Source organism: Arctopsyche grandis, chromosome 2 (genome assembly GCF_051622035.1).
Source record: "Arctopsyche grandis isolate Sample6627 chromosome 2, ASM5162203v2, whole genome shotgun sequence".
In the NCBI taxonomy this organism is placed as follows: Eukaryota; Metazoa; Arthropoda; class Insecta; order Trichoptera; family Hydropsychidae; genus Arctopsyche; species Arctopsyche grandis.
In genome coordinates this window covers 3867042-4011220 of record NC_135356.1, presented here as the reverse complement: position 1 = coordinate 4011220, position 144179 = coordinate 3867042, and the positions used below count along the sequence as shown (strand labels likewise).

General features: G+C 35.8%; 6 protein-coding genes and 2 non-coding genes across 19 annotated transcripts in view; 3 read left to right on the top strand and 5 right to left on the bottom strand.

Annotated features, from left to right (window-relative positions):
- The window catches only part of LOC143922964 (uncharacterized), a 237161-nt gene extending 191627 nt beyond the window's left edge, over nucleotides 1-45534 (bottom strand). For all 8 annotated transcript variants that reach the window (XM_077446405.1, XM_077446406.1, XM_077446412.1 and 5 more), the window contains exons 1-2: nucleotides 45340-45534; nucleotides 39053-41558 (exon numbers count right to left, since the gene is read on the bottom strand). In XM_077446405.1, the coding sequence (XP_077302531.1) occupies nucleotides 39053-41237 (2185 nt within the window). In that variant the 5' untranslated portion in view covers nucleotides 41238-41558; nucleotides 45340-45534. The remainder of the gene's footprint in view (nucleotides 1-39052; nucleotides 41559-45339) is intronic.
- Nucleotides 45535-51279: 5745 nt separating this feature from the next.
- LOC143922962 (inositol monophosphatase 1) lies at nucleotides 51280-57163 on the bottom strand. Of its 2 annotated transcripts, none has more exons than XM_077446404.1 (7): nucleotides 56953-57163; nucleotides 54428-54504; nucleotides 53838-53971; nucleotides 53613-53760; nucleotides 52798-53015; nucleotides 52566-52717; nucleotides 51280-52491 (listed from the first exon to the last, which is right to left on the bottom strand). In XM_077446404.1, exons 1-7 carry the CDS (start codon nucleotides 56963-56965, stop codon nucleotides 52385-52387), a joined length of 849 nt encoding a protein of 282 aa, XP_077302530.1. In that variant the 5' UTR covers nucleotides 56966-57163; the 3' UTR covers nucleotides 51280-52384. The 2 variants fall into 2 exon arrangements, with proteins under 2 accessions (XP_077302530.1, XP_077302529.1); XM_077446403.1 differs by having other exon boundaries at nucleotides 51281-52491; nucleotides 54416-54504; nucleotides 56953-57134.
- A 5707-nt stretch (nucleotides 57164-62870) lies between these two features.
- On the top strand, nucleotides 62871-64647 carry LOC143922839 (uncharacterized). The gene is made up of 3 exons (XM_077446194.1): nucleotides 62871-63353; nucleotides 63433-63594; nucleotides 63640-64647. The coding sequence occupies exons 1-3, from the start codon at nucleotides 62871-62873 to the stop codon at nucleotides 64645-64647; spliced, it is 1653 nt and encodes a 550-aa protein (XP_077302320.1).
- Nucleotides 64648-66948: 2301 nt separating this feature from the next.
- cu (NADP/NADPH phosphatase nocturnin) lies at nucleotides 66949-106824 on the top strand. Of its 2 annotated transcripts, none has more exons than XM_077445737.1 (9): nucleotides 66949-67185; nucleotides 68627-68697; nucleotides 102373-102542; nucleotides 103474-103524; nucleotides 103654-103775; nucleotides 103841-104047; nucleotides 105756-105993; nucleotides 106057-106350; nucleotides 106654-106824. In XM_077445737.1, exons 1-8 carry the CDS (start codon nucleotides 67102-67104, stop codon nucleotides 106344-106346), a joined length of 1233 nt encoding a protein of 410 aa, XP_077301863.1. In that variant the 5' UTR covers nucleotides 66949-67101; the 3' UTR covers nucleotides 106347-106350; nucleotides 106654-106824. The 2 variants fall into 2 exon arrangements, with proteins under 2 accessions (XP_077301863.1, XP_077301861.1); XM_077445735.1 differs by having other exon boundaries at nucleotides 67015-67185; nucleotides 105741-105993.
- Nucleotides 106825-107672: 848 nt separating this feature from the next.
- Sec15 (exocyst complex component Sec15) lies at nucleotides 107673-129898 on the bottom strand. Of its 2 annotated transcripts, XM_077445829.1 has the most exons (14): nucleotides 129813-129898; nucleotides 129568-129714; nucleotides 129059-129164; nucleotides 128713-128851; nucleotides 126247-126503; nucleotides 117724-117856; nucleotides 113434-113724; nucleotides 113226-113361; nucleotides 112619-112704; nucleotides 110663-110966; nucleotides 109477-109591; nucleotides 109051-109348; nucleotides 108699-108976; nucleotides 107674-108254 (listed from the first exon to the last, which is right to left on the bottom strand). In XM_077445829.1, exons 1-13 carry the CDS (start codon nucleotides 129831-129833, stop codon nucleotides 108730-108732), a joined length of 2280 nt encoding a protein of 759 aa, XP_077301955.1. In that variant the 5' UTR covers nucleotides 129834-129898; the 3' UTR covers nucleotides 107674-108254; nucleotides 108699-108729. The 2 variants fall into 2 exon arrangements, with proteins under 2 accessions (XP_077301954.1, XP_077301955.1); XM_077445828.1 differs by having other exon boundaries at nucleotides 107673-108976.
- Nucleotides 122510-122702, bottom strand: LOC143923007 (U2 spliceosomal RNA). Its single transcript, XR_013261685.1, has one exon. It is a non-coding gene; the product is annotated as a U2 spliceosomal RNA (small nuclear RNA).
- LOC143923004 (5S ribosomal RNA) lies at nucleotides 122948-123066 on the bottom strand. Its single transcript, XR_013261682.1, has one exon. It is a non-coding gene; the product is annotated as a 5S ribosomal RNA (ribosomal RNA).
- Nucleotides 129899-131638: 1740 nt separating the features above from the next.
- Nucleotides 131639-141101, top strand: parvin (beta-parvin). Of its 2 annotated transcripts, none has more exons than XM_077445733.1 (7): nucleotides 131639-131843; nucleotides 133319-133408; nucleotides 133733-134004; nucleotides 134076-134266; nucleotides 136298-136412; nucleotides 136621-136882; nucleotides 140431-141101. In XM_077445733.1, exons 1-7 carry the CDS (start codon nucleotides 131738-131740, stop codon nucleotides 140505-140507), a joined length of 1113 nt encoding a protein of 370 aa, XP_077301859.1. In that variant the 5' UTR covers nucleotides 131639-131737; the 3' UTR covers nucleotides 140508-141101. The 2 variants fall into 2 exon arrangements, with proteins under 2 accessions (XP_077301859.1, XP_077301860.1); XM_077445734.1 differs by having other exon boundaries at nucleotides 131667-131843; nucleotides 134076-134254; nucleotides 140431-141094.
- The last annotated feature ends 3078 nt before the right edge of the window (nucleotides 141102-144179 follow it).

Here is a 144179-nt window from a genome sequence, read left to right as displayed (position 1 = left end):
CGTGCACAGTGGGTTTGCATCAATACAAAACACATTAGTCACTTTATTCACATATGTACATAGTAGTAGTATTCGACTCAATTGATCCGTAGTACAAAGTGGTGCAACGCGGGGTCGTAAGGGCGTAAACGACATCCACGATGGGGGAAGGTCATCGAGGTGAAGGACGTTTGGAATGCACCAAGTGCATCGACCCAATTTGCTTTTTCATAATGCACAATTTTACGTAAATATGTACATAATTATAGGCATTACGCCCCGATTACAGTATTAGATGTACAAAGCGTATATTTTTACGTAAAATATTTGTAAGTATGTACATTTAAGGATCCGAAATCCGAATATTCGAATACCTTTTATACGAACTTATTTCTTTATTTTCAATCTAAAGCACATTTAGTTCTATTTGATAATGATTCTCTAAAAATTTTAATAATATCTTGAACTTATTAAGACTACAAATAAATAATTTAAAGCTACTATTCGATATTCGAATATATTCGAATATTCGGGATCCGTAGTACATATGTATACATATTTCTATTGAGATTTATTATTAACATGTTTAAAATAATTTAAATAAGTATAAAAAAACCATTTTTTATATTTAATTTAAAACTTCCCAACATTTCTGCGTTAATTATTTATAACAAAAAATCGACTTAAATTTGAATCAAATAATATACATATTTACATATACGTAGAAATATATGTATGAGCAAATCAATCGATGCATATAAAGTAACGGCATTCACCGTCATAGCCCAACAGTATTAACCTTAACATTTGTACATACTATCCACAAAATAGTGGAAATAATCGGCGTTTGCAAAAATGATAATACCGTCAAAATTGATTTTTCGTAACTTCAAACGCCGATTACTCGTATTAATTTTAATATTTTGAATGGAAATTGAAAAAAATATTCAGACGATTCTCATATTGATCGTAACTAAAATACTGTGATTTTTTTCAAATTAAATATTAACTTACCAACACAACACAATAAAAATCTAAAAATGCAACGAAAACTCCCTAAATTATTATAAATGTTATATGAATTTTAAATTCCACGATCCTGTGCCGAAGAAGACGCACAAACAAGCACAAACTTATATAGTAGAATATAGAGTAGCCTAATAATTAATATACAGCGGAATCCGCGCAATTGATTCAAATAAAAAATCGGGGAAAAGAGAAACAAGGGAGTGAAGGGGGGGGGGGGGGAAGAGAAGGTGAGAAATCGGGCGATGGCGTACATGCGCGCGGACCCGCCCACCGGGAAAAACGCGTCGGAAAAGCGGCTTTCCGGAAAAGTCATCCGACAACAAAACGCCACGAACACCTATGTTCATACACTAGGATCAAACTAGATGTAAAACATATACACTTATGTACACATGTACATATGTGTGTACGTACATATATATATAAATACATATGTGTGTACATAGGTCTTCGCACCAATTGACGTATCGCATGCATACATAATAATATAAAAATTCAAAGGGGGTGTGGTGGGGTGTCGAGACCCAAGTTGTCGGGGTGCAAACGTGCCCGTTTCGATCCGACGACTGTAAGCGACTGACCTGACTGAAAATTTCCCGAAAGTATACACCCTTGCGTTTGAATACAGAGTGATTCAACAATGCCGAGAAACGTCTTTTGTGGCCGTGCCCCTGACTCTGCTTATTCAACTTTTACTAATATTCAGCACTTGATTATTTTTAATACTAAATCGGTGCGATGGTAGGTTATCGACATCCCAAATGAATGGTGAAAGATCAGCTTTCACCTTGTCAATTCTAAGAACTCTACGGGAATGCGACCGAGTGCCATTACCGCCTTTGCATTTGGGCGTAACATCTCATTGTTAGCCGAATTGCACTTAAGCCTAGAGATAATCCTCGAAACCGATTATAACGGCGGCTCCTTTTAGCATACGCTACAATATATTATACATAAAAACGGACTGTCGGTAAATATGTAAATATGTATATATATATATATATATATATATATATATATATATATATATATATATATATATATATATATATATTTATATATATATACATATATAACTTTAATCTCTGTCGATAAAATCGTAATTACGAATATTATTACTAAGAGGTTTTTTCCAGTTTTTTTTTCACAGTAAGCTTCCCGGACATGCATAAATCCTGAAAGTTCCACCGTAATCGGTTGAGTGGTTTTAGAGCCTATACGAGACAGACAGACAGACAGAGAGACAAACAGACATTCAATATTATATATATATATATATATATATATATATATATATATATATATATATATATATATATATATATATATATATATAGACGTTTCGGACGGAGGGGACATCGGATATGTTCTAGCTCGTTATCTCTTGGGTTTTGAATGCTGAAAATAAACATACTGGTGATGAAGTGCTTGAAAGACTAATTCTCATATGGCCAGGGATTCTGAATGTTGTGTTTTTGTTTTTAAAAATCAATTTTCATAGAAAAAGAAATGCAGTAATTGCTCTACTTCTTGTATAACTAAACCTAAAGGGTTTCAATGTGCATATTATGTAGATAAAATCTGTTTAGTGATGATTGCACTCAGCACTGGATGGTTGGAAGGGTGGAGTGTCCATTGGAGGAAAAAAACTATCCAATCTTCGGTATGCGGATGAGACAACGCTCATGGCTAATAATCATGAAGAAATGGCCGAACTGATCCGTCGTGTTGAGACAGAGAGTAATGTGCTTGGCCTCCAGATAAACCGCGCCAAAACAAAAATTATGATAATTGACCGTCACCAACAGCTGCAAAAAAACAACTCAGCTTTAAACGGTATAGAGGTGGTCGATAATTTTGTCTATCTGGGGTCACTCATATCTTACCTTTATCTCATATGATAATTGGAAATACGGCGCCGGATTACATTAGCAAAATCGGCATTGTCACAACTAACGAAGATTTGGAAGTATAGAGCCATTACAACTGCTGTCAAAATCCGTCTCGTGAAGAGTCTCGTTTTTTCTGTCTGCCTTTATGGTGTCGAGACGTGGACCATGAAGGCGGCGGATAGACGGAGAATCGATGCCTTCGAGATGTGGTCGTGGAGACGGCGACTGCGCCTGCCTTGGACCGACAAACGCACGAATGTTTCTACTCTTCAAGAATTAAAAATAAAGGATAGACTGTCAACAATATGCCTGAAACGTATATTGCAGTTCTTCGACCACATTGCACGAAGAGGTGAGGAGAGCCTGGAGCGGTTGGTTGTGGTTAGTAGCGTCGAAGGCAGAAGAGCCAGAGGCAAATCCCCCGCACCCCCCTGGACTGACCAAGTATCTGCGGTGATGGGCGCTTCCACGGTAGAAGTTTTCGCCTGGCTGAATTTAGAACTGAATGGAGGCAGCTGGTTGGCCGGACATCATAATCACGATCCGCATTGATGAGGGAACCGACAGCAATATATTTAATAATATTACTGTAAGTTCTATGTATATACATATATAGATTTCGCAAAGATTAAAGTAAGACAGAAGTCTCTGCTCTATTATGTGAATATTTACTATGTGCAAATACATATATAGTTGAAATTATTTCATATCATATATTAAAAATAGGTTTTTCCCAAAATTTCTAGCCACGCCACTGCGTGTACCATTCAACCGAACAGTGAAAGACGCCGGCCGGTCTCTCATTCCAGTACGAATCACTCCCTTTCTGAAGAAAATAGCAATGTGGAATAAATATAAAAATTAGAATCCGTTCACGGAATGGTTAGTTGAGCGTAGCGTGAACGTGAGCGTTGAATGCGTTTCGTGAATTTAGAGTTATAAACATTATGAACTTTCCATAAGATCATTATTACATACATATTATTATTACAAATATCACAGCCGTAAAATGGCAGATCCTGAATATGCACAAATAATTAAACAATTTAAATAAGCTAATATAAAAAAAAGAATAACGCGCAAAAGCTACAAATTATGGAAAACGCAATTTTCCGAAATTCTGAAAGGCCTTGTGTAGGTTATTGAAACTACTTTCAATAATATTTTATTGATTTATGACCTGGTATTCGTCCATTACTATATCTCAAAGCCACCGCTAAGTTTTTTTTTTTTATAGTTCAAAGAAATATACGCCTATTCCCTAAGAAAGTTTGCATCCGGTACACATTTTATTTTGATCTTTCATATAAATTTGAAATTCATAATTGTTGAAACCCTAAAAAGCCGGTTCATCGAACCAAAAAAGCCGGTTTTCGGTTTTTTGAAAGATGGTCAAAAAGCCGTTTTTCCGCTTAATTGAAGCATACTACCCCGTTCGCCCGAGCCATGAAATCACCCGTTCAGTTGCCAGCGCTCGGTCTAGTCACGGCGATGTTGTTGCTTGAGTGAGCAACGCGATCCACCAAAATGTATACCTTTGTATTGAGGGGTGAGGGTTGTAGTGAAAAAACTATGAACAAATGTGACTGTATCGTCACGTATTGAAAACTCTTAAAGGTATTGGTGAGCGAATTGGGCAAAAAAGCACCGGGGGACTTACGGGTCACTTTGTTGCTCGTGCAGATCAATGTAATCAGTTGTATGGAGCATTCCATTCCAGGCAACTCATCGGTTGCCCACGTTGTAAATTCACCCGGCCGTCGAGGTCGGGTGACATTATTTGGCGTTGTATTGGAGGATGCTACACGTGGTGATTTAGTTGCCGTAGTGTAAAGACTATGAAAAACTATTAGCACATATAGCTACATCTTCACAAATTGAGCGGATTCTTGGTCACTTCTGGTTGCCCGAGTTGGGTGACCAAGAGTGACCACGAGCAACTTATACGCTTGAGCAACAAAGTCACTCACAGAGTCGCCCGCGAGTCAACTGAACTGAGCGCTTTACAAGACAACACTGGGTATTGTATAATTGTACATTTAAGATTATATGTATGTGTACCAGTGACGTGCAGCGAAAATCTCTATGTTTTTATCGCACAGCCTTACTTATGTGTGCGCGAGCAAGATACACGGGGATTAGGTGATGACATACCGAGTCCCCTTGTATACCTAAAAAAACTCTTTTTAACGAAAAAAGACATGGATTACATCAAAACAGGTCAAAACAACTCAATTATTATATTGCAAATTTTTAATTATAGCCACTGTAACTTATCCGTAATTAAATTTTCCTCCTCCGCCACCTCTCAACCATTCATTTTATTCGACCCCTATTATTACGTCGTACTCACTAAAGGCGGATGAAATAAAAAGCACTCAAATATATATATATATATATATATATATATATATATATATATATATATATATATATATATATATATATATATATACTATATATATACTATGCAAAATTGAATACAGTAGAATGGTAATATTTTTATAATCCATTAAAACCTAATATTCTCTCAAATTCCACGTTGTGATAAGCTTCGTCGACCTACAAATGATCAAAAGCGACGAAAAACGTGTATATGAAACAGGTGATAATTAATTGAACTTTAATTTAAACCATATTCACTTTCATAAGAATTAGGTACACTTACAACTAACATATCGCACGAAAAACAAATTATTCAACTTAATTAAATGTATTCAAATATATTTATATTATATATAGCAGATGAGAAAAATTACTATCACAGGAATTTATTTAATTGCACTTTAAATTAACTGAATCTATATTTTCAACATTTATGTTAATTTTTGACTGTCAAACTGAACGCTACTTTGTTTCTTAACTTTAATTATTTTATTAGTGGACTGACAAGCGAACTTATATGTACATATATATACAGAGAGTTGTGAAGCTGAGTGCAAAGCCTTAAATTGCAAAAATGAAGTTGATTAATTCATATTGTATCAACTCAGTTTTAAACAAAATGATATTATCCTTTTTCAAAAATATGTATCTCACACATTCAATTGCCAACTGAAAACTATTCAATTAAAAGTTCAAAATCTAAGTGCATGATATTAAGCGAATCGGCATTAAAATAAAATTTCCCAGAAATTTCCTCTTGACAGATATTATAAATTTTGTCATCGACCACAAGAAATCTGTTTGTCGATATTTTCTTGTAATACTTAATTTCAATATCATTTTCGATTGGATTATTCATAAATTCAGCAAAATAATTCTTTTTGGTTGTTAATATCACAAGAACAAAATCGGCTTTGTCCAGTTTGTCCAGTTTACTGTAGGATGTTCTTCTCTGGAGTGTCCGTGAGAATCGTCGTTTTCCCCTTCTTTCTTCAACCTACTTTTTTTCGGCAGCCTTGGGATATGGACATATTGAAAGTGGTGAAATAATCTGATCTGTAGATGTTCCAGAAGATGGGTTGTGAATGTCGGGTAGAGAATTTATTTCTTATATTATATTTGGTCTATCGGTTACATATGAGGAAAGAAATTCCTCCTCTCCAAAAACGTTTTCATTAAACAGATAAATGCCCGTTACTTGAAAGCCTTTAAAAATATTAATTGGAGTAAAAGCTTGTAAGTAATCTCATAGATGCTTATTGTTCTCCCTGGTTTTGTCAACATCCACTTAGACGATGCAGCATTATAGAAGGTTTTGTATGAACCAAATACAGTTCGATCTAAAGGTTAGCTTGTGCGAAGTGTGTGGCGATAGAGTTAGCAAAACAATTCCAGACTCTTTGTATTTATCAATAGCATGTATAGAAATGTGACTCTCGTGATTGTCAACCATGAGCTTTATAATATTATACCTATTGAATTATTGAATTTATGTATTTTATTAGCTTAAAATAATTTTATAACTAATTAGCCAGTAAGCGTTGTACCTATGGACGACGTGTTGAACCTTTGGACGCGTCCAGAGGTACAACCAAATAAATGTCCAAAGGTACAACAAAACGAAATATTCAACTAATATTAAAATAAACTTCTTTGTGGGCACATTTTAACACATGTTTCGTCGTTACCAAATAGTTAAATAACCACTATACAAAACTAAATGCATATTTTGTATGAAAAATTATTTTAATAAACATGAAAAAACAAACAGTTCGTTGGTAAATACCAACTTTTGGGTCCCAAATAACGAAATTCACGAAAATACTCAAATCTTGCAGCAATTACACAATTTTCATAATTCGCTAGAACATTGTGTAGCAAAACATATTTTCCCCGTCCGAAATAAAGTCTTTGTCCACAGGTACGGTACATTCGTCCATAGGTACACCACTCTCCCCTACATATGTGTATTTCTTTGAAAATGACTTTCAATCAATTTTGTGCAGTTATACTTTCACCATCGACTATAAGCTCATCCCATTATTGTGATGAGCTTTTATATTCTATATAGTAGTTCTTTTATATTCTATATAGTAGTTCTTTTATATTCTATATAGTAGGACGCTTCATTCAATGCCCAAAATGAAAATAAGAAAATTCTACGAATTACACGTTGGAACAAATGGATTAAAACAGACTAAGTTAGTTAATTAATTTAGGTTTTGGTCGTTGTGTCGCTTTCATTAGTATGAGTGTACATAAAAAGTCAGACTTTTTTTATTATATACTCGACAAAGGCACAACACCCAGGGATTGGGCCTTTGATAATATTTCGTTTTCGTATTATGTATATATGTACATATGTATATCCAATAAAACCAGAGATTCCAAAAATACCGAAATTTGCCTCTACCGGTACTACTTATTTAAGCAATTAGTGGAATCAAATTAATTAAATAGCAATAAAATATTAATTAATTAATTGACGGGTTATCTTCATTATTTTAATTACCGCGTGAATTACCGATTAGCGAGTAAATAAATTTTAAGGTGCTTTGAGAATTTGTGTGAAAAGGATAGTTTTAGCTTTTAAATAATTTATAGCTCTTAAATATAAATACACACATATGAACACATAATTGTGAAGTGAAAAAAAAAGATTTCTCATTGTTTCTAACAGTCAGTTAGTAATCAAAGTGCACACTTTATGTTTTCGGAAATAGTTTCAGGTATACATAATTCGATATTTTCGCCATACTTTGGTTTAGATTTTCAATTAATGATACGCTTTGTATGCAGGACAACAAGGACGACTCGTTCTTCGACTATGCATTTAATCCGATACGACGTTTTCTTCTGGATTCAAAACACTTCAACTAACATATGTAATTTAAAATTTTCCCAAGTACCTACTCATCTTTTTCTGAATCAACGAAAGAACCTAAAAGTTAAAGGTTGTGGCTATTTGCAGGTACTATATCTGCGACAGGCGCAAAAAGCCTTCTGCGCATGTAGACTACAGTCCTTATGTCCTTATTGAAACACGAAAAAAATCTAAAAATTGAGGATCATTGTAATATTTATATACATATTACTAGTTTTACCCGGCTTCGCTCGGTATTTGTAATATAAACAGCTTAAACATGGCAAACCAATCCAATAGTAAACATACTAAATAATATTCAGCGATATCGATATCGCCGTCATAGAAACCTTGATTTGTTTTCGATGTTCCCAACAAACCTTACATACATAAACTTCATAAATTCAATTTTAATAAACAAAAAAAATAAATACAATCGTTTATAAGTCCGAAAATATGAGTTTTTTCGAGGTGGACACCTTTCATCGCCCGTTACTGTAGTTACATACATACAAGTCTCTTTCGAAATTATACATATATATTACATGTAGGTACATATTAACGTAACATTATGCCTACATATATACGCATATATTATATATACATATATGTATGTTACAGTCGAAGTGTATTTTCAGTTCAAAAATCAATATTTCTGTTTGACTTAATATAGAAATTGCTTTCACTTCTATTAATGAAATATATCCAAAATCTCGGAAAAGCAGAATAAACGTATGAGAGGCCACCAGTATAATATACAGTATATTTTCGATCATCCGGGTGCGGATTACACGGTTTGTGGATTATTCGTGCTTGAAAATAATAATAATTTTTTTTAAATTAATTAATTTTTTTCCCTATATGATTATGAGACGCGACGATTGATTTCGACCGTTTAATCCGTATAATCACACAGAAATGTTTTTCGTTCCCTTTTTAAATGTCTTTTACTATTGCTTTAATTCTTTTAGTCGCTTTTGATCGGCGAAGAAGTAACAAGTACGTGTATTCAGAGCAGATTTTTAATAAATTAAACATACGCATGTTTAATTATTTTCAATTGCTGATGAATTCTGCATCGAATTTAGAGAATATTTGCAAAGAAAAAATTTGCAACCCGATCAAATCTATAATGCAGATGAAACATGCCTGTACTGGAAGTGCTTACGGACAAAAACGCTGGCGTTAATGAGAGAAAAGTCCGCTCCTGGACATAAATCGTCCAAAGAAAGGATAACTGTCATGTGTTGCGGAAACTCATCAGAAACTCATGAAATAAAAGCGAAGAAACCTCAATATTTTAAGGGAGCTGAAATGAAAAATCTTCCCGTCGATTATTATAGTCAGAAAGGAGCAAAGATAGACAGGGAAATTTTTGAAGATAAGTTCAAAAATAAATGGGTTCCCGCGTGCCTATAAATTACCTTATTAAATATTTATATTATAACATATAACTTCATTTTAATTCGTGCATCAATTCCTTTCCGAAACCACCCGTTGAAATCAACGGGCAGAACACTAGTATTTAAATATTGTTAAACGCAAAACATTTTATTTAATGTAAGGCGAAATATTTCTTGAAATGAAGAAAAGTGGACTTACGCCACTATCAAATATAACGGCTCATTTAACAGTTGAATTTTGACAGCGCTGATGTTCTAACGAATGCTTTAGAATTTAACGATGCGTTAATATTTGCTAGGTATTACGAATAATTAAGTAATTCTAGGTATAACGAATAATTAAGTAATTCTAGGTATTACGAATAATAAGGTAATTCTTGGTATTACGAATAATTAAGGTAAATAACTCTAAGAACAAAAGAAAATGTAACTTTCCAACTCAATTCACTAGTCGTGTGACATTTTCACGAAAATTTAACCTCTCCATCTAACCTGGTACCAACTTATAGTAAATTTTCATTTGTAATCTATTTTAACCAGGTGGAACGTACATAATTCGCCATACGAATCTTAGCTTACGTGGGTTATTCCAACAAAATATATTACAACTGGAAGATACACTTGCAACATATACATATACATATGTATATATGTGTATATGTACGAGTATATGTACATATGAATATATATATATATATATATATATATATATATATATATATATATATATATATATATATATATATATATATATATATATATATATATATTTGTTTTAAAATAATTCACGTTGGAAAGTGCATATTTCATGATAAATTAGATTCATTTTCATTAGTGCAGTCGCCTGTCCGTTCGGTGGCTAAATCCGTATCGATCAAAAGTCAATTTCAATCAACCATTCGAATTATTTACGTTTCAACACAATGCAACTATTATAAAATATTATTATACAAATTTTAGACATTTGAAATTCTTATTTTAAAAGTCTGCATCATTACATATTCATGTTTCCTATACATATACATACAATGTATCATAGGAATGTATTACAGTAATCTTATCGGTAATTAAACATCATTTGTGGCAGTCATTGAGTTTACAAGGCAGTCGTGTATGTACGTATATACACGTATGCACATACATACGTATAAATCATATCATTTTTCTATCTTTTAACTCCAGCAATCAACTCCAGAAGACAATACGAAACTACTAAGGGCATAACGAGAAAAGATAAAAAAAATTCGGGTGTGACCAACCCATGACTTTATCTATGTATTTGAGGAATATAAGAAGGTTACAAAACAAAATTAGATATTGAACTAATAACTATCTTTATTATACACAATAAATATCAAGACGCTTAAAATAATTTAAAAGGTCAAAATAAAATAATGAAAAAATAATTAAATATTGTTTTAAAAAAAATACTACTTCCGATTTACGAATTCTGACCAAAACGTTACCAAATCTAAGTTAGTACATAAAGAATACAAATATTATTTTTCAGCTTAACCCTTTGACTGCTACAACAACGATAAATCGTTGTTTTGAAATCGGCGAAGATTGCTACGACGATCGTTGTTGTCGTCATTAATTGTCGTATTTAAATACTCTCTTTGAGCCGCCAGCGCATCAGTGGCACGAAACATTTTTTTATATACGTATTTATATTTATTTTTCAATCAAGCTTTATAAATATTTATCAATTTTTTAAATAAAAGCTCTTCAATTTCGGGTTCATCATCAAAGTAAATTTCGGGTTCGTTGTTAATGTCAAATAAGGAGTTATTACTTGGGAATTGATTATTGTCGATAAATTCATTTACAGAATCAGTAGAGCTGCTGATTTGTCGAGTTTCTCGGCGAGGAGCTATTATTTCGCTTTCATCACTTTCACTGTCCGATATCATTTTGCAGAGTTAAAATAAATGGCAAAAAATAATAGAAATCCGCTTTAAATTATATAGGTCACGAGACGTCACGAATTCGTGCAATCAATCAAATGCAACTGAAATGCATACAAAATGTTTATGATACATGTTGAAAAATTATTTGATTATTAGAAACTTCGCATCCTTGTGTGTCTCGCTCACACGAACACAATTAAAACCAAGAAATAAAGAGAGAAAGACCGCTACCTGTTTCGAATGTCTAAAAATAGATTATTGAAAAAAATAAAGCGTCGGAAAACAATCGTCAAAACTTATTTAGTGTATATATGTAGGTATCTCTTTCGCACGCACGCATGTAAAAGCAAGACAGAAAGAGAGAGAACGAGTCCACAACTGCTTCTTAAAAATGTATATAAAGTATTATAAAAATTACGAGCGTTCGGCAAAGTAAGTATGTAAAAAAATTTTTTTTTTTTTTTTTCAAAATAATTACAAATGTTAGCATTTTTCGCTTGGACATTGAAAAACCTCGTAGCAGCCAAAACACACAGACACACAAACACACAGACACATTTTTTCTAGATCATGAAAACGTGATCAGTAATCGATTCTGAGTTCGTTCAAATCAGTCAAAATCTCGAGTTCGAATTTTCGCATGATCACAAAACTTCATCTATTGTTACTATGTACATAGATAAAGTAAAAAGGAAAACGGAATACGTGAGAAGTGTATAACAAAGGTACACATACATATATTTAGTTGATATAGTGGAGAGAAGAAGAAATTGCAAAGAGTGGCTTTCATCCAGCAGTGAGTGGTGAAATAATGATGGTTCAAATCACGCTAAAACGCTTTAGGGCAACTGGATCTAACACATCAAAACCCAGATCGGGAAGGAAAAGGGCTACAACAGATCAAGAAGACCGCAATTTGGTTCTTCTATCGTTAAAAAAAACGGAAAATGACGTCGTCAGAGATGGCTGCTGAAGTTGCTGGAGTTGATACACCCAAACTTTCAGCAACGACGGTAAGAAGGAGGCTTAATGAAGGTCGATTAAAAGACTGCAAAGCTAGAAAAAAATCCTGGCAATCTGATGCCAATAAGAAGAAAATCCTGTTATGGGCCAAAAAACATTGACATTAGATCCAGTTTCCCTAAAGCGTTTTAGCGTGCTTTGAACTGCTCCACGTGAACAATTATCTGGGCAATTTTTAATTGGCTCATACCTTGAGAGTTCAATAGCACAATATTTGCTCGTTACCATTCTTCCAATTCGCGATTTTGTGACATATTAATTAAATTTGACGATAAATGAAATAATTAAAAAAAAAATTGGTGAATAAACACAAATCGTCAACCATGCACCATTTTTTTTTGATCTTTCGACTTAAGATCTTTCGATTTTCGATCTTTGCCTTCCGATATTTGCGTTTTCTGTCATTTAACATTCTGTCAAGTCACAGAGACCGGTGTTACAGATACATGATTCTGATCCAAGCGTTAATAAAATGTCCCATTTCAAAAATACCAACAAAAAAACGGGGTGCTTCAGACATTTGGCCAAGGTTGGAGTATGTAGAAACGTATTAAAAACGATAAGATGATTTATTTCTATAATTTTAGCTATCTAGCTAATTTAATGAAATTAAAGAGACGGGGGCGCGCGTGGTTAGGCAATTTAGGTAACGGGAGCGCAATGCAAATTGCATAAAACGGGCCCATGATGCATGCATTGATAATGCACCATTAGGTCGTTTTCACGCCAATCGATCGGTACGGTAGGGCACTCTCACAATTAACAAGGGTGATTTGACACTCACCCTGTCAAATCACCCTCGATTAATACCACAGGCTCGTTTGCAAAATGCAACACAAAAGCGCGCATTTACCATCAGAGAGATGTATGTATGTACCTACATTGTACATATATACATATACGAGTACATTTACCGATCGACGTTTCCCCTCCTTGTTTGATTGCATTTAAATCGATCGGCTTTGAGTCGACATTTCAAATTATGCCCGATGCATTTTGCATATTTCATACGTACAGTACATATGTACATGTTTTCTTTTATTTTTAACATATTAGCGACAGTAACAGAGAGCTCCGGCGCGTCAATGTAGCCATAATAATAACAATACAATCATAATAATAACAACCTGATATATCTTGATGGAAAAATCATTAACATTTATGTACATATATACAGTACCGTGCAGAGAAATCGCATCACCTCTAAATACTTTGAATTCTAGGAATTTCTCGGTAAAGGTCTAAAAATACTCTTTTATTTGTATGTATTTGCACTCGGGCGCCAACTACCCTTAGAGCGGCCCTGCGTACAGGCCTGTCTGGGCTTTTTTTTTCGTTTTAATATGTCGACAATTTTACTTGTCTCTATTTAGCAGCATAGTTCGGTCGTTAAGCTTCTGCTTAGGCGCCGGGTTCGATCCCATGAGCTGACCTCGATTGAAAAGAATTTTTCCGAGTATATCTGTAGCGCTGCTGCTGGTCAGACCTGGATATTTGTGACTCCAGGTCGATCGTTTCCTAACAGAGTTTGCCAATTTTCTCTGATTTCATTTTTGAAACGGTTCCCGGTAAAATTGGCTAAATATCCTTCCTACCTACTATGTCACCACTATTTGAGATTGGTTAAAGAACAATAAAATTTATGTACAATTCATAGATGTCTCGTTAATTTGCGAGTTTTTCAGTGTCTCGTAATTCAGCGACTCGTATAATAATAAAAATGCTGCAATGTTTGCAATTAATTGTCCAGGAAGGCACATTAGGGTTACCTGTAAGGCCTTCCTGGTATATATGTATGTAAAAAAATAAATAATAAATATGTATATTGTACTTAAAATGTTGACCGACATTAATAGCGATGAGGTTGTGATGAATTAATATATGAATCAAAGGCAAACGCAAAGCGAGAAAATTAATTTCGCTAATTGAACGTTTCAAATCGAGTTGTGTCTAGCTTGGTGATGGGCAACCTGTGACACGCGAGCTGCTTCACTCGAGGCAGGTACAGCGTCAATTCGAAAGTTTGGGCTGGTATGTCAAACTGAAAGTAAAATTCGTCGTGACAGGTTGAAAGTTAATGTTGGAATGTCGAGTTAGAGTTTGCGTATATCAACTTGGTACGTCAAGTCAAAAGTTTAAGTTGATGTGTCATAGAGATTGCTGCGGGAAGTTCTGTCAACTTTGAAGTATGTAGAAGATTGTAGGTCAAGTTGAAATAGCGAGCATGTATGTACATACATACATATGTATGTATGTAGCTCCACTCCACTCCACTCCAGTGGTGGAGGTGACAAGTAGACCGAACGCAGATCCCCAGTCTTAACTTGGCTGATCAAATTGATATTACATCAATGGCAATATGTACTTTACGCAACAGAAAATAAGTCAAACGACAAACGCCATTTTACAAATGAATCTTGCTACCGATCTGGGTGAAAGAGTTCAATCGAGTTAATCCGATTACAGACATAAAAACGAGAAAAGCCTCAGCAATCCAATTATCCGCAACGTTTACAATACACACATTAAGGGCTGAATGTTAAGGTTTATTTGCCATTCTCAATGTATATGTATTAAATTTCAAAACGGAAAATTAAATCTACCGTACGTACATTTTATTCGTATCTATATAACATTAATTATTTTTTTACCTAAGAAAGGATAATGTTTAAAGTTGTTGCAAATTCGGATCTGTAACTTCTCTAATATCTACATATGTATGTACATACATATATGAGCCGTCTAGTTTCAAAACCAGATGAGTCAGTTTTTAGAAATTTTTCAGGACCAAGGAAAAACTTATAACTAGCTTAATTTTTATTTTTATTTTTTTAAATATTTTACATCCTTGACTGTATTTTCACTTTTGACCAATAACTACGAGACTTATCTGATTTAGAAACAAACCTTGACTTTAGCTGAGTAATTCAATATGATGTAAATTGCTTTGAACTTTCTTACTTGGCCAACATATGGATCCGTATTTTGACCTAACAAAAATAACATTGAAAAAAATGGATCTATCTGGTTTTGAAACTAGACGGCTCATATCGTCTTAATTTCTTTATTTTTTATTAAATTATTTCTTATTTAACTATGTATATTATTACAGTATTGTTCAATGCAAGGTCTTTAAAAATATTACTGTAAGTTTTGCTGTCCATATAACATGCGTTGACAATTCACCATTAATATAAAATATATGGTTCGGTGATTATTGATCACAAAGCGCTCGCCCAAAAGCCATTAAAATCTCTATAACGGAACATCTAACAGCCGAAAAGTCCATCATTCTAACCATAAATATCATATTAACGAGAACTCTATTGCCAAATATTCCGTATCCGCGATTTTCATGGCAAAAATCGTCTTTTGGGCGATCGCAATGTGAGTAATAATCCAATTACCAAAATATAATTCAATGCAATGTCTTTAATAATATTACTGTAAGCTTTGCTGTCCATAAAATGACGTTGACGATTACTTTTACCGTCTAAAAAATATAAATTTCCATTAATATAAAATACCGTAATTCCGTAAATAAATCAATAATATCAACAACTCACTTTTTTTATATTAAAATTTTATTAATGTAAATATTTCAAAACACGAACTCAAAACTAACAAAAAATAAAAGTCAAATTCTACTGACCGCTTTATAGTACGCACGAACAATGTTTTATTACTTGACCAAAATGCAATGCGAAACTGAAACGAAATGTAATTGGTCATCGCGGATCGAGTGGGGGGTGAATGCCGTATAATGTACATTTTACGTAAGTCTCATGATAAATCGATTCGACTATAACCTATTATCTACCATTAATATTTGTCCCAAACTCATTTTAAATATTATTAACTAATCATTATTAACCAAAGGTAAATTTGGTTCAAATTTAGGCTTAAACGAGGGTCAAGTACATATGTACATAATGACAAACTGAAACGAATTGTAATTGGGCATCGCGGGTCGAGTGGGGGGTGAATGTATCGTTGAATGAACCTGTGGACAATTTTCGCTTTTTCACTCATAGCTCAGCAACTTTATTGTTTTATGCAAATTTTTTAATGCCATTAGATAGGTTGAATATTCAAGATTAAAATTAAAAAAGAAAAATTAATGATAGCATAACAGTTTTCATTTTTTGCAAAAATAATAGAGACAAAAAAATTGTCCAAAGGTTCAACACTATGTATGTTGTACCTTTGGACAGATATGATCATTTATACAAAGTAAACTATTTCATCCAATGTTGAAATTCTCAAGGTCTAAATTAAATTCCAACTGTGATTTGAGTCTCCCAGACTGGCCTACCACTCGAGGAGGAGGCAATTTCCCAGAAATTTCGTCTTGACAAATATTATAAATTTTGTCATCGACCACAAGAAATCTGTTTGTCGATATTTTCTCGTAATAATTTCAATATCATTTTCGATTGGATTATTCATAACTTCAGCAACATAATACTTGAAAGTCTTTTTGGTTGTTAATTTCACAAGAACCTCTAACCTTAACCTCTGGACGTGTCCAGAGGTACAACCAAATAAATGTACAAAGGTACAACAAAACGAAATATTCAACTAATATTAAAATACACTTCTTTGTGGGCACGTTTTAACACAGATATCGTCGTTACCAATACCGTCGTAACCACTATACAAAACTAAATGAATATCTTGTATGAATAGTTATTGTAATAAATATGGAAAAACAAACAGTTCGTTGGTAAATATTTACTTTTGGGTCCCAAATAACGAAATTCTCGAAAAAACTCGAATCTGGCAGCGCGCGGCACCAAAAGGTGGATTGAATGTTTACAATATTCAATGTTCATAATTCCCTAAAACATTGTGTAGCAAAAATATTTTCCCCGACCGAAATAAAGTCATTGTCCACAGGTACATTCTCGTCCATAGGTACACCACTCTCCCCTACATGTGTAGGTGTTTTGTGAAAGCTATGAATAAAACTAAGCGCAATTCATCATTATAACATACATACATACATATGTATGTATGTATATACATATGTACATATAATGCAATTTTCGAAAAAGAGAAAAATATTTAAAAACGATCAAATTTTTAAAACAAAAATAATTTTTTTTTATTCTTTCACAAATCGTCAAATAACACGCTACAGAAAAAATTTAAAATAATTCGCTTTTTCAACGACTTCAATATTTATTTTAAATCACACGTCAATAATATTCCAACAATAAATTAATTGGAATATATACGAGCACAATACGATTAAACCGATTGCTGGCAGAAAGATTTGTCAACCGAAAAGTCGCAGTTTCATTTTCATAGCAATCGAAATTTTTTATCTGAATGATCCAAAAATTGCATTAGCCGAACGATCGATAAATTTCTCCTTTGGGGTTCCCTCGTAGCATCGCCAGTTACGAAAATGAGCATAGCAAGCAACTAAACGCGCAACTTATCGCTGGGTGAGTAGCAGTTTTCGAGACAAATCTCTTCGTTAGTGGCCAGCTTCAGACGCATGCAATTGCCCTGAGAAATACATACATGTTGAAATAACGTGTGGATCAAAACTAGTCGTAACTAAATATGCCATGTATAATATTAATTTCGCACTATGCATATCTGGCAATTCTGAAGCGCGAAAGCTATGTACATACGTATGTATGTATGTATGTACATATGTATACGTGCATACATACGTGTATGTATGTTTTACTAATAAATTCATGGCTGTGAATTATTTCTACGGCCCTGGTGAGGATAGGGAGAAAAGCAGCGAGACCCTTGTCACATATTTATGACAAACATATCACGTAAAATGTATTACAAATTCACCGAACATTACGTGCAAAATGTGCTTCGACTTCGCACTTGGCTAATTTCATTCCATCATACATATGTACATATGTATGTACGTAGATCCAAAAACTAATAAAAATAGATCGGATTCCTGTTGTAGCAGGGTCATATCTGCAAGACCCGAACTGGCTTATTACTTTATATTTCTTACAAAATAATTACTAAACAATTCGATTCAAAGTTATTTCAAAAATATAAATAAAACACCATATGTACATATGTATATGCACTATAAATTTTCGCGAAAACGAAAAAAGTAATTCTGAGCTGGCAATACCTAGAATTGAAATAAATTAAGGCTGGGAAGGGTTAAATATTGTTTTTAAATTTTTAGTCATTTGTTGACAACTGTCACTAAAAATTACTTGACACTCTAAATTATTAGTATGTTTTAATTCTTATTGGATATAAGGTATTTATTTTTGTCCTGCGCGGCTTTGTCGTGGTGCCCGAATACATTTTTTTTATTTTATTACTATTGCTCGAAAGCTTTTATTTTGTAAACGCCTTTTTTGGCATATTTGCTATTTTATGATAAAATAGATTTGACACTTTTATTTTTGCACACATATGTATATGTTACACCGAATCCGTGAAATTGTCTATTACACGCATTCGGCAAGAGAATTGCCGAATGCGTGAAAAATGTAAGCATGTTGCCCAGTTCACAGATTTGGCAAATTTTTGGCGAATGCGTGTATTCGGCAAGAATTTGTCTGCTCAAAGCATGGAGTCGGCAAATAGACAGCAGCGCTCCGGTGTTGTTTTTTAGAACTGGACAGCGTGGACAAGTGTCAAAGTGACAGCTAAATGAGGATGTTTAATTTAGTTTAATTTACATATTATTATGTATAATATGACTACATACATTTGTTTCGATCATCTCATATGACTTATACATAAATTAATGTCATTTTTATACATTTTGATCAATATTTTAACAGTGAAACATATGTACATATGTAGTCATATTATACATAATAATATGTAAATTAAACTAAATTAAACATCCTTATTTAGCTGTCACTTTGACACTTGGTTATAATATAACACGCTGTCCAGTTCACGCATTCGGCAAAGAATTTACGGAATCCGTGAACTGGGCAACGTGCTTGCATTTTTCACTCATTCGGCAATTCTCTTGCCGAATGCGTGTAATAGACAATTTCATGGATTCGGTGTAACATATATACCAAAAAGGCCTAACAGGTAAACTCCCATCGCGATCGATATACAATTTTTAGAATAATTTTAGCAAAGCATAATAGATACATCTATGGAGGTGATAAATAATTTGATAAACTTACATTTTCGGAGAATTTTTTTTTATATAAATCGTCAAATTTCGACATGCTGAAAAACTCTTTTTATGGACAAATGACATTTATGGACAAATTTGTGTCATTTTTTATACGAATCAACGAAATTCGAGATGCTGAAAACTCAAAAATTACAAGAAATGGGTAAAGGTTGCCAATTTTTGGAACCGTTTCAATGAAAAACAGATAAATTGGCAAACTCTGATAGGAAAAGATCGAGCTGGAGTCATATACCAAGGTGTAGCCAGTGAGACTTGAACCCGTAGCCACTATGTTCGAAAGCATATACAAACATATGTATACTAACCACTAGTCTACGCTACCGGTTTATATACATACATATTTGCAATTATTTTCGCTACAATCGAAAACCTTCGACCAAAAATGTGCCTTGTATGATGATTCGTTTATTTCAAGAGCCCAATTATTTTTCCGTTTGTAAAGACAATCCATTACTGATAATATTTAAATAAGAACTACCATTTCAAATCTAAGGATTAACATTACACTTCCATCGACGACGAAATCAAATGCAAACGTAAAATTTGACTTGCCAACGACGCATGAATAATCGAACACCTACCTGGATCCGAGACCTCACCTTGAACCTTTCAGTTGAGAAGCGAACTCTGTCTAAATGTAAGACGATTGAGGCATTGCAAATTTAAAATTCGCCAACAAAGACTTCTAGTATGTGTAAAATAATAATAACCTTTCATATTCCACTGAAGCACACTTCTGGGTCCTCGTAAATCTGAAAGCCGCAAATGTCGCCTACGAGAACATATGAGAAAGGAGTCCCAAAGCGACGAAACTAGGGGGGGGTTGGGGGGTGGGTGGTGGGAAACAGAGGCTGAGCTCGTTTCAAATAAGAATGAGATCGCATCGAAAACGATTTCATTACGTTTGTGTGAATTATGGACCTATGTGAAATTGCGAAAGTTAACGATTGAGACGGCGCGCTCGGAAAATTTGCACAATTTACAATGAAACCCGGGCAATGAATAAAGTTCGTGTCGCGCGAGTGGACCTGTAAAGTCAAACATAATACATACAATGTACATATGTACTTACATTCGTATGTATATATGTACGTACGTCGAGTATTTTTTTTTCCATTTTTCATTTCAAAAAAATATATTTTACCATGGTGCGTGTCATTACAGGCAGTGGTGTGTGTTTTGCTAAATAAAAAAGAACCAGGGCGGTGTTTAACTTTTATGACCCCCCCCCCCCTCTCTCTTTTTTCATCACTTAAAAAATGTGTAACCTAATATTGGTAGTTCAAATATGTCTAAAAAAAATCAAATGCTGATAAACAAATATTCTTGTTGAAATTATGATGTTTTATATGTACATATATCCTTTAAAAACTTCATAATAATAAGTTTCAAAATAACTAAAAGAAAACAAAAATATAGAAAAGATATTGGAAAAGAAGAATTACAAAAATCTACAAGTTTAAGAAAGACTTCTAGCTTGTTTTTAAAGGCGTGATCACACAGCGAGGGAGTGGTATTCTGTACGCGGGATATTTTTTTTAGATAGTTTTAAACATACAAAAAAAAAACACGCTTATATCTTGCGGGATTGGAGCGGTCTCGTTGAAATTCTATAGAATTGTTTATACTAACTTGACGGTGATATATACCAATTCGTCGACCTTCGGACGGAGCATGACAGTTCTGCTATATTTTTTTGCAAATATGGGATACACCGTTATCGATCACTGTCATGCTCCGTCCGAGGGTCGACGAATTGGTATATATCACCGTCAAGTTAGTATAATTTCAACGAGACCGCTCCAATCCCGCAAGATACGGCGTATCATACGCGGTATAAGCGTATGATACGCCGTACAGCAAACTATCTAAAAAAATATCCCGCGTACAGCATACCGCTCCCTCGCTGTGTGATCACGCCCTAAAAATATTATGGTTTTCAGAATTTACTACATTGTTGGGAAGATTATTCCAAAGAAGAAATCTCTGATCAATTTATTCTATTTTTTTCTTTTTAGAGTGTAAACGAGTGACCTCTGAGGTGAGTGTTTTCGTTGAATGTAATACGATTGGACATATGACATTTATAATGATTATTTAGTATTTTAAAGACTTCGCCTCTTATTCTTCTCGTCTCCAGTGTAGTGAGATTCATTCTTTTCAATCTTTCGTTATAAGAAAGTGAATTAAGTTCAGAAGGAATCTTTGTAATTCTCCTTTTTACCCTTTCGATACATATAACATGTTTTTTAAAATGAGGATTCCATGTGCTAAAAGCGTAATCTAGTTTGGGTCTGATAAAAGTTTTGTATATTTTTGATAACATAGTTAAGCTCAAAATATTTAACACACGTTTTATTACATAAAAAATTGAGTAACATTTGTTCACAATATGGTTAATATGAGAGGACCATTTTAGGTCGCAAGTGGTGATGATACCTAGGTCTAATTGATGTTGGACGCAATTGATGAAATGATTGTTTATTTTGTAGGAAAGACTTGGGTTATTTTTGCCTAGGTGTAGTACAGAGCATTTCTTAACATTTAAAGTTAGAAGCCAAGTTTTTAACCACATGATTATTATTTATTATTTTAAAGACTTCGATTAAGTCACCTCTTATTCTTCTCGTCTCAAGTGTTATTAATATTAGCCAAAATATTTTTTAATTTTACTCATAAAACAATTTTCATATCAAAATGCCAGCGCGGCGACCTGCCCCGACTACAACACTGATTACAGGTGACCCCAAAGCGTCACCTATGGCTATACTTGAACATAATATAAGTATGTATAAATTAAAAATTATATTCAATAGTGGTAAGTGATAACATAAGACACAGTAGATGACAATTGGTATAAAATTAAAAAGGCCATCGATGAACCTAGTAAGGAAATATTGGTCAAAGATACCAATTTAACAAAAAAACATGAATGGATGACGAAAGAAATTCTAGACGTAATGGACCACCGAAGAACATTTAAAAATACAGACAACGCTCGATATAAAGATATCCACCGTTTGATTCGCAAAAAGATAAAAGAAGCGAAAGAGAAGGACTTGCAAGCAATACGGCTGAAAAATGGAAAGAATATATAGAAGAAAATATGGAATATGGAAGGAATATATAGAAGAAAATTTTCAAACACAACGTACTGAACCAGAAATAAGGGAAGGATTTCAAATATCAAGTCTGAGTATATTACAATCTGAGGTTAAAAATGCAATCTAAAAGGCCAAAAATAAAAAAGCTCCTGGAAAGGATTCTATTCCTGTAGAATTATTAAAATTAATACTGACGAAACTTTTCAATTAAATATTATATATGAAACTGGTAAAATCCCTCAAGAATGGTTGCAGTTAACGTTTATTCCCTTACCAAAAAAAAATAAGCCAACCGGCTGCAATGACTATAGATTGATAAGTTTAATGAGCCACACCCTTTAAATACTTCTCAAAATCATCCAAGAGAGAATAAGGCGTAAGTGCGAAAGTATGATAAGCGATTCGCAATTTGGATTCAGAGGAGGATTGGGAACAAGGGAAGCGTTGTTCTGCATGAACGTACTCCTACAAAAGTGTAGGGATTTCAAAAAAAGGATATACGTCTGATTCATAGACTTTGAAAAAGCATTTGATAGAGTGGAACATGATAAATTAATCCATGCACTAAACCAAACCGGTATAGATGCAAAGGATATCGCCCTTTTGAAGAACCTATATTGGAACCAATCTGCTGTCGTGAAGGTTGAAGACTTGGAAACCGAAAAAGTAGAAATTAGTCGAGGGGTACGGCAGGGATGTGTATTTTCGCCCATGCTCTTCAATCTGTATTCGGAAATGGTGTTCAACCAGGCAGTCGATAGTCGAATAGGAGTAAAAATAGGTGGCGAAATTATAAATAATATCCGTTTCGCTGATGATACGGCAATATTGACTGAGAGTGCCGAAGACCTACAATCGTTATTGATCGCAATTGATCATTCATTTAAAAAATGGGGTCCGTCTATTAATATCAACAAGACAAAATCAATGGTAATATGTAAAGAAAAGACGGATCCATGAAACCTGAGTGTGCGCGGACAAATGATTGAACAGGTCGAACAATACAAATACCTAGGAGCAATGATCAATACGGAAGTCAGTTCCGAAATGGAGATAAGAAGAAGGATCGAAATAGCAAGAAATGCCTTCGGCAGCATGAAAAATGTTTTATGTTGTCGAAGGTTGTCTATGAAATTGCGTTTAAGAGTCCTGCACTCCTATGTTTGGTCGGTGTTGCTGTACGGATGCGAAACGTGGACACTGTTAGTGGCATCCATGAACAGGATAGAGTCCTTTGAAATGTGGTGCTACCGGAGGATGCTAAAGATCTCGTGGAAGGAGCATGTAAGAAACGAAACAGTCCTCCAGCGTCTTCATAAAAAGAGAGAGCTTCTTGACACGGTGAAGCGCCGTAAGATGGAATACTTTGGCCACATTAAATATCGCCTTCTACAAACAATCATAGAAGGGAAAATAGAAGGCAAACGGTGGCTTGGGAGAAAGAAGCTCTCTTGGCTCCGGAACATCAGGTCATGGATGGGACTCGGTCTCGAAAAGCTATTTCGGCTTGCCCATGATAGGGAAGAATTCGCACGGGCCATAAACGATGTCTGCCCATGGTAATCGCCTACGTCTGAATACGGATTCACCAGACAAATAGGCCAGTAATAGGTGGCCAATTTGGTAATCAAATCAAAATTATCCAAATCTGCCCAGCATGAGAAGCACCACAGATATGTACATACATATGCACAAATGTATATGATCAGAGCCGAAGCTAGGGTGCGCTAAATGTGCTCGGGGCAAACATCCCCCCCCCCCCTCCTCCCTCTCCCCTCCTATTATGTTTTTTTTACAATTTTCGAATATGTACGCCCATTAAGTAAAATATCAAAATTACCGTTTTTCCATTTAACAGGCACGGGGTATGTGTACTTACTTTTTCCGAGAATATGAGGCATGCGAATATTTCAAAGAACATTTCTCCCAAAATAAAATCAAGTATATTATTTTACATAGTATGGAATATTACCAACCGCGTTTTGGCGCCCCCCTCAATCCTACGCCCGCGGTGATTTTCCCCCAGTGCCCCTCCTCCCCCTCCCCTGTATAATATACTTCTAATAATCTGTCAAGTTATACATCGTATGATTTTTTCAGACAGTCTATTCGGTGAGAGTGACGACAAGTCAAGTCAATCATTACATGGATGTTCACTAATTTTGAAATTCAATCAATCAGATAGAAACGCGTGCAGTCTACTCAAGCAGAGCTAGCCCTTGATATACTGAATGATTATAAGCAAACCAAAGTTGAAAAAACAACATAAAATCTTTCAAAATAATGAATTTGAGACATAGAAACCAGCAGAAAAGACTAGTGGTTATTATATAATGCTTTGAACAAAGTGGTCATGAGTCCACTGGTTTCCGCCGGCCAGACCTTGGATTTGTGACTCCAGGTCAACCGTTTCCTGTCAGAGTTTGCCAATTTATCTGATTTGCATTGAAACAGTTCCAACAAATTGGTAACCTTACCCATTATCTCGCAAACCTCGAGTTTTCAGCATTCTCAAATTTCGCTGAATTGTATAAAATGCTGCAAATTTACGAATTTAACCATAGATGTCTCTGTAGATGTTAATTGATATGTATTTACTTTGTATAATACTTACATATTAAATGTACGATTTTTCTAGCCAGGAAGGTATATTGGTATAAATTAAAAAAAAATATATATATATATATGTATATCAAAAAGAACCAATTAAAAAAAAAAAGATTAATAGCTTCACCACCAACGATCGCGTAATTGGCTAACCAGTTTATTTCTTGTAGTGGGTACTCCCCCACCTTCAAACATAGCTCTATTTATTCAGATTTATTCCTTGTAACTTCAGCAACTAAAACAACATAAACTTTTAAGCTAACGACTGTTAGTTCAGCCCTCAGTTGACGAAAACTATCAAGTGGAGAACGGCTGAACGGATTTGAACGCGGTCTTCACCATCATACGTATGTATTACAGAATACAAGACCGGTGTAAAGATTGACCGTTTCCCGAATGGCTTAAACAGATTAGAACTGTCAAAAAGGTTGGCGTGACGGGGGCAAGAAACGGAGGACGACGACGGTGAGGGGGTTAATGATAAGGGGGGGGGGTAGTGAGTTGACGCCGCTCGGAATAATTTCTTAATGGATGGACTTAAAATGATTAAAACGGTGTCGTTAAAGACGTTAAATTACTCCTGGCCGTGAGTCGGTGCGAAGCTTAACGGCCGAGTCTTAAATCATACTTGCGCGAGCGGTCGCCCCGGATTACTCTCTATGTAATAACGAAACGGAAACGAACCGAAATTCCCATATTGCTGTATGGAACAGTTTGAAATATGCCTAAACTGACTCTACCTGCATCTCGTACGCGCGCTTGTCTACCTTTGTCACCACACTGGCAACACTTAGGGCGAAATCACACAGCGCGGAATGTGGGACGTTTTTGTAGATAGTTTTAAACATACAGAAAACATATGGTGTACGCGGGTCACATACGCGGGATCGTGTGGTATATACATGGTACCATATTTTCATTGGAGCGGTTTCGTTGAAATTCAATAGCAATGTTTATCCTTGCTTGACAGTGATATATACCAAAACGACCCTTTCGGTTTTCGGTATATACATATACCCTTTTGGACCATTTTCGGTATATACATATAATATGTATGTATAATAAGTATGTGGTGTATATAATACCATGTATTATATATACCACACGATCCCGCGTATGTGACCCCGCGTACATCATATTTTTTCTATGTTCCCCGTGTATGTACATCGTATGTTTAAAACTATCTAAAAAAAAGTCCCACATACCGTGCTGTGTGATTTCGCCCTTGGGTTGTTTCCTAAAGGTGTGTTTCTGCGGTATGAGAACCGACCACAAAACGATAGATACATACAATGTTGACTTGAGTTGAGTTGCAAACGTAAAAAAATTCAACGCGTTTTTATGTATACAAAAATAGTTGTTTTACCCGGCTTCGCTCAGTATTTGTAATATAAACAGCTTAAACATGGCGAGTCTAATAGTAAATATTCATTTGTTTTTTATTAAATTTATTTGAATCGAAAAAGAATGTATATCGAATCGTCATAGAAGCCGATTTGTTTTCGATGTTACGAACCAAAATTATATATTTACATACTTCACTTTCGAAATTATATATTAGATTAGTGGTGATACCCGGCTTCGCTCGGTAAATGGAAATTAAATGAAAACCATGAAAAAAATCTTCATTTTTTTTTTATTAAAATCACAAACGTCTTTCACCAATCTAGCCAATCAGAAACGACTTTGACGAAAGCCAATCACAAACGAATTACATCCGCCGTTTCGGTTTTACATATACAATTAATGTTTTGAACGTTGTAACTGAGCGGATTGATTTGTAACTACATACACGTACATATACATATATGTACATATAACTCGAGTAATATAAAAAGCCAAAAAAAATAAAAAAATATATTTATTCGCATCGACAGAGGTGAGTTGTGGAACTTTTCCAAAAGTTTTCTTTTGCCAAACGTTGCATGAGACAGTTTTCACATATACATACATAGATATTCGTTTACTCCGAATATGACACGAAATGGAAAAAGGTGAAACATTCAATGAATAAAGTAAAATTTCATATTTAAAATATAAATTAAGAGCATTTTTAAAAACCACTGCCTCATTTACAATGTAGATTGGCGATATGAATGTAATAACAACATTTTCTGATGATGTTTTTCCTCATTTGTTACTCCTATTTAGAATCGATTAACGTTGCTTATTTACAATAAAAATCGACTACAGACGTGTAAAGTAAAGAGGGGGGGGGGGGGGAGGGTACAATTTTAGGAAAATTTTGGCAGCTGCTGCATCAGACAGACAGCAACGTGTGTAGGAAGATTCGTCTTGAGGTCGATTCACCTTGAGGTCGCCTCAACCTGTATGCGCTTCGACCTCAAGACGAATCTTCCTACACACGTTGCTGTCTGCGTCAACATGGGTCGCCTCAAGGGAGACGTCTCCGGAATTCCGGAGCGTCTGTAGCCCCCGTTAAGTGTTTCGTTTCACATCCGACAAAAAGTTTAAACTTCAACTAACCGCAGCTATTTTCCAAGTGGCCTAATATTGTACCTAAAAATGTTCTCTTTCTTTGTGGGTTGGTTCACGTTCAATTTATAAACCCACATCCGTACGTACCTACCTACACACCTGCAGATAGATAAATTTCCAAAGGGGATCGTCGAAATAAAAATCTCCCATCGAGGTACAAAAGTACGTGGGCGAGGGTAAATCTACTGGGATACACGGGGAGAGAGAACGGAAGGCTTTCAGGCAACCCTGTAAGGTTGGAGCACACAAGAGGTGCAAGGGTTAAGTGGGTGGAGGCAGCCTGAAACCGGAAGAGCGGAGACATCGGACCGCTAATGACGACTGTGTGTGTGTGTATGTGTATGTGTGTGTGTGTGCGGTTTCAGTATTAGTTTGCGAATTCGTCTGCGAAACAGTCAGCGAAATGCGGGACCCTTTTCACGAGGGCGTCTCGCGGGCCTCTAGAGCGTGCCAGTGGGTAGGGGAGAGGGGGAGGTGCCTCTGCCCCCCGTGGGGCACCGATGGGCGAGGAAGGGTGGGGGGGGGGAACTCCAGTGATCGATCGCGCCCCCTCCTCTGTGATGGTGGCGAGGGCGCCTGCGCCGGAGCTGTTCAGATGCTGCGATCAGCTCAGCAAACAAACGACTACTGTTTTCGCCAAGCTGAAAGATCGGATCGTTGACGTAGAATTACATACATCCGTCCGTTCGTGATGCCGTACTATATGTATGTAAATAGATCCGAGATTATCTGTCGTTAAATGCGGCAAGAATGACGCTTTGTAATTGTCGGCCTGATGACTTGCAGCCGGTGTAAACGACCGTAACAAACGAAACTATCGTTGATTTCAAGACACGATTAAATACTATGTATGTATGTACATACTACATACATATTTACAAGGGGCAAATTCACTTTTCTGTTTCTATTGAGAAACCGCGGTTCTGATTAACCATAAGGTTGCACGGTAATGCCTCTATAGCACGTGCAACATTCCCCATGACTTGTCACCGGAGCCTGAGGGGGCCGTGTATTGTTCAAAGGTTGTAAATGCATTGTTAAAGGTTTGCCGAACAATGGATAGCACTGTGACTATCCTACCTCTACCCATGACATATTAAATTTTCCTATCATACATTTTCCATACAAAAAGTCCCATCAAACTTATTCAAGAAAATTCGAATAATTATAAAACCTTATTGAGAAATACCGTACGTAAGTACGTACGTACTTACATACATACAAACATACATTCATACATACATACATACATACATACATACATACACACACACACACACACACACACACACACACACACACACACACACACACACAAAAACACACACACACCACACACACATACATACACACACACACATATATACATATATACATACATACATACATATACATACATATACATACATATACACACACACATATATACATATATATATATATATATATATATATATATATATATATATATATATATATATATATATATATATATATATATATATATATATATGTATATATATATATATATATATATATATATATATATATATATATATATATATATATATATATATATATATATCATCATCATCATCATCATCATCATTTACAGCCATTCACCATCCACTGCTGAATGAAGGCCTCTCCAACACGCTTCCACTCGTCTCTGTTTTGCGCAACACTCGTCCGTCTCACTCCGTACATTTTCCTAATTTCGTTCACCCATTTTCGTTGCGGTCTTCCTTTTACCCTTTTGCATTCTCTCGGGTACCATTCAAGCACTTCTTTTGTCCACTTTTAGTCCATCCTCCTAGCTACGTGACCCGCCCATTGCCATTTCAATCTCTTCACTCTATCCACTATGTCCACTACCCTTGTCATACTTCTCACCCACGTGTTCCGCTTTCTGTCTTTTCTCGTTATGCCAAGCATACAGCGTTCCATACTTCTTTGAGTGCATTGGATTTTATGTAGCATCTTGGCGTTAAGTGTCCAAGTTTCACATCCATACGTCATCACTGGCAAAACGCATTGATCATAGATCCTTTTCTTCAGGCAGAGTGGCATTTTTGTTTTAAAATAGCATTCATCCGTCCAAATGCACTCCATCCTAATTGCATACGTCTCATTATCTCTTCATCTTTACTACCAGACATGTCAATTATTTGACCTAAATATAAATAATTATTTACTACTTCTACTGGTTTATCATCTAATGGGATGCTATCAGGCATGCAATAACTATTGAACATTAGTTTGGTCTTATTTACGTTAATTTTTAATCCTAGTTTTCTACTTTCCCTGTCAACTGTGTTAGTCTGTTAAGTAAGTCAGCTGAATCACGAGCTAAGTAAAAAAGCGCCGCAGGCGAAAATTTTTTTCCACAAATCTTCACATGGTCAGCAAAAATCGACCATCAAACTGAGTCACCGAACAACTATCAATTAACTTAATTTCTACCGACTTTCTTTTCACTTTATTTATGTATGTATTAGGTGGGCTGAAAAGTTCGTAGGCTGACTACTAGTATTAAATCCATATGATTTTTAGTTAGCCCTAACCTTCAAAATACACGTGTATAAATTTGACAGCTGTCGTACTATTAGTTTGTGAGTTATAGCATTTTGAGTGAAGCAACTTTTATTAGTTTGAAAAAATGGATAAAAAGGAATTTCGTGTGTTAATAAAGCATCGCTTTTTGGCGAAAAAAAATACTATTGAAGCCAAGGCTTGGCTTGATAAACATTATTCGGACCTTGCACCAGGAAAATCAACCGTTGAGAAGTGGTTTGCTAAGTTTAAGCGAGGCGAAATGAGAACCGAGGACGATGCACGAAGTGGACGCCCCAAAGAGGCTGTTACCGACGAAAACATCAAAAAATTCCACAAAATAATTTTGGATAACCGTAAAGTGAAGTTGGTTGAGATAGCTGAGACCCTAAAGATATCAAAGGAACGTGCTGGACATATCGTGAATGAATATTTGGGTATGCGAAAGCTCTGTTCAAAGTGGGTGCCGCGCGAGTTCACAATCGACCAAAAACAACAACGAATTGATGATTTTGAGCTGTTCAATTGTAATAAACCCGAATTTTTGCGTCGATATGTGACAATTGATGAAACATGGCTCCATCATTTCACACCGGAGTCCAATCGACAGTCAGCCGAGTGGACTGCACGTGATGAAGTGACTCCAAAGCGTGGAAAGACGCAAAAGTCGGCTGGCAAGGTTATGGCATCAGTATTTTTGGATGCGCATACTATAATATTCATAGACTATCTTAAAAAGGGAAAAACCATAAACAGCGACTATTACGTAGCGTTATTGGAGCGTTTGAAGGACGAAATCGCGGAAAAACGGCCCCATTTGAAGAAGAAGAAAGTGCTGTTTCATCAAGACAATGCACCGTGTCACAAATCAATGAAAACGATGGCAAAATTGCATGAATTGGGCTTCGAATTGCTTCTGCATCCACCGTATTCTCCAGATCTGGCCCCCAGCGACTTTTTCCTGTTCTCAGAGGATGCTCGCTGGACAGAAACTTTGCGCCGATGAAGAGGTAATCGCCGAAACTGAAGCCTATTTTGAGGCTAAAGACAAATCGTACTATAAAAATGGTATCGAAAAATTGTATGACCGCTATAATCGTTGTATCGCCCTCGAAGGCAACTATATTGAATAATAAAATCAAATTCTAACAAAAAAAAATTCTATGCTAGCCTACGAACTTTTCAGCCCAACTGTTACATATGTACGTAATAACAATACATAAAGTTTTGTGATCATGCAAAAATTCGAACTCAGAATCGATCACTGATCACATTTACATAATATAGAAAAATGTGTGTGGCTCTGTGTGTCTGAGTGTCTTTTTATTATTTTATATATGTATTATATATGTATATATAAAATTATTTTTATCTCAACCGGAAGTAGTACTTTTACCCTATAAGATCGAGGTATTTTTATTTTTTTCTCGGAAACTTTTCGACGTATTGAACTGACATTTCATATCTATAATTATAAACCTAATGCCAAGTTAGATATAAAATTTCATGAACACCCGTTAACCGAAAGTGACAGTTTACGGATTTTTCTTCCACTATTTTAATCGACCCTTTCAATACATATGTCTGCTCTTCACGATTTTATGTATAATTCCTTGTATCAATGTGATGAAAATATAATAAAAAAAATCATTAAATTTAATTAACCAGAAGTGGGATTTTTTCCTCTCAAAAAAGGAAAAAAAAATTTTACCACACCCCTGAACGTATCAAGCTGAAAATTTATATTTGTATTCTTTATGTACTTAATTTAATAAGGTTTTGTTCAGAAGGCAATTTTATTAAATAACTAAAACTTTTTTTGGACCAAATTTGTTACACATGAAGTTTAAATCCATCTCATTCGTTGTTTGGTGAGAGAATGGACGTCTGCAAATAAAATAAAAATACGAGAAATAAAACCATTTGTGATTGAACCGATTCAGTAAAATATTAATTTAAAACCTTTCTTGAAAACAAAAAATATACGAACTTTCGGAAAAATAAATCGTTACACTATGAGTCTATGAATCGAAAAAAAATCGGATCATTTGTTCGATGACGTCATCGATCTACGGACGACGAACCAAAGAACGAACCAAGGATACATACAAAGTCTCTTTCCAAATTATATATTAGAGAAGATACATATGTAGTTATTGAGAAATATACTTGTTCATACAGTTGAACTGGTTCATGAACAATAACCAAGAATTGTTAATACGTTTTTGAGCTCTTTTTCCTATAATGCTGAACATTAACATTGGAATAATATAATACTATGATTACTAACAAAATTAAATTAAAATTTGTGAAATAGAAAATGGTCAGTAGGGCAGTAGCTATTAAAATAGTTATAAGATGTATTGTGAACATAATTTAGTAATAATAAAAAGCATTTAAAAAAAAAATCAAAATCAAATGAACAATAACCATATAATCTCCTAAAAAGCAGTATTCGTTACAAACGAACTCTTTACCATAATAATTGATCCATTCCGAGATTCTAAATGAAAACGGGATAATTGTCGTCTAAGATAATCATAGATGAACGAACCAATCCAGTTCCAGATAGTACATACGTAGAGGCAAGTCCGGTTTCTATTTTAGCACAATTCGTCCGCAAAAAGATTGGGCAATTTCATTGTTTTATTGAAACTATTGCCAAGCCTTTCAATTTTTCTCGACTCACGATCGTAGATATGTAGTTCTTAATAAATTGTTTCTCTCTCCCTTGACAACTTGAGTCAATATTATTCTTAATGCGATTAATAAATTTGAAAATAATTATTCGAGATTAGAGTTTTTCAATTCCGTTTTAATTGCCTCCGAATCTACATATGTACATATGTATTTTTTACTTACGTAAAATGTACATACATTCACCCCCCACTCAACTCGCGATGGTTAATTACATTTCGTTTCACTTTCGCATTGCATTTTGGTCAAAAAATACAACATTGTTCGTGCGTATAATTTGACTTTTATTTTTTGTTAGTTTTAAGTTCGTGTTTCGTGTTTTGAAATATTTACTTAAATAAAATTTTAATATAAAACACGTACATATGTAATATTATTAATTTATTTATGGAATACGTATATATTTTATACTAGCTGTATTACCCGGCTTCGCTCAGTATTTATAAAATAAACCGCTTAAACATGACTAAGCTAATAGTTAACATTTAATTAAAAAAAATAAATAAATAAGAAAATCAAAAAAAATAAAAAAAAAATAATAAAAAAAATCAAAAAAAAAAATCTTTTTTTTTTGCCTTCTAGGGCTTCGCCCTCGGCGCCCCCCTCAGCATTTGCCTATTAGGGCTTCGCCCCTCCACGCCCCCATGAGCTATTGCCGTTTAGGGCTTCGCCCCCCTTAGCTGATGCCTTTTAGGGCTTCGCCCCTCCACGCCCTCATGATTAAATGCCATCTAGGGCTTCGCCCCCATGATCAGTTGCCTTTTAGGGCTTCGCCCCTCCGCGGCCCCATGATCAAATGCCGTCTAGGGCTTCGCCCCCCTTAATTAATGCCTTTTAGGGCTTCGCCCCTCCGCGCCCCGATGATTAAATGCCGTCTAGGGCTTCGCCCCCATGATCAGTTGCCTTTTAGGGCTTCGCCCCTCCGCGTCCCCATGATTAATTGCCGTCTAGGGCTACGCCCCCCTTAGTTAATGCCTTTTAGGGCTTCGCCCCTCCGCGCTCCCATGATAAATTGCCGTCTAGGGCTTCGCCCCCCTAAGTTAATGCCTTTTAGGGCTTCGCCCCTCCGCGCCCCCATGATTAAATGCCGTCTAGGGCTTCGCCCCCATGATCAGTTGCCGTGTAGGGCTTCGCCCCATAAGGCTGCGCCCCCTTGCGCCCCCTTCGGGGCCCCATGGGGCTGCGCCCCATGAGGCTGCGCCCCATAAGACTGCGCCCGATAAGGCTGCGCCCCATAAAGCCGCGCCCCATAAAGCTGCGCCCCCCTTTGCCCCCTTGGGGGCCCATGCGGCTGAGCTCCATAAGGCGGCTCCCCATAAGGCTGCGCCCCATAAGGCAGCGCCCCATAAGGCAGCGCCCCATAAGGCTGCGCCCCATAAGGCTGCGCCCCATAAAGCTGCGCCCCCCTGCGCCCCATGAGGTTGCGCCCCCTTGCGCCCCCTTCGGGGCCCCGTAAGACTGCGCCCGATAAGGCTGCGCCCCCCTGCGCCCCCTGCGGGGCCCCATGCGGCTGAGCTCCATCAGGCGGCGCCCCATAAGGCGGCGCGCCATAAGGCTGCGCCCCATAAGGCAGCGCCCCATAAGGCTGCGCCCCATAAGACTGCGCCCCATAAGGCTGCGCCCCATGAGGCTGCGCCCCCTTGCGCCCCCTTCGGGGCCCCATGCGGCTGAGCTCCATAAGGCGGCGCCCCATAAGGCGGCTTCCCATAAGGCTGCGCCCCATAAGGCAGCGCCCCATAAGGCTGCACCCCATAAGGCTGCGCCCCATAAGGCTGCGCCCGATAAGGCTGCGCCCCATAAATCTGCGCCCCATGAGGCTGCACCCCCCTGCGTCCCCTTCGGGGCCCCATAAGGCTGCGGCCCTTGTGGCGCCCCTAGCGGGGCCCCATGAAACTACTCGCCTTGCGACCCCGCGGGGGGAATCCATTGAATCGAAAAAAACAAATCGGCGCCTATGGATCGAAAAAAAAAAAATCGAATCACGTGTTCGATAACGTCACCGATCTACGGACGACGACGGATACATATTTACATACATACATACATACATACAAAGTCTCTTTCCAAATTATATATTAGATTAATGGAAATTTATATGTTTTAGACGATAAAAGTAATTGTCAACGTCATGTTATGGACAGCAAAACTTAAGGTCTGACCGCACTATACGGCCGTCGACTGCTGCAGCACGACACAACACGGCAAAGTTGATACAAAAGGCAACTCTGTCGCGTGACGCGTAGTGCATTATCTAATCTATAATTTGGAAAGAGACTTTGTATGTATGTAAATATCCTTGGTCTTCGTCGTTTTCGTCGTTTTCGTCGTTTTCGTCGTTTTCGTCGTCGTCGTCGTCGTCGTCCGTAGATCGGTGACGTCATCGAACACGTGATTCGATTTTTTTTTTTTCGATCCATGGGCGCCGATTTGTTTTTTTCGTTTCAATGGATTCACCCCCGCGGGGGCGCAAAGCGAGTAGTTTCATGGGGCCCCGCCAGGGGCGCCACAAGGGGCGCAGCCCCGTGGGGCTCAAAAGGGGGCGCCACAAGGGGCGCAGCCCCGTGGGGCCCCGAAGGGGGCCCGGGGGGCCCAGCCTCATGGGGCGCAGCCCCATGGGGCTCAAAAGGGGGTGCCACAAGGGGCGCAGCCCCGTGAAGCCCCGAAGGGGGCGCGGGGGGCCCAGCCTCATGGGGCGCAGCCCCATGGGGCTCAAAAGGGGGCGCCACAAGGGGCGCAGCCCCGTGGGGCCCCGAAGGGGGCCCGGGGGGCCCAGCCTCATGGGGCGCAGCCCCATGGGGCTCAAAAGGGGGCGCCACAAGGGGCGCAGCCCCGTGGGGCCCCGAAGGGGGCCCGGGGGGCCCAGCCTCATGGGGCGCAAGCCCTAATAGGCATTAACTAAGGGGGGCGAAGCCCTAGACGGCAATTAATCATGGGGGCGCGGAGGGGCGAAGCCCTAAAAGGCAACTGATCATGGGGGCGAAGCCTTAGACGGCATTTAATCATGGGGGCGCGGAGGGGCGAAGCCCTAAAAGGCATTAACTAAGGGGGGCGAAGCCCTAAACGGCAATTAATCTTGGGGGCGCGGGGGGCGAAGCCCTAAAAGGCAACTGATCATGGGGGCGAAGCCTTAGACGGCATTTAATCATGGGGGCGCGGAGGGGCGAAGCCCTAAAAGGCATTAACTAAGGGGGGCGAAGCCCTAAACGGCAATTAATCTTGGGGGCGCGGGGGGCGAAGCCCTAAAAGGCAACTGATCATGGGGGCGAAGCCTTAGACGGCATTTAATCATGGGGGCGCGGAGGGGCGAAGCCCTAAAAGGCATTAACTAAGGGGGGCGAAGCCCTAAACGGCAATTAATCTTGGGGGCGTGGGGGGCGAAGCCCTAAAAGGCAACTGATCATGGGAGCGAAGCCTTAGACGGCATTTAATCATGGGGGCGCGGAGGGGCGAAGCCCTAAAAGGCATTAACTAAGGGGGGCGAAGCCCTAAACGGCAATTAATCTTGGGGGCGCGGGGGGCGAAGCCCTAAAAGGCATTAACTAAGGGGGGCGAAGCCCTAGACGGCATTTAATCATGGGGGTGCGGAGGGGCGAAGCCCTAAAAGGCATTAACTAAGGGGGGCGAAGCCCTAAACGGCAATTGCTCATGGGGCGTGGAGGGGCGAAGCCCTAGAAGGCAAAGGCTCAGGGGGGCGCCGAGGGCGAAGCCCTAGAAGGCAAAAAAAAATTTTGATTTTTTTTTTTTTGATTTTTTAAAAATTTTTTTTTTAATTTTTTTTTTATTTTTTTTTTATTTTTTTTTTAATTTTTTTTTTTTTATTTTTTTTTTATTTTTTTTTTTAATTTTTAAATTTTTTTTTAATTTTTTTTTTTTTTTAATTAAATTAGCTTAGTCATGTTTAAGCGGTTTATATTATAAACACTGAGCGAAGCCGGGTAATACAGCTAGTATATCATACAATTTCATACAAACAATATTTGGGCGCACGCTACCGTTCGTGTCGCAGACGCAAAGTGCGGTCAGACCTTTACAGTAATTATTAAATTGAAATATATTGTAATAATATTATATACATAGTTATTTTCTATCTATTTCCAGCTATTACATTACAAAAATCTGAATGGTTATAAACCAGTTCTAAGCGGCGAGGGAGACTAGAGCCACCCCTCTCGCACCCCTCCAATCAAGTAAAAAAATGCGGGCTGAGACTACAAACGAAAAATAAGAAATAACTTCCCACTTCTGAAGATAATTGATCACACATATGTATGTATGTATGTGCATACATATATTACATGTGCATTAGCAGATAAGCAATTGAATATGTTAAAAAGGCAATCGTTTAATATGTACATTGTCTCTCATCTCCTTAGGAATTTACATAATAGATTCAAAATGGAATTTATTCAGTCGAAACTTCTATAAACTAATGCAATTCATCGAGGTTGGTCTATTTTCGCATAGAGGTCGACTATGTCAATTCGCGTTCAAAACGAATAGATATTACAAAGTAGTATAATACTATATGTACATGTCTATCTACCCATACTTACGATAAGATAATATTAAAGTGATCTATGAACATACATACCTACATATGTATGCATGTACATGCATACATATGTACATACATACATCATATGAAATTCTCAAGATTACAGTAATAAATCAGAAAATCAGAATAAAAATAATGTATTGTGCATATTTGAAATTGCAAAATGAAAATAAAGAGAACGCATTCCTGACGATGGATAACCTGGTGAGCTGGTGGCCGAAGTCTACAAATTATGTACATGTAATCGAAAATATTTCGATTTCCATCTTAAGATGTCTTGTTTTGATTTCCGTAATTTTTATTTTATTTATATAAGTACACATAGATGTCTTGTTTATTTCAAAGGCAAATTATACATGTGTATGTAATCATGTTCCAGAAGTGAAATATATTTAAAAAAAAGAAAAGGTTGAAATGTAATATATATTCATAATAAAATCTATTTCGAATCCAATCAGACTCGATGTTAGCAAAGACGCAAACCAGATTGGAACCTACATACATAAAAAAAGAACCATTTCACTACATCTATTCATATTTGTGGTTTTAACTCAGCCAGATTCGGTTCCATGTAAAAAATGTACAATTTTATAAAACGAAAAAAAGCTAGATAGTGTTTGTCATTTTAAATTATCATTCAAATAAATTAAAATTTCAAGGATAACTTAGTGATGAGATATGTATTGTTAAATACGATTTATTTATTATTATAATATCATAATAAATTCAAACTTTAATAATCATTGGAAATCCAAGTTTTCAAGTACATACAATATTAGTTCGGCGGAGGTGACACAAATGTCAAACTAAATAAATCCACAATAATATATTTGGAATGATCAGAAAAATAAATTTCTAACTCCCATAAAAGATTAAATAGTGATGATTTATCTAATTTTCCCTAAAAACAAAAGAAAATCTTCGAAAGCTGGCTTATTGAAATGTATAATATGTAACTAAGTTGTATAATACATATTGTATGTAATATTATATGCTAATATGTCCTCTGAATTGTATGAATACACCCTAAAAACATACATACATACATATTTAATAAGTAGAGATCGAAAAGGACCCTTAAAAATGGTGTCTGCAAGAAATCAGACTAACCAAATAAATTTCCTGCGGCACGTACATATTTGAAAGTTGCCTTAGTCCTATTTTCAGTTTTAAAAACACTATTTCTGTTTGACTTAATTTATTTCGATATGACCAGTATTTTAAAATATTGAATGTTTTGTGAAATATTTCTCGAAATGAAGAAGAGTGGACTTTTGCCACTTTCAAATATAACGGCTCATACGTAATGTGATTGCTATCCAAACTCCACTTAATATAATACAAAAATAAATAAATTGCAAATACTACATATGTATATCACTTACTAGACATTCGATTGGAGTCAGCACTGCTGCCGAGCATTATCCGGCGCACCTCTCCAGCCTCCGATCCACTCTCCGACTCGGATCCCACTCCAGACCTGCCGACGTTTGCATCCTCACTTGTCTGGAGCCCGTAGGGCCTGACGGAAGTCCTGACCCGAGCTGCACTGGCCGTCGGATAGCCGTAACGATGCATCGGTATCTTGCCACCGACGTTCAGGCTTCTGTTGGGCTGCACGACACATTTTGACGGATCACTCCTCGGTAACCCAGTCTGAATGTAACCATACGGATTGAACGGTTTCCGTATCTCACCGTACACATTTTCTGGCGGCTGCTGCTGTTGTGGTCTGCTGACGATCTGAGGCTCCTCCATCAACGAGCTCGGGAAAAACATTTCCATGTCAACGGGACACTCTGCCTCCGGTTCGACCTTGTCCAGTTTCGAAAAGCTAACCCTCTTCTCTTTCAACGAAGCGTTTAAAATTCCGTCACCCGATAAACTTCCCCGTTTGAAGATCGGTGGACGTTCGCAATTCTTCGACCTGATTGGATCAACGAGTCTCGCATTTTGGTATTGAGTGCCTGTTTTCATTCCAAGTGTGCCAAACTTGGTTTCGCTATTCGCTGAATATTCCTGTTTGGAGTTCCTGTTCAACGATATCGTGTCGGTGGAACCGATGGTGTTTCTGTATTGTGAACCTCGGACGAAGTTAGGATTGCTGGGTTGTAATACGTATTTGTTCACTGACCGGTTGGTTCTGTATATGTTGATGTTTGTCGGAGTCAGTTGTTGTGATGAGACGACGTTATATTCCGAGGCTCGGGCGAAAGCAGGGCTTACGCTTCTGCATCGGAGCTGATCGAACCTGGGCTGTGAGCGGTTCGGTAAAGTCGGTAAGTTTTTCAATTCCATCTGGGCAAGATTGTTGGCTGACATGGTTTGCTTCAGCAGTTCGTTGTCTTGTTTCTGTTTGATCTTTTTGATTTGCTGCCAGTAGAAGGCTTCTACGTTTTGAAGGTTGCGCAGTTTCTGCAGTGTGCCAAAGTTGCTATTCCGATTGCCGGCCAATGTGACCGGAGTTTGCCATTCGGCTTTGCTTCTGCTCGCGTTCGAGGATATGGGAGTGGACGTGGCTCGAATCTTCACATTGGGGATTTCTTTGGATTTATTGACGGAATCGTCTTCCAAGCATGCGACGGATAGTTGACTCATGTTGTCGTAAATAGGCGAGCTCTGGACGTTATCGATTATATTCGGGGGTAAATTTTCTTTGTATTTTGAAGATATGGGATTTAACACGATCGGATAATGAATTGTGGTGACATTCGATAGCGGCGATTGGTTGTTGACTTTCTTCTTAAAGTGTGTCGGTTGGGGACTCAAAGCTACCGTTATTTCCACGGAACTGACGGGTACAAATGTGTTACTGCTTTCTTTGTATGTTACCTCTTTTTGGGTCTTGATATTTTCAATAAAACCACCCTCATTGCTAGATTGGAGTGGTCGTATGGCTTTCGGTGACAATAGTTTCTTTCTACGATAGTTGACGGGAGATACATGCTCCTTGACCTCGAGTTCCTTCCTTTGATAGATGATTGGAGCAGACATTCTTCCGCTTTTGAAGGTTGAGTCGCCATGATACACGTTCAGCTTTTCAGTCGGCAGGGACGATGGACCACTCCGTAGGGAAGTTTCATTGAAAGAGCCTTTCCTGACAAATTTGCTCGGTGTATCATTTTTTCTCTTGAAGTTTTTATCCTGGTCCGTTTCCGATACTAACGTGCTACTCGAAGAACTAGTGCTTTTTTCGGGATTGTTTTTCTCTGAAAAATTGCCATCAGACAAGTTCTTACATATATCAAAATTTGTCTCCGTTACAAGGTCCCTAGCATGCAATGAATCAAAATTAATCCCACTTTGAAGATTAGACTTGAGTCTAGAGCTGTCCGGTTTGTTCGACTTGATGTTTACTATCCTTTTTAAATTGAATTGCTTATCGAGGCTTCCTTTCGCATCGTCATAGCCCCCGGAATATATACATCTGTTTCCGTCAGAATCATATTCCTGTGCATCCCTACCGGCTGCTTCCTCACTTTCGGCAATTTTTCTTTTGGATTTACTCTGGGATAAAAGCGTAGGGAATAATTTTTTCAGGTTATTAAATTTATTCGACTTGTTATTCATGATTGTAAACGTATCATAAAAGACGACAAATATTTCTTTTATTCAAGAAAACAGGCATTTTTTCACAAAATATATCATTCATATGCAATCAAAACTGTTATCTCGAAAATATCAACATTGTGAGGAGATAGTCTCGGTTCATAACACAGTTTCTCTAATTTTATTTTTTTATGATACCGTACGTATTCCTACTCGGTCGATTAAGACTAAATAGCACCTTTATCTTTACTCCAATTATGAATATGTACATATGTATGTAGTGATGCGGATTTTTCCAATGAACGTTCTTGATAAGATTGTTCACACAATTTCAACTCGAATCTGAAAAAGTAAGAAAATAATTATTAGACACAAATGGTAAAAAATAAAATTAAACTCGGTAGTGTGTCAAATATTATACAAGCAATATAAGATATGTATGTAATTTAATGGCTTGGAGTTTGCACACAAGGCCAATTGTACGTTCCAGTTTGACATCTACATATGTACAATACATGCATATGTACAATACATACGGCTATTCACTGCAATTCAATAAACACTCAACAGTCACATTGGTTTCAATTATATTTCCAATAAAACATTGCTTGTCCAAGAGGATCATAGTCCTAACAAACGAAATTCACATTAGATATTTGTAATCACCGACTTATCCATCATGAAGAAATCTCAATCAGGGTTTGTATCACTTTCCCATATGAATAATAGTAGCCCATTTAACAAAAAAACTAATACACTTCTCCGAGACCCAACACCGGTATAATCAGTACTACATATACATACATACATGCATACAACTAATATAACTAATTATTTTTTTATGGAATTCTAGCAATCTACATACAAACATATGTATGTAGGTACTGTTAGATATCAAATTAAATTTGATAGTTCTACATAAATTGAAACATTCATCTGTATATTATAGGTTCTACCCACTTCTCGACACTCGTTTTCTCGACTTTTGTATACATGTATGTAATATCTTAAATATATGAGACATTCATATTGTGATCATTCAGAGATTATTGAGTTATTAACACACCTTTAAAATTTAAAAAAAAAACGTTTAAAAATCAATTCTTACTATATTTTTTTAATAGTTAATGTTTATTTAAATTAAAATGAGAAATAGTTAATTTAAAATGAGTATTTCAACATTTAAAACATTTTCGTATGTATTTATGTATGCAAACTCGACGAAAAAATCGAGAAAACGAATCTCGAAAAATATCGAGTCGGTGAACCGGAGTGACCCGTAAATTTTACATATTTTTACATCCATCGAGTATTTTCCAAACAAACAAAATATGAATTAAACATACATGTTAAAAGATAGATGATCAGACAGTGGATTTGAATTACATATATTAGCATGTACTTATTTATAATACATTCGATAGAATTGGAGATTTTAAACATGATAGTATTATATTATCATATTGACTTGAATACATTCAAAATAGAAATGAACCCAGATGAAGACTTGAGATACCACATCGAGATGGTTAGAACAGCGCTCGTCAAACTTAAGGTGGCGCTTACAAACAAGCATCTCAATCTTCATGCGCGATTGCGATGCGTATACGGATGCGAAACGTGGACCCTGGAGACCAGGATGATCAGCCGCATTGGAACTTTTGAGATGTGGGTCTACAGGCGTATGCTGGAGATCTCATGTATCAAAAAGTCACAAATGAAGCTGTCCTCAGCATGATAGGGAGAGACAGGGAACTTGTTTCTGTCATCAAGCGGAGAAAGGTGGAGTACCTCGGACACATGATACGGGTCCAAAATACGAATTTCTCTATTTAATAACCGTGGGAAAAATATAAGGTAGAAAATGGATTGGCAAGAAGAAGTTGTCTTTGCGCATGTGGACCGATATGAGCGCCAAAGACCTGTACCAAGCCGCTGAAGACCGATACGGATTTTTATTCTATTTCATATTGTAATTTATTAGTGAAATCTAATATAGACTCCTCTTAACAGACAAAGATGTAATGAATCACTACCTTAGGCTAAATTAAAACTAAATATAATTAAATATTAAATGGGTAGTTTTCACCATTTTTTTTTCATACTAAACCATTAAGTATAAATATTAAATTATATATATTTAAAAGTTATTTGAAATAAAAATACGACCAAGTGCCATAGCCCATGCGATTAGGGTTGCCAACAGGTCTCTTTTTAAGAGTACGTGTTATTTTTTTTAATACAATTACTTTGTTCTTTATCTTTTTTATATGATATCCAAAATGTCCTCTTTTTCAATTTTGACAATAATTTGAAGTGCTATATTTTCTCTCACAAAATATGACGCGAGTGGAGAGGCTTTTGCAATATCTGGCCAAAATTCCAATGTAGAAAGAATATTTTCCATGATCAGCGGACAGTGGACTAAAGAATGAAAATTTCCACTGTCCAGGGTATTTTAAGCATTGTACATAATTACAAAAATATTTCATCTTTAGAATTTTATATTTTATAAGGAAATAAAAGAAAATAAGAAACGTTTGCACCAAATTATCAGTGTAGATAAATATAGCAACAGATATGATAAGAATGAAGATGATTAAATTCAACAATTAATTTTTAAGCGCACCTTTCATGTTTCATGTATGTATGTGCCGGTTATTATGAAAGTGGAACAAGTCATACAATATTTCTTTTGAGATAGTTGGACTTTTGCATAAATTTATTTTAAAAATTATTTTGATACTACATAAAAATGATTCTTAGCCTTATATGCAGTGGTGTAGTCGGGCCAGGTGGGGCAGGTCACCGCCCTGGCACTTTGATTGATATGAAAATTGTTTTATGAGTAAAATTAAAAAAATACTTTGGCTAATATTAATAACACTTGAGATGAGAAGAATAAGAAGCCACTTAATCGAAGTCTTTAAAATAATAAATAATCATCATTGTAATCGTATTATGTCCAAATTTATTACGTTCAGTGAAAACACTCATCTTAGAGGTCACACTCTCAGACTCTAAAAAGAAAAATCGAATAAATTGATAAGAGATTCTTTCTTTTCAAACAGGGGGTTAAAGTTTGAAATAATCTTCTCAAAAATGTAGTAAATTCCGAAAACCATAATATTTTTAAAAACAAGCTGGAAGTCTTTTTTTAAACTTGAAGATTTTTGTAATTCTTCTTTTCCAAAATCTTTTCTATATATTTTTTTCTATTAGTTATTTTTATTATTATACTTAGAAAATATAAAAAAAAATTACAATTTCAACAATAATATTTGTTAATTAGCATAATGATTTTTTTTATAAATATTTGAACTACCAATATTAGGATACATATTTTTAAGTGATAAAAAGAGAGGGGGGAGGTCATAGAAATTAAATACCGCCCTGGTTCTTTTTTATTTAGCACTACACCACTGCTTATATGTATATATAATCTTTCCTGTACTGAGGGAATTTTACGATAAACTTGTAAAATAATGGTATTACCTTAAATGACTTATTTCACTTTAATAATAACCAGCACAATTATAAAGAAATTTGTAAAAATAATTTTTTTTTTGAATGTTGTTTTTTTTTTTCCGTGACACTTGGCAGCCCTACATGCGATGATATTCCATCGGGCACAACACTACTAATTAAACAATTTCAGACGATAAGATTGCTTACTTTGAATGACGAAAAGGTTCAGAATAAAAATGCAGAGAATGTAAAAAGTTTCGATTAGAGCTCGCGAACCACAGTTGATTGACCACTGAAGCATACACCACGCTCGGTTGACAACAATTATTAAATCGTTTCTCAGTATGCACATATGCAGTTTACAGAAAAAGTAAACAAGTAGCCATGTAGCCATGTTGCCCCATATAACTCTCAGGCGCAAAAAGTTTCAAAACAATCGAATCGTATTATTTCTTATTTGAATATTACATATTTGAAATTGACGTTTAAAAGTTACGCCGGTTTGCGTAGCGTCCGCGGCCAATCCGCACGACAGGTCGCATTTCAAACTTGCTAATAACAAAAAAAAACTACAAAAAAAGTAACAAAAAATTGTGCAAAAAGTACGGAAGTTAGTTGGAATTATAACAGGGGTTTATATTACTAGATTGCTTACTAGATAGTGGCGTTGAAATGTGTGTCGTGTGATAGATATGGAGAGGCGCGTCCACCAAGCCACACACTGCACTGACTACTGAGCGCGCAATGACGCGTCCTTGGTGGTCTGCGAGGGCCTCCAAGTCATGTTTGATGATCTTCCGATGAACTCCTGACTTGGAGGAGCACGCTGGGCCACGTTTCAGCTCGTCTAATGGGTGCAAAGTGCAATACGAAAAGGCCAACTTTGACAAAACCGGCGGATCGTAAAGTTAACTTTGGCGCCGAGCGATGTTGAGCCTTATATCGAACCGCTCAAGGGCGGTAATCGCGTGCGCCGTTTGAACGGAGTCGCGTGCGCACCTGCGGTCAAAGTGTTTTGTTCAGGGTGTGCAAACGTTATTTGTGCAATTATTCCAATGTTGTAAAATAACTTGCGGATTGAAACGTTACGTCTTTCCTGTTTGACTTTTTTTTTGTATACATTCAATCAGGGCTGTGAAAAATCTTATCGTATTTATTTTTATTTAATCCGAATGTTTCGAAGTATGTATGTAAGTAAATTTCAAATTACGTATATATGTATGTCACAGTGAAATTATATTTCAAGTTAAAATATATTTTCACTGACATTTCAGTGAAATCTTAACCAGTTACATTTTCAGGGTTGGTTTTATCCATTTAATGGTGCTTACGGACTAAACCAACGACGATTTTGGGCCAACTTTTTAACCAGCAGTAGCGTACAAAATATCGAAATAAAAATTAAATTTTAAAATTGAAATTAAATATCAAAATCAAGCTAAAGAGCGAGATTGAGCTAAAATTAGATCATCGTTGATGTTTTGAATTACAACAATGTTTTGATTTAGGACGATACCGCATTTAAAACCAGAGAAATATTATAATTTCTCTGCATACGAGCGAAAAAAAATATTGTTGAAGTCGTCACGAGATGTTACTGTATTTCCACGTGGATGATCGATAAAAAAAAAAACAATTCATAAAAAAACGCGGTGTCGGATGTCGGTGATTTGACAAAGGGTTTTTTTTATTTCGTCGAAATAAAATTAATAATCACACATTATCCGATAAATTTTACCTCTGAAATGATTTAATTACTTGATTTGTTTCGACGAGAGAAACAATTGAAGAATAAAAAAATCCTTTTGATGTGACCGACAACACCCCGGGTTAGCAAAAATCGTTGGATCACCCATACTAATACATGATATATTCTCAGTAACTGCGCATTACGGGGAAGTAAAAATAATAATTCTTTGATTTTTTTTCGATCTTAGTGCGTATCTTCGTAAGTCAAAACATCTTCGACAAACAAAAGTCGAGAATTACCTGTATGTGATTGTTGATGATCTAATTTTAGGTCAATCTCGAAAATTTATTTAAATTGTGCATGTTCTGTTTTAACTTTCAATATTTAATTTTAATTTTAATATAATGATTATAATTTTATTTTGATACTTGAATTTAATTTTAATATAATAATAATAGTCTTAATTTTGATATTTAATTTCAATTTTTAAATTTAATTTTTATTTCGATATTTTGTACGCTACTGGTTTTAAAAGTTGGCCTGTGGGCCATTCGTTGGCTTGGTGCGTACGCACCATAAGATTAGTTTTGTGGCGGCTCGCTATACGACATGGTCGAGTTTGGTCACCTTCCTGCGAGTGGGGACCAACTCGATTGTGTTCGAAGTTAGCTACTCACTCTGCCTTCAGCTGTCATACATAAAACACGTGCATTAACATGCCAGTCGTCTCATTTGTTCATCCCCCATAGTTTATTAGGGTTGGTTTTATTCATTTAAGATTAGATTGTTAGGGTTGCTTTTATTTAAAGGTTAGGTTAAGTAAGGGTTGGCCTTATTCATTTAAGATTGGGTTGTTAGGGTTAAATTTATAGAGTTAAACGATGTAAATTCATTTTTTGATACATTTTCACTGCTTCAATTGGTGAAAATATATTTTCACTTGAAATATGCTTTCACTGTAACATATACATATGTAGGTAAAAGTTGGAATTCTCGACAGGGCGGACCCTCTAGGCTCGGAAGCGAGGCTCGATCGACCCGCTCCTTCCTGTCATTGGTTGCTCTTTGCGAGTACTTTAGTATTGCCGTGCCCTGAATTAACTCGACTTTTACCTGATGAAATACTCCAACATATGTATACTGCCTGGTTCGCATATAATTTCGAACGGTTGGGCAGCGTACGAAAATATTCCACATATTGCGAATGGAATATACACGCATTCGTTTGTGGTTCAATGCAAATTCATCTAAATATGAATCAAAACGAATCAGGGAAATTAAAAAACTGCAAAAATTAATAATGTTCAAGTCAAAAACAACACGAGCGAAAATAAGTAGCAATGCGTATGAAATTCAATATCATACGACTCGACACTTTTTGCTTTTTTTTTTGAAAGTGAAGTTTACATCAACAAATCAAAAAACACTATTAAAAGATAACATTCAGGAGTCATAAGAAAAATTAGTATCCCAATCTCATACAAAGTTATAATATTAATATGACCTGATGAACATTAGAATAATATTTACTTTCGTTAAAATAACGTTTTTATTAAAATAAAAAAAAAAAACAACACCCAAAAGTCTCATTGATAAACTACATATGTATATATTATGTTTTTTTTTTCAATTTAATTTTCATTTTCAATCATTTCAAACATGGGTGGATAGTAAAAGTGGGGAGTTGAGCTCGAGTGTTTCGCAAATATTTCGGTTCGGTGATTATTCCGCAAAAAGCGAATTCGCGCACGTAGCAAAAATCTCGATCACGGAATATCTGGCACCCAAAAACTCCATCAATCGAAGGGTGGAGTGCAAGTTATTCCGTATTACCGATTTTTCGTTTAACAATAATCCGTTTACTAATATTTCATACCATTGAAAGTAAGTATACGGCGGTTGCAACCAAATTAAAAACCGCAACTATACATTTTTAACAGTTAAATCAGAAGTGCTATACTCATTAGGGTCCCTGAGCCGATGTGAATGGAACAAAATAAAAAATCGTGAGTCATAACTTGTCACAGACTGATGTTTTACATAAAATGAATAAATATAAGTTTAGTGCTATTTTTTTTATACGTCGTAATCAACTTAATATCCCAATAATAAGTTGCATTGCATCTAATATATAATTTCGAAAGAGACTTTGTATATACATATATATGTATGTATGTATGTATTTTACATTCGTAACTTTTTAACAGGTAAGTTTCTATGACGATATATTTTCTTTTCGATTCAAATAAATTCGACCCCCGGCTCCGGGGGGCATCGAAGGCTCCGGGGGTGCAGGCGCCGGATTTTGGTATACATATAATTTCGAAAGAGACTTAGTATATATGTTTGTTTGTTCGTGAGTCAATTTATTAAAAAATAAACAAACGAATATTCAAAGAAATTTATCATATATATAAAGACGGTAATCTGTGTGTGTGTGTGGGTGTGTGTGTGTGTGTGTGTATGTGTGTGTGTGTGTCCTAACGCTCGCCGAACATAATGAACGAATCGATAAATTCATTTTTCGGCGAGACGACTTTGTCGTGACTCGAACCGATCACCCCTCACTCAAATACCCTCTTATAGGTGTATTCAAGGTTGGGAGTTAACCAATTACGCCACGGTTCAATTTGAAATTCTCCTTTTTTTTAAACATTAATTGAAAATTTTCGCTATCGCCATATAATAATACGTAATAAAATTATTTTATTTAGCGAGGTTTTGAACCATTTTTTTATATATTTATTTTTAATTAAATTGAAATTGAAATTATTTATATTTATATTTTGACGATATTCGAGAAAAAATTGATTTCATTCACCGTGGGCGCCGGGAATCGAACCTAGGACCCTCCGATTCCAAACGCGATGCGCCCACGAGCCCGTGCCGTACGCCATATCCTCGCCCAGGATAAGTGTTGTAAATACACATCATATGAATATGCACTTAATTTGTTATATATATATATATATATATATATATATATATATATATATATATATATATATATATATATATATATATATATATATATATATATATATATATAACAAATTAAGTAAATAAATAAATATATATATATATATATATATATATATATATATATATATATATATATATATATATATATATATATATATATATATATATGTATATATATATATATATATATATATATATATATATATATATATATATATATATATATATATATATATATATATATATATATATATATATATATATATATATATATATATATATATATATATATATATATATATATATATATATATATATAGGCATCTGGGGCGCTGGGGGCAAAGGCGTCGGGGCGTCGGCGATGCACAATACGTAATTCGTGCATCAATTTCTTTCTGAAACCAGTCGATTCAATATCTTTAACTTTATTTTTATTCGAATTTCAATTCCTTTTCGAAACCACCCGTTGAAATCAACGGGACCAACACTAGTACGTTTAGTAGTATAAGATTAGTCATGTTTAAGCGGTTTATATTACAAATACCGATCGAAGCCGGGTAAAATCACTAGTAATTAATAAGTTGCACTGCAAGTGAAATTAATAAAAAAGAAACTTAATAATTAAGCTCTTGGACCCCTTCCTGCTTAACCAATTATTTTTTATGATTTCCGCATGTGTTGATAGCAATTGATAAAAAAATAAAATAGCGCCTAAATCGTTCACATCAAAGATGACCAACAATAAAAAGTACGTAGCAGTTCCATCAGGGTTGCTTAAAATTATTAAATAATGGTTTCATCTTTCATCACCTTTTGTCGACATTTCTTTTTTTTATTACAGCTTAATTTTTCTTTTATTAATTTATTTTATTTATTTATTTTTTACATATATACCAGGAAGGCCTTACAGGTAAACCCAATGCGCCTTCCTGGCCAATTACAAACATTGCAGCATTTTTTATTATTATTATACAAGTCGCTGAATTACGAGACACTGAAAAACTCGCAAATTAACGAGACATCTATGAATTGTACATAAATTTTATTGAACATTAATCAATCTCAAATAGGTAGGAAGGATATTTAGCCAATTTTACCGGGAACCGAACCGAACCGAACCGTTAAGCAGAAGCTTAACGACCGAGCTATGCTGCTGGCTAAATATGTACATATAATACTACAAATTTTAAATAAATTTATGTCAGTCGAAACGACTCGTACGTCTTGGGATTTGTTTGTGTACCCGAATTTCACAAAAATATCTCCAACACGGTAAACGGGTTACATCCCAAATGTGAATCGCTACCAGGATAACCGCCACTACGAAAATCGCTCGCGCGGTATCCTGTCGCACAGAAAAATTGTCGTACAGAAAACTGCCCAAATATTGCTCAGCAAATGTAATGTTTTGAGTAATATTTGAGCAGCTTTGAGCAATATTTGAGAAAAACTCGACCTAGTCACAAATATCCAGGTCTGACCAGCAGCACTACAGATATACTCTGAAAAATTATTTTCAATCGAGGTCAGCTCATGGGATCGAACCCGGCGCCTCTCAACGCTAAGCAGAAGCTTAACGACCGAGCTATGCTGCTGGCTATATATTAAATTTATAGTAATCTTATGATTGCTTTTGACAAAAGAAGTCGAATTAGTGTATGACCCATTATCAAATAAAGTAAGTTCCTCCAAGATACCGATTAAGCATCAAAACATCCCAGAATTACATATATTGAATTACACCAATCAATTGCACTCACACCTAAAAATAATTATTTCCATCGCATGACATATACTCTTTTTTGATAAAAAACATTATATACCATGCTAATCGAAAATAAGTGTTATACATGAGTATGTATAAACTTAATGGTGCGAATCTGACTAAAATTATACAAGAAAGGTATAATAAAATGAATGGACAGTATTCAGTAAAATAGTACTTTTTATTAAGATTTTTAATCACATGTATTCTACATTAAAATATATGATATTTGGTATTCAATAAACATACATAGATAATTGAGACAACAGCTTTTTAATAACAGGACAAGCTCAAAAGTTTGAGCAAACCTCAATTAGCCTAACATAAATGGTAGATGACTACCAATGAATACGTACTATACTTATGTCAAGTTCTTAAATTTAAACACACATATATAATATTAAACTTCTCCAGTGCCGGCCTTATATCCTATGGCGCCCTCGGGCAATTTTTTGAAAGCGCCCCTAAGTTTTTTTAAAAAAATGGGTTACCATCCTCCTTTTTCCAGGCTTGGGACCGGCAGCAAAGTGGTTAACAAGGTTTTCCAAGCCCAGGTGGTTTTAAAAATAATTAAAGAGAATAATATTTCAGAAGTGAACTTCCCGACCTTTCTTTCAGCAAAATCTTTAATTAAAGCTGAAAAATCAAGGTTTTCAGCGATATCATTTTCAGTAGATGGAGTTGCAAAACTGTTAAATTATGTTGTTTTATAAAATTCAATACAATGAGTGGATTAATTTAACCTTGAACTTTATTTGAAAGAAAGTCTTTTAAATTAATAGGTTCATCGCAAAGTTCAGTACTAATAATATCAGATTTTTAATTCGCAGTAAGCTTAATTTGAAGATCAGCACTTTCCAGTAAATACATAGTTTATTCTGAATATTCGTTCAACTGTTCGAATCTTTCTTTCATTGACACTAATTTTGTATCTAAGATTAAATTGTCAGTAAATGTGCTATATTTCAGATGTGTATGAGAGCTTTCCGATTCATGGATGTGGGGTTTAATCGTGAAATAGACATTCTAATTCTTTCAGACATTGACTGAGCAGTGAGAATAAAATTGTTGTAAATCCATTCCAATCCAATCCATTAATAACTTAAATTTATAACACAGAAAAGCTATCCTCAAGGATGGCCAAACTAACTAGTCTAATAAGTGGGAATTTAATATGCACTTATAACATTAATATTCATATGGGAACTTAAAATACATGCATGCTAGTTCTGTTTATATTTTCCACAGAGCATACATGTTTAGTTAGTCCCTCGGCGGGTAATATTGAGATAGATTGGAAGCGATCTCAAGGGCCAAGGTCATTGTGCTGGCGCATAAAACTCTTCTGGACAACACATCGAATGATCCACCTGAAATGATTCGTTAATAGTATGCGTCAATTTGTGTGCAGCATAAAAAAAAGACATCGGAACAAAATTTTTACCGCTTGGATCGATGCAAACTCCACCGGCTTCTTGGACCAAAAGTTGCCCGGCAGCGATATCCCAAGCGTGAATACCAAACTCATAGTTAACATCTGCACCCCCCAATGCAACCATGCACATATTCAGAGCAGCGCATCCCAGAGTACGGAGTCTGAAAACAAGCATATTATACATTGGTTATATTTGAATAATAAAAAAATATTTTTGACTGAATTAAACGAAAAAACGAACCCGTGAATTTTCGGAATTAGGTTTATCAAATTCTCAAACACGACCTTCAATTTATCAGGATCCCTACTAGTGCCGGCTTCACTCATCACCAATGCTTTGGACATGCTCGTTTCCTTGGATACAAATATTTGCTGTTCGTTCAAAAACGCTCCTTTTCCTTTACGGGCGGTGAACATTTGTCCCAATCTTGGATTGTAAACAAATGCAATCTTGGGTTCCTGATAACAAATAAAACATCATCAACATTCACTGCTAGATGAAGACCTCTCCGACATGAATACTTTCATTCTTGTTTGTTTTGAACACATTCACATCAACTTATTTAATCTTCTCGTGTCTCTTGAGTACCATTTAACTACTCGATCCACCATGTCTGCTATTCTATTCATACCTTCCATCCATTTGTTTCAATTCCTTTATCTTCTTTTAACTTTCTAAAATGCATTGCGATGACTTTATGCATTATTTTTTACTCAAGTTTTGTATCCATACGTCATTACTATCAAAATACATAATACATATGTAAATAGGATAGAAACTTTATTTTGCAGACAAATAAATATTCATATACTCTAAGAAAAAAATGTTTTGCTAATAAGTTTGGATACAAAACTTTTAGGATGGTTAATATTACACAAAACAAAAGCTTTTAAACCAAAGGACAAGTGTATACTTACTAGAATGGTACCCAAGAGAATTTAAAAGGACACAAGCGAGATAACAGAAGGAAGAAAATAAAGGACGAGTGTTACTCAGAACACATCCTGATGATGTTTATGAAATATATACGTATACATATTATGAAAATCTCAAACCTTATTCATGAACAGTGCAACAGAAATACCATAATGAGGAAAACCATGGACAAAATTCATTGTGCCATCAATAGGATCGATAATCCACGTCGGCTCATCTGTTAATACACACTCTCCGCCACCAGAAACAGTCTCTTCACCGATAAATCTAAATTGATAAATAATCAAATTTGATTTGAACCACTGGCAAAAAATCGGTGCTAAATCAAATATGAAAATACATACTTGTGTTCAGGATATTTTTTGGTGATTTCCGTAATCAAAGTTTTCTCAACGAGTTGGTCGACTGCCGTCACTAGATCCACATCACAAGATTTAAATTCAACGTCCATGTCTTCCAAATTGGTTGATTTTGAGATCTGAAAATGTGCAATAAGTGTACATATGTAAATACTTATACGAGAACATAAATCAAACATTTAGAGTCATTTTATGATTATACATACATATTTTAAAGCTATTATAATAAACTTTTCAACATAATCATTATAATAAAACAACGCACAATGCAATTTTCAGGTAAAACAAAGTCTTAAATAATAAAATATTTTTGTAAAATTCATATAATTCTAAAACTATAAGTACATATTTGCTGGAAAACGCGAATTTGGCTGAAAAAACAGGCGTCAGATAAATATGTATGTATGTATCATGTATGCAATACATTAACATTCAATGGGTTGGTTTGGAAAGGAATACAGTGAGGGTAGTAAGTAAGTGAGAATACGATACTATTCATCGTAATACATTATACACATATATGAAATTTTATTTTATTTTATAGTTTGCAAAACGCTTATTACTTGACAATTTACCTCACCACATCGTTGAACTATGCTGAACACATAGTCGTAATACTCATCCAGAATTGCTGACTCTTTGGTGGCATCGTCTGAAATCGTCAATATGATCAAATTTATTTCATTATTTGCAGTAATAACAATTTATTGCCATGTTTATAGCGAAAAAAATATGAAACCCACTCAACAATATTACCGACAGATAAAGACTGGAAAACTCTGATGGGAGATGGGGTCAATCTGAATTCGGATGACCATATTTCGTAATAAAAAAAAGGTTGTGGCTATTTGCAGGTACTATATCTGCGACAGGCGCAAAGCCTTCTGCGCATGCGCGTGAACTGTCACTGTCATCGTGTTTACTGTTAAAATTTTGTTTTAAGCCTCTTAAAATTTAGTTCGCACTCGTAAAGTGACGTAGAGTAAAAAATATAATCCAAATTAGTTAATATTATTAATTGTTAGAAAATTATTATCATATACAACTTCTGACAAGGTCTGTCCATACCTAGTCAGCACGTACCGACTTCAGCAGGTATCCGGCCGTACGAAAAGTATTCTTTGGTACATTTTGTATGGGTATATTCATACCAACCGTCACGTTTACGCCACGGCAGGCTTTCAGCAGTACCCGACATTTCCTGTTCATACCTTACAGCAACATCCGTCAACGTATCGTATCCGTTTTTTTGGCCATCGTGGAAATATACACGCGAATTACGTGCCGCTTTGCTGTTCGGGACCAATTATCGATAGTGACAGTTGACAGCTGTTCAATCTTTCGACATGGTTTTGGCGCAAATATTTAAAAAAATTTTAAATCTTTTACGGAAATATTTAAAAAAAATTTGTCCATCATCCATAGGCTCCTTATATATTTTCTATTTTTTAACATGGGATGCACATCAAAACGCCTCCGTGCTTTTTTATTACCTTCTTGAGCTTCTTCTTCCAACAACAGCGCGATTATACATAATTTTTCGTTCGATAAACGTCGAAAAATTTTTTCTGACGCGTACCTACGATGCACGTGTATGCATTCATATTGCAAGTACTCGACAATACGACGTAAGCAATATTGCGCCGTATCGTCATGGCCTCTAATGTATAAGTAAGCCGATTTTGCCTTGCACTCGACCAAATTGCTGTAAACGTGACGTGACCGCGACGTGTAGGTAGATATGAATAGAAATGTAATAAAATGACATATTTGAAAAGGAGTCGTGCAGTGCTGAAGCTGTGCAGTGCTTTTAAGTATGAACAGACCTTAATACCTATGTACATACAAGTACAAGCCGCGAACTAGCTAAATGATATAAATCTATTATAATAACGTGCGAGATTTATTTGCCTCATGTATAATGAACGATTGATTACACAAGTGTAGCACACATTAAATGTATGAAATTATAATCGGATTATAAGATCACGCACATGCGCAGATTTCTTTGCGCGCGTCGCAAATATAATACCACCAAATAGCCACAACCTAAAAAAAAAAAAAAATAGCAAGCACAATAGCCTCGTGTTCCCCGAATATACATATGTAAATTAGCACGTTAGATACTTTTGGACATGTTCAGGTCAGGACACGTTTGACCTCAGCTTCAAGCTGAAAAGAGGTCACTGCCGGAAGAGAATGACGTGGAGTCTTTTGAGTATTTTTCAATGGAAATATGAATACTTTTAAATGCAAATACTGCGACTTTTCGGAATGACCTGTATAATATCTATTGTAATATGAAAATGTTGTTTTCAATAATAAGAAGAATACGCTGCTTTTATTCAATACGAAGTACTATCTACATATGTATATTGAATATATATACATTATACAGTGGGTGATGTTTGTATGAACGCAGGTGATAAAAAAAATATGGTTATTGATAGTGCTTAAAGACACAACAAACCTCATGGATATGGAAAAAGAAAATGATGTATTTGATTTCTGCCATTGATGCCAGATATGTTAAAAGAAGAAACTAAATAGCTAGACCAGCCATGTTCTATTCATACATCTCAAGAAAAAAAACAAAAATTCTTCACCAGTATTCTCATCATTTATTTATAATGTGAAGACATAGTCGCTGGAAGAAAATATTTGACTGCTTCGAAACTTAGTACTGGAGGAGACTATTGAGGGTATTGTGGACCAAAAATCGTATTTTAAGAGCTGCGCATCAAACAAAGACTTTGAGATTTGCTCAAGGCGTATTATGAAATTCTATGCGCACATTGTCTGTTAAGAATTAGAAACCATGGGGAAAATACTAGTCCTAGGTAGTGCCGTACCGGCGATCTAATACAAACAACAAAAACAGCATACATATTCACCATACTGGAAGGATTGGCAGTCCATATGGACGAAAAAAATAGCGCGCATATGTTAGAATATACTGGAAGGTTTTCAGGCGCACATCCCATATGGACGATTCGCCACTGCTAACATCACTATAACGACCTGTGCACTATTGGTATCGAAGGGCTAAGCGCTCTTATAATAATTAATGGTATTATTTATAATAATATGTAGTACTGACCTTGCTGCGACATTTTGATGCTGAAGATGGGAGCTTTTAGATTTGGGTTGATTTCGACGAACTCTTCAATACTTCGTCGGTTCGAGTTGTGGTTGTTGATAGTACTGACCTGGTCAACGCACAAAGCTGGATTAAAGCCAGCTGTCAAAAGTGTCAATTGAATTAGGTAAGGTAGTGGGGGAGTGAGTGAGACTAAAACCGTAGCACGACATTATTCGGCCAGTGCCGTGCGCAGGCAGTACTTTGATAAAATAGCAAAATGCTATTTTTTTTTTGATTTGGCTATTTTTTCAAATCATAACCAGAGAACGAGTGATTAAATCAAACTCAAAACGCAACTATTTATTCGCCAAGGTGAAATTTAACTTCTCACTACTCACTATTAATTCTGTGAAAATATCAAATATCTTGGTAAAAGTCTGAATTCTCGACAGTGCGGACCCTCTAGGCATGGAAGCGAGGCTCGGTCGACCCGCTTCTTCCTGTGATTGGCCACTCTTTGCGATGCCAATAGTATTGCCGTGCCCTAAATTAACTCGACTTTTACCCGATGAAATACTGCGACATATACTGTCTGGTTCGCATATAATTTCGGACGGTTGGGCAGCGTATGGAAATATTCCACATATTGCGAATGAAATTGTGGCGGCTCGCTTATACGACATGGTCGAGTTTGGTTGCCTTCCTGCGAGTGGGAACCAACTCGGCTGGGTTCGGAGAGCCACTACTCACTCTGCCTTTAGCTGTCATATAATAAACACGTGCATTAACATGCCAGTCGTCTCATTCGTTCATCCCCTGTGATTGGCTACTCTTTGCGATGCCAATAGTATTGCCGTGCCCTAAATTAACTCGACTTTTACCCGATGAAATACTGCGACATATACTGTCTGGTTCGCATATAATTTCGGACGGTTGGGCAGCGTATGGAAATATTTCACATATTGCGAATGATATTGTGGTGGCTCGCTTATACGACATGGTCGAGTTTGGTTGCCTTCCTGCGAGTGGGAACCAACTCGGCTGGGTTCGGAGAGCCACTACTCACTCTGCCTTTAGCTGTCATATAATAAACACGTGCATTAACATGCCAGTCGTCTCATTCGTTCATCCCCTGTGATTGGCTACTCTTTGCGATGCCAATAGTATTGCCGTGCCCTAAATTAACTCGACTTTTACCCGATGAAATACTGCGACATATACTGTCTGGTTTGCATATAATTTCGGACGGTTGGGCAGCGTATGGAAATATTCCACATATTGCGAATGAAATTGTGGCGGCTCGCTTATACGACATGGTCGAGTTTGGTTGCCTTCCTGCGAGTGGGAACCAACTCGGCTGGGTTCGGAGAGCCACTACTCACTCTGCCTTTAGCTGTCATATAATAAACACGTGCATTAACATGCCAGTCGTCTCATTCGTTCATCCCCTGTGATTGGCTACTCTTTGCGATGCCGATAGTATTACCGTGTCCTAAATTAACTCGACTTTTACCCGATGAAATACTGCGACATATACTGTCTGGTTCGCATATAATTTCGGACGGTTGGGCAGCGTATGGAAATATTTCACATATTGCGAATGATATTGTGGCGGCTCGCTTATACGACATGGTCGAGTTTGGTTGCCTTCCTGCGAGTGGGAACCAACTCGGCTGGGTTCGGAGAGCCACTACTCACTCTGCCTTTAGCTGTCATATAATAAACACGTGCATTAACATGCCAGTCGTCTCATTCGTTCATCCCCTGTGATTGGCTACTCTTTGCGATGCCAATAGTATTGCCGTGCCCTAAATTAACTCGACTTTTACCCGATGAAATACTGCGACATATACTGTCTGGTTTGCATATAATTTCGGACGGTTGGGCAGCGTATGGAAATATTCCACATATTGCGAATGAAATTGTGGCGGCTCGCTTATACGACATGGTCGAGTTTGGTTGCCTTCCTGCGAGTGGGAACCAACTCGGCTGGGTTCGGAGAGCCACTACTCACTCTGCCTTTAGCTGTCATATAATAAACACGTGCATTAACATGCCAGTCGTCTCATTCGTTCATCCCCTGTGATTGGCTACTCTTTGCGATGCCGATAGTATTACCGTGTCCTAAATTAACTCGACTTTTACCCGATGAAATACTGCGACATATACTGTCTGGTTCGCATATAATTTCGGACGGTTGGGCAGCGTATGGAAATATTTCACATATTGCGAATGATATTGTGGCGGCTCGCTTATACGACATGGTCGAGTTTGGTTGCCTTCCTGCGAGTGGGAACCAACTCGGCTGGGTTCGGAGAGCCACTACTCACTCTGCCTTTAGCTGTCATATAATAAACACGTGCATTAACATGCCAGTCGTCTCATTCGTTCATCCCCTGTGATTGGCTACTCTTTGCGATGCCAATAGTATTGCCGTGCCCTAAATTAACTCGACTTTTACCCGATGAAATACTGCGACATATACTGTCTGGTTCGCATATAATTTCGGACGGTTGGGCAGCGTATGGAAATATTCCACATATTGCGAATGAAATTGTGGCGGCTCGCTTATACGACATGGTCGAGTTTGGTTGCCTTCCTGCGAGTGGGAACCAACTCGGCTGGGTTCGGAGAGCCACTACTCACTCTGCCTTTAGCTGTCATATAATAAACACGTGCATTAACATGCCAGTCGTCTCATTCGTTCATCCCCCATAAAATATACACCGATGCGGTGCAAACGATCGAAAAGTGCCAGACAGTCTGAACCACAGATTAACGACACGTGTGTAACTTATGCGTGCGCACTGCTCGCACTTACACTAAGCGAAATCTACCCGAAGTCCCGACATACCTACCCTGTATATGTTCTGTGCTTCTGATACTTTAGTTCTGAATTTTTCATTATTAAATTTTTAAAAACTCTAAAAAAACTGTGCACATCGAAAGGTTACTCGTCATCTGATGCGCAATTTTTCATTCGTGAAGTCGAGAATTGCGTTTAAAGCAGCCATCCAGTTAATCTGTGGTTCAATCTGTCTGGCGCTTTTCGATTGTTTGCACCAAACCCATATACACGCATTCGTTCGTGCTCGCGGCAAAACGGCACGCGTTCTGACAAATTGACGCTTCATCTTTCTTTTCACACGCATCAACATATTTTCCACATTTTGCGTATGTATTTTACTATCATTTGGATACACGAAATTATAACCACTTTTACCGGAATTCGGAATATTTCCGTACGCTGTCCAACCGTTCGAAATTATATGCGAACCAGGTAGTATATGTAGGAGTATTTCATCAGGTAAAGTCGAATTAATTCAGGGCATGGCAATACTATTGGCATCGCAAAGAGTAGCCAATCACAGGAAGGAGTGGGTCGACCGAGCCTCGCTTCCAAACCTTGATGGTGTTTCGATAAGTAACCGGTGTAAAACAAAAATTGGTAAAAGACAAATTTTATATCTAAGCAGACACAAATTTGCAAGGGCTAAAATAAAAATAAAAAAGAACACAGTATTTAGATGACGTAGTTACCTGGAATTCTGAGATTCAGAATATTAATAATACATAATGTACATTGGAAATTCTAAGATTTATTCAACTAGTACTTATAGTAAACGGATTATTCCACAAAAATCGATATTGCGCAAGTCATTAAAATCTCGATCACGGAACATCTGGCACTCGAGTTCTTGTTAGTACAATATTTCGCTTTCGATTAATGGAGTTTGTGGGTGCCAGATGTTTTGTTTTCGAGATTTTATTGACTTGCGCAAGATAGCTTTTTGTGAAATAATCACCAAACCATTAAAGATAGTACATGTATACAAAAAAACATTTTTGTGTACAATATACAAATTAAACAGACGAAAAGTTGTGAAAATGAGTGTCTTGATATTGCAAGTTGGTAGAACCAGCGCACAAATTTGGATCAATAACTGTGTAATGAATATAACTTAAAAATAGAACGCACAAATTTGGATCAATAACTGTGTAATGAATATAACTTAGAATATTTACACCTACAAGTGTAAAATATCAACATTTTATAAGAAATAATGTTGCAAACAAAATATTGGAAAAATATACTGATTTTAAGTTTTTTATGAATGAAAAATATAAAACTTGTTGTGCTTAAATATTTAATGATACACATATATGTATGTATATGTACATACATATTTTTGTACATTTTGTGGTTAAACTGGCAGAAAACGTCAAGTAAAAAATTGGATGTTATTAAATTTGATTTTTTGAAGTCAAAAAATAAATAATAATTTAAATCACAAAATAGAGAGCTCTAAAATTCTTGATTTTCAAAAAAATATGATTTCCTCAAAACAAGGATTTTTGATGTAAAGCTTTCTGGCAGTTACCTATGAATAATTACATATGTAGTTACTTATGGTTCAGTGATTATTCCGCACAAAGTGATCTCGCGCAAGTCATTGAAATCTCGATCACGGAACATCTAACACCCGAAAATTCAACCGAGCGAATCCACGCCAACTATCGAATTAGCGAGAACTCGGGTGTCAGATATTTCGTATTCGCAATTTTCGGAGCAACTATTGTCCTATGAGCGATCGCAATGTGCGAAATAATCCATGTACCGTTACTTATGCCCGAAAGCAGTGCTTCCCAATTACTTTCATTTCACGACCCCCTAAATCTGAAAGAGTTAATTCCCGGCCCCTAAAAAATTTTTTTTTCTAGTTTAAAGGTTTATTTGGCAGTGATTATTACAATTATAATACATATATTTATATTCAGCACAAAATTATAGGAACTTGCTTAAAAACATTTTTTTTAAATAAAAACTATACACACATGAAACAATTTAATGCGATAGATGAGGTCGCATGTTTTTACATAATAAATCGATATCGGGTTCAATGTCAAAATCTTCCAAAGTCTCCGTGGAAAGGCATGACCTTTGCTTATTTTTTAATATAAGTAATGACGAAAATGCAGTATCGTATAGGTACGTAGTCGCGAAAGGAATAAGAGTTACCAGGGCTTCTTTTCCAATAGCAGGGTATTCTTGTTCCTCCTACACGGTTCGGGCCTTGTCGTGGCTAGGGGGCTTACAGTCCGCCGTAACATCTAGTGGGGGGAGATGCTAGATAGGTGCGTATCCGGGTGGGATGTAGGATAGGCGTCGGCGGACTAAACCAAAGCGAACCACGTCTTTAATCCAAGGTGTATGTAATCGTGCTGAGGGATGCATGGCCTGAATACGTTAAATAACAGGTCGTTAACGAGGCCTCAGTGGGCATGCCGACCCCCTGAGTGTATTTAGGCTTAGCCGGCCAAGCGGGGCTCTGGTCGGCTGGACAGCTGTTCCCTAGCTACTCGTGGGATCAATCACGACTAAAATAATTCAAATAAAGGAAGTAATTGAGGAAGTGAGAAAAGAAATTAAAGCATTGTGCAAGTTTTTTACAGAGCATAAAAACGTGCATGGAGAGATTAAGGAAATGGTGGCGTCTATCGATGCCCACATGGAAAAAATTAAGAATTGCCAAACCTCCCCGTAAAAGAAGACGGACGGCAAGAGGACGAGTAGTACTGCTGTCCCGAAGAAAAAAGCGGAAAAAAAGATGAAGAATGCGACCCCACTGCCGCCTAAAACTAAAACAAAAAACCCCAAGATTAAGATTAAGCCGCGGGAGAAGACGGAGGCACTCATCATCACGCCCGTGAAATGTGCTGACGCGCAGGGTTCTGGTTCGAGTGCCACTGCCACTCCGTTCTCTTACGCGGCCATACTCAAGGCCGTGAATGAAACGGAATGGGGGAAAGGCGAAGAGAAGCCCCCGGAGATCCGCTCCATTCGAAGAGGCACGAAGGGCACCCTCATCCTGCGCTTGACATGAAGAGAGAGCCGCGGCGGCGCCCTGGAGGACGTCATTCGGAAGGCTGCAGGAATGGCGGCGGATGTCCGACGGTCGCTCCCCACCCGCCAGTGTTTCATCAGGGATCTCTATGAGGGTCTTGAATCTCGCGACGTGGAGGATGCCCTCGTACGGGCCTTTGGCACCAATTTTCGTGAGCAGGTGCGAGTGCAGAGGCTGCGCCCAGCCTCCGGAGGTACGCTCACCTGCACGGTGACCTTGCCCTGCACCACCGAGACCGACGCGCTGCTCAAGGAGGGTCGCGTACGAGTCGGACTTGTTAGGTGCAGGGTAAGAGAAAAAGTTGACCTGCAGCAGTGCTACCGCTGTCGAGCCTTTGGACACATTGCTGCTGGCTGCATGGGTGAAGATAGGTCTTCGCTCTGCAACTACTGCGGCAAAACGGGGCACAAAGCGGTGGAGTGCAGCGACTCACCACACTGTGCTCTATGCGCAAAGATGGGCCAAAGTGCTACCCATCGTCTCGGAAGCGCACGGTGTGAGGCATTTAGGCAGGTGTTACAACTAAAAAGAGGGTAAGTTTGCACAAAAATGGCTAGAGTCTTCCAAATAAAATTGGGACCGTGCTGCTCAGGATCTTCTGCTGCAGAAGTCGGTCGAGTTGGCGGCGGAAATTGTTGTTGTGTCGGAGCAGTGGAGGAACAGAACTAGTTCCTGGTACTCTGATGCTTCGGCCACGGCAGCGATTTACGTTCCCTCGACCCAGCATCGAGTAATCGGCTCATCTGATCCAGCTGTGAGTGGGTTTGTCTGGGTTGAGTTGGCGGGTCTGCGGATCTAGAGCTGCTACTTCTCCCCGAACTCGGACCTACCGCAGTTTGAAGACGATTTGGGTCGTCTTGAATTTGATCTCAGAGGAGTCAAGAGAGGAACCTCTATCGTAGTGTCCGGAGATTTCAACGCCAAGTCGGCAAGTTGGGGGTCTTCGATCACGGATCGAAGGGGAATCCTCCTCAGCGAGTTGGCCGCTAGCCCCCAGTTGACCCCAGCAAACGTGGGCAATGAGCTCACGTGTCGCAGGGGAGCCAGCGGCTCCGTCGTTGACGTCACCTTCGCTGACGACGGCATTGCTGGCAGAATCAACAACTGGAAGGTCTTGGATGACTACTCACACAGCGACCACCAGTACATCTGGTATGAGATCGTGGGTGCTCCGGCTGGTCGCGAGGGCCCAATCGCCAACGAGATTGGCTGGTGCATCCGCAGTCTCGATGTCTTGGCACTCGAAGAGACGTTTTCTGCTGGCGGTGGCACAGTTTACTCTGCTCCCGGGGCCGAAGCAATGGTAGAGGCGCTCGGCGTGCTAACCAAACGCGCGTGTGACTCTGCAATGACTCGAAGGGGGAGGGGTACTATGAGGAGGCCGGTGTATTGGTGGAACGACACCATAGCTGGGCTCCGTAAGAGTTTCCTCGCCCTCAGAAGGCTTGCGCAGAGAGTAGGGCAAACCCTGGAGGCGGATGAACTGTACCGAAATGCGCGGAAGGCACTCAAGGGTGCCATCAAGGACAGCAAAAAGAAGTGCTGGCGGGAGCTGTGTGAGATGGTCGACACCGATCCGTGGGGACTCCCGTACAAAATAGTGCGACAGAAGCTGCGCGGTCGGTCGGCCGATCCCTATCTCGACGACCCGGAGAATCTGAAAACTGTGGTCGATGGGCTCTTTCCGGAACACCCGGAGCGAGCGCGAGCGCTCGACGTCCCAACTGATGGTGAGGAATGCCCGCTGTTCCAAAAGGGCGAACTGGAGCGGGCCCTGAAGGGCTTTAAGGCCCACAAATTAATTTAAATTAGCTTGATAGCTAAAATATATATAAATAAATAAATAAATAAACAAAGCTCCGGGCCCGGATGGAGTCCCGAACGAAATAGTCTCGGCGGTAGGGAGGGCCTTCCCCGATGTCCTACTCGTGCTACAATGCGTGCCTGTGGAAGGGGACCTTCGGCGGGGCTTGGAAGAGGCAAAAGCTCGTGCTAATACCTAAGAAGAGCCTTGCGGTGGGACCGTCCTCTTACAGGCCGCTGTGTATGCTCGATGGATTCGGGAAGCTCCTGGAGAGACTGACTCTCCAGAGACTTCAGCCGTTCCTCGAAGATGACGCCACGGGACTCTCCCCGCTTCAATACGGATTCAGGCGGGGCCGATCAACGATCGACGCCGTCAACCATGTCGTCGGAACAGTACGATCGGCATGGGAAGGATCTGTGAAGCGGAGCAAGCATGTCGCTCTGGTGGCACTGGACATCCGAAACGCCTTCATCTCGGCTTGATGGGATAATATCCTAAGAGCCGTCGGGGAGGACTATCGGGTGCCCCGCTACCTGACGAGACTGCTGGAGAGTTACTTTAAAGACCGACTGCTGGAGTACCGGTGCGGCACTACCGGTGATCTCTCCTCGCGGCGACTCTCGTCGGGCGTCCCGCAGGGCTCTGTCCTCGGACCAGTCCTGTGTATGACGGGTTACTGAGGGTGGAGCTCCCGGAGGGTGCCAGTACCGTTGCTTTTGCTGATGATGTCGATGACGATGGAGATCTGCGGCAATGACTGTCACTGTCCTGCGTGGGATGCCCCGAGAGAGGCCCTCAAAGCCACGATCGGGGAGGAAACGCTATGGATGGGGATGGTGATGGATTCCATGCTCCGCGACAGAGGGAGCTGGTCGGCTTGGGAGGCCTTTGCTGCCTCCGTGATCGGGGAGAAGTTGCAGTCCGAAAGGGAAAGGAGACGCCAGGAGCCTGCTTCTAAGTCGTAGGACTCGATAAGAGCACCGCGACCTGAGGTGGGTCTCTGCCGTCTCCTGTGTGAGTGCATTGCGCAAGGCCAGCTGCTGCCTGGTAATGCTTAAATGCGGGTCCGGCAGCAGCTGAAAGAGAGAGGGGTTTTTAGTGAGTAAGAATCTCACACTCCCCCTGGAATTCGGGCCGGGGGGGCCTATGCAAGGTTTTCCCCTCTCACGGAAAAAAAGGGTATTCTTGTTGTCGCCTTTACCAAAATTTTGAAATACTTTTTTTTATTTAATTCCACTTCAAACAAATTATTTGATCTGATATCGATCAACTCTTCTTAGGCTGTCCACGTAATATGATCAAATTTTAAGGACTTGGCAAATGGTGTTTTATCCAATTGTTCCTTTCATCCTCATTCAAGTTTGGGAAATATTGCCTTAAATATATACATTCCCTAAATATGTAATGTGGAAAAATATTCATAAATGAATATTTGTACTTTCTATTGAATATTTTTGCGGCCCCCGCGAGAAATCCTACGGCCCCCCAGGGGATCGCGACCCCCAATTTGGGAAGCAGTGCCCTAAAGGACGAATTAAAAGACCTATTAGTTCCTTACATTTTATGTGGAACCTTTCTAACTGTTGATTGTGTACGTGGATTTAGTTTGATGAATGCCATCACGCAATATAAAGATTAGATATTTAATACTAAAATTTTAAGTTTGGCCTGAAGTGGTACCTACCCTTATCGGTCACTTTTTCTAAATTTTTGATTTTAATTATCTCCTAACCCGCCCGACTGAAACTGTTACATGTAATAAATGTGCAACCAAATAATCTAATCTAATATATAATTTATAAATCCAATATTATTCTTATATAAATTTCCTGTTAATAAAGAAAAAAAAACACAAATTTGATAAACTGCAAGTGAGGTTTTTCCCCTTAGAAAAATCAAAAATGTTGTGACTACTGACGCTTCGTGCTGAAAATTTATATTTGTATTATTTATGTATATAGTAATTTAGGGCTAATTACTTTTAAATCTTCTAGATATTTTATACTTATAATATTTATAGTCAAATTTTGTGCAAAATCCAACTACCCGAAGTAGAAATTAGTCTTACTGAAAATCCAAAATGTGTGATTCCCTACATTAGCGCTCGAACGAGAACGTTTTCATAGTCGGTATGTACATATGTATGCTTCAATATAGCATTCTGTTTTTTACACGTCTTATATTCCCCGAATACATAATAGATAAAGTCATGAGTTGGTCACTCCGAATTTTTCAACATGGCAACACGCGACCTTTGCACATTTACTATGTTTACAATTAATATACAATATTTGATAAATCTTATTTTTTTATTTCAATTCATATCACATTTGAAACAAAGAAAATAATTTTTATATTTCATTATTCAGTATCATTCCGGATTTCGGTAAAGGTTCACACACGACACAGAATATTTCCCGATAAGGTGTAATTTTTAAATAGTTTCATTTAAAAATGAAAGTTTTGTTCAGAAAATATTCATCGATGTGTCGAACTGTTTTCGATATTAGCAAAAATCCATTAAGAAATTTACACGAGGTGAGCTTTCCATTTTTAAATAGATAATTTCATTTAATTAATCACAATCTTGAAAGACATTTATTATATATAGATATATTATTATTAGTTGTTCAAATCCTTTAGAATGTAATTTATTAAGTTACGTGGACCATTTCAACAATCATTTCAACTATTATCATTACCATTTTACTCGCAATCAATTTTACTTATAGTATATGTAGAATGAATTAGAATTACTTGAGTTGAGTTAATATATGTGCTAGGTCCACTGTAGGAAGAGACTGAAAACAAAACTGACCTAGGGAAGCAATATATGTATGTACTAGGGTTGCCAATAGGGAAATGAAAAATAAGGGCATATTCTTTTTTAAATAATCAATTGAATTTAAAAAAATCACAGAACAGATGTCGCCAGCCATTTGAACCTCGAAACGGTTTAAAAATTTGAAAATTAAGGTATTAAAAAAATAAGCGCCAGTTTAATTTAATACAAACTCTAATTTACAAAAAATCTGGTTAGAAAATAATACGCTGTATTATATATAAACATAGTTAGCACCCAATAAAAATAAATATTGGTTAGATCAGATTTAATTTTTTTTTAATTTCTTATGATACCCTTAATAGATATTTAAATAACATTCCCAATAATTTTCAATAATCCTACAAATTAAATTAAACTAAATGCTTATTTCATCATTGCATATGTAATATTCAAAAGTCAGCTAAATCAAAAAAGTTAACATTTTGAGTAAATTTGATTAAAGGGAGAGAACAAAAAAAAATTATCAAATAGGAAAATGTTCTCTTGGAAAGAGACCTGTTGGAAACCATACTACCTATATATGTATGTACATACATATATACCCTTAGGGCCGGGGTTGGTGTGTAATAAATATACCAATTATGTACATACTTAAAAAAATCAAATAAAGATACCTGACATGAGATTCAGCGAAATAGTTTATTAATATGTTAAGAGCAAGTCCATTTAATTTAATCTAATATTCCCACTTCTCTTCATGTTTAATAGCATAATTCGCAGTCACAATATGATATTTATTTACAAAAATGCAATTTTCAAAAACCGAAATGAAACCGAAAGCACCAATTAGTCAAAACCACCAATTAGTAAAAAAAAATGCGATGTATTACCGTTAAATTAAAAAGAAGACTGAGTTTTCTTCGGGATTTAAAAAACGTAAACAATAAAATTTTCCTAAAATATATCATTCTTTACATTCGAGAAACTAAGAAAAACCTTGTAAAATAGTATCGAGTAATGCAATGCGACCATAATGATAATGACTTAAATGAAAGTGGTGAATTAAATCGACGGGATTCATGTAGTTACATACACTCGAAGTATTAAATAAATTGTATAAACACAAATTATGCTCGATTTCAACTTATTTGCAAATTTGTTTGTGTAACCACTTTTGCTGTGGATATCTTTCAGGAAGGACGCTCTTCTGATTTTCTGCATCCCGTTCGGCAACTGCTACAGCGGACTTCCAGAGACTATCCAAAGTAAGTGAATTCATCTAACTCGAAAGGTTGTACACCCATACATATGTATGTACAATTCGATAATATTAAGAGTCCCCAAACTGCGGCTTGCAGGCCGGATGCGGTTCACTGAATGCACTCGTGCAGATTAGAAATCTGGATGAGTTCATGAGTTCTATAAGCTTTTTTCAGGATTCGCTGAAAATTAGGGTCATTGTATGTATATGTTAGTTGAAGTGTATCTTCCAGTTGTAATATATTTTGACTAGTTGGAATATGTTCCGTCTAACCAACGTAAGTTGTACCATATGGCGAATTACATTCCAACTAGTCGAAATATGTATATTACAAATGAAAATACAGTTCAACTATAAGTTGGTACTTCTTATAGTTGTCGTAATGCGATACTCATAACCTCTATTCATAAATCATAATACCTAACGCATTATTGAATTCTAAAGTATTCATAATAGGAGTGATTGACATATCTATGTATTTGAATGTAAGTTTAGACCCTCGATTATCAGAACCTATGTAATTGTTTATAGCAGCGTTTTAAATTAAATAAAATGTGGAAGATGACGTAATTATATATGTAAGTTTGATGAAATGCTATGTTTGTTAACTTTGTTAACTTTGGTTACATAAATAAATAAATAAATACATAAATAAATACATAAATAAATAAATAAATAAGTAAATAAATCAGGGGAGGCGGAATTATTGTAATTGTATTTTCGTTTTGTCTTCATTTTCTACTAGTGATTTGTACTTTTCAATTAGTAGTTTTTGAAAAGGAATTGTTAGTAAACGTGATTGATAGTAAAAATATAACTTCTGTATATTTGATTATATAAAAATTAAATTATTTTACTTTTTATTGCATCTTTTGCATATTGCATATTTTTATTGCTAATACATGTACATATAGCAAAAGTTATCGGTTAACACTCCGATTTTTTTCTTATACATTTTTATTTTATTTTTCAAAAGCCACAAACTTTGCGAAATCCAATCATTGCGATGAAATTTTGCTCTTCTAGTTTAATGTTACAACATTGAAATGAGCTCCAATGAAACGATGAATATGAATGTATTGCATTTAATTGTGTTTATACAATTTATCAATAACGGCCAAAAAAGCATATGTATGTATATGTATAAACATAGGTATATACGATATGATTTTTTTTTATTGTACATACATATGTGTGTCTGTAGGTCTTATCTGCCTTTTATTTTATATTACATGTTTGTGATGTGATTTGAATGTTATTTGACTCGGATAATTTATATTCACCTTTGCTAATAATCATCGTGAAAAAGCACTTTTATATTACATGGTATTTATTATAAAGATTCATTTTGCGTAGCTATTTTCAGCTAGCTATGAGTTTATTACCTTTATTGAGATTGTCTTACATAGCTGCATAGTTCACTGTTTAAGCGATTGTTTACTAATTTAGGGGTCGTAGGTCAAATTTCCTTGGTTTCGCGACCCAAGAAAAGATAAATAAAATAAAAAAGGAGATTTAAATAATTTTTCAAAAAACAAAAATATGTTTCTTGTACAGATAACAACTTTAAATCTGGGTCAACAACAAAAATGTGTCGGGGCTCAAATATGGGTCGTGACCCATAGGTTAAGAACCTCTATTTTAGATTCTAAAGTTTAAACAGTTATTTTCAAACGGCATCCTAGTAAACTTTTGAGGCATATTAAACCAATTTTCAATAATTGACATATATGTATGTCTCCCAGATATTTATGTATGTATGTACAGCAGCGATTTCCAAACTGGGAAGCGTTGACTAGTACAAAGGGGGGGGGGGGCGAAAAGTTCTAGGAAAGAGGGCGTTTTGGGGCTATTTTCCAGGAAACAGGGCAAACTACAAAGCTAGAGACCAAAAAAAAAAGGTTCACCATACAAATGAACAATGGTGCACAGGGCCCCGCCGGCCTATGTTTATAATACAATACATATAATAAAATAAAATAATATATACTTAATAAACTTTCAAAATATTAAAACCTAAAGATAGTAATAGAAAATCGTAATAGAATTGAAGATAGTAAGGATATAGCGGAGCAACGAAGTAGAAATATAAAAGAAGATAAGAAAATAAGATTCATCCTATTCAAAAGTGCTATTATACATATGTATGTAGATGGTTTAGATCAGTGCTTCTTAACCATATTGAAAGAATCGCCCCCCCCCCCCCCACCCCCACAAAAAATTACTCTATTTTCTACGTATGTATTTCATGCAATGATTTTCTTTACAAATAAAAAATTATAAGAAAAACAAATAAAAAACACGATTATTTTTATAAACATTATGTATTAATTGCCATTTTTGTCATATTAACATTACATACATTATAATGTTATTTCAATTTAAAAGTAAATAATTCAATGGAAATGTGAATTTTTTATTAAAAATTAAAAAAAATGAATGAGATCCTTGAGCCTTGAGTAAAATTAGGTTCAAGTTTAGTTAAATACAGTCTCAAATCTCCTCTTTGGCTTATCTGTAATCGATTTCGGGATTTTTTTAATATATGCGTTACTGCGCTAAAACCCTTTTCTACTAAATATGATGAAGGAAATGCTAAGATGGGCAATTTTACCTCTTTCCACAGAAGAGGGTATCGATGGCGAAAACGGACCCAAAAAACATCATAATCACATTGATTGAATACTATTTTAGCTTCACAGTCATTTTGTAGCTCAATAAACTGCTCTTTTAAATTTTGACTGACACTTTCTACATCTGATAAAAATGGATTAATTATCCAATCTGGTATTAAAAGTTCATACAAGTCCTTGAATGGTATTATCATATCTTCGATAAGGGCGTCAATGTGGCTACAGTATGTTTCTTAATCAGAATCTTTGAGCATATCTTCTTTTAATTGTTGTAAAGAAGGAAACTGATGAAGTTCTCGCCGACGAAGATTATTTTTAAATAATTTGAGTTTGTTGATAAAGCTCAGTATAATGCCTTTGTCTTTAATAAGACTGATATTGCTTCCTTGAAGCTTCAGGAGATTTTCATTTATCTTTCCGAATATATCCGAAAGATAAGCCACATCATTTCGTTGTAGTTTTAATTCAATGCATATGCTTTCATTGTTTACATCCAAAAACTCCACAATTGTATCAAATAGTGAATAAAATCTTTTTAAACAATTTCCTTTCGAGAGCCATCTTACTTCTGTATGTAAGATAAGTCGTTCGAATTCTTCATCATTTTCTTTACACAGTTGACGGAATAATCTATCATTCAAGGGATGGGACTTTATTTTATTGATGACAACTATAACGATACTCAGCGATTTGTGAAGTCTTCCATTAAGCTTCTTTGCAACTAAATGTGAATTGTTAGAACATTTGAAGACTTTGTTTGAAAAACAGCACATGTCACAAAATACGAATTGTGCAGGAGAGTAAAAAAACTATTTATCTTCCATAATTATTGAAAAATACTTTATTTAATACATTTTATATTTAAAAATAAAATATACAGTAAGAATAGTTTAAAAAAGTTGCAAAATACACGTAAAAAATAATAAAAAATAAAAACCAGGTGGGACATAGGTCGTTTTTCCACAAATTTCGCAATTATTGAAAAATACTCTATTTAATACATTTTATATTTAAAAATACAATATATAATAAGAATAGTTTAAAAATAAAAGTTAAAAAATACACGTAAAAAATAATAATAAATAAAATAACCAATAATTCGTTTATCCATAAATTGCGCAATTATTGAAAAATACTTTATTTAATACATTTAATATTTAAAAATACAATATTCAAACTTAATAAGTTCCGCCACTTGATCTTTCTAGAACAGTGGTCGTCGGTAACCTGTGGCTCCGGAGCCGCATGAGGCTCTTTGCATCAAAACTCGCGGCTCTTATTGTCTACCAAAGTTTACGTGAAATTATATAAATACGTATTCCGATAAGGGTGTATGAAACATAAATTTCAAAAATTGATTTTCATACATCTCCACAATTTTCAGCTCATAAATGAGTAGGATCTATATTAAATTTTAATATACAATCCAAAACTATTATGTTGCGGCTCCCAAACTTTTCAATTTTGCAACTTTTTCCTTGGTTTGGCTCTTAGCTAGGAAAAAGTTCTTCATCACTGTTCTAGAAATATTAAACAAATAATCAATGTGTTCCGATAATAAAGGGGACTGCAAGCAATCCAAACGGTGTAGCAGTCGAGCGTATAACGCGGTATCCTTTCTACAAAAGTGGGATAAGCTAAGGGTGACATTTATGTCCATACAAATCATCATTTTTTATTACCCACTAATTCCAATCTTCGTTATTATATATTCGTAAAGAAACATGTGGAAATTATGAAATAAGAGGTAAATATGCATACAATCACAATCATACCTATATGTATGTACATATACATACATATATACGTATGAAATGTGAAAAAAATATGTAATAATATGAAAAAACGATTTTTTAAAATATGAAATTGTGCCATTCAATAGTTTAAAAAAATAATATTATACCATTAGAAGATGTTATAAAACATATGACGTACATACATGCATCATTTGAGGCCGATCTTGTAGGAAGAACAACATATGTCCCTGGACATATGTTGTTTTTCTAACAAAATGCTTGGACAAGTGTTGTTTTTCCAAAAGTGGCTATTTTTTGACGCTCATTTTTAGTGACTAAGAGATTTTTTCCACATCCAATAAAAAGTGAGCATGTAGTCCGTGATCAGGACTATCGTTTGCAACAATAAAATCGATTTCGAAAAAAATGGACATATGCTGTTTTTCAAACGAAGTCTTCATTTGCCATCTCATCAATTCTTTTTGAAACCGTGCCATTGCTCAATGGGACTGAAGAAAGAATCTCTTGCTAGTTTTGTCCGATCATATGATTAATGAATAAACGTATAGCTGGTAGTATTAATTTTTCTCCATATGTATGTGGTGCACCACATTTCCAATAATTTGTGCTATTTCATAAGATACCATTAGTCCTTTTTTGTTCCGACTTTATTTCATTGTTATTAGTTTATTTTAGTTATTTGTGGGTTAATATGTATGTTAGAAAAATGTAATAAAAACGAACCACGACAAATTAAGCGTGAAGGATATTTTACAATGTCTTCTTCACGCATTATTGCTGTAGAAAATAAAACCCAATACTTTTGAACATATTTTTAATTGATTAACAACGTATAGACACATAAGAATAAGATAATAAAATATTTAATATTTAGTTGCTCCCCCTTTTGTTTAATGACTGCGACAATTCCCCAAAGCATGGAATTTACGAATTCCTCGAGGATTTGTAATGGAAATTTCCAAATCACATTTTTTGGATAGTATTTTGTAATAATTGAAGGTTTGGAATGATGTTTTTGCTGATTTTTCGTTTAATTATACTCCATAGGTCCTTAATGGGGTTCAAATCGGGGCTTTTTCCAGGCCAAGTTAATGTTGGTACTCTGAGTTGTTGTAAATAAGTCTTCTCCTTTGAAAAACTTATTCAAATATCACATCTTTTTGTATTTATTATTATTGTACACATTCAAATGCATAAAATAAAGAAAAAAAATTAGCGATTTTGCTCTATGGGAAGGTGAATAATCGTCTTGAAATATGACGTCATGACACCTAGAAAAGTGTTTTTCTATTGATAGTATGAGATGATCTTTTAAAATATTTTTGTAAATTTCAACATTCACGAACCCTTTCATAAATGTAATTCTTCCAACTCCATAATAAAAAAACATCCCCAGATGATTATACTCTGAGGGTGCTTTGCTGTATTCCGGGTGCAATTTTTCTTGTAGCGTTCGCAACATTTACGCCGGAAATTCTGCAACCCACCCGAGCCAACCATGTTGAATTTGGATTCATTCGAGAATATGACTCTTCGCCAATCCATTTCAATCCAAATTTTGTTTGTTTTGGCCCATTCCAAGCGTGCACGCATCATTTTCTTCATGAGGAGCGGTTTCATCGTCGGTCTCCTTGCGAAAAGTCCACTATCTCTAAAGTGTCAACGTATAGTTTCCACACTAATGTCGATTGAAAACCTTTCAGGAGCATCTCGTTTAATTTCTGTAGCAGTTTTGAACCTGTCGTGTAATGATTCGCTTGTCAATAAACGATCTTCCCTCCTAGACGTCTGTCGTTTCGATCCCGTTCCCTTTTTTCGTTGTTACGTTCCAAATTACCGTTCTTTCTTCAAAATTCTAAAGACAGTGGATTTGGAACATCCTACTCTAGCGGAAATTTCTCCAAATGATAATAGGAAATTTCTCCACAACTCACCATATTCGATATAATTAGCTGCACTTCATTAGTGCTTTTCTGTTCTGCGGCATGTTTCTTCAAAATATTCTAGAAACCACAAACGAAAATGAACTCAAATCGAAGAAAGGGTATGTATTTAAATAACTAAGTAGTAAAAAATCCTAATATATAACGATTATAGGTTTTATTACCCGAAAATCGTAAAATTTAAGGGGTTGCGATTTCAGTGACCGGCACTGTATATACATATATATATATATATATATATATATATATATATATATATATATATATATATATATATATATATATATATATATATATATATATATATATATTATATGCGAAATACCGCTTGCTGATATTACTGTTGGAAGAAGAATTTTATTATTATGTAAATTATATTTGTATTTGTTTTGTATTAATTAATACATTTTTAACATTTAAAATGTGTTTTTTATGAAATAAGTAGATGGGGGAGGGGGTGAGGCACCAAGATTATATTTTTTTCAAAAGGGAAGCCTATTAGAAATAAGTTTGGAAGCCACTGATGTATCGGTGCCGTAGTAACGCCTTGGGCGCGTCTCGCCTGTTTTTTTTCTAATTATTTATCAAACACTACTTAAGATCGACCACCGGTCAAAAATAGACATGAAATTTAAGTACATACATTAAGAATAATAATTAGCGAATAGTATAAATTTTGATAACAGACTTTGATAACGACTATTCGTTTGAAACTTTCAAGTTATAATTAGAAATCGGAGTTGGATCGGTGCTTTTCAAATAACTTAAGAACTTTGAAAACAGTGCGTTCACTTTAACGTTTAAAACGAAACTAGTTCAGGTGCCAAATATTGCCGTTACAAAAACTTTTTTTGTGAGCGATATGTATTTTATTTATTGAGCAGACATAAAAATTATGCTTTCTCATGAACCACTTGTTTATTCTATACTGAGAAATGCAACAAATATTGGGATTGACATCTACTTCGTTTTGGACTTTTGCACACATAGATTATTGGGGTCTACGTGACGAGCCAGAATGTTAAATTACAGAAAACACAAATATCGGAAGGCAAAGATCGAAAATCGAAAGATCTTAAGTCGAAAGATCAAAAAAAAGGGTGCATGGTAAACGGTACATCTCACTTAATTTGCGCGAGCAGGGTACAACAGGAACAAGAGGAACAGGCTTTTCCTCCCGTATTCTGCGCGCGCACATTAATACGGGAGGAAAAGCCTGTTCCTCTTGTTCCTGTTGCATCCTGCTCGCGCAAATTAAGTGAGTATGTACCGTTTACCATGCACCCCTTTATTTTTTGATCTTTCGACTTTCAATCTTTCGATTTTCGATCTTTGCCTTCCGATATTTGTGTTTTCTGTAATTTAACATTCTGGCTCGTCATGGAGACCGAGATTATTGTAACGTACGCCGCCGCGAGTAGAATCGCTATTTCCCAGAATCTGGACGAGCGTGAGACATCGCGTTCCTGCAACCGTTATAATCATTGGTTTCGAGGAGTATCTCCAGGCTAAGTGCAAGTGGGCTAAATAATGGATGGACTTAGCGGTCGGTAACGGCACCCAGCCACTTCCCACTAGAATTCTTAGAACTGACAACGCGAAAGCGTGGGACTGCATATCCGGGTACGTGGCTAAACAAAGGGGAAGTAACCGGACGTCGAAGATGCAGGGAGCGACCTGTACTTATAGATATCTAGACATTCTAGACGGAGCACGGCCAATGCGTGTATCTCCTTAACCCTTTGCCCGCGTCACCAAATTTAGCGAACATGCCCTGTACGCGGCTGCTTTTTTGCGGATTTTGTTATCGCGTTTTATAAATATAGGTTGTAATATTTTATAAATTATTTTAGCCTATATTGATTTTTTTTTGACTACTGCCATCTATTGAATTTGGTAAAGTATACATTTAGTAATATTTTCAACCAAGTTATAAAATTTTAACACAATAGACGGCTCTTATACAGGTTGGAACTTCCAAGACGTCTATGCGTGTCTCACGCGCTGAGGGCATGTTCGCTAGGACATGTATAGTAGTCGTACGCGGTGGAAAGGTTAATCACCAATAAATGCTGTGAAATGACTTTGGTCTTTTACTTGGATCCTCCATCTACCATTATCAATTTCAATCAGTGTGCATCGTGGGAAATTCAGAATTTGCATTTCTTATTAATATACATACATTTCTTATAAATGAAACGCGTGTACACATATAAATAATAAACACAATAGTATACATACATACATATGTACATATGTAAATATACGTATAAACACAGTCAGGGTTAAGCTTGAAGCAGGACGCCATAATCTCAGATTTTCCATAGCTTCCTATTTATCCGAAGACGTACCGACCGATGTGAGCCATTGTGGTGCACCATGGTCTCATGGTCGTCGTGGTCTGAATCGATAAAGCAACGAAAGGAGAGCAATTCACGGTTGTGCATCAAACTCGCCCACCTTGACCCATATTCGCGTATGTCCGTCAACTTGCCACAACAAAACTTCCCCGTATCTACATTACGGTCACTACACTTCACACATGGCCTGGCCTGGCCTATCTCGTTCTCGTCGATAAAACTCTCATTTTCATTATCGACGTGAGCGTGCATATTGTACGGATCTGTTTTGAAAGGTCGTTCGAAAGCATTCGAATGCCAAACGTAAGATTTCAAGTGCAAAAATCGTCATAAGTATAATCAAAACACTTCCATGTATGTAGGTAGTGTCTACCCAGGGCTGTGGAATCTTTTTCACCTTTTTACTTTATCTGCATAACTACATACATATGAGTCTTTATTTTTACACATTTTCTTTTTATACAAGTACTAGCTGTACCCGGCATGCATTGCAATGCCACAATAACGCATGCAATTCCCGTTCAAGTTCCCGTTCCCATTTGTCGGAAAAACGCATTTATTTTTCCCTAAAAACATTTGAAATTATTGCGTTGCAATGCCACTCATTCCCGTTTTTGCCGTTTCCGTTCCTGTTTTTGGCCGATTTTTTTCACAGTAAGCTTCCTGGATATGCATACAATAAATCCTGAAAGTTCCATCGTACAATAACGCATGCAATTCGATAAGTGAATTTTTCAGTTTCAAATTAATACTTAATAATCAAATTAAATTATAGTAAAGTATACGAACGCATACGTGGCAGACAGACAAACATTGATTTATATAGATATGTATGTAGGATTGTTATGAGTGGTACGTAATGTCAGGTTGGTATGAGTGGTACGTAAATGTATTTGTACGTTGGCAATGCGTTCGCGCAAGTTGGTCACCAACGTAAATTTCCTTAACTACACTCTGGCGCTTCATACTATCGCGTCGATAAAATCGTAATTACGAATATTATTATTAAGAGGTTTTTTTTCACAGTAATCTTCTCGGACATGCATACAACAAATCCTGAAAGTTCCATCGTAATCCGTTCAGTGGTTTAGGAGCCTATTCGAGACAGACAGACAGACAAACATTGATTTATATATATACAGATGTGTATTCTGAAATACTGAGACTTTGTGTCGGTTAATGAAATACAATCCCTCGTAGTTTTTCTTTTAAATTTTTCATTGGTTTCACTCAATGGCTTGAGCTGAAACTTTTGAACTTATAATTGCTTTTGAAAACTTCAGCAATGGTGTTTATTTTTATTTTTTTTCTTTAACCGGCAGTACATACATATACATGTAGTTGTTCTTTTAATCGCCACTTTTCTACGAAACCATTCAATGTTTCAAAATTAAACTTCATATTTGTAATTATTTGATTAAGATCTGTCAAGCGGAAGTGACATATAATTTTCATTTAAGTCCGACCGTATTTGAAAACATCGCTTTCTAATGTGAAATTGTACTTTCATCAAATAAGCCTATTCGGTAACCCGACATTTAGACACAAAACAAATTTCACACGTGAAAAGTACATTGTGAAAATGACTATTTAAGTTCGTATTTCAAATTTATTTAAAAATTACTTGTGTTCTTTATCAAACGCCAATCAAGAGTTTATTTTTAAACATCGCATAGTTCTCGTGTGTATATAGACTCGAAAATATATTTCGCTGTAAATCCAAGACTATCTTTTACATAGCTATCATATAGCCAGCAGCATAGCTCAGTCGTTAAGCTTCTGCTTAGCGTCGAGAGGCGCCGGGTTCGATCCCATGAGCTGACCTCGATTGAAAAGAAATTTTCCGAGTATATCTGTAGCGCTGCTGGTCAGACCTGGATATCTGTGACTCCAGGTCGATCGTTTCCTATCAGAGTTTGCCAATTTTCTCTGATGTCATTGTTGAAACGGTTCCCGATAAAATTGGCTAAATATCCTTCCTACCTACTATGTCACCACTATTTGAGATTGATTAATGAACAATAAAATTGATGTACTATTCATAGATGTCTCGTTAATTTGCGAGTCTTTCAGTGTCTCGTAATTCAGCGACTTGCATAATAAAAAAATGCTGCAATGTTTGTAATTGGCCAGGAAGGCGCATTGGGGTTACCTGTAAGGCCTTCCTGGTATATATGTAAAAAAAATATATATACATAATATGTGTACTTGTACCATTGAATAGACCAAGAATGGCTTTTTCTAACAATAACACTTAATTGGCCTGGTGACGAACAATCAGTCAGTGGTATCAATATTATGGTATCAGTAATCCATACGTTTACAAAATTTGACTTTGAAAATTTTGTATCACATTCTTATATTTGCGATATATTAGTTTATTATGTCAATCAAACTGTCAACAGTAAACAATACGTATAATAATAATATAATATAATATTGAACGATGTTGAAAAATATTTCCCAGAAACGACGATGGTTTTCCCATTATAAATATAATATAAAAGCCAAATAGTAAATATTTTAATAATAATATTAAATAAATATATATTTTTATTTGTAGTGTGGTATTTTAAAACATTTGTAAGTCTTCAATGGAATTAACGAAATTTGAATGTGTTCTCCATCATTAGAACAGCTGTTTATATGTACATATGTACATACATACATACATACATATATACAGTATTCTTTTTGTTTTTTCGAATAGTTAAAATTTTAAACTTGAATAAAGCTAGTAAAAAAATAATATCAAACATACCATATGCTTGGTCTTGCCCTTTGGGCGTAACCAAAAAAAAACTATTAAAGAAATTTCCCCGAAACTACTAGTTAGCAGGGTTGGAAAATTACGGAGATAAACAGGGTTGGAAAACTCTTCCCCTCTGTCACTCCCCCCCCCCCCCCCCCCTCATGATGCGGCCCTGATAATATAATAGAATTTCTATTCGAATTGAACTGTTGAATTTTTCAGTTTATCTTCCCAGTAAACAGACGTACATCCGAAAGTACGAATAAAAATAAACGTACATATGTTTGTATTAATTATTGATCGGAATTGAAGTTAATTTTTTTACTGACTCCGCAGCCCTATCTCATTCAATAGCTGACACAAATTTAGGGCTCTCTCGGTCGTATTTTTTTGTAATTCAAGGCTCGTTCTAAACACGGATGTGTTTCTAATGGCGACCTTTCAAAGTCGCACGGGGTGGGCCAAAACTAATCACCCGATTTCAAATACCTATAGCTCTAAAAAAATAAATAGATAAAACCTAAAATCAATTTATTAGTTAATAATATATTATAAATTTTATTAAATCACAGATACATATGCATGTATTATCACTTCTTAAATCACGTTCTACATATTACACATGTTGTATCATTAAATGACGTTACATGACTAAAATGACATTCCACATGTTATGTATATAAGTTTTGTATTCAATGAAAATAAAACAAATGTAAAATTACGAAATAATTTCGCAATTATCCAGTATTTTGTTTTTATCTGCAAGTAAAGGTGTCAAAAAGTGACCGCTTTCTACAATTCCTTGTTGTTTCGCCAAAAATGCTTTTTTTTTATTATAATTCATTTCAAACCAAAAAATTGCATAATCTTATCAAGAAAATATGGACTAAAAAGGTGAATTGTTTTGTCAAAACGAGAAAAAATACCCCCAAAGATTATTATACCATAATAGAATATCGTCAAATGGGCAACAATGTATATTTGAAAGATTTGTGATGTATGGAACAGTAAATTTATGAAAAACTTTGACTTTAGTCAAGTTTTTTGTAAACCTTTGGCCTTGTTTGAATGAAGAAAAAACAACAAAGAGGTGCAAACTGATTTTTAATAACTGCAATAATGTGATAAATAGTATTAGGCTGTCGATGGATGCTTTTCAAATAAAAATAAATCCTTCATTAGTAGAGCCCGGAATCTGAAGGGGCTGTTTATTGTTCAAAGATTGTAAATGCATTGTTAAAGGTTTGCCGAACCTTTTTTACAAAGGATTTACAACAATGGAACAATAGGCGGCACGTTTCCGGCCCCTTCAGATTCCAAAGCATGGTTTTTCTAAAAAAGAAATTGACAATAGTGAACCATTTTTTGTGCATAAATGTTTGTGTAAATGCAAAACCATTTGTGTATAAATGTAGAACAGGGATGACGAACCTAGAGCACGCGTTTAGGTGACAAAAGTTTCGATGGCACGCGAATGATTTCCAATTTTTATTTAATTAAAATTTAAGGTTTCAGATTATTTTTAAAAAGTCTCTTATATATATCTCACTAGTGGTTTTGTAATATATTTGTATTATAAACAGCTTACACATGGCTAATCTAATAGTAAACATTCATTAGTTTTTTTTATTAAATTTATTTGAATCGAAAAAAACATAATATTCAACGATATCGATATTTATTTATTTAAAGTTTGGACCATTGTAGCATTACAGGAATTCCTAATGCGCCACAATGGTTAAAAATATTATCAAAATAAATGGTCAAAGATATCATCGTCATAGATACTTTGATTTGTTTTCGATGCTCCCACCCAAAACCTTACATACTTAAAAATTCTCTTTCGAAATTATATATTAGATTTCGCAAAAATTTTATTCAAATTATTTTCATAAAAGTAATAAGTATTAGTAATAATTATTTTCATAAAAGTAAAAGTAAAGTTATTTTCAAATTATTTTGAAAGCTTCTTTTTGTTCAAAAATTTAGAAATGTTGGTACGCGAACTAAATAAAGTAAAAAGGTGCTCCACTGATGTAGAGTATATTCTCAAATAAAAGCTTTGGTACAATTCAACAAATCTAAATTTGAAAGAGAACGGTTTGCTACAAATCGCTGCAAACGACGCGGCTGCATTTCGGTATTTGACGTCTCGGTTCGGTGATTACTAGAGCCCGGATAACCAAGGTGCCGTTTATTGTTCAAATGTTGTAAATGCATTGTTAAAAGTTTGCCGAACCTTTTTTACAAAGCATTTACAACAATTGAACAATAAGCGGCACCTTGGCTATCCGGGCTCTAGTGATTACTGGTCACAGAGTCACTAAAATCTCTATAACGGAACATCTGGCAGCCGAAAAGTTCATAATACTAACGATAACTATCATACTAACAAGAACTTGATTGCCAAATATTGTGTATTTGCGTTTTTTATGGCAAATATTGTCTTTGTGACCACCGCAATGTGACGAATAGTCCAATTACCGACGTCTCGATTAAATTCACCACCGTTTTAATTAAAGCATGAACGAAAGCCTCGATATTAATTGAGTTGCGCAGGTGACATTTCGATGATTGGCAATTATTAAAATTGAGTTGGATCTTTCTGGCAAGTTTAAAAAGGCAAAAATCGAGACAAGTATGAAATGAACATGCAGCCGCCTCGTTTGCAGCGATTTGTAGCGGAGCGGAAATAGAGTGATAGTTATTCTTATTAGTAGTAGGTGGTATAACTTCACATTAAGTGTAAGTTAATTTTTAAATGCTTTTTATTATTACGAAATTATGTTCCCAATACATCTTATATCTATTTTAATAGCTACTGTTCTACTGATCATTTTCTATTTTACAATTTTAATTTAATTTGGTTAGTAATCACAGTACTATATTATTCTTATGTTAATGTACAGCATAATAGGAAAAATTGCTCAAAAACCTATTTCAAATTCTTATTAATTAAAGACTCTCTAAAGTCGATGACCTAAATAAAGTAGATTGTGTTTAGGTAATCTGTGTATATGTATACCTGAAGGGTATAGACATTTTGTTGTAATCAGTCTAGACTGCGGATAGACACCGTGCTTTTTCCAGCAATCGGGGCGGTTTAGCTCTATTTGTAAAAAAACATACTTAACGTTTCACACGGTCTTCATTTAAAGACGTCATTTTTACGCGGCACCCTCTGGGTCCGGTGAATTATTCACCGAGACTCTTCACAAGTGTGTTATTGTGGTTATTACTTATAAGTGATTCTGTCATAGAATCTACTGGTTAGTTTGTTAGTAATGTGTGTAACAAACGGAATATTATATATGGCATGCAGTTTTTTCAAGTTAGTATATATGGGTGTATTATAAATTATTTTCAGGGATTTATTTTGTATTATTTGCTTAGAAAGGTTAGTGTTCAGGCGGTTTTCCATACAGGTGAAGCATATGTAGGTTAATAGTGGTCATATGAGCGCTCGACATAATTTACGACTGCATATCGATTCATTTTAATGTACATACTTTGTTATATATGTATGTATGTATGTACATAAACTAATTTCTTGTGCAGTAGGATAGCTTCCATGCACTTAATTACAAAACTTCTCCACTTATGTAATTTCTAAATTGGACTTGTTATGATTGCGCGAGGGTCTTGTGACAGACATTTGCATACGTAGTTCACTATGTAACTTTAATAGTTCTATAAAATATATACGTTACGAATATGCACCGATGTACGTATAAAATACAACCTTTACAAGAATAATAAAACAAAAAAAACCATTCACTTTTCAAATTACACGGTTCTGTATAAATTTTAATTTTTGTTCCGTCGACTATCGGAAACATGCAATATTCACACGCTTATTATTATCGTTATATTACTTAATGGTTTTATTTAACTTGAAGATGTTGCATGTGCATCGATTTAAGCCCACTTTTGAATAAATGGTATTTGTCAATTTAAATTAGAATTATTTAAATGTGTTTTTTGAAAATCAGCAGTTTAAAATTGATTTATTTTAAATATTGGAATTTATAAAGTGTTCTTGAATTCTCGTTGCTTAATCTTATTTTACATATGTACATACATATATGTTAGGAAGGCCTAACAAGTAAACCCCAATGCGCCTTCCTGGCCAATTACAAACATCGATATATAATTTTTAGAATTATTTTAACAAAGCATCATACACAGCGACATCTATGGATTACTTTTTAATAAACTTTTCGGAGCATTTTTAAATAGATCATCAAATTTCAAGATACCGAAAACTCGAAACACTAGAGGAAAAATTTGCAGCATTTTTTTTTATACGAATCAGCGAAATTCGAGTTGCTTAAAACTCGAAAATTGCGAGAAATGGGAAAAGGTTGTCAATTTGTTCAATGAAAATCAGATAAATTGGCAAAATCTGATAGGAAATGATCGACCTGAAGGCACAAACCAAGGTCTGGCCAGCAGCAACCAGTGGGACTCGAACCCATGACCACTGTTCGAAAGCATACATACATACATATGCTAACCACTAGTACACGCTGCTGGTTTACTGCTGGTGTACATATTTGAATAAATAGTTGGTTAAAAAATTAGAAAAAGTTTCAAATTGCACAAATATAAACGTGAAACTATGTAAAATAAAAAAAAAACCTAGAAACTATGTAAAAAAAAAAGAAAAGTAGGAAAAACCCGAACGGATATTGCGAGGGATAATATTTGCACATCCCATGCAGTGATTATGCTTCGGTAGTGTTTGGTTATTAGGATGTTCTATTTACAATCGTCGTCATCGAAGTTCAATGGGAAATTTTGCAGTTGATCACTTCGGAAATGAAAAATGTCTCCGAGCTAGCATCTGCAAAAACTGCATGCCATATTATATATGGCATGTAGTTTTTTCAAGTTAGTATATATGGGTGTATTATAAATTATTATTAGGGATTTATTAAGTATTATTTGGTGCTTGGAAAGGTTAGTATTCGAGGCGTAAATTTTAGTGATCTACTATATTATTGAGTTACTGGATGTTGATCTTCAAGGTTCACAGAATTCAATCGCAGTCACGAATAGTATTCCAATTTCTAAAAGTAATAAATAAATCGAGAGTCAAGTCAGCAGTGGATTTGTTCGCACAACGACCTCCGACAGGTTCGAACGTTAATATTTAACATTGACATTCGCATCAAGTGGAGACCTTCCTACGAACGAGTTCATAAGCCGCACGTTGGCCATTTCTGACACCAGTTTTACTCCAGATCTCGCGACGAGGATGCGTACTTTTCACTCGTCTCATACTGAGCTCGTGGCTCGCCACAGTCGAAGAAATTCATCGGATAATCGTGCAATAATGTGCATGAATGCTAAATAGCTTCTAGTGTCCGAAATTGACAAAAAACACGGTGTAATAAGATTGATATTGACAAAGAACAAGCGACGAAGACATGATCGAACATCATCAGTGCCGTTCCCGACGACGACAACTGTCGATCGTCAAATTCCTCAGGAGAATCCTCAAACTAGATTCGGAGCTGAATATTCAGCAGGAGATCGAGAAGCTGAAACCTCGTGTGGACGAGATAAAGCAAGACTTGGCCGTTGCCCAGACCATAGCTGAGATCGGCATGCATCCTGAAAGTACGCAAGCCAGAATCCAGGCGGAAGAGCTCCGGTTGAAGTCCTTGGAGGAGTACAAGCCGCCTAGGGAAGTGGTCATCTACGTAGTCAGGTATGTTTTTCTACTAAGTCTGACATATTTAAAATCTGAAGGGTGACTGTCGACTTAAGAGGGCTGGACAGCAGCGCCGTGTCCATACAAACGTACTATACTTCTCCCTTCCTCAATTATGGCACTAGACAAATTATTTTTTAATATGCTATGGATATCCACCATCGGGGTGCATCTATCGTTTTATTTTTTCGATTAATTATTTTTTATATGAGCTAGGAGCCGCCAAACATCTATAAAATCGCCTCTTTTTTACACCCACGAAACGAGTCCAGCGTGCTTATTTAACGGTCGATTTAAAAAAAAAATACGCCGATAGATGCACAGAAAGTATCTTTCTCATACCGATGATGAAATTTTTTTAAAAATTGGTCCAGTTTTGGAGGAGAAAATAGTAGAATACGAAACCTCGATTTTGTCAATTTAAAATACGTTTTATCTGGTCGAAGCGCAACTGTCGCATTCACTCAATTGATATATATTTTCACATTCACTCAATATATACATACACTCAATATATATATCGAAGAAAGGAACGGTAACAAAATTAAGGTTTCGGGTGTACAGCCCTCTTAAGACTCTCTGATATGCACACATGTACATATGCAAGTTAAACTTATTGCCAGTGTCAACGATGCAGATCTCAGACTGCATTGTTCCGAAATGATAAAGACGGTAGTAAAAATCCAAGGGCCCGTAACGGCGCGCATTTTCTGCAGCCTCGCTTAAAAATAAAATAAAACACTGACGTTCTGATAATGAAAACAATTTGCCTTCCAGGCATTTCGAAATCAATGAGACGTACACGTGTACGTGCCATATTTACAATACGCTTTCTATATATAGATATTAATATTGTACAATATTTATAAGGACTTAATTGTAAAACGTCAGTTTAATGCAGAAAATCACTGCGACTGGTCGCATCAATTGGCGGACCTCAGGATTCATCGCTTGAATATTTTCACTCGAAGGCATTAAGGTAAATAAAAACACATACAATTATATTTTTGTCTGTAAAATTGTTTCAATTTTCAATTTTTACTGCTTTTCGATACATTGAATTGAAAGTTTCTAATAGTTTGAGACGTCAACGAATGGTCGATGACTTTTTTCAATTGAAATCTATAAATTTCTTAATTTGTAAATAAATATCGTCATTATTTTTACATTTCGTGTTTTTTTATGTTTAATCCCTTCACGTATTGAAATTGCCGAAGTTGAATTCGCGCCCAGGAAACCCACCTCTAAAATTGATAAAATAATAGCGATTTTCAGAATATAAAAATTAAAGGAATTTAAAAAAAAATCAATAAAAACTGGCATGTAACCCAATTTATTAAATTATTGGTAATGAGATGGGTATAAATAAACATAAATGGGTACATTCATAGTATGTAGGTGTGTAAGAATTTAACACACACAAACAAATCGTTCTTATAAATAAATTATTTTATTAAAATTATTAGTGAAATTACTAGAGAGTCTAGTTGGAACACACCGTATTACTATTGATTAACCTTTCCTCCCCTGTGATATGTATTTACTACAACTCGACCCTAATAATGGAAATATCGATATGAAATGTAATAGATACGAGGTTCAGAATTTTTGTATTCCTCGTCATTGTATCTTTTGTATTACGTCAATGTATGTGTACAAAATACATATCATCGTAGCGCGCGGATGTTTTTGGCACCGTAAGGGAAAGGTTAAAGAAAGTAATAATAAAAAGGAGTCAGAGTCGGTTAATTTTTTACAACTCCTCTTGAAATGCTACGATTCTACGACTGAATCTGACTCCACAGCCCTGCTAGACAACCAAACTTGATGAAATGAACTAAAGGCTATCGTACCAGCCTAATATAAATAAAAGATCATACAATTCCAACAAATTCGATTTTTGTAGCATTGTGATAGAACAAATTCATTATTAAATATTATGAAATCTGTACATATCTGGCCTGTTTTACTATATACAGACGGTATATAAAGACGGTGTCTCGGTACATATGTACATATATAAATGGTATATTTGTATGTACATATATATATATACATATATATATATATATATATATATATATATATATATATATATATATATATATATATATATATATATATATATATATATATATATATATATATATATATATATATATATATATATATATATATAAATATACATATGTATATATGTATGACAGAACGTGGGACCAGTATGGGGATATCGAAAATACAATACCGGGAGCATATTTTGTACGTAGAGATAATATTATTATTATTTATTTATTTTTTATTATTTATTTATTAATAGTTTTGGACCATTGTGGCATTACAGGAAGAACCTAATGCGCCACAATGGCCTACATTTAACAAAGATAATACAAGTAAAAAAAAAACAGAATAATTAGAAAGCAGAATAAAAAAAATAATAAAAAGTAACAAAAGGAAAATAATAATACAAATAAAATAGTACATAAAATGTACAAAGGAGAAAGAAAAAGTAAAATAAATCAACAAAATATGAATAAAAAATAAAACCACAGCGAGGCCCAAATTATAGAATAGATTAAGATTCCACTCATTCATCACATTCAAATTAAGAAAGTAATGATGAGCGCAGGTTACCATATAAATATGTTAAAATAGCATCCGATACGCTCCCCAAGGTGGAAAATATCACATTCAGGGACGGCAGCAACGATTTCATTGAGAAGTCGAATAGCTCTTGGAATAGGAGCCATTCGAAAAAGAACTGTGCGAGCAGCAGGTACAACCATCAAATGATGATGTCTACCACGCACATAATTATTAATTATTATAAAATTTTATATCCAATATGCAATTCCGGAAGAGGTTTTTATGCCAAATTTTAGTATGCCAAGGTGTATTATTAATTATTATTATATAATCAATTTGAATGCGATTTCGATTTTGATTTCGATTTTGATTTTGATTTTGATGGCGGGGGCGCCGGTGGGGCGCCCCCCTTCCCTTCTCTTCAGCGTTGGGGTGCCCCCTTCCCTTCCGATTCCAATTAATTATTACTATACGTATTGTAACTTTATTTTAAATCATATATCAATTGGTTTCCGACACACCCGTTGAAATTTCAACGGGCACAATACTAGTCCTAGATAAAATGCCAAGGCAACCAAACTCGATGAAATATGTATACTATGTAAATGCTACCAACGATATTAAAAATAATAAACTACCGATATTATGTAAATGAAACTTACGATACGATAATAACACAAAAACATCATTATATTTAAAGAAACCTGATGCATTTTCTCGATATTATAACCTTCTATATATTGAATAATCGATTGAAAAAATACAAATAAATTTTCATTTAAATTGGGTAACTAACCGGAGTTGCTAAAAAATGTTTGATTCTTAATCGATAATTGTAAGTGAAAATTCATGTTCCAAGTTGGGGACCGGGCCCTGGTTTAATACATTGGTTGGTACCCCCATCTCGTCAGGCCTGCCTATCACAATGGGTATATATGTATAATCTGTACCAAAAGTTTACGGGAAATATTTAGTGGACAATTGAGAATAGATGGAAGGAACGAAATGTGATTTTGCATTACTTTAGGTTTGAGTTTCGTGCGATCTCTGTCGATTCGATTTTTCTTCATTTTAAAATGCCTCTTCTATTGAAGGTTGCTTGATTGAAGACTGTCACATTGAAATAATAATATATATATATATATATACATATCTACATATATGTAATGTATTATGTACATCTGTAAAGGCCCATACATATATATGTACATAATGTGTACATCAGAGATCAGAGCAATTGGCACACGGTAGTCTAAAGGCAGACTTCTGTTCGTTTTAACATGGTTGTTCAGTGTCAAATGGACGCTAACCAAGCTGGTTATTATATTCACTTCATCTTCACATTATTTATAATTTATACACAATAATAACAGGACAATTTTCCACTAGTTTATCTGAGCTCTCAATTGCAGAACTTCGATTCGTTCTTACATTTACTATAATTTCCCTCCGATTGCCTATTCTTCTTTTTCTTCTTTAAACTTGATCCTCTATTTCTTCCTCCTATTATACCGCTTATTTTGTATACTTTGAGCTGATAAATACGTATGAAAATTCACTTTGACACGAGTATTTTAAGTCCATGTCAACTAATTTACTTGTCTTTGAGGGTTAGCATATATTAAAATTTTAGCACATTTTTTTTTGATTTCGTACATAGATATGTACATAGTATATCTACATATTATATCTACATATTTTTTTATTTGGAAAATATGAACTCTTATTTTATACTTTTATATTATTGCACCCATGCCATGATAATCGTTGATGCCAACTTTTTGTGTTTCAATATGACAAAAACATTGGGGTCAGCGTTGAATGTTTTGTTTTTATTGTGTAAAATTAAAATTTCGCAAAAAAATAAATAAACAATAACAAATTGGCAATTAAGCCCTAGTATATAAATATATACATATGTACATACATATATATGAAAAATACATGACCGACAAATATCAGTGTCGTTCCTGACGCGGTCGTGTGCCAGTCTACATATACATACGTATGTAATATATCATCATCATCATCATTTACCGCCAATCACCAGCTACTGCTGGATGAGGAGCTCTCCAACACCCTTCGTCTCTCAACTGTGTATGGTTTGAAATAATTAAATGGATTCAGAGTCGGATCTTCAGCGAGAGATCGAGGAGCTGAAACCTCACATCGAGAGGATAAAGAAAGATTTGGCCAGTGCGAAATTCATAAGCGAAACGGCCAAAAACCCAGAAAGTGCAGAGGCCACTACCCTGGCGAGGAAACTCCAACTGAAATCCTTGAAAGAGTACAAACCACCGAGAGAAGTGATCATCTACATAGTCAGGTATTCTTACATATAGGAATATAGGAACAGTGTGAGCAAGGATGGACTTCCTTTCTTCAGTGTGCAATTCAAATTTGAAATTTTATATATGAAAACTGAAATTTTAGTGTTGATTTCAGTGAACTGCGTGCGTATTTTCAAAAGACACCCTTTCCGAGTCACACTTTGCATACAGGAAAATGTGTGTCACAAGCTGTGAAAGCTAAAGATTGTGCAAAGTTTTCAGACAATGGCCACATTTAAATACAAATCAGGAAATATAATAGGATCGATTTCAATTTGAGTTGAAAATTATACTTTACAATTTGCGCGGAAAATATCGGTCACATCGTACTCCATGACCTTTCTTTAGTACGCACCGGTTCGGAGCAATTATGAAATCAAACGTATGCCATTGTAAAATATTAATTATATATAATATTGTAAGCACACAATACAATTTAATTTTGTTTAAATTGTCAACGCGTGTGTACATAAGTATGCACGTACCTACCTACATACCTACCTATACCTACGTCAATTGAAGATGATACTATGTATGTAGCATTTTTTTTATTTTTTATTTTTAAATGCTTTTTATTATTACGAAATTATGTTCACAATACATCTTATATCTATTTTAATAGCTACTGATCTACTGATCATTTTCTATTTTACAATTTAATTTAATTTGGTTAGTAATCACAGTATTATATTATTCTAATGTTAATCTAAAGCATAATAGGGAAAAGAGCTCAAAAACCTATTTACAATCCTTATAAATGTTCATAATACATCTAATACATAATATGAATTAAAGACTCTCTAAAGTCGATGACCTAAAGCAGATTGTGTTTAGGTGATCTGTGTTGTATGTAGCATTTAAAATACTACGTATGTATTTAAATGACAAATTTACATACATATAATATGTAGTATTTTACACTATATTCAAAACGGTGAAATCAATTATGTACATATGTATAACACTAACAGATCCATATCGTCTTCCTCCACATGTATTTATGCCCTTTGAGTATCTCCTATATGTACACATATGTATGACCGTCACAGCACCGACAGTCAAAAAATCGAAAATGTTCGTTTACCATGCATACATTTGAAAAACGGTTAGTATATATATTTTATTTTATATTTACCCAACTTTAAAAATGTTCCTTTAAAATTTCCGGATTTGTGAAGTGTTTTGCTGAAAAAGTTTGGGAAACCCTGCTCTAGTGAATCAAGATTTTTATGTTTTTTCTCCGAAATCTTTCAATGCATTGAACTTCGTGGTTTCATATACTAGAAATTTAAGCTTAATACTTTATAATACGTGAAATTTAGTGAAAATCCGTCAACCGGCAGTGATAGTTTACTCTCGTTCGCTTTTTCTTCTACTATTTTTTTCGACCCTTTAAATATGAGTGCTCCTCATATTTAAAAAATTCCAGAATAAATTCCAATATAATTCTTGTATTGATGTCATGTAAAATCAATTGATAAAAAAAAATTAACTAATTTTATAGACCGAAAGTGGAATTTTTTCTCTTAGAAAAGTAAAAAATGTTTTTTCCATCTTACTGATCGTATCGAGCTAAAAAAACTATATTTGTATTATTTATGTAACTTAAAGATAATAAGGTTTTGAATAGAATTCATAAGACGGAAGAAGTAATTTTTTTTAAAACAATATTTTATTAAATGATTTTGACCTTTTAAATTATTCCTATCTTCTTGACAATTTATGTTTATAATATTTATCTATATATCTATATATAAAAATTAATGTCTGTGTGTATGTGTGTGTGTGTGTCTCGAATAGGCATGTTCGGAAAGATTACTGTGAAAAAAAAACGGCAACGGAAACGGGAAAAACGGGAATGAGTGTCATTGCAACGCAATAATTTCAAATGTGTTCGCTACCTGCGTTTTTCCGACAAATGGGAACGGGAACGAGAATGGGAACGGGAACGGGAATTGCATGCATTATTATGGCATTGCAACGCATGCCGGGGTTCAGCTAGTACATATATAAAAATGAATGTCTGTGTGTTTGTGTGTCTCGAATAGACTCCTAAACCACTGAACCGATTACGGTGGAACTTTCAGGATTTGTTTTATGCATGTCCGGGAAAATTACTGTGAAAAAAAAACGGGAAAAACGGGAATGAGTGTCATTGCAACGCAATAATTTCAAATGTGTTCACTACCTGCGATTTTCCGACAAATGGGAACGGGATCGAGAAAGGGAACGGCAACGAGAACGGGGACGGGAACGGGAATTGCATGCGTTATTATGGCATTGCAACGCATGCCGGGGTTCAGCTAGTAGTGATATAAAATAAATAAAGTTTGGGGTGGTCACATCCAATTTTTTTTACATACTTTATAACTAATTATATTTTAACAAACATATACATATCACAGTGCCTTCACAGGCTACTCCAATATGACACTGGCCAGAGAATCTTATCTTATATAATATATGAAACTGAAACGGCGTCTGTAATTCGTTTCTGATTAGCTGGATTGGTCAAAGACATGTGTTGGTCGGTCGTTAAATAATATTACTTTTTTTCGATTCAAATATACATACGTAGGTACGTATATAAATTTAATAACAAAAAAACAATTGAAGATTTTTTCATGGTTTTCATTTAATTTCCATTTACCGAGCGAAGCCGGGTGGCACCACTAGTATACAATAAAATACTGCAGATATGAAAGACAATGAATTAAAAACCCCTCATCGGTCACCCATTGCAGATTTCATTCGGCGATTAGTGAATTTATATAATAAAAGCAAATATTAGAATATGGAATCTCTTTTAATGGCTTTTGAAAAACTTTTATACATATTGTTTGATTTTTACTTTATCTATGTACGTAGTAACAATAGATGAAATTTTTTGATCATGCGAAAATTCGAACTCGAGATTTTGACTGATTCGAACTCAGAATCGATCACTGATCACGTTTTCATGATCTAGAAAATATGTGTGTGTGTGTGTGTGTGTGTGTGTGTGTGTGTGTGTGTGTGTGTGTGTGTGTGTGTGTGTGTGTCTGTCTGTGTGTCTGTGTGGGTGTGTATTTTGGGGATATTTTTAACACCGTTAGTCCTATCGAACTGAAACTTAGTATCGGTTACTGAAATTCTTATCGACACGACGTAAATTTTTTTCAAATTTTTAAGTTGACCGGAAATGGTACCTCGCCTTATAGGTGTCCTCTTTTTTTAAGTTTTTGAATTCAATTATCTCCCAAACCACAAATTGAATCGGACTGAATTTTTTTTAAATATAATACAAATAATAATTTTTATAACCTCATATTTTTGAAATATTTCTATCTGAACCGGAAGCAGTACTTTTACTCTAGAGAATCGAAGTTTTTTATGTTTTTTTCGGAAACCTTTTGGTTTATTGAACTGAAATTTCATATCTAGAAGTTTAAGTTTAATACCAAGTTAATTATAATATTTTACTTTAATTATATTCAGTTTACTCTTGTTCGATTTTTCTTCCACTATTTTTTTCGACCCCTTAAACATGTGTGTTCGTCACAAAAAAATTAAAAAAGTATAATTCTTGTAGCAATTTGATGAAAATGAAAAAAATTATTAAATTTTATAAACCGGAAGTGGGATTTTTTTCACTTAGAAAGGTTGAAAATGTTGTGCCCACTACTCTGTCCACACCCCTGAACGTATTAAGCTGAAAATTTATATTTCTATCCTTTATGTACTAACTTAGAGCTGGTAGGGTTTTGGTCAGAATTCGTAAAACGGAAGTAGTATTTTTTTTAAAAACAATATTTCATTATTTTTTCATTATTTTATTTTGACCTTTTAAATTGTTTTAAGCTTCTTGATATTTAATGTGTATAATAAAAATAGTGATTTTAAGTAAAAATAAAAAAAAAATTACTTAATTTAATGAACCGGAAGTGGGATTTTTTTCCTCGTAGAAAAGTCAAAAATGTTGTGCCCACTACTCTGTCCGCACCCCTGAACGTATTAAGCTGAAAATTTATATTTCTATCCTTTGTGTACTAACTTAGAGCTGGTAGGGTTTTGGTCAGAATTTGTAAACCGGAAGTAGTATTTTTTTTTAAAACAATATTTCATTATTTTATTTTGACCTTTAAAATTATTTTTATTTTCTTGATATTTAATGAGTATAATACTGATAGTGATTTTTAGTAATAAAAAAATTTGAACAAAATCTGACAACCAGAAGTAGATCTTTTGTTTTGTGCAAGTTTCCATACATTTGCGCTCAATTTGTATCGCTATCATAGTCATCAGTTCAATATCGAATTTTGTTTTGTAACCTTCTTATATTCATCAAATACATAGATAAAGTCATGGGTTGGTTACACCCGAATTTTTTTTAGTGTATTAATAAAGTCGAGTTGATTGTCCCATTCTTTTGGAAAGTTCGTTAACATCTATAGTGTATATGTATGTACGTTATCCACGTGTACTGCCACGGGTTTGTTCAAATGGAACTCGTGTTTGTGTGGGCTTACTTCGTACTTTCATATACAATTTTTATTCATTTTATTGTCAAGTTCTACATTCTTAATTTACACTTCGAGACAGCACCTCGCCTTAGGTCGTCATCTCTATAAACTATCTCGAATACAGATTTTTGCAGTTCACTAAAACTGCGTTGGATTAGATATCAAAACAATATACATACTTCGGAATAAAATTTGGTATGAATTTCTTTATATGTATTATACATATATTTTATGTACATATAATACATATAAAGTATCATATATTTTGATTTATTACGACCTTTCTTCCGATCTACATATTATGTACATACATACATATCTTACATCCAATCCAATTTTGTTGCCTCATTGTCTTTCCAATTTCTTCATATTTTCTACTGTAGTCGAACCGATTAGGACTATACTAACGTAAAATGTACATGCTATCTTATTCACCACCCACCCACTCGTTTTACAATTACGTTTCGTTTCAGTTTCGCATTGCATTTTCGTCAAGAAATACGACATTGCTCGTGCGTATAATTTGACTTTTATTTTTTATTAGTTTAGAGTTCGTGTTTCGTGTTTTGAAATATTTACAGTTTCAGTTCCGAATCCCGATGCCTATTTCAGTTTCGGTTCCCGATACCTTTTTTCAGTTCCGGATCCGGATTCCTTTTTCATTTCCGGATCCGGACTCCTTTTTCTGTTCCGGATCCGGATTCCTTTTTCATTTCCGGATTCGGATTCCTTTTTCTGTTCCGTATTCGGATTCCTTTATCAGTTCCGGTTCCCTTATATATATATATATATATATATATATATATATATATATATATATATATATATATATATATATATATATATATATATATATATATATATATATATATATAAAAAATAAAATCGTTGTGTTTCTTTTCTCAATTCAATTCTTCAATTCAATTAATTTCTGATTGCCTTCAAATAAATTTAATAAAAAAACAAATTAATGTTTACAAATACCGTGCGAAACCGGGTAAAACCACTAGTAACAACATTTTAAAAAATCATCAAAATAATATAATATAACACACAAAATTAATAAAATAAAGTTGAAAACACATAATAAAAAAATGAAATATCTGTTTAATAATTTGATATCAAACAGTATAATAAACAATATTTTTAAAAATCATTGAAAGAGTATAGTTAAATCATCAAATTTATACGAAGATTTATTAATATGAAAACATCTGTTTGAGATGAAGCTTCCGATATATAGAAGCAAATTTCTGATGTTCTGTTATAATCTTGTTTGGAACATTGTATCAGATAAAATATAGACATTATTGACGTAAAAACAAAACTTCATCTAGTGTTACTACGTACATATGTAAATTTTTTTTTCGGCGAAATTTTGTTAGAGTTCGTTAAAGCATAATTTATTCCACATATCAAGTTCGATAACTATCATAGCCAATCCACTTAATCTGTCTTGATTCATTGTGGATATTAAATATTTTTTTATGAGCTTTAAGTTGCAATAACTTCTTTCACCACTTGCAACTGATATTGGCAATGTGAACAAAATTTAATATTCGGCCCAAAATTTAATGTCGTATTTAGTGGCGTAGTGTGAATTCCTGGTGCCCCCCGGAAAATATTTTAAGGCCCCCCCCATATATTAATATTATTTACTTACAGCAAAATAATTTATACCTTTTTTACGTATCGGTATATGTACCTATATATCGAAGTGCATTAATAGTTTAATCTGGACGACCAACAAGCAGTGCAGAATCTGTTTAAAGTAACTGATGGTGAATTTTCCTTAAAAACTTCCCACCTGTTAATGGTTTCATTAATCATATAATTTTGTATTATTGTTTAAAATTGAAAAAATATATCCAAGAATAATAGAATTCTCAGCACATAGGTTGAAGTGGCACTGACGTTCAAAAGATGGAAAAAGACGGCAGTCTTCTAGCCCTATTGGCATAGATCAATTACACAATGAGGATGAATTCATAATATGTATTAGAATGTATGTACATACATATAGTACAAACAGGTTGAAAAATAAGAGAAGTTTTTAAAAAAGTTATTTCAAAAAAAATACGGAACAAAAAATCAGTGAAAAAGGAGCGCTTCGTGGCGCCCCCCCGCACTGCGGGGTCTGCGGGCGCGGTAGCTACGCCACTGCGTATTGAATTATGTATATCACTACCCTTGGGGACATAATATGCACAGAACTGGCAACTCGTCTACAAAGTCCATTGCATTTATGTACATATATCAGATGACTCCGTCGGTTATTGATCGATTATTGTTTGGTCTATTCGCCTACACCTATTTTTCAATGTCATTGAAGGGTCGCACAACATCTTACATATGTAAGCAAGGGTTGAAAATGTGCGACACCAAACGTTTGTGTTTTAATTTTTTTTTATTTGTTTGTATTAATTTTATTTTTCCTTACACTAATTTTTGCCGCCCCTCAAATCTGCCACCCCTGGGCAAATGCCCAGTTTGACACCTCCTAGATCTGGACCTGCATTCCTAGTTAAATAGTCTTTGAATTGTGAATAAACAAAATTGAGTGCTACTTTAGTATGCGATCTACTTTTTTTTTTTATTTGTATCGTAGCAACGAAATGTTTATTACAATTTTTGTTTTTTCCTGCCGCCCCATAATGTTGTCAAAGCATTTCTATCAAAATATCGTCAGCAGATACATATCTCTTAACCAAATCTTAAATGAATATGGCTAACCTTAACTGAACTTAAACTATCCTGACCCTTAAATAAATAGGTGTTGGCTGCTAAGATATTTTTTTTTTTGTGAAAATATTGATGAAATAAAATTAAAGAAAAAGATATCTTAGCAGCCAAACACCTATTTATTTAAAGGTCAGGATATGTTAGTTTAAGTAAAGGTTGTCCCTATTCATTTAAGATTAGGTTGTTAGGGTCGGGATTATTCAGTATCAGTGTCACACGCGAGAACTGAGACAGTGAGACCACATATAAAAGTAAAAACGTGAAGGTATTCCAATGTTATTGTTTTATTTACATATGTATATGTGAATGTTGGAAATATTTTGCTACCGTAATTTTGAACATAAATTTCAGCAATAAAAGTATTTTTACGTAAAAATATAATTTACTGAAAATGTTACCTCTCTATATACCTACATACATACAGACTATACATGTAAGTATGTACGCCTTCACTTTTAAACTTTTGCTTTGATTTATTTCTATATTAAATTGCGAATTCAAATTACATGACCTATTTTGTGTGACGCACATATATAATATATGCACATATTAATGGCGTGCAATGAAATTCTACCTGTTTTAGTGACACATCCTTAAGAGGGCTGTACACCGGAAACATTAATTTTATTGCAGTTAATTTCTTTGATATATATATTGAGTGAATGCGACAATATATATATCAATATATATATATATTGAGTGAATGCGACAGTTGCGCTTCGACCAGATAAAACGTATTTTAAATTGACAAAATCAAGATTTCGTATTCTCCTATTTTTTCCTCCGAAACTGGTCCAATTTTTAATAAAATTTCAACATCCGTATAAGAAAAATATTTTCTGTGCAACTATGCGCGTATTTTTTTTTTAAATCGACCGTTAAATAAGCACGCTGGACTCTTTTCGTGGGTGTAAAAAAGAGGTGATTTTATTGATGTTTCACGGCTAAAAAAAATAAAACGATAAATGCAACTCAATGGTGGATTTCCATAGCATATTAAAAAATAGTTTCTCTAGTGCCATAATCGAGGAAGGGAGAAGTCTAAGGGCCGGGCCGCACCGCTCAACAACTTTGTTGAGGGCGACCAGACCAATGCATGCAGGTAGATGGGACATGGCTAGTGTGACCATTTACTTTTGTCCTCAAAACGGGACATCTACCATTTTTACGAAATAGTATGTGTATTCAAGAAAGCGCGTATTTTTTCATAGTTTTTATTTATTAATAAAAATAACAGGAATGTTTTTTCAACAGAAATCATTTTTATTACAAAATTCTTTCAGAGTTTCCACACGAACACAATAGATAAAAAAAATTTATATATTTTCACAATAACGCACTCAAAGTCTACGGGTAGACAATCTGCAACAGTTTTAATCGCATTCACACCCGATTTCTATCAATATTCTTGCGAGAGATGAATTTAGCTATGCATAAACATTGTTAGCACCTCGTCTTTTCAATCCGCCAAAATTGAATTTAGTATAATATCTCTACAAAATGCTATGACTTTTGAAGTCAAATTATTTTCCGTCAATACTTTCATTAAAATATTTTTATCTGCAGCGCGTTTATCGTATGTTTAACGAAGAGCTGAATGAGGTTGATCTATTACAACATCTAGAGAATCTTGACCGATTGATTCATTTCTTCTCCTATTCTATTTTTCCAATATTTCCAATATTTTTATACTTTAGTTTAGTTATGTAATGTGCTATTTAATCATATTATAGCTTTCATTCTTTTCCTTTTCATTTGTTTATTTTGTATTTACCTTTTTCATTTGTTTTATATTTGTAAATTTCAATTTCTTCTTATATTCTATTTTATAACCTTTTCCCAATATTTTAATACTATAGTTTAATTATGCAATGTTCTACATATTTTTTCATGCCTTTATTCTTTACTTTTTAATTTGTGTTCCTTATATTTATCTTTTTCATTTTTGTAAAAATCTTTTATTGGACTCGGATGTTACATATATTATTTATTTACTATTTGTTTTTTTATACGTATCTTTGTACATCCTGTCTGTTGATTTTTCAATAAATAAAATAAAAATTAGATAACTGAAAATAATATCTGAAGTTTCGCCCGCTTGGTCTTGAAATTCCAAAAGTTTGACTTGTACGCCTCCGTATGGTAAAAAGAAGCGAATTCAGAGTGGAAATATTTTCTTGGTTCCGTGGTTTGAAGCATCAGTTAATATAATAACACAAGTGCATTCGATCGACGAAGTTGCACGGTGCAGCCCGGCCCTAATACGTTGGTGTCCAGCCCTCTTAATTACGGCTCGGTATAACGTCATTTGGTATCCTGTCATTTGTATCCTGTCCGCGCTCAAGTAAGTACATAACACCGTGTGGCAAAAACATAGAGAGCTTCAAGTCACACTTACATATGTATGTATGAAAAATACAATAATTATATTTTTAGCATATAGTATGTAATCTTAAAGTTCCAAATTCTGAGTTGTATCATTTTTTTTTTAAATTCACATCAACGTTTCAAATATAGAAAAAAAGTCGGTGATGATTTATTAAACATCATTGCCATTTTTTTTTTCTTAATTGCATTTTAGTCTTCCAAATGTTTTTACAAGCTTTTTATTTTACCATAAAATTCAAATTCAATTTTTATATCAATACAAAGTTTAAAAAAATTTATCCAATTGTTAAACCAGAAGTCGAAAAGGCTATTTATTATACGTCAGCAGATGAAAAATTATATTAGGTATGTACATACATACTATATATATATATATACGTGAGTTCTTCTGGGTATATACATATGTATGCAGTGGTGTCATCCTTTGTTCAAAAAGGGAAACCCGTTGTTCCAAAATTGGGGTGACACCACTGTATGTATGTACATAAATACATTTTTACTATCTATGGACATATGTATTCAAATAACAATGTTTATTCAGTGGCATAGCTAGAAATTTTGGGCCCTCGTGCAAAAATTATTCAAGTCCCCTCCCTTTCCCCCTTAAGCGATTTTTAAAATCGTTTTTTGATACATATTTACTTAATCGACTTTAAAAATTCTTCTTTCTCAATCGAAGATTTGAAATATCACCAATAAGTACTTTATGTTCTATTGTCAATATTTGGTAATCTTCAATGACCAGCAGTGCGAGTTCATTTTGTCTGAATGGTCTGATTGAGTTTATTTTCTAATATTTTATAATCATTGATATATGTACATACATACAACGCCATAAAGTCATAAAGACTAGTCTTCTGATTTGTTTGCTTACAATCTCCAAATGATTGGATAGATTAATGACGGTCAGTCTGCAGACATCATTTAAATTCAAAGAAAAAGAGGGCACTCCATTTTGTATTGATAACTTCTCAGATTAACCTACATACAAGCGATCGATAAATTCAGATTCAAAGTACGCATGTAGGTATATATTTACATATGTATGAAGGTGGTAAAGTGTTTTTTTTTTTTTTTGTGGTTTCAGGGTCCATTCGGAAGCGAGAATATCTCGTACATAACAATCCACAATAACTCTAGTAAATATGAAAAAAACTAACACGCCCCAGAAAATTTCTATCGATGATCAAAATTGAATAAAATCAACAAGATCCTCTTTTTTTATTTTTATTTTGTAGTATTGTTCCGGGTAGTATTTTTGGGGTGGGGTTTTCGGCGCGGCATTGACGGGATTGTTCCGCGCGGGTTTGTCGGGGTCATATATATATACATATATATGTATGTATAGTTACAAATATCCCATGAAAACAGTATCAGTCACGTTTATTAATGAGAACTACGTTGTTTTAAATGTAAACAAGCATTCCGTAGGCTTAGCAACGTCCCTCGAAGTGTGTGCTGTACGTGAGCATTTGCGAGAATTGAAAATTTACTTTTACTGCATAGTATGAATTTTATTTGCATGAAAAACCTGGGCTTGCGAATGCACTTCAATGGCACTGGCAGCTTACGTACACAGTTTAGCAAAGCAAATTATTACAGAACGTAAAAGAGGTATGTAAAAATGTGGTGCGAATAGCACGTTTTGCTTCGGAGCACGCCCAGTATATATAATAGAAAAATTGCAGCCTTATTCGCAGTATCCACTCTTCTTTCTCGGTGTAAGGTTTGCAAAATCACTAATAACTAATAAGTTATTCGTTTTCATTGCGCCATTTTCGGATGTTTATTCGTTATCAATGGTCACTAATGCGAGATTATTTGGTCTGGATTGTTCGATTCAGTTTCTTTTGTAATATTTTTTTATATTTAACTTACCGAAGAATCTGTCAACACCCTAGCTATTGGAAAGGTATAAAAATAATATAAGCACCAATATTCGCGTTACATCTAATGTTTTTCAATTTCAGAATGGGTTGTTTTGGATCCACTAGGAGGAGGCCTAGCCGAGACGCAGATGAATGGTTCAACATGCCCGAAACAATTAGTAGGAAAGAACTGATCGATAACTGTATTAATCGAAGACCAGTGGGAACAACCATATTGAAGAGGGCTATGGTTGGTTCGGAATCTAGCCGAAGTACGTATAATTATTTTATAAATAATGGAATTACTGCCCAAAATTAGTCCATAGGAGCCGATAAGTCATATTCCAGTCCCAAAGATACATATTTTATTTCCAGATCTAATAAAATATATGAGCCGTTATATTTGAAGTCCACTTTTCTTCATTTCAAGAAATATTATTCAAAACATTGAAATATTTTGTGTTGAATAATATTTAAAAAATATACCGGTGGCCTGTAATTCATTTATTCTGCTTTTCCGAGACTCTAGACATATCGAATTAAAATAAGTGATAACAATTTGTGAATTAAGTCAAACAGAAACGGTGTTTTTGGAACTGAAAATTTGACTTCCGCCTCGTTCAAATATAGGGGTTCATAAATTTAAAAGTCTATGTAATGAAAGATAAATCTAGTATGAGTTATGACGTATGAAATTAAGATGGAGTGCATTTGGACGAGTGAATGCGGATTTTACGTAAATCAAAAATACCACTTTGCCTGAAGAAAAAGATCTTCGATCAATGTGTTTTGCCATTGATGATGTATGGATGTGAATCTTGGACAATGAACGCCAAGTTGTTTGATTGGCATAATGAGGAAAGACAGGAAACGGAATACGTGGGTGAGAAGTATGACAAGGGTTGTGGACATAATAGACACGTAGTTAGAAGAATGGACGAAAGGTGGATAAAATAAGTGCTAGAATGGTACCCGAGAGAACGCAAAAGGGTAAAAGGAAGACCGCCAAATGGATGGACGAAATTAAGAAAATGTGTGGGGTGAGATGAGAGTTGCGCAAACCAGACGAGTGGAAGCGTGTTGGAAAGGCCTTCGTCCAGGAGTGAATGGCGAATGGCTGTAGATGATGATGATATATATTTGTATCATATGCATGTTCATGTGTACGTAATAAACATCTATCCTTGTAATATTTGTTTTCAGTTGAAGGACACACACACATTAGAATCTTACAATGGAATCTGTTATCGCAGTGTAAGTACTAACACGAAGTGTAAAATTAGGGAGTACATACATACATACATATATACGAGTATTTACAATTTACATCCTATATTTTTTAAATGAATGAATGATCCTCATTATTAAATGATCTTGTTCTAGCTCTAGCAATTCACTGCGATAAATTCATCCAATGTCCACCCCGAGCGTTGGAGTGGAATGTCCGTAAATATCTTATAGTACAAGAATTGCTCAGATTTCACGCGGAAATTATGTGCTTACAGGTGAGTGTTCAAGTGGCAAGTTCGTCCTGAGTCTTAAATGAATAATATGTTTCACGTAATTTTAGGAAGTGGATCACTTCAATATGCTGAATAAGGTGTTGAAGACTCAAGGATACGAAGGATTCTTTCTGCCTAAGCCGGACTCTCCCTGCGAGTATCTGGATGACAACAACGGTCCTGATGGCTGTGCCATATTTTTCAATACTAAATTGTTTGAATGCACTGAGATGCAGACGTCCAAATTGAAGGTTTGGACTGTCACTAGCAACCAGGTAAATACTATCCAGATTATCTTACAATAAGTAGTATGTACATACTTATTACTTTTTTTATATCATTGGGATGTTTTTTGGAAATTTGCAAACCATTTTGCTTAAGCGAAGCATAATTTCCAGAAGCTTGGTCTGTGACAGTAAGATTTTACATAAAATTTTGTATGGAATCGTAATAATAACAAGAGACATCCGATCTACGCATGTACCTGTACGGGTCTCCCTCACGGGACCGAAAGTGAAATGCCCGAAAGCGCAAATATCGGAAGGCAAAGATCGAAAATCTATAGATCTTAAGTCGAAAGATAATTATTTTGAATAAAAACACCAATAATTTTTTTTTCTACCGCCATCTATGTTTAAAACTAATAAACGAACGTCAACGGTAAACGTCACCGAGTATCTCGCCGGGCAGATTTGAAAATCTTCTTAAACGATATTTTATCTCTATCGTAATGGCGGAGGATCCATTTACTTATATTGAAGACCAAAATGAGCAATATGGCAAAGTATGAAAACGATCGGATAAGAGGCAAACTTTGTCCTGAATTGTAATCGTAAGTGAAATGTAAAGGAATTATGTAAAAAAAAAGGGTCTCTCCCCCCGTCGTACATCCTCACTTAATTTGCGCGAGCAGGATACAACAGGAACAAGAGGAACAGGCTTTTCCTCCCGTATTCTGCGCGCGCACATTAAACAAGGCTGTATGACAAAAAGAGAGATAATTTCACCGCATGCCACTCATATATATTATATATATACATAGTACCGTTTACCATGCACCCTTTTTTTTTTGATCTTTCGTTTTTCGATCTTTGCCTTCCGATACTTACGTTTTCGGGCATTTCACTTTCAGTCCTATGAGGGAGACAGGTACCTAAGCATACGTCAAGTGATATCTAAATAAAGATTTAGATGTTTTCAACGATTCTGAACTTGTTATATGTAAATATTTACGCACAAATCATTTATTCTGTCCATATACATATATAAATCTAACTTTGAAAAAAAATGGTAATTATGTATGAATTTCCTTCCAGCAAATTGAACATTCTAGATTTTTCCAACAGCTTACATATTAGAAGTATAAAAACAAAGGTGCCTACATATGTATGTATGTCCACACATACACAAAAATGAATTGTTAGTGCATTTTTTCCAATAGTTGCTCTCCTATGTATTAAACTCATAATTTGAATGCAGAAATGCCTATGTTATATGCCACTGCTTGCACCTTTGCTTTTAAACCCCTCATATATTCGTTCAATAATCACTCCAACCCTTATTCCGGCTACACACCATCAAGTATATCGTATCTATATGTAGATCCAAGGGGGGTGTCATGAGCACCATGAGTACCCCCTACCCTTTGGACGATTACATACATGTGTTTTAATTTTTCCAAATTTTCATTTTAACTATCAAAAATGTATATATTTTTATACATTTTTACAAGTTTTTTTTATTTATATACATATATAATTATGTGTAATTTGAATGGTCCCCCCTTGACCATTTTCTGGATCCGCTTGTGGTCGTATCATGCAAACTTGATGGGGTGTGGCCGGCATTAGGTACAGAATACATAATGTTCTAAATGTGCAACTACATACATATGTACATATGTATAATTTGCCAATTTACATATGTACATGTGTATATACATAAAATGTATATAATCAAACTTTGGAGATGTGTATCGCTCAGGTGGCAATGGCTTTGAATCTGAGACATAAGAGGACACATGATGATTTCTGCGTGGTGTCCACTCATCTCAAAGCTCGTCAAGGTGCTTTGCTCACCCGCATACGAGACGAGCAGACTCGGGACTTGCTGAATTTTGCTCAGCGAGTCAGCAATGGACGTCCGCTTATAATCTGCGGAGATTTCAACGGTGAACCGGACGAGCCGTTCTACAAAACTATGCGAACCCATCAAAACATGGGTAGGTTGAAATTAAATGCGTAAAAACTTATGTGCATACACCTTACCGATTTATTTTTTACAGGTTTACAGTCAGCTTATGCACTCTTAATGAAGGCGAACTTCGGAACTGGAAAAAATAAGTATATCAATATTGCAAATTTTGAGTTGCCTTACACCACGACTAAGATTCGTGCCAGCGGCATAGAAACTTGCACCCACGACTACATTTTCGTGCATCCAAGGAGGTTTGGAATCTTTGGGATGTTGAGCATCCCAACAGAGGAAGAAATCGGAACGAACAAGCTGCCATCTGCCCATTATCCATCGGATCATCTGGCGTTGATAGTCGATTTGAATTTCTCAGGACGTTAAAATGGTACCATTTTCATACATATATTTACAATTGTGTAAACATTTGTCTCTTTGTTTGGGGCTGGAAATATTATACTAAATTTTAAGTATGTATTGGCGCATAATTAGCCTGTGAATTGTATATTATGTTAACCTATTTATTGCGTTTGAGCTAAAACGTAAAAAATGGCGTTGTCCTTGCTGCGATTATATATTTGCAAATGTATTTCTGACACTATTGGCAAAGCGAGTGTATTGGTGTTCATATGTATTTTTTTTTTAATTGTACATAAATATCCTGGTGCAATTTCTTCTTGTTTGATTTCAGATGCTATTTGATATTGTGACCGATGAATTGAGTTCTTTGAAGAATAATTATAACTAAAATTTTCATTTAAGTTTGTTTAACAGTATTAAAACGAATTTTTATTATTGTCTATTAATAATTTGACTGATTTAGGATGCGTTTATTGCAAATTTTAGCTATATCCTAAAATCTAAAAAAAAAAAAAAAAAAAAAAAAAAAACCCTAAAAAAAATAAAAAATAAAAATAAAACTCTACTATGAAATTGATGTATTTAAATTGTTCCATAGAAAATTAAATTATTATAATGTAAATTTAGTCGTACTTATTTGCGACATATTATTAGCCAAAGATTATAATAAAACATATTAAAATCATATATTATATACATATTATAATATTTAGATCTATGTCTATATGTGTCTATTATATGCATATGTAAAAAAAAAGGATGTTTTATTTTTTACCTATAATTTATCCTCAACCTTCGAATGCATTGTTATTGAAAACACATTTTTGTTTTCAAACTCAAATAAATAATTTATTGAAATCAGTATCTTAACCCTTTGCCCGCGGCAATAAATATAGCGAACAAGCCCTGTACCTTTTTCGCGAATTTGGCAATCGAGTTTTCGACCTTAAATACAGATTTTAATATTTACTCAAGTAACCAGCTATGTTAATTAACACATAAAGTATTATTTTAAACAATAAAATACATAATATATGTCGTAGTTTTTTGGCTTAATTGTCAAATAATCATTCCTCATACAATTGAGACGTATCGTCGCCATTGTTCAACAGACGTGACGTCACATAAACGAGGTTTCAGTATGTTTCCACAAAAAACTAATTTTGACTGGTATATATTCATTTTAAGCAAATTGAATAAATGGCATTCAACTCTCCGTAATATGTTCAACCAATTTTGAACCTTAAAACAGTTGAAATAGGCGCATATAAGGCTCAAAATCCTTGTCGCCCAAAGCTTCCATAGAAGACGGCCGCGAACAAACGGTTAAATTGAAATGATAATACATATGCAGTTGATAAACATTTTATTCATAAACAAATTATCTTTAATTCATTGTGTTTCGAGTTTTATAATATAATAACTATATGTATTTCATTTATATATGTAAGTATAATATTTATGTACACTGTACATACAAATTCAGGTTACATAATTGATTCCTAAGGCGTGTATATGATGCAAGTAAAGAAGGACGGTACAAAAGTAATATTTAACATCATATAATAAAAAGGAAGCAATTTATAGGTACATAAATACATAACAATACACAAAATTATTATTACACTCCGAGTTCAGTACCGGCAACGTATTGGACATCAGTAAGAAGTACAAGTAAATCGTATTATTTCAATGGTTGTGCAAGTGCTTAAGCACAACAAAGTTAAATGTAAGTGCTTTTACTTCAACAAATTGAAGTTTCAACAAATTTCTTCTTCTCTATTTACATCATATACGTACATATAACCCCCTTTACAATAATTCAAAATCCTTTTACAAGCATTAAACATTACAAAAATTACAATAATAAAAGGCTGTGGCTATTTGCAGGTACTATATCTGCGAATTATTGGCTATTTACAGGTACTATATCTGCGAATTATTGGCTATTTGCAGGTACTATATCTGCGACAGACGCAAAGCCTTCTGCGGGAACTGTCACTGTCAGCGTGTTTACTGTTAAAAATTTGTTTTAAACCTCTTAATATTTAGTTCGAACTCGTAAAGTGACGTAGAGTAAAAAATATAATCCAAATTAGTTAATATTATTAATTGTTAGAAAAATATTATCATATACAACGTATAACACCTACATACAAGTACAAGCCGCGAACTAGCTAAATGATATAAATCTATTATAATAACGTGCGAAATTTATTTGCCTCATGTATAATGAACGATTGATAAAATAAGTCTAGCACACATTAAATGTAAGAAATTATAATCGGATTATAAGTTCACGCACATGCGCAGAAGGCTTGGCGCCTGTTGTAGATATAGTACCTGCAAATAGCCAATAATTCGCAGATATAGTACTTGCAAATAGCCACAACCATAATAAAAAGCATCAAGTTTGTTCTTTGGGTTGAGAAAGTTGCCTGAGTTGTTTCAACACAGTATCGAGCAACTTTTTTCTGTCCCTTTCAGACTTTTTAAGAACGGAAAACACAGACGTTCGATGATCAGCCTCGCGGATCTTATCGAGGAGTGTGGCTGCTTCGGCCGGAGTGACTAACGGATACCGTCCCTCTTCGACGCCAATGTCATGCAAATAGCTCGGCCAATCCCATCCCATCACCAGATCCAGCAATTGCCTGCAAGACAAAGCGATTGAAAACAGTCTCAGATCACCACGTTGGTATGTACATATGATTTCACTTTACAATACCTCAACGCCGCAAAGTAGACGAGCAGGTCGCTGTCTCTCACGCCAGGCACGGGTTCGCTCGCCGCAAACTGTTCGCATTGTATGACGTCCAAGTTGATTTGGTGCAGGGCCCCCATCGATATCTGCTTGGTGTCGGGACTGATGACCAATTGGTGCATGCTATGGGCCATGTGTTTGCAGGCCGCTTTGCAAGCTTGCGCCGCCACCTCGTTGGGCAGAGTCGTTAGCGAGTCGAATATGTTCCTCAAGAAGCTGATCATGTCGGTGATGAAACTTGAAGCGTGGCCCATCGATTCCGCTGAAAAATACCAAACAATCCATTCACTTTTCGGTAAACATCATACATTTCAATCATTCATCAATAATTGAACTCGTATTTCGAACAAGTGACATTCGAATGCAACCCAACTCATTAAAACAACTTACTTAGAAGCCAATTGTAATTTTCCAATTCGAGGAACTCGTCAAGCTTTTTCTTCAACTTGTTACATATTTGCTGTTCGGCATCGTCTCTGGCCACTTGAAACATCATGCCGGAAGTCTGAAACGGACACAACGTACAATTGTACAAAGTGGATAATATTTAGAGACACGTATTTTGGGCATCTATTTTTGTCAATTTTACTATTTTCATTTTGCATTTTAGCGTTTTAGGGCATTAAAAATGTTCAATTTTGACATTTATTTTTATTTTTCGATTTCGATTAATTTTAATTAAATTTATATACATACATATATACGATTTAAAGGCAACTCAAAAATGAAAAAATAATAGAAATATTTAAAAATGTTTTGTAAAAATATAATAGCAATTATTAATATTTATTAAAACTCAACATGGAGCATATTTCCACAAATTCTTTTTTGAGATTCGTGCGACGATCGGTACGATAACAACTATATTGTATTTACTAAAATACCTTTCAGCATCCACACTATTGACGGGACACCAAATAGATTTTAGAGCTGCACAACCAAACTCTTCATAATTCATTTTTGTTGCCATCAATAATTTCAATATATCCGGCGTGGATTCACTTTTTATATTCTATATTAATTGTCTGAAAAAAGTGCTGATATCCTTCCAAACGTTGAGCCTCTGTTAATACATTAAACAATGGCAGGTTTCTAAAAACAAAACTGTTTCTTTAACATTAATATTAGATTTTGTACCTGCCACAGATGGATTGAATAGTTTACTCAATGTTTGGAGGAATAGATTTGTCTGATTTAGTCTTGAATGCAATTCTAGTTTTCAGACCTTTTGGATTCACAGCTCCAACTGTCTTCTTTTGTTTATAGTAGTAGACAAAAGCAGTTACTTGGTTTCGACAGGAAAAACACCATCTATGGTAAACTGCAAGCTCTGTTTTATCCCCTCAATTTCTTCACATAATAAATGGACAAAGGGATAGGACGACCCTTCTTAATTGTCTATTAATTTTATTTATTTTATGACAATTTCACTTTTGTTTGTTATTTTAGCATCTATTCGCATATTTTACGAATTTAGCATTTATTATAATCTATTCCTAATTTTAACATTTATGGCAAAATGCCCAAAATACGTGTCTCTAGTCATATTCAATTGAGTCATAAACGTTGAAAATACCTGATCCGAAGCCTCCGATTCGGTTATATTCTCGATAAATTGATGCAGGTAAACTGTAGCGCTCTCCAAATACTGCGTGTCTATGATGATCTGCACGACTTGCAGCAGGGCCAGTGATGGTCGTTTGAACAAGGAAGAGAGACAGCCGGTGAAAGAACGCGTCAACAGGAAAGACGCACTTCCTCGTACTTGGGCTGCTTTCTGCGACGGCGTCAAACCGAGCCCCGTTGAAAATTTGACACAAGCGTAAATAAACTCTTTCACTTGTCCGTAAACTTCCGGCACCATTGAAGAAAAAGGGAACCTGGGGGTTAGAGCGGGCGATCACATATTATTAAACATCCTAGGACGATCTTAAACCTTTCATAAAGGCTTCATTAATACATCTACATATATCAGGGGTTTCCAAACTATTACCAAACTAGGTATGTAGTACATATGTACATATTTATATTTATTTATAGTTAGTTTTGGACCATTGTGGCTTTACAGGAAGAACCTAATGCGCCACAATGGCCTACATTTGATAAAGAAAAACAAACAATAAATAAAATACATAAAAATAAAAAGCAAAAATGCAAAAGCAGAAAAACATGATAAAATGAAAAAATAAACATAAAAAAAAACAGAAAACAAAAGAAAAATAATACATAAGAAAAAGAATAAATGTACAAAGGTGTAAAAATCAAAAATAAAATCCAAAAATCACATTCTTAGTTTCATATTGAACAAAAGAAAAATAGTACATAAAAATGTACATAAGGAGAAAGAAAAAGAAAAAGTAAAATAAAATAAAACAAAATATAAATAAAAAATAAAATCACAGCGAGGCCCAAATGGAAGAGAGTAGATCAAGATTCCACTCATACATCACATTCAAATTAAGAAAGTAATGATGAGCGCAGGTTACCAGATAAATATGTTAAAATAATATCCGATAATCTACACTCACCAAGGTGGAAAATATCGCATTCAGCGACAGCGGCAACGATTTCATTGAGAAGTCGAATAGCTCTTGGTATAGGAGCCATTCGAAAAAGAACTGTGCGAGCAGGAGGTACAACCATCAAATGATGATGTCTACCACGCACATAGTTATTAAGTCCCAACTGTTCCAGCAACAACGGGCATGACGTATTACCACGCAATAGTTGGAGACCGAAACGAATTAATGTGAAATTTCTCCGAAGTTCAAGGGAATTATACCCAAGCATGCCCAAAAGGAAAGGAGTAGGGTAGAGATATGGGTAGTACCCAAACTCTTTCTTATAGAGAAAAAGAAGAAATGCTTTTTGCACTTTTTCGATCATAAGAGAGTAATTTGCTTCATGTGGATTCCACACAATCGCATTATACTCTAGCTTACTTCTAACAAGCGAGAAGACAAGGGGTTGGAGAATAACCGAGCATATCTCATGACAAATACAAGTCGACGAAAGGAAACGTCAGCGACTGTCTTGATGTGGTTGTGAAAGGTGAATTGAGGATCAAAAGTGATACCCAAGTCGACCATAGATTCCACACGCTACAACAACACGTGTGGAATTTATGAATTTATTTATGTTTGTCTATGCAAATTCAGTCTTCAACATAGGATTACCAAATTTCATGGCACGCTATCTTAGATTCTGTAGCGTAGCTACCTCATAGCAATTCATACAAAGCATGAGGGATAGAAATATTTGTGGAATATTTCTTTCCACGACAGAATGAGAGCTACATATTTTGGACCACGACTGCCTCTAGGACGCAAAATTAAATAATCTATGAAAAAATCAACGGTCTACAGTTTAAATCAAATGAAATGTAGTAGATTTCGTTTGTTTACTAGATGCTTTCAAAAAATGTTAGGTAAATTCGCAATTCGAATGTTAGGTAATTTCGCAAGTAAATCGAATAATTCGCACATAAATAATCGAATAGTACCTCATATGTACATAAACATATAATACTTACTTTCTAGGAAAGCCTTGAGAGTCCAATCCTTCCGTATTAAAGGGAAAGTTATTGAGAACTTTATCATACTCGGCTTGACTTTCAACCTATAAAATAATTCAAAAAGTGTTTAAATAAACAAACCCTCTGATTGATTGATTGATTAGGGTTAATTTTATACATTTTAACAATTCGAGTTTCGCTTATTTAACGACAGCACGATTTATTATTCAAATCAAATGAAGAAAAGATATTAGTAATGCAACTTTGAAATATATATTTGTTTGTAGATTTTTAATGATTAGTAAAATCACTGACTCTATATGGAAAGAAAACATGGTCCGTGAGTATCGAGGTACTTTATTACTCCACAAAATCTAATAGTAGCGTTTTAAAGATTGCAATAAATGGGGGGGGGGGGGGGGGACTGAATATAAAAATGATAATGTTGCTTTTGCTTGAATTTTCTTCTAGTAGTTTTAAAAAGGAATTTATATATGATTTGAAATTAATTTTAAAACTTATAACGTTCGTAGCCTATAACGTTAAACTTAAAACGTTCTTTTTTAGCAATACAATAGTATTCAGTGCAATTTTTCAATAGCCTCAAACATCCATAACAAACAACCTGCAGCGGAAGAAACGGCTCGTCGTCCAAAATTTGGCGAAAAATTAACACCCAACGTTGTATTAATATTTCAGTATAATGTCCGGCCATTTCTTGCAACAAGCCATGCAGTGGTCCCTCCGACAAGCCATAATGCCTGAAAATACAACGGAAATTCTTCAGAATGCATTTTATTGCTTTCGTTACAGATTGATGGAGTTCCAGTTACTTGAGCGTCATGTTGAACAGGACGATGTGAGACTTTATATTGAGCATGAGTTGAGGGTCCGTCACCAACAGTGTGTTTTTCCGCAATGTAGACGCTACCTTCCCGACGGCCATGCCCCACAAATCGACGAGCCAATCTCGAGAAACCAAGCCGTCACCCGTCGTCAACAGGTGGTCTTCCACAATGAAGAATCCGAGCACGCTGTTCAAATAGTCCCGATAGCTCTGTATGGATTCTTGCATGGCCGTGCTAGGAACCAGCACCAGCCTCGCTTGCTGCTTGCGTTGTGACCTGAAAAATTCAAATATGTACATAAATACGGGTGACCGTGAAAAAGTCGAAAATGTTTGTTTACCATGCATACATATGAAAAACGGTTAGTATATATATATCAGTGGCGTGCGGTAAAACTATTTCTCCCCCCGTCGTACATCCTCACTTAATTTGCGCGAGCAGGATACAACAGGAACAAGAGGAACAGGCTTTTCCTCCGTATCCTGCGCGCGCACATTAAACAAGGCTGTATGACAAAAAGAGAAATAATTTCACCGCATGCCACTCATATATATTATATATATATATATATATATATATATATATATATATATATATATATATATATATATATATATATATATATATATATATATATATGTATATATATCTTTGTTCTGGATGCATTTGCTGAGATGGATGGAATAACGCAACTATCATTTTAATACACAAAAAAGGCGACAAAAGTGATATCAAGAACTACCGACCCATTAGTTTACTTTCAGCGGTCTACAAGCTCTTCACGAAGGTTATTACAGAAAGGCTGAAGAATATCCTCGACGAGAACCAACCTATAGAGCAGGCAGGGTTTAGGGCAAATTTCAGCACAATGGACCACCTCCAAGTAGTTGGCGAACTAATCGAGCGCGCCAACGAATATCAACGGCCATTGTGCCTAGGTTTCGTCGATTATGAGAAAGCCTTCGATACAGTTAGTCATAATGCAGTACTTAACGCTCTACAAACACAGGGAGTGCCGGAACCCTATGTGGGACTGTTAGCTGCAATATATAAGGATGCCACAGCTTCGGTTAAAATTTTTTCAGGTACAGATAGATTTAGCATAGGAAAAGGAGTAAGACAAGGAGATACAATCTCGCCCAAGTTATTCAATGCGGTGCTTGAGGGAGTTTTCAGGAACTTGGATTGGGATACAGCCGGAGTAAGCATCAATGGTCGCTTCTTGAGTCGCCTTCGGTTTGCAGACGATATAGTTTTAGTAGCTCGTGATTCAGCTAACCTACTTATCAGACTAACACAGCTGGACAGGGAAAGTAGAAAAGTAGGATTAAAAATTAACGTAGATAAGACTAAACTAATGTTCAATAGTTATTGCATGCCTGATAGCATCCCCTAAGATGATAAACCAGTAGAAGTAGTAAATAATTATTTATATTTAGGTCAAATAATTGACATGTCTGGTAGTAAAGATGAAGAGATAAAGAGACGTATGAAATTAGGACACTGAACGCCAAGATGCTAAATAAAATCCAATGCACTCAAAGAAGTATGGAACGCTGTATGCTTGGCATAACGAGGAAAGACAGAAAGCGGAACACTTGGGTGAGAAGTATGACAAGGGTAGTGGACATAGTGGATAGAGTGAAGAGATTAAAATGGCAATGGACGGGTCACGTAGCTAGGAGGATGGACGAAAGGTGGACAAAAGAAGTGCTTGAATGGTACCCGAGAGAAGACAAAAGAGTAAAAGGAAGACCGCAAGGAAGATGGGTGAACGAAATTAGGAAAATGTGCGGAATGAGATGGATGAGTGTTGCGCAAAATAGAGACGAGTGGAAGCGTGTTGGAGAGGCCTTCATCCAGCAGTGGATGGCGAATGGCTGTAAATGATGATGATGATGATGATGATATATATATATATATATATATATATATATATATATATATATATATATATATATATATATATATATATATATATATATATGTCTAATTTATTATTTTGTTTCTTGTCTTTTCTGTTATATTTTTGACCATTGTGGCGCATTAGGAATTCCTGTTTAAATAAATAAATAAATATATATATATATATATATATATATATATATATATATATATATATATATATATATATATATATATATATATATATATATATATATATATACAGTGGCGGACTGGGACTGAAATCAGTGCATGCCAGGAGTCAAAGGGGGCCCCACCCAGGGTTAAAATAATTTGTCCCCCCCCCCCCATATAACAAAATTTTCTTCTTTCCATCACGCTAAAAATCAAGGGAAATTTTTTTTTTTTTTCAAAATTGGGAATAAACAAATTTAGGTACAAGAAAAATGGCAAAAGCAAAATAGATCCATAAATTATATTGTATATTTCGTTTTAACCCTTGTCCTAGGTAAATATAATGCATCATAAAAGAATGCGGCATAAAAGCGGCTTTTACTTTCGGTAGAAAACAATCAGGGACGTCATTTCAGCTTTTTCTTTGGGGGGCAGGGCAGGCAAAGATTAGTCAAATTGAATTTTTTTTCAAAAAATCTTTTTTATATCGGAATAAAAATGGAAAATATTCTTTACCTTATTGAGTTATAAAATATGAAAAAAATAAGCTTATTTTTGAAAAAGTAATTATAAAAAAATATTATGTAAAAAGAAAAAAAAGCGCCGCAGGCGAAAATTTTTTTCCACAAATCTTTACATAGTCAACATTAATCGACCATCAAACTGATTCTCCAAAAAACTATCAATTAACTTAATTTCTACCGACTGTCTTGTCACTTTATCTATGTACATATGTACGTAATAACATTAGATAAAGTTTTGTTTTGTTTTTTTTCAAAGCACATAGCAGCGATTATTTTATTAGTTACCCAAAAGTAACATACATAAGAAATACACGTAGCATTCATAGATCCATAGTATCTCATTAATCATTAAATTCATAATATTTTCTAAATTCACACTATTCCTTAATTTAGGCGAGTGCCCCCCTATGGCCCCCCCCAAATTACGTCCCTGAAAAAAATGCATAATATTTTCAATTAATGTTAATCGAAAATCAGGATTTTGGGGAGGGGGCCCCTATCCTATATTTCTATTTACATGGATGTGTCTAGATTAGGAATAGATTTTATATTCGGAAACTGTTTAAAATTGTGTATTTAAATCTTACTATGTATATCATCGAAGTATAATCAAATGTTATTTTGAAAGTATGAAGTAAATTTAAATCGCTGGTTGATGATGAATCATCCTATCAAAATTGTTTTAAGCAATTTGTTTTTTTTTAAGAAAATTTGTTTATTCCCATTTTTATTTCAGTAGTTAGTTGTTACATAGGTATTGGTATATACATAATCTTGAGGTTGGAATAGGCCCGGCAAAAGGGCCCACGCAAATGTTGAAACTTACATTTCAAGCCTAATAAAAAAGTTAACCGATCCTTGGGCTGTTAAAGCAGGTATTAGTTATTTGTGTATATCGTAAGAAATTTGTTTTGTTGAAATACCCAAACTGTAGGTCCTAAAGTTGCAATATCCTATACATTTTTACACACGTGAAATAGTTAAAAAGTTATTTAATTTTACTGAGGGCCCATATTTTCTAACAGATAGTGGGGCCCACATGCCATCGGGCATGTTCGCTTGTATGGCCAGTCCGCCACTGTATATATATATAATATATTAAATGGTACTATATATGTATATAGTACCATTTACCATGCACCCTTTTTTTTTTGATCTTTCGACTTAAGATCTTTCAATTTTCGATCTTTGCCTTCCAATATTTGCTTTTTCAACCTTTTCACTTTCGGTCCCGTGAGGTAGACCCCATAAATACACGTATGTAAATTAAAAGACTAAAAATTAATCACCAATACAATGGATTAACAGTGCTCAGTAATAGATACTAAGTACAAATCGGTCAAAAAGTTGAGATCGATTTTTCTCACGATCACATTTGTATATGTATGTAGGGTTGGGATTGAACGAGGGGCTGGTGTAAAGGGTGTGGCTGAGAAGGAGTATGTTATGGGGATGATGACTGATTGTGGGGTGGGGGATGAAAGAGATAGAGATGTAACCGTTAGTAGCAGTTAGACCCGTACTCCAAGCCGCCGCCTGTATCGTTATAATAAAAAATATGACTGAAAAACGCACGTGTTTGGTCTTCACCTCGCCTGCCACATCCCAACCGTGGTCCTGAACAGCGCTATCTGCCAGGATTTATACCACATGTACGTATAATAAAACAAACCTATAATGCTCGATGAAATCATGCCTCGCTCCCAATACAGTGTGAATGTGCAAGCATCGGTATAGCGGACTAAAGTCGACCAAGTCTTGGGGGCAATTTTGCTCCTCCACGTCGTCCGGCACCTTCTCCAGACCTGCATACAATTCACAATAAATATTTATTTATTTATTCTAAACAGACCATTGTGGCATAACAGGAATTCCTAAAGCGCCACAATGGTCAAAAAATATAACACAAAAAAAAACAAAATAACAATTAAATATAAATTAATACATAACGAAAATAATATACTCATCAATTATATATAAAAAAAACGAGACATCTATGAATTGTACATAAATTTTATTGTACATTAATCATACTACAAATAGTGGTGACATAGTAAGTAGGAAGGATTTATAGCCAATTTTTAAACGGAAACCGTTTCAACAATGAAATCAGAGAAAATTGGCAAACTCTGATAGGAAACGATCGACCAGCAGTCACAATATCCAAGTCTGACCAGCAGCACTACGGATGTACTCAGAAAAATTCTTTTCCAATCGAGGTCAGCTCATGGGATCGAACCTGGCGCCTCTCGGTGTTAAGCAGAAGCTTAACGACTGAGATATGCTGCTGGTTATATAACATCGATAATCTTTTATCGAAGGAAAAAAGTACATTACTAGAGCGAAACATAAATTGTTCCATTGTTGTAAGATAAAAACTTCAATTAAACTTCGTTCAAATTAAAGAGTGGTGGCACTTTTGGGACGATTTCTCATTTCTTAACGCTTAATCTAGAATAATCGAGTAGTAAGTAGCTCACAGACAACGGCATAATTCTCACCAGCTTCTCAACATCCGTATACTATTATTTCGTAATATATGTTCAACATCATTTATGTATAGTAAAATTGTATTTTACCTTAAATCGAACAAGTTATCAGGACTGCATCTGATGGCAAAGAAATCAATTCCCATTATGCATGCCTTTTTACAAGGTTATTCTAAGGTTTACTTATAAGGTTTACTTTCTATACCCTTCAGGTATATACACAGATAACCTAAACATAATCTGCTTAAGCTCATCGACTTTAGAGAGTCTTTAATTAATATTATGTATTGGATGTATTGTGAAAATTTGTAAGAATTGTAAATAGGTTTTTGAGCTCTATTTCCTATTATGCTGTACACTAACATTAGAATAATATAATACTATGATTATTAACCAAATTAAATTAAAATTGTAAAATATAAAATTATCAGTAGATCAGTAGCTATTAAAATAGATATAAGATGTATTGTGAACATAATTTCGTAATAATAAAAAGCATTTAAAAATCAAAAAAAACTTCGCCAACGACTGACTATATTTTCCTACAGTCTTCTGGTCGTTTTGAAACCTTTGCCATTTTGCGTGGTTTGGGCAACGATGGAAATTTAAATCGATTCTGATAGTTCGATGGTGAAATATAATCGTAATAGACACGTTTAAAATGCCACAATTTTGACCATCTTGACATTTACTGGTAAGTAGACATGATATTTTCCTTTCCGCAACCTTCTCGTTTTGTCAGATTTTCATTGTTTAAGCGCCCATAACTTTATCTTTTTCACACTATCTAATATATAATTTGGAAAGAGACTTTGTATGTATGTATGTATTTATGTATGTATGTATCCTTCGTCATCGTCCGTAGATCGGTGACGTCATCGAACACGTGATTCGATTTTTTTTTTCGATCCATGGGCGCCGATTTGTTTTTTTCGATTCAATGGAATCACCCCCGCGGGGGCGCAAGGCGAGTAGTTTCATGGGGCCCCACCAGGGGCGCCACAAGGGGCGCAGCCCCGTGGGGCCCCGAAGGGGCTGCAGCCTTATGGGGCCCCGAAGGGGGCGCAGCCCCATGGGGCTCCAAAGGGGGCGCTGCCTTATGGGGCGCAGCCTTATGGGGCACCGCCTTATTGAGCTCAGCCGCATGGGGCCCCGAAGGGGGCGCAGGGGGGCCCCAAAGGGGGCACAGCCCCCATGGGGCCCCAAATGGGGCGCAACTTTATGGGGCGCAGCCTTATCGGGCGCAGCCTTATGGGGCGCAGTCTTATGGGGCGCAGCCTTATGGGGCGCTACCTTATAGGGCGCAGCCTTATGGGGCGCAGCATTATGGGGCGCCGCCTTATGGAGCTCAGCCGCATGAGGCCCCGAAGGGGGCGCAAGGGGGCGCAGCCTCATGGGGCGCAGCTTTATGGGGCGCAGCCTTATCGGGCGCGGTCTTATGGGGCGCGGCCTTATGGGGCGCAGCCTTATGGGGCGCAGCCTTATGGGGCGCCGCCTTATGGAGCTCAGCCGCATGGGGCCCCGAAGGGGGCGCAGGGGGGCGCAGCCTTATGAGGCGAAGCCCTAAAAGGCAACTGATCATGGGGGCGAAGCCCTAGACGGCATTCAATAATGGGGGCGCGGAGGGGCGAAGCCCTAGACGGCATTCAATCATGGGTGCGCGGAGGGGCGAAGCCCTAATAGGCATAAAGTAAGGGGGGCGAAGCCCTAGACGGCATTCAATCATGGGGGCGCGGAGGGGCGAAGCACTAATAGGCATTAACTAAGGGGGGTGAAGCCCTAGACGGCATTAAAGCATGGGGGCGCGGAGGGGTGAAGCCCTAAAAGGCATAAACTGAGGGGGGCGAAGCCCTAGACGGCAATTAATCATGGGGGCGCGGAGGGGCGAAGCCCTAAAAGGCAACTGATCATGGGGGCGAAGTCTTAGACGGCATTTAATCATGGGGGCGCGGAGGGGCGAAGCCCTAAAAGGCAACTGATCATGGGGGCGAAGCCCTAAACGGCAATTGCTCATGGGGGCGTGGAGGGGCGAAGCCCTAGAAGGCAAAGGCTCAGGGGGGCGCCGAGGGCGAAGCCCTAGAAGGCAAAAAAAAATTGTTTTTTTTTATTTTTTTTTTAATTTTTTTTTTGATTTTCTTTTATTATTTTATATTTTTTTTTGATTTTTTTTTTAATTTAAATTTTTTTTTTTTAATTAAATGTTTACTATTAGCTTAGTCATGTTTAAGCGGTTTATATTATAAACACTGAGCGAAGCCGGGTAATACAACTAGTATATTATATATATGTAATTTACATTATAGTCTCACATTATCTCTCATATATGTACATATGTATAATATATTCTTACTTAACTCGTAGGTTATTCGATAAAAAAGTTTCTTACGGATCTTTTCATTTTAATGTATGGATCAATAGCATGTTGATCTATAACTTTTTATAATTTAGCCGCTATATTTGAAAGTCCAATTTTCAGTTCCAAAAACACTTTTTCTGTTTGATTTAATTGACAAATTGTTTTCACTTATTTTAATTCTTAATAAGTGGTTAGTGTGTAATACATCTAATCTATAATTTGGAAATAGACTTTGTATGTATGTATGTATGTAAATATGTATCCTTCGTTCGTCGTCGTCCGTAGATCGGTGACGTCATCGAACACGTGATTCGATTTATTTTTTTTTCGATCCATAGGCGCCGATTTGATTTTTTTCGATTCAATGGATTCACCCCGGCGGGGGCGCAAGGCGAGTAGTTTCATGGGGCCCCACCAGGGGCGCCACAAGGGGCGCAGCCCCGTGGGGCCCCGAAGGGGCCGCAGCCTTATGGGGCGCAGCCTTATGGGGCGCAGCCTTATGGGGCGCAGCTTTATGGGGCGCAGCCTTATGGGGCGCAGCCTTATGGGGCGCAGCTTTATGGGACGCTGCCTTATGGGGCGCAGCCTTATGGGGCGCCGCCTTATGGAGCTTAGCCGCATGGGGCGCAGCCTTATGGGGCGCAGCCTCATGGGGCGCAGCCTTATGGGGCGAAGCCCTAAACGGCAACTGATCATGGGGGCGAAGCCCTAGACGGCATTTAATCATGGGGGCGCGGAGGGACGAAGCCCCAAAAGGCATTAGCTAAGGGGGGCGAAGCCCTAAACGGCATTTAATCATGGGGGCGCGGAAGGGCGAAGCCCTAAAAGGCATTAACTAAGGGGGCAAAGCCCTAGACGGCATTCAATCATGGGGGCGCGGAGGGGCGAAGCCCTAAAAGGCATAAACTAAGGGGGGCGAAGCCCGAGACGGCAATTGCTCATGGGGGCGCGGAGGGGCGAAGCCCCAGAAGGCAAAAAAAATAGATTTTTTTTAAAAAAAAAATAATTTTTTATTTTTTTTTTATTTTTTTTAATAAAATGTTTACTATTGGATTAGTCATGTTTAAGCGGTTTATATTATAAATACTGAGCGAAGCCGGGTAATACAGCTAGTACAATATAAATGTTACCGATCGTCGTACGAATCTCAAAACAGAATTCGTAGAAATATGCTCCATGTTGAATTTTAGTATATTTTAATTGGTATTATATTTTTATATTCATATTTTTTGTCTTTGTATTTTTATATTCGTGTTTTTTTCATTGTAATTTTAATTCCAAAACATTTTTGAATTTTTCTATTATTTTTTAATTGTTGTGTTGTCTTTAAATTGTATATATATGTATATAAATTTTATTAAAATTCATCGAAAATGCTAAAATTGAACATTTTTAATGCCCTAAAACGCTAAAAATGCAATGCTAAAATTGACAAAAATAGATGCCCAATTTCCTCCTATGTGGTAACTAACTCCAGCCTGTCGAAATATGGAGCGGTCTACTGTTATTTGAAGAGTACCCAACGATATCTGGTGACATGCTGATTAAACAGCATGTCACCAGACACAGTGCAATGGATAGACAATCTATCCTCATCGCTCTCTTATAAATAGTTAATGTGGGCCGATCCCGGCGGCACTGCAATGCCGGGCCAACCCGCGACAGGAGTGGAGCAAGCCCCGATCATCCCGTCACTTTCCAAAAATCAGTTTAATATACTGGTCCCGCATTGCGGGAACTATCAGATATTAAGCTGATAAGAACAGATACTACACTTTGATCTTAGCCGACAGGCCGAGAAGCGATAACTTGAAATTACACTCGTTGCATATATAAGCCCTAGTGCAACATTACCGCAAGTATAAAGCGAAGGACCCTACCGACATCTATGTGGGACTCCATCAAACAAAATCTTATGACATTTTTATACAAAATCTAAGCAAATCCATGAATGTATTTTATTTATATATTTATATGTATTTTATATTAGAGTACATGCATATGAATAAAATAAATTAATTAAATAAAATAAAAATGTTTAAAAAAGTGGGGGCCAACGGCACGCGGTGTTCCCAAGCGGTCACCCATCCAAGTACTGACCGCGCCCAATGTTGCTTAACTTCGGTGATCGGACGAGAACCGGTGTATTCAACGTGGTATGGTCGTTGGCGAACGTTTTGTCTTAATTTACTGAACATATATTTCACGTAATTAATTTAGAAATACTACACACTCCCGTTTATCCAGGCTAATGCTTACGCAGCCCCATGGGGCCCCTGTCGGAGGCGCCGCTCCTAATAAAATAAATTTATTTAAAAAAAAATATTTTTATTTTTTTTATACATCCCGGGCAAAGCCGGGTAATAAAGCTAGTAACGTATATATCCAGAATTTCAGAAAATTAGAATATAACATTCTATTATATTCTACTTTCCTGAAATTCTGGATATATACGTTATGTATTATAGACTAACAAGCAAAGCATTATATTTAATTATGTTTTGCGAGATATTTCTCGAAATGAAGAAAAGTAAAATTGCAAATAATAATAATACACATATGTACATATGTACATATATAAAAACAGAAGGGCAAAAACCCTTAAAAAATGTATGTATTTTTGCATGGACAAGTATGGAAATTTCAAAAAATAAATATTACAATTATCGGAAGTTCATAATAACGAAAGAGATTGCACCATGTGCACTGAAAATAATACACACACGAAGGCACATACATACATATATACACATGTTCATTTGTATGGGGACGGCCGGGTGAGTCGCAAGAGTAGGCAAATATGTAAGAATGCAGAAGATTGCATCGTGACTACTGACAAAGATACATACGCATGCTCATTTGTATGCCGACGGCCGAGCGAGTGTGCGGGGATAGAATGAGCAGCGTACGTGATGAAACCACTAGTGACAATAGCCTCGGGCGTGATTCATATATCAGTTTATTTAAAAAATCATTGAAATATCAACTATCAAGTTGATCGTTGAAATATCAACTGGCACAATGCTGGTAGAATATTAAAAATGGCTTATTTATTTATTTGCTTAAGTTTGGACCAATGTGGCATTACAGGAGTCCATAATGCGCCAAAATGGTCGATTAATATAGAGAGCTTATAAATAGGAGGCTATCGTTTCCGATTGTGCAGAAAAAAATATGAAATCTAGATATTCAGGTATCAGTGGCGTACCGTCATTAAAAGACTAAAACATGGGTACCCAACCTACAGCCTGTAGGCTGGAACCGGGCCGTGACATCTCGTGAAATTTTAAACGAGAAAAAATATTTTCAAAACAATCATATGAGCTGTTATATTTAAAATAAGCATAAGTCCTCTATTCATTATTTCGAAAAATATCTCGCAAAAAAACAATTATATGTTTAATGTCATCTATGTTTAAAACTAAAAACTGGATAAACGTCAGTCACTTTTCAGAAATTCTAATTTCAAACGCCTCTTACACGATATTTTTTCACTATCGTAATGGCGGAGGATCCATTTACTAATATTGATGATCAAAATGAGCAATATGGCAAAGTATGAAAACGATCGGATAAGAGGAAAATTTTTTCCTGAATTGTAATCGTAAGTGAAACGTAAAGGAGGTATGTAAAAATCAATGTTTGTCGGTTTGTCTGTCTCGTATGCATTCATATACCATTCAACCGATTGTGATGAAACGTACAGAAGTTATTATGTGTATGCCTGCGATGGTTTCTGTAAAATAAATTGCCCGATAACGGGAACGGAAACGGGCAAAACGGCAATGAGTGGCATTGCAAGGCAATAATTTCAAATAAAAAATATAGCATAAGGAATGCCTTGCACCTACAGCCAGTTTCAATAAATATGTAAGAAACAACTACAAATACAAAACATCCCTGTAAGACCCAAATGGAAGAGAGTTAATCAAAATTTCACTCATAAATCACAATCAATCATGAAAACAATGATGAGCGCAGACTACCAGATAAATGGGTTAGAGTAATTTCCGACAATTTACGCTCACTAAGGTGGAAAATATCACATTCAGTCTCGGCAGCAACGATTTCATTAGGAAGTCGAATAGCTCTTGGAATAGGAGCCATTCGAAAAAGACTGTGCGGGCAGGAGGTACAGCCAGCAAATGATGATGTCTACCACGCACATAGTTATTAGGGACATAAAGTCCCAACTGCTCCAGCAACAACAGGCATGACGTATTACCACGTAAGAGCAGGATAACGAAACGAATTAATGAGAAGTTTCTCCAAAGTTCAAGGGAATTATACCCAAGCATGCCCAAAAGGAAAGGAGTGGGGTAGAGATATGGGTAATACCCATATTCTTTCCTACATATATAGGAAACGAAAAAATGCTTTTTGCACTTTCTCAATCATCAGAGAGTAATTTGCTTCATGCGGATTCCACACAATCGCATTATACTCTAGCTTAAAAGCTTAAATATAAACAGGTTATTTATCTTGAAGATGAACACTTCAATCGAAATGAAAATATTCACGGGCTAAATAAAGCTAACTTAAAATTGTGTTCCAATAAGTAGAGTAAGAAAAAATAAAACAGCTGGGGCTGTTTTTCACAGGGATGTGCTCATGTACGAGTATAACCAGCAGCGTGGTCTAGTGGTGAATGTTGAATTATTTCGTACTGGATGTTACGAGTTCGATTCCCCGCCAAGTCTCGTTGTTGGCCAGACCTTGATTTGTCTAGGTCGATCGTTTCTTATCAGAATTTGCCAATTTTTCTGATTTTCATTGAAACGATTCCTGTAAAATTGGCGTTTCCTTCCCAATTTTCTGTTGCGAACCTTTAGTTATTGTTATATCTTAGGTTTCGCCATATTGCTCACCATAGATGTCTCTGTGGTTGTTTATCGAATATAAAATTCGTATTGTTACATGAAAGTTATTCATCGTTATTTATCGTATTAATACGATGTTTGTAATATATGTATACTGACCATAGATGTCAGATATTCAGATTTACATGTATCTATGTAATAATTATGTGGACCAGGAAGGCGCACTTGGGGTTTACCTGTTAAGCCTTCCTGGTATATTTGTATATATGTATGTAAAATAAATAAAAAATAATGCCCTCCCTGAGTGAATCAGGCCTGCTAAGACCATGGATGCATTCTTGCGAGGTGCGAAGAGACACCTCTGTGAGGGACAGTACATATAAGTTAATTATAAATTTAAGTAATTAAGATGTATTTTTAAATTAGCTTGATAGCTAAGATAATATATAAATAAATAAATAACAGTAACAGAGATGCTACAGCTCATGGGAGCTCAATCTACATACATATGAATACATGAGAAAACATACCTATGGAATTTTTTATAATGGTCGCCAAATCTCGACCCAGTATGTCTTGTGTTTGTTGTTGCGCCTTTAAACCAATTTTAGGCGTATATTTTCGAATGTTCTCTAAAAAATCCGTCAGGTCAGTCATGGAAGCATCGCGTATAGCCCTCCTTAATTTGGGCACGCTGCTCGATATTTCAGCGCAGAAACGAAAGTTATTGACTCGCGGCAGCAAAACATGCTCCAAGTGCTCCAGGGTTTTCAATGCTGGATAGTATCTGTATAAATATACATACATTAAATAAAAACTAGGTCGGGGAAGATCTACGAAAACAGGTAAAGATATGCAAGTAGTCTTAGATAGATCATATTCATATGTATAGTGTTTTATTGCCTCACTGGAAGCACTAAACAATAAAAAGGAAAGCGATTTCATATACGTACATTTAAAAAGGCGAAAATTTCTAATTAAAAAAGTCCAATTTCAAAAATGATAATAATTATGAAAAAATGCACGTGGAGTGAGTCTCGTAACACCTCATTCTTTATCATGTTGGGTGTACAACGCTTAGTGGCTCATATTTGTATCATGTTGGTACATATATGAGTTACAACTGCACGAACTGTTTCAGTCCGCTGATATATTTTTGTATCACGTTTGCGTCAATCGTTTGTGGCCGACAATCGTTTTCGTCATAAACTAAAACATGATACAAATATATATCAGCGGACTAAAAAATATATTCGCGCAGTCGTGAATCATATACAGACCCATGACAGGATGTTCTTACCACTAGCGTAATTTGCGAAACTTGTGACAAATTTGACAAACATGTGGGAAACACGTATTTATTTTAACACTGGTAGATAGGCTAAATAGCAACCCACATGTGGTGGTGAAAAAAACCGAAAATTTTGAAACTGGGGATGAAAGAAACAAAGAATCAGTTCACGGTTAGTTTTCGCCCTGTTAACACGCTGCGTAAATTAACAATTATTGACTTAAAAATAGACTTAAGATTTAATTATTTTTAAATATTTTAAATATAAGTTGTAAATTAGTATAATTGTGTATAATTTATTGTGTTTTTACGTTCGCTTTAATATATTTTTTGATTTTTTAATCAAAAACTTTTATTTTTGAAATGGCTCCAAAAAAACCATTTCAGAAGATGTGAAAGTGGCCATTGCAACGCTTATTAGTGAAAAGACATGTAGTTACAGACAAATTGCAAAAAAAAATCATGTTTCTCACCCTACGGTAGCCCATATTGCACTATTGGTGCAATCGGGAGTTTCTCCAACTGCTACATTATACGACAAATGTGGGAGAAAACGAAAAACCACACCGCGAACGAATCGAAAAATCATCACCATAGCTTTGGAGAACCGTAAGGTGCCTAATAAAGGCATTCAAGCTATTCTGAACCAAGAGGGTATCGATATTTCCACAAGGACGATGCAACGTAGATTTCGTGAAGTTAACGTCAAGAGCCGAACTCCAATAAAAAAGCCAAAATTGACACCAACGACGAAAAAAAAGCTCAGGAACATCAGCAATGGACTGTTGATGATTGGAAAAAGGTATTGTTTAAATATTAATATTAAACTAAAAAATACTTGATAACCTCCTATGTACTAATTTTTCATTCATTTTAGGTTTGTTTCTCTGACGAAACAATTCTAAGGACAATGACAGATGTTGTCCAATACATCAGAAGACGACCTTCCGAGAAGCTGAGCGACGAATGCACCATTCAAACAACAAAATATAATGCATTTGTATGGTGTGGTCCGTTATTAGCGGAAAAGGGGCTGGACCCGTACATTGGTGCAGGATCAATACAAAAAAATATTTTTGAAAGGATTTTTGCCTTATTTTGAATCAGAGGGAATGGATGCACATAATTACATTTTTATGCAAGATGTCACACGGCCAAAACAATTAACAACTACCTGACCACAAAAAATATTCGAATTTTGTTATGGCCAGGTAATTCACCGGATTTAAATCAGATTGAAAATTGTTGGGGGTATTAAAAAGTATTTTTTATAACAGCCCTAATACTACGTTAGATAATTTAAAAGAAAAAATAATAGATACATGGAAAAATAATTCAAAAATCAAAAAAACAATAGTCATGCATAGAGATCAATTCGGGCTGTTATAACAAATAGGGGAGGGACAACTAAATATTAAGTTAATTACAGTTTTTTTTTGTAAATATTATTGATGAATAAATTATGCGTGTATGATAAAAAGTTTTGTTTCATTTCCTGTTCTAAAATTTAACAAAATCGACAAAAAACGAGTTTTACGCTAGTGGTAAGAACTTCCTGTCGTGGGTCTGTATGTATCAGCGGCCAGTAAGCGTTGTGCACCCAACATGATACAAATATGAGTCAGCGGCCGCCATAGTGTTAATAAATATATTGTACCTATACATAATATACATATGTTGTTTAGATTGAAATTAGCGTTCGTACCGTTTCGCTTCCACCTGCGTTTTTAATTTGCTGTATGTAACCATGAGCGGCAAGAACAAAGCCATCTTATCCATTCCAGCCACCATATTCTGTTCAACCTTCCGAGCGTGAATGAGTTCATCGCCATGAGTGAAAAGACCTAAAAAAAATAAAAATAAATCCAATGGCGGATGAAGACCTCTCCCCGACACGCTTTCATTCTCCTCTATTGTGAGCAACACTCATACATCTTCTATACTTCATCTTCCCATCTCTCTTGGGTACCATTTGAGCATCTCTTTTGTCCATGTTGAACATACAGTGTTTCACACTTCTCTAAATGCATTGACCATATTCAAAATTATACCTGAGGCTACTCCCTGTAAACTGGAATCCAACTTTTTTGTTTCAGAATATAAAACCTGGGCGTGAGACCTCACTTGCAGCAGATCGCGAATTGAATCAATGAAACTCTGAAAAATTCAAATTAGACATTTCAAATCATATATCCAACACATTATTAATATTTAGCCACAATATAGCCCACTATCTAAGCAATTGTTTACAGTGGAGAACGTGGATTCAAACCCTGGCCACTAATCGAAAATAAACGTAAGTCTATCGCTGCTGACAAGACCTAGATTATTATAAAGTCCAGGTCGATCGTCTTTTGTTTGAATTTGTTGGTTTTATACAACTCAGTTGTTGTGACGGGTTTTGACTAAAACTGGCACCATCCTCTTTGAATTTATTAGTTGTTGATGAACTTTTTATGTGGTTTGAAATATGCATATACTTGGCTATAGTTATTGTGAATAGCGTCTGTAAACTTGATATAGAACTAATAAATAAATAGTATGTAGTGCGGCTGTATACCTGATGATAGAAATTGCACATTCGCTCAATCTCTTTATCATGCTGTTTGATGCGAGATTCCAATTGTTCAATAAATACAGCGTGTCCATCTCCTTCGTAGATGGATCTAAAAGCTGGACCCCAATAATCGTCGATACCTTCAATTTCCTAGAAAAGTTTTATACATTAACATTGATATTATAGACTTTCGTTATAAACTATTATTAATTTTAAAAGTTGTGTGAAGTTCTTTGACTGATAAAAACCTGAATCGTCGTGCTGGCCATGGCTAAATTATCTCCTTGACATGAGACGTCAAAAGAGTCTGACGCCCCAATGTAGCTGTCAGATTGATGTCAGATCAGTATAGCCAACATACTTGTAATAAGACGAAAGCCCTCATACATAGTTCGTAATGGTTCGGTAATTATTCCGCAAAAAGCGATCACGGAACATCTGGCACCCAAAAACTAAATCAATCGAAAGCTACCCACGCGAAATATTGTACTAACGAGAACTCGAATGCCAGATATTCCGTATTCGCGATTTTTGTGGCAACGATTGTCGTGTCGCAATTTGCACAATAATCCGTCAATGCATTAAAGCATCGCCCTCTTGTTTTATTCTTGTAAATTGAGTTCAGCGTTCCCTGTATGAGTCACTGTCAACCTTTTTTTTACTATTAGATCTCTCTATTGCGGTTCTATGATCATCTGATTTTAAAAGCACCTATTCAATTGCCTGATCCACTAGATGACTGCGCCTCTCAAGTAATCTTCAAGTAATGATAATAATGGCACCCCTATCCATGCTTAGGTTAGAATGCCAGGGGTGTCGTTTCAGCTTTTCCCAGGGGGGGGCAAAATTTTTGACCAGTAAGGAATAACTTTCTAGGGGGGGGGGGTGTATTATATTAAAAAAATGGGTGTATTTGAATTTTAATTATTTCTTTTAATCATTTTTTCAGTAATATCTTATCATATTCAACAATTTGTTTCTTAATAAACGAGTTTTATAAATATCTTTCAAAGCAAGACAAAATATATTTGACTTGTTTATACCTGACAATGTTCTAAGAATTTCAATATTCTGTTTATCTTGTTTTAGTATTTTAATTCAAATTAATAATAATACATTCAACAATTTGGATAGTCTTGTTCAAATCTAGGGGAGGCGGCTGCCCACCCCAGACCCCCCGAATGACACCCCTGTACAATACCCTTTCATGTATTAACTTTTTGCATTGTCTTGGAAGGTTCGGTGATTACATCCCAAATGTGAATCGCTACCAGGATAGCCGCCGCTACGAAAATCGCTCGCGCGGATCTCCCATCACACGAAAATTAGTCGCACAGGAAAATTGACGTACTGCTAGAAAGCTGCTCAAATATTGCTCAAAACTGCCCAAATCTTGTAAAAAAAAAGCATTTGCTGAGCAATATTTGGGCAGTTTTCTGTACGACAATTTTTCTGTGCGACATGATACCGCGCGAGCGATTTTCGTAGTGGCGGTTATCCTGGTAGCGATTCATATTTGGGATGTAACCCGTTTACCGTATTGGAGATATTTCTGTGAAATTCAGGTACACAAATAAATCCCAAGCAGCCAATATTGAAGCAAGTAAAAATCTTTTTATTGACCACTTGGATGGTTTAGTGCTGCATTTTTCCAATTGATCAGACTTGGGCGGATCACGGGGCCAGCCTGCCTTAGTTCGAGGCCGGCTTTTACGAGGGACGCTGCATCTGGCGGTCCGCGCCGGGATCACCGGGCGCCGGACCCACGGGAGAATCTAGAGCGACTGACAGATGGTCGGTGTAAAAAGGGGGAAAACAAAAGCCGAAGCCGTAAGAGGACAACCAACGGCAATGAGGGTTTTTGGCTCGGACAATCCTCTTACAAACTACACAACATGTGTTTCGGTAGGCCGGGTTATATGTATTTTTCATTCGGTTTCACCCCCTGAATGGTGACACCTGGTACACTCCGCACCCCCCGCACCTCTCTTGTGACGCCACTGGTGCTAGTTCTAGCTTATAGTAACTATCAAATTTGTGGCGTGGGTGTTGTACATGGTCGGAATATAATTTGTGTGGGCGGGAAGCATATGGTCACATTAAGAGGCGTTGGCTAAACTCAGTGACGTTTGTGTCCTCGTCTTCGTTGTGTGCGTTCATCACTCTCGCTGTTATGTCGACTTCACGCCCCAAATCCCCCAAAACACCCTCCGGACGAGACGAGGAATCCTTCTGGGCCAAGATCGGCACTCTCGGACGCAACAAGCGGATCAAAGAAGGTCATTTTCCACTCATACTCATCACTCTTTTGGTACTGGCCCAATACTAACATCCAAACAGCACATTGCTGCGCCCACACGCGTCCGTTCTATGCTCACATCTCCATCAGTACTTTTTTTTACATCACGTTCTTGCCGAATGAGTGTGCCCAAATTGGTGCAGTAAATCAAAATATAAAACGTCAATATTCAAATTTACAACGTATCAAAATGTAGGAAATTCAGCGCTCACTTATATCCAGGAATATATAGTTATAATTAAATCAATCATCAGTTCCGAAGACTATATTAGAGTTCCTGGATCCTTACATAGTTTGCATACGCTCAGTGCTGATTACCTCAAAGAATGCGAGAGCAAACTATTTCACTGTACAGAAGCTGACTAAAATACTAGATTTTTTGATGCCGCCAGTCCCATGAATTCAATTTAATTAATAATTACTTCAATCATATTATTTATTTATTTATTTAACATATTAGCCACAGTGACATTACAGAGATCTCCAACGCGTCGCTGTGGCCGGTCATTCAGTAATAATAACATGATAACAGTAATAATAACTTATAATAATAACAATATTAACACAACATCATTAAAATCATAAAAAAAAAGAAAAAACATAGATAAAGTAATAACAATCATTAATATTTATAATAGGCAAAATCAACCACTAGCATTCCTCAACAACCACTCAACCAGATTAGTATATTTTATATTGAAGAGGTCAATTTCACCAGAAATCCTGTTAAGCAGATATAGGAGCCGTTGACAACATATTTGTGCGAGCCACGGGAGGAACAAACAAATCACGATTTCTCAAGTCCCTGAATTTACAAGGTGCATTAAACCTAAATTCCTTTAGAACCTGAGGATTGTGTATTATCCCATTCAACAGCTTAAAAAAGAGTCTTCCCAGTAACATATTCCGACGAGACTCCAATGAGTTGAAACCTAACGCCCCTAATAGGAATGCACTAGGATATAGTCAAGGATAATAACCATACTGTTTCAAATAAAGATATCTGAGAAACCGTTTTTGGATTCTCTCAATCTTCAATGAATGAGTTATATGGGTAGGATTCCATATAATAGAAGAAAATTCTAGAATACTACGTACTAAAGATTCATAAAGAATTTTAAGCACCAACGTACTCTGGAAAGGTTTGCTAAATCTTAGTAAGAATCCCAGCATTTTTGTTGCACGCAAACAAATATTGTCTATGTGTCGTTTAAATTGAAAATTATTCGAGAACAAGACCCCCAAATCACAATATTCATCTACAAACTTTAATTCAACACCACTTAGGCGATATGGATAAATCAAGCGATTTGAAGATCTTGTCACATTGAGAACACAGCATTTTTGAATGCTAAAAAATAATTTATTATCGACAGACCAACTTGACAGCGCATCTAAGTCCAATTATGTACATGTGTATGAGTTTAATATGTATTTTTTTCAATTCCATTACAGTACAAGGACTACAGGCTGAAGGGAAGTATGCTATCGATTCACCGGGAAGTCCAACCGCTCCTGAAATACCTCCTGAAGATTATACCCTTCGTAAGCATGTTGTCTATAAAGGTTCCCGGAAGAATGCACTGAATAGTGGCGCAGTTTCGAGAAATCCTAACTTTCAAAGGCGCTCAAGAAGAACTCACGCAATAAAATTCCAAAAATAAAAAGAGTCAGCACCCTCGGTTAACACACAAATACCCCTTGACACTTTTATGTGGAATTCTATTGTGTTAATTCTTCTTGAGCACCTTTTCGTTGAAGTTTGGATGTCCCAAGAGTGCGGCTCTTTTGGGTGTATTTATCCGATCACCGTCTATAAATTAACTTTCGATTCGATGTGTATATTATACTGACTGATCCTATGCGCAGATGACAACGAAGAAAGGTCCATAATCCAACCCAAGTCTTTGGAAGATCGAAAAGTAGTCGAGTTGATACAGGTGCTCATCGATTGGATGAACGATGAGTTGGCGCACCAGCGTATCATCGTGAAAGACATCAACGAGGACCTGTACGACGGGCAAGTCCTGCAGAAACTCTTGGAGAAATTGTCCGGCGTGAAGTTGGACGTGCCCGAGGTGACCCAATCCGAAGAAGGACAACGCCAAAAATTGACCGTCGTCCTCAGAGCCGTCAACAGAGTAATTCTCGTCATTTGCGAAAATGAATGTCACACGGGGATGCTAAGTTTGATTACTTTTTTGTGTTGTAGATTCTGGGACAAAATCACCGAACAATTCAAAAATGGAGCGTCGACTCGATTCACTCGAAAAACACCGTCAGTATTCTCTATTTGCTGGTCGCTTTGGCCCGCTTCTACAGAGCGCCGATACGTCTGCCTGAAAATGTGAGCGTGTCGGTCGTAATCGTTAAAAAAAATGCAACAAATCAGTTGATACACAGGTAATTAATCGTAGAAAAGGTACACGCATTTAATTGAAACACTAAAAACGCACGTTAAAATCTTCAAAGGACTCTTTCAGAGGTAATACCTCAATTCTAACGTATTTTTCAGCTAAGAAGGTACACAGTTTTAAAACCCTTTCATCATTTTCGTTAGACCTCTCCCAATGTACATACATATAATGACTTTACATTCAAGGGAACAAAATAAAGGCATACGGCTAATTGAAAGGGTTATCCCTTTTTTTTTTTTTTATTTAAAACCGTTGCGCATTCAATGTGGTGTGTGGATACATTACACTGTTCGACAAATGACGACTTTTTTTGGTTCAGAGACGAGATATTACTTTTCTTATAGATCTATGCCCAGTGAACACGAATCTGGTAATTTTTGAATTTTAAATGCTTTTTATTATTACGAAATTATGTTCACAATACATCTTATATCTATTTTAATAGCTACTTACTGATCTACTGATCATTTTCTATTTTACAATTTAATTTAATTTGGTTAGTAATCATAGTATTATATTAATCTACAGCATAATATGAAAAAGAGCTCAAAAACCTATGAATCTGGTGATAAACAATGTTGATTGGCTTGAGATTCGGAGATGTGTTTTTTAAATTGCGCGATTTTTCCATATCTTGGTGTTGTTCAGTCGATGTCTCAAATTCTGTCAATTTTCTGTTCTAAATGAATATTGGAATCTATAGTCGGGTATTATATCTTTTATTTGTAGTACTTTTCAGCTTTCAAATCTCTCTTAAGTTGTCGTTCAGTTCAAATCAAAAGTCAACAGTACGTATTTTCACTTGGGATTTTTTCCCACTGTTAATACTATTTTATATTGAGTATTTTCTGTTGAAACATGTTTATTCGGATAGTGTTCTGGCTTTATGTATATTGTTTATGTTTATGTTATATATTGTTTATGTTTATTCGGATAGTGTTCTATTTTTTTTTTTGTTTGTTTAAAAGGGTTAATTGGAAGTGTGGTGAATTTTAAATTGCTAGCTAAACGCTCGTACTCGTATTTACAAGAATCTGAATTGAATTAACAGGGATAATATATTAACACACAGGATACCGTGCGCACAAATTTGAATAAATATGTTTGATATTTTTTATATTCATGTTCTGAAGAAAATATCACCATTGTTTACTATGTGCCCTTTTATATTTCTTCGGTAATTTATTGCCTACACTTGACTCCTGGTTACTAACCACTGCACTAGGTAATAAACACATTTTTTTTCTCACATCTGTTTTATGTTCCTCTTAGATTTTGCCGATGTCCTAAAATTCTCTCACTGATATTGTTATTTATGACACAATTTCGAAGAAAGAGGATTAACCTTGTTCGATGTCCGCAATTTCAAAGCGCACATGGAATTGCATCTGACTGCATTGTATTTATAGGTTTCAAATAACGACATTTGTTGTTTTTGTTACACAAAGGTTCACTGCTGCTAGAATTTTTTTGTTTATTTATAAAATATGTATATTTGCCATATTTATACACATTTTAATTATTTATTTTATTAGTACGCGACTTACAGTTTGACTTTTACTGATTTTACAATTACGAAATTTTAAGATAGTCCATACGAAACTGCATTTCAAATTTCACTTTTATACTTTTACTGGTAAAAGAGATATGACATTTTAAACAGTTACAGTTTTATGCAAAGATTAGCGCAAAGTCTCCCCGCCGCACGCCTGTTTCTTTAGCAATAGCCCGTGGTATTCTATGTGTTAAATTGTCTTTATATGAGAATTAATATTGAGTATTTTCTATTGAAACATGTTTATAAACACCTGCTCCATTGTGGCTCTTCATGATAAGCTATTGCACAGTTGAAAACTGCTTTGATAATTGAAATAAGGTTAGGATCGGACAAGGGTATTAGTTAAAGCTGGGAAGTCCTTTGAAGGGGAAGGCACAATTTTTGAAATCAAAATTATGACTAACCCCTCGAATGCATATATAAATGTTTTAATAATTTGGATTTATGTTATTGTAACAGGGTTGATCAAGAAAATATCACATCGACGTACGACGATTTGGGTATGAGATGCGAACGAGATGCTTTCGATTCACTCTTCGATCATGCACCCAAAGAACTTCAACTGGTCAAGAAGGTAATCGGTGTTTAAAATCGAATGAAATTGCGAAATTTAAATTGAATTTGCCTCGTATAATATGTATATGTGTATGCAAAATTGTGCGATCGCTTGCTAGTGCGATTTGTTTATTTTTCTTTGATATATGTGTATTTATTTTATATTGGATATTCAATTATTTTTTGTTTTGAAAAAGAATTTAAGATTACAATCTGAATGTTCACAGTCGCTGGTGCTGTTCGTGAACAAGCATCTGAACAAGTTGAATTTGGAGGTGTCCAGCCAGCAAATGGACAATGAAGACTTCAAACAATTCCACGACGGGGTTTATCTCTGCCTTTTGATGGGTTTGCTCGAAGGATTCTTCGTGCCGCTGTTCGATTTTTATCTGACGCCCCAAGACACCGACCAGAAGGTTCACAACGTGTCGTTCGCCTTTGACTTGATGCACGACGTCGGTCTGCCGAGACCGAAAGCGCGACCTGAAGGTAATCACAGAGTTTAATCTTTAATTTGATTGCGTACTTGACCGTCACTTTGGAGAACGTATGCTAAAGTAAACTCGGGCTAATTGCTCATCGTACATTATGTATGACGTTTTAAGCTGTCTGTCCATGTGCTTGCCATATATGTGGGTGGAATTCCTGAATAGTTGGCGCTATTCAGGACCACGATGGGATGTGGCGGTGGAATTGAAGATCAAACACGTGCGTTTTCAGTCATGTTGTTTATTAAAACGACACCACGCGGTGGTTTAACGACCAACCGCCCCCAGTGGAAGGTTAACTTCTACTAACTGTAAAATAGCGGTCCTTTCGCGCCCTATGCCACTTTTTCATCCCCCCTCTACGATCGGTCGTAACATACCCTTTCACAGCCATAGCCCATACATCAGCCTTTCGTTTAATCCCAACACTACAACTCGGCCTTTCCTGACCACAAACCTGCCCTCAGGTTTCTCTCACCTGCCGGGCCATTCCTCAATCATATTACACATAATTTTCAGACATACTTCTCAATAATCCCAGACATACTTCACAGTAGTCTTCAACATACTCCACAATAATCTCAAACTTATTTCAGTATCGTATCAATTTTTCACGTTTCAATACAATTCAATCTTCAAAAAAAGTTACACACAGATCATCACAATTAAAGTCACACATAAATCATCACAATTGCAATTTAAAATCATTACAAGAAATACATAGCATTAAAATCAACACCTTCACATCGGAAACAAATCACATTTTAAAACATCACTAGAATTACATTTCAATACAATTATCTCATATTCTTCTAGGCATGTAACCAAATTAAAACATTATTCAACATACCAAACACTCGCCAAAACATGAAAACACTAGAATAATCAATAAAACATTAACAATATTTCAAATCTTAACTACTAACAAAATAGAACAATAATCAAATATCAAGTAAGGCTTAACTAAAACCCCTCCGGGTACTCCACTTATTCTCTAATTCACTGACACACACTTCACTTCAATCGGCACAACCTAAACACTATCCGATGCCAGTCGCGATTCCACGCGGCTGTCCGATGATGTTGTCCGCGATGGACCTCCCGTCGCCCCACGGCTTTCCATATGGTATCTTGCCGCATATGAAGTTGACCAATATCGTTCCTGGTTCACCGATATATCCAAAAACTCCTTTCTTAATCCATGGACTTATTTTCTTTTCCATTAAAGTAACATCAATCTGACTACGACCGAGCTTGAAAGTGAATACATTGTTCTTTGGTGTTGAAATTTTGACTGGGTCTCTTATTCCTTCTGGTGATTTATCCATATCTTTTTCTTCATGTTTCCCATTTTCTTCATCTTCATCTTTAGGATTCTTCGAATGACCATGAGATCCTTTACTGAATTGACCATCGGGCGGTTCATCTTTATTTGAAAACGGTATGTCTCCGTTGTCCCAAAGCCTTCCAATATGCAAACCATCACCGTCCATACTTCCATCACCCATGTCCACGCCTCCATTACCCATGTCCTCACTTCGATCACTCATGTCTACACCTCCATTACCCGTGTCCTCACTTCGATCACCCGTGTCCAAACCGCGATCATCCATGTCTACACCGTCCTCTTCATTATTGGAAACATCTATTCCACATGGTTTGCGATGCTTACTTTCATCATTCGTTATCCTAATTGAATCTGTGGTTGATGATCGATTTTCTGTGCTCGGTCGCACTGAAGAATAGTCCAAATGAGCTCGAGACGGCGACGCTGGAGGCTCTAAGGGGGTCCTCACCATCTGACCATGTGACATGTTTGATGTTCCATCAGCCTCGCTTGAACAGGAATCGCTGGGTTCTGCATGAGCAGACATCTCTTGTGAAGCCCGTTCTTCTTTTTCCCTCCGCAGACTCTGTTCCAACTTAACCTCGATCGGAACTCGTGGTTTTGACGTTTTATCGCGTTCCACTTTGATTTTTTCTTGCTCTCCATCCTTCAAGTCCGAATCAGCCCTCCTTACTCCTTCCGCAGCTTTTCTACGAATGGCACCGGAATTGTTACATTGGTCTCTTACCACAGGAATACTTTCACTAGTGATGATGCCGCATCGATGTACGAAGTTCTCGCCGGCGAGTTTGTCTTCACTGCCTGTGTCGATCAGTGCCGGCGTCCTCGCCCTGGGTCTCCAGCCGCTTCCAGTTGAGGGTGCGGGCACTGCTTTGGCTGTGGCTACGGTTGCTTCTTCTGCCTTTACCCTTTCCACCAGCCCGTCGAAGGCGCTCAACTTGTCCCTGAACTCCTTCAAATTGCGGGCACCATACAGCATCCCCTTCATAGAAGACCTGCCAGGGATCCCGTCGATGACATATTCCATGAGGTCACGATCCTCAATCGAACCCACGCTCGCGATCTCCCGCATCCGGTAAAAGTACTCGTTGACCGATTCCTCTGACGTTTTCTGCGACTTGGACAGCCTCCTGTGGACTGACGCCCCACTCACCATCCGAGCGAACTCCTCCAGTAATGCGCTTTTGAGTTTCTCCCACGAATAGACCCCATCTTGTATGCGCAGGAACCTCTCGGCCGCCCCCTTGACCAGGCGTTTCCCAAACAGCAGCTTTTCCATGCTGCCCCAACCTGCCGAGTGTGCGACTTCTTCGATCTGCGCCACCCACTTTTCTACCGGATAGTCGTCGTTTCCGGTGAAAATGGGGACGGCGCCCTCCATGTCTTGGAAAGTCAGCTTGGCTCGGCTGGCGACTGGCTCTTCTATCGCCCTCTCCCGAACCCCTCTCAACGTCCTACGACCAGATGTCGGCCTCCTCCTCCGATACATTGTAGCACGTGGTGTTCAAACTGCCGCCTAATCCCGGACGAGCCTCCAATTGTGGGTGGAATTCCTGAATAGTTGGCGCTATTCAGGACCACGATGGGATGTGGCGGTGGAATTGAAGATCAAACACGTGCGTTTTCAGTCATGTTGTTTATTAAAACGACACCACGCGGTGGTTTAACGACCAACCGCCCCCAGTGGAAGGTTAACTTCTACTAACTGTAAAATAGCGGTCCTTTCGCGCCCTATGCCACTTTTTCATCCCCCCTCTACGATCGGTCGTAACATACCCTTTCACAGCCATAGCCCATACATCAGCCTTTCGTTTAATCCCAACACTACATATATATATTATATGGTTACCTGACAACTCGTTCACAGATTTTCCGTAAACCGAGGATGCGCTCCAGGCATTACGTATACGGCCATCTCTTTCTCACCCCATCTGTTCACCAATATCTCGTTTACTATGCCATTACGTATGCAGCCATCTCTTTCACAGACCGTCTGTTATCGGTGAACAGACGGTCTGTGAAAGAGATGGCTGCATACGTAATGGCATAGTAAACGAGATCTTGGTGAACAGACGGGGTGAGAAAGAGTTGTCGTGTCACCATATTATATGCATAATAATCTGGACTCTACTATGCATGCATACACAATTGTATATTTTCATGTTGTTTTATTAATTAACTTGATTTTTTTTATGTTTCAGATATCGTCAACATGGATCTTAAATCGACTCTCAGAGTTTTATATAATCTTTTCATGAATTACAAACATTTGAATTGACAGAGTGAAGTTGAAAAGAATTATATATATACAATATAAAAAGCTAACACGTATTAACTAATCTCATAGCTGATTCACTTTCATAATATTTAATTAATAATATATACATATATAGGTATTCTCGAATTATTGATGTTTTTTTTTTTTTTTTACCAAAAATTAGTTTTAGAACTACAAATATTGACTATTTATTGCCAATACATGTATTTTGAACTTGACACGTTACAAATAAAATGTTCAATATCAGCTTAATCATGAAACTATGTATGTGCCTTTCTATGTATTAATTATGTATTATTATTATGTGCCTTTCTATGTTAAGTAATTAAACTGCCATAGAAATAGTTGAACATATTTTTATACATTGTAGATAACATTAACAATATTGAAAAATTAGAAGGATCTTAATGAAATTTATAACATGAGTGAGCCGAGTTTGTGCTTTATATTAATATAATAACTATTTTTGAAAATTATTTTAATGTTGAATTTTTATTAACAGAATTTTATTCGTCATGAACACAAAATGTGCCATAAATTATGTATGTTAATGTAATTAATAAAAAGAGAAATAAATCGATTAACCCAATTCGCAGTGGTTTGTAATTTTAATTTTCGATTGATCAATTTTTAATATCATATGTATATATGTATGTCGGTCACTATACGATATTTTAAGCGGATTGTGAATTCTTCGTATTTTATAAAACTTGGGGAAACTTGCTTTTTCTTAGCATATTTTTTATTGATTGTATTAATTAGTATTTTTAATAAAAATAGTAATACAATAAACGACAACGCCATCTATTGCAGTTTAAATGAGTCAATTGTGGTTAGTTTTGATTGAATAGCGAGAATTCAAAGTCGTTGTATGATGCGTTTGCACTGCAAATGCTATTTTCATAACTTAGACCAAAATATGAAAGTATTCTCAAAAATATCGAAGCACGTCGTGAAATGCATTTTTTTTCTAAAATTTCAATATATGAACCACTACAGTTTTTATTTTACTAAGATTACTATATTTGTTAAAATTCCATTCGGGATCAATGGCCGTATGGAATTTTTGCATTTGTATTCCCACAATCACATAAATATATATATATATATATATATATATATATATATATATATATATATATATATATAAATATATATATATATATATATATATATATATATATATATATATATATATATATATATATATATATATATATATATATATATACCACATTGCACACATTATACATAATATTTTGTAACATTTTCATTGTACTCTTTTTGTTAAGGTGATCATACCATTGTTTTCAATACTGAAAATTACTAGTATACGGATACATTGAAATGATGATTATTTTGTGTTCAATTCTTATATGTATTTCACTTTAAAAGATCTGGTAACCCTAATTATTCAGAATCCATTAACTTGTATTACTTACAAACAGGTCATTTCATCGATTTCATGCCAAATAACTAATAATTTTTACAATAATAGAGAATTGGCTACACTTATCCGAAAAATATTTTTATTCATTGTATAATATATAATATATATATATATATATATATATATATATATATATATATATATATATATATATATATATATATATGTGTGTATATAAACACTCAATAAAATTGCGTGAAATTGCTTGATATCCATTAAAATTGAAATTGCATAGCGTGAAATTTAATTAAAACCGATTGATAGGCTTCACCGTAAAAATTTTATGCAGTTGTATTCCGTTTGATCGTTATTCTAAGATCCATTATTTTCTTATCAAAATATCCTTTGACGTGGATCCAATATCCATCAAAGGGAGTTTCCACCGTTCCCGAATTTTAAATACGACTACTACATATATAAGCAAAAACGAAAACATGAGAAGGTTCCATTTTTATTATCAAGATTTAGTTGTCATATTCATGACTATGTTTGCCTTTGGATATACCATTGGTGAGTACATTCCCTTCTTTCAAATATATACTTTCAATTTTTTAATGGTTGTGGCTATTTGCAGGTAGCCACAACCTTTTTTAATTGAGGTGCTTGACTCTTAATCTATATGTACAATAAATTCAATTTTATTGGATTGATGATCAGAGCCGGCTGGGGGGGTTCCACTGGGCCTTGAGAATAAAACTAATAGCCCTTCATAGAAAAAATAAATAAATTTTTGACTTGTCTGCCGACAAATGTATCCGTCAATGGACAACTTTAAGCTACTTTTTACATCGATCAAAATTAATTTCTAGAGTTCATTTGCAATACACCTGATGACAAAGAAGGCTTGTGCGTGTACGAAATCGATTGCCCGCATATAATGGAAATGAAAAACAGTGATTTACCATCAGTACGTAGTGCGTACTTTTACGGCAAATCTTACTGTGGCCAAGTCGGCGGGAATATTAAAGTATGTTGCAACATTGAGATGACCAGTGAGTTCGAACAATTATAAATTCTGCGTGGAATATGGAATCAAACGTACACTTGATTTCCATTTTCAATTTGCACTTCATTTCACAGGTATGTGTCCCACAATCTACGAACCGAGTATTGACCTCGAGTGTTTCTACAGAGGTAATCCAATAGGATGTGATCAGTACATGATTAATGATACTATCGTTTACCCCACGTGTAAAGCGAAACACGTCCCTGGAAAACGTAATTCTTTGACTCCAATTCGCTGTATTGGTGGTGCCTGGAATAGACCATTGCCGAAATGCGTGCACCGTAAGTTTTTACTTCATTTTGGACACATTGCGTTGTATGAAAACGCAGCACTCATCGCAACTCGATAATAATATCTTAATCTGATATATAATTTCGAAAGAGACTTTGTATGTAAGATTTGGGTGGAAGAATCCGTGACGTTATCTAATTTTATATGAGACGATTTCGGTTCCGTTTCCCGATTACTTTTTCAGTTCCAGTTCCGGATTCTTTTTTCATTTCCAGATCCGGATTCCTTCTTCAGTTCTGGTTCTGGATTTATTTTTCAGTTCCGGTTCCGGATTCCTTTTTCAGTTCAAGTTCCCGATTCCTTTTCATGTCCAGATCTCGATTACTTTTTCAGTTCCGGATCCCGATTTCTTTATCAGTTTCAATTCCCGAATCCTTTTTCATTTCCAATTCCGATTTCCGATTCCTATTTCAGTCTCTGTATCGGATTCCTTTTTCAGTTTCGGTTCCCGAATCATTTTCAATTCCGATTCCCGATTTCTGTTTCAGTCCCGGTTCCGGATTCCTTTTTCAGTTCCGGTTCTCAATTCCTTTTTCAGTTTCTGTTCCCGAATTCTTTTTCATTTCCAATTAAATTCAGTTCCGATTTTAAGTCGAATTCCCGATTCTGATTTCGTTTCCGATTCCCAATTCCATTTTCTATTCCGATTTCAGTTCCTATTTCTATTAACTTCACCACTAGTCTACTCTAGGATGGAAAAAATTATATGATTTTTTTTTTTAATTTTAGTTGTTCATATTATTAAATTATGTCGAAGATCAAATTGGTGAATTAATTTTAGCAAAAAATACGCAATTTTTTTTTTTAGATAAAAAATAAATATTATGCTCAGTTATTTTGGGACTATCTGTTCGTCTCCAATTGTGACCATAATAACATGATGTTGATTTGGGATAGCATTTTTCGAATATAGTCACTAAACTCG

Coding starts and splice junctions, on each gene's coding strand:
- LOC143922839 (XM_077446194.1), top strand. CDS start 62,871: ATGGCGGCGGATGTCCGACGGTCGCTCCCCACCCGCCAGTGTTTCATC. Junction 63,354..63,432: donor GGTGTGAGGCATTTAGGCAG/GTGTTACAACTA, acceptor CGTGCTGCTCAG/GATCTTCTGCTGCAGAAGTC. Junction 63,595..63,639: donor TCGGCTCATCTGATCCAGCT/GTGAGTGGGTTT, acceptor CTGCGGATCTAG/AGCTGCTACTTCTCCCCGAA.
- cu (XM_077445735.1), top strand. CDS start 67,102: ATGAAAGTTTTGTTCAGAAAATATTCATCGATGTGTCGAACTGTTTTC. Junction 68,698..102,372: donor ACTTCCAGAGACTATCCAAA/GTAAGTGAATTC, acceptor TTTCAATTTCAG/AATGGGTTGTTTTGGATCCA. Junction 103,525..103,653: donor ATGGAATCTGTTATCGCAGT/GTAAGTACTAAC, acceptor ATCTTGTTCTAG/CTCTAGCAATTCACTGCGAT.
- parvin (XM_077445733.1), top strand. CDS start 131,738: ATGTCGACTTCACGCCCCAAATCCCCCAAAACACCCTCCGGACGAGAC. Junction 133,409..133,732: donor TCCTGAAGATTATACCCTTC/GTAAGCATGTTG, acceptor TCCTATGCGCAG/ATGACAACGAAGAAAGGTCC. Junction 134,005..134,075: donor TCCTCAGAGCCGTCAACAGA/GTAATTCTCGTC, acceptor TTTGTGTTGTAG/ATTCTGGGACAAAATCACCG.
- Sec15 (XM_077445828.1), bottom strand. CDS start 129,833: ATGGCCAGCACGACGATTCAG. Junction 117,857..126,246: donor CATTATAAAAAATTCCATAG/GTATGTTTTCTC, acceptor AATTGTATGCAG/GTCTGGAGAAGGTGCCGGAC. Junction 109,592..110,662: donor AATCGGAGGCTTCGGATCAG/GTATTTTCAACG, acceptor TGTCCGTTTCAG/ACTTCCGGCATGATGTTTCA.
- LOC143922962 (XM_077446403.1), bottom strand. Junction 52,718..52,797: donor CTAATTCCGAAAATTCACGG/GTTCGTTTTTTC, acceptor GCTTGTTTTCAG/ACTCCGTACTCTGGGATGCG. Junction 52,492..52,565: donor AGTTTGCATCGATCCAAGCG/GTAAAAATTTTG, acceptor GAATCATTTCAG/GTGGATCATTCGATGTGTTG.